The sequence below is a fragment of the Macrobrachium rosenbergii genome, chromosome 31 (assembly GCF_040412425.1).
Source record: "Macrobrachium rosenbergii isolate ZJJX-2024 chromosome 31, ASM4041242v1, whole genome shotgun sequence".
NCBI lineage: Eukaryota > Metazoa > Arthropoda > Malacostraca > Decapoda > Palaemonidae > Macrobrachium > Macrobrachium rosenbergii.
Window position 1 is genome coordinate 25488456 of NC_089771.1, and position 129428 is coordinate 25617883.

The following is a 129428-nucleotide window of genomic DNA, read 5'->3' on the forward strand; positions in this document are numbered from 1 at the left end:
CTGTGCATTCGCTGTGGCATATAACTTGAAACTGTTCCATGAGTTTTTCCATCATAGCCTCTGTTTTTTTTTTTTTTTTTTTAGGCTAGGTTGGTCAGGTTTAAAGCCTGCCCTTTGCAGTCCATACTGGTTTGATTTTACTGTTAGGATTGAGGATTGGTTGCAGCAAACATGGGTGCCACCACATCTTTTAGGTCTTTGTAACCCTGCTTATTTCACTATTCTCCATCATAAACCAGAAATCACCAGAGCACTTAAAATAGGCCCGGTCATCTGAAGCGCACAGATGACGAGGACTTAGTTTTGTTTTGAACAACTTTCCTATACATCCTTGGTATTTACCCAATGTGTGATACTTCATTGTTAGATTAAAACTATTTCCCTTCCTATTTCATCAGCAGTAGGTAGTTTTAAATAATCAGTATAAAGCATAACGATCGGTTTACACTTATTTTGAAATTTGTGTTTAATAAATAAGTAAGAGTTTATTTTACATTTTAGTGGTCTTTTGAGGAGAATCTTGGTTTTCCCGTGATAAATCATATGACTGTTTAGTGGCAATCAAGGAGTTGAAAAGGGTTTAAACATGTGATATAGTCTAAAATCTGTGAAATCCAAATAGTTTCAGAGTTGATTCTAGCTTGCTTCCCCTTGTTGGAGCTGATGGAACTACTCTATGTTGCATGAAACGGTAGACAGAACTTATGGCTCAAGTCTTTGTGGGCAAACAGTGTTGATAATCATACTTTACAGAGCCTTAGTTGTTTTAAATGGGCTTATGATCCAGAGATGTGAAAACTTTGCTTTGGAGCTTGACAGTTACAGCAGCATAAACCGTAACGGGATCTTGCTCATCTTTTGTTTGAAAAGAATGCTGATTTTTATTGCTCTTACTACTGTTTTCTGAACGTTAGGTGGACTTGAAAGTTTTCCTTCTGTGTGGAGGAAGGAGAACATTGCTGCTTAATTATGGGTATGTATTTCGTGTGAGGTTTGCTGTATTAATATACATTAAGAAAATAGAGCATAATAAGGACAATGTGAAAGGTATTCTGCAGTGACCCTTTGGCACCCAACTATTTTGCTTTTTGCCTATACTCTACCTAATCATTCATTCCCATCAATCCTCCCCTACCTAGCTGTCCAGCCTTACCTTTTTCCAGTTTTCTAGGCAAACCCTATGAGAATCTCAAAATTACTCAGTTTTCATGCTAAACAATTAAAGTGCTAAAAGTTCTGTAATGCTATTCAGGATATAGTGAATTTTTCTAGGTTATCAACATATTTTACAGCATCAAGGGTAAGTCTTTAGTTGATCTTATAACTTTTGTAATTTCCAACAAAAACATTTGGTGGTATTGAAAAAACTAACATGAATCAAATTTTTAAGGTTATACACTATATTGCTGACCATTTCTGTGCATTTCATACCTAATTCAATAAGTTTATTCTTTTTTCAGACTGATTAAAAATGGCTCTTGCTGGAGAGAGTACGTCAACATCAACCTGGCCACTACCTCCTTCTCAATATATAAATCACTATACAGATGAGAATATCAGGAGAGGAAGGGCTCCAAAACCTCCACTACCTATTCATAATGAGTACACAATGTTTGGTATGCCTTTCAATGCTGATGATGCAATTATTCGACCTCTTGAAAGCCAGGTGTGAAAAATGGGAACTTTGGTTTGTACACAATGTTATACCGTTTTGAATATAGATACTGTACTACTATAAGATTACAAATGTTGATGATGAACACAGTTTACTGTGCTATTGCCATTTGTTATTTTTTATTTGATATTGATGATTGTTGATATATGTTCTATACAGCTTTTTCAAGAGTTCAAAAAAGATTTAAGTAATGTTTGTGTTTCAGGCCATACGACGTTTATACCCGCAAAATTTTGACCACAGAAGGGAATTGAAGAAGCTAAACCACTCTATCTTGGTGAACTTTCTAGATCTCTTGGATATCCTTATAAAGTGTCCGGATTCAAACAAAAGAACAGATAAAATTGAAGATATCAATATATTATTTATTAACATGCATCATTTGATTAATGAATTTCGACCTCACCAAGCAAGGGAAACCGTTCGCGTGATGCTGGAAATGCAGAAAAGGCAAAGACATCAGGTATGTTTTATTTTTGTAGTTATTCCTTTGTTTTTTTATGTAGGAAACTCATATTCAGTAATTTCAGGAAATATTTTTTACCTTCTCGTATAGCCAGACATTTCAAAAGGAGAAACACCTTCATATCAATCTACGAGAGTTGAAGGCAGTTCACCTGGGTCTCATTTTGTAACAGAAGTCTGCAACAAGATGATTACAGCGCATGCAGCACACCACAACCTTGGCCTATATAAAACATCAAGGGGGAACTGACTCGTTTTCCCTGTGTGAGATAGCAAGAGACCTGTTGTGCCGGGCAGACCAGAACCGAACTCAATTAGTCACAAGATTTATCCAAGGCAAAACAATGTCCTGGTGGATGAACTGAGCCGCCGGAATCAAGTCCTTCTGATGGAATGGATGTTAGACCATCGGGTTTGCTTCAACCAATGGAGTCTGTGGGAACAACCGACCATGACTTATTTACCATCTAGGAATCACCATCTACGCTGTTCTGCTCTGTTCTGGACCCTCTGCTTGGGGGCAGCAGATCACGATGATCCAAGATTGGTCAGATTTGGACACTACGACTTTTCTGCCCTTGAATGATAAGGGAAGTTCTCAAAAGTTCCTCTCTCAGCAATGTAAAAGGATGACTCTGGTGGGCCCCTTTTGGCACAGAAGGAATGGTTCCCAGACCTTCTGGATCTCCTTATAGACTCTCTGAGACTCCTCCCTGCTATTCCAAGTCTTCTCAGACAACCCCACACTTCACGATATTCCACCAAGGCCTATCCACTCTGGCCCTGACAGGCTTTCGACTGTCAGTAGGCTTGTCCGAGCGAAAGGATTTTCGCGATCGACAGCAGAGGCCATTGCCAAGCGTAGACGTGACTCGCCCAACAAGCTCTACCAGGTAAAGTGGAAGTTTTTTAGGACCTGGTGCAGAAGAAACAGGGTTTCATCTTCTCAGACTTCTATCCCTCAAATAGCAGATTTTCTTCTGTAATTGAGGTGTTCTCTAGGAAGGTCTTCTTCCACCATAAAAGGCTACAGAGTGATGCTCAGCCCTGTTTTCCGTCACAGAGGCCTCAACATTTCTTCCAATCAGGATATTTCATACCTGATTAAGTCGTTCAATACCACCAAATCTAGAAAGGAGGAGAATTTCCCTTGGAATCTAGATGTGGTACTTAAATGGTTATCAGGTGAGCGCTTTGAACCTATGTGTTCTTCCTCACTGAGGGATTTAACTAAGAAAACTATTTTTCTCTGGCACTGGCCACTGTGAAGAGTAGAAGTGAAGCTTCAAGCGGTCGACAGGAGGATTGGTTTTCAGGCGGAGGGCAGTCTGTTCCTTCTTATTAAGTTTTTTAGTGATGAGCAGGCCTTCATCCTTATTTCGTTCTTTCACCAATAAGAACTATCTGATATTAGGCACAGAAGAGGAGGAAAGAGTGCTATGCCCAGTGAGAGCCCTCAGGTACTACCTGCACTGAACCTAGGAAATTTGAGGGCAGTATTCTTATATGTGGTGCTCCGTAAAAATCCCTCTAGACCTTTATCTAAGAATGCCATTTCCTTCTTGAGGGATCTTATTATATAATCTCACTCGCAAGTGGAGGAAAATGACTAGAAAGTCATGAAAGTTAAAACTCATGATGTAAGGGCAGCTACTACATCAGTAGCTTTCAAGCACAATCTTTCCTTATCCTCCATTCTTCAGGCAACGAACTGGAGAAGCAAGTCGGTGTTTGCAATGCACTATCCTGTTCCTACGGAAATGCTAAGTATTGCCTTTTACAGAGGATTATACTATTTGGATGAGTAGTTGCTCATTGCTCTTTTTGTTTGTTTGTTTTTGTTATTATTGTTGTGCTGTTTGTTTTTATCTGTTTGGAGAAAAAACATGAGCACCCTTTCAAACCTTTTACTGTCAGTTTCCATTTCAGTGCTGGATGACCTCATAGATCCCAGTGCTTGGCCTTTGGCCTAAATTCTACATTCAATTCAGTTCGGTTTGAAATGAGGAGCACGGCCATCCTTGTGGGTGGTTCATATTGCCTGTAATGAGTGACCCTTATATTTTTTGTGCTGCCTGCAGGAGTAGTCCTGTACTAGGGGTTCTCCTTTTAGGGAGTGTGCTGTTTGGGATTTGCCCAATGGGAAGAGTAAAAGGGAGGATTAAAGGTGTTTGCTGGCTGTTTGGGGTAGGAGGATAAGCCCCCAGTGATACTGAATCCTTTGAGTTCTCGCCTTCCTCCATTTTCCATTTCTCTTCCACCTTCTGTGAGTGCTACCTTATCTAGGAGGGATAGCACTAAGCCTGTTAAACCTGATCGTGACCTATCATCTGAGGATGAAGCAGCTTCTGATGGAGGTGTTCCTTCAGCAGCTGTCTAGCCCTCTCACTCATAAGAAAATGGCATTCTAGGTACAAGTAAAGTGTCATTGTTGCAGGACCTTTAGAAGATTTGGCTTAGCCTGAATATTCGGCATAGTCCTTCTTTCATCACCTTCCTCAGTAACCTGGTTGATACTTGTGCCTTCTACACCAAAATTACTTACTGATGTGTCTGTTGCAGTAACACCTTCTGTAGTAGATCCTTCAGTAGGTGTGACTTCATCTTTGGTGAAGATTTAGTCACAGAATGGAATACAAGGAAATAAAATTTGACTGGAATTTTGAGTCAAATTTCCACAGACCCACAGATTTCTCCAGAAAATTGTGGTAAAATTTTATCCCCTCCAATTCCATAGACAGTATTTCCTTTTATGACTAAATCTTTCCCAGAGTGAATAAAAAAACACTTCAAAATGACACTGGAACCTTTGTATATTGAAAAACAGATTGCTGTGTCCCTAAGTGGTCAGTGTGTGTGCACTTTGCCACCCGTGGATTTTGGGACCTCTGAAATCTCAGATGGTTGAGAAAGTATCTCTGGTAATATCCCATTTTCTTGCTAGGAAAGAATTTGATCTAGCAGCCATGCCTGCCTTATGTCTTCACAAGTAAGCATTCTGATTAGCAAAAATTGTTTAAGGTAATAATGGTTCTTGAGATACAATTCTAGTTTTTGAGAGATCAGAGGGGGAATAATGGCAAGTTCCTTTAGGAATGAGCAAGTGTAATATCCTAAAAATCTTCAGTATGCATGTTGATGAGCTTGCTATTCATGTTTATACGTTTGCATGGAATACAGTAAGGCCAATAAATATGTGTGGTGGTCTGGAGCCCATTGAAATGACTTGACCTATGAACTGTGACCCTGGGAAGCATCTTTACAAAGATGCATTTCAAATTGTCATGTTTTTTAAACTGTTTATAAAGCTGCAATCATAGGGTTAGGCTTATATGTTTTAGCAAAATTGTTGTAATTTGGAATAATGATCTTTATACCTTTTAGGTTGCTGAGCGTCTAGAGCAACAGGAAGAGCTTGTGAGGAGATTAGTGCGAGAAGCTCTGGCATCCCTGCCCGACAATTTAGACTTGGATTCTAAGCTGTTGGTGCCTTCATTAGAAGAACTCCAATTGAGACCAAAGAGTGATGCAAATAGTAATGCAGAAGACAAGTGTTCAAGTTTAGACAGATTAATGTGCAATATAGTAGATGCTTTATAAAAAGATGGACTTGAAATTCATTGGTGTATGTGCTTCCCAAGGAAAAAAAAATATTGTGTAGTCATGCAATGCAAAGTTTTGTTGAGCAACTGCACGTTATACATTGTGATTAGAAGGGAGTGTATGGTCAACTGTAGGCTTCCTTACCTACGACGTATATATTGATCTTCATTATCCAATGAGACGTACTGGAAAGTATTTGCTTTGGATGAATCACCAGATTTGCACTGTGGGAGGAGTGAAGGTTCCTCTGGAATACAGGGTCACAGAGATTTTATTATGGTACATTTTGTATAGCTATACAAGTTTTATAAGACAAAATCTCTTGTTCCAAGGTTCATACTGGAGAGGCATCCTTTTTACCAATATATACTTGATATAATGAGATTAAACTTTCACTATACAGATTGTGTAGTTCAGTTTTCAGTTTATATAGAGTTATGATAATGCACAGTTTGTAAGTGTAATGGTTGTACAGAATATTGAAATATGTACGATGTATTGTAAATACACCACATTCCTTTACAATAACTTTTGTTTATACGGTGGTCTTAATGCATCGTCTTGTCTTTTGTGAATATTATACTTTTTGCTTTTTTTTTTCAAGGCTGAAAAGTTTTTCGATTGCTTTGGTGGTGAATTGTCAATACCAGCATCAAAGTTTTGTTGGATCAGGGTAGCTGGATTATTCTGCCAAGTAAGCATTTTGTTATGAAAATATCAAAATAACACAAATCTTGTGCTAAATAAAAATGCTTCTTGGGCACAACTTACATTGTTGAATGAAAAAGCAAAACAGGAAGATGTTCGACCAGCAATTGCGTGGTGAAACTAAAAGTGCTTTTGTCAAAAACTTTTATCGTAAGTTCGTGTAAAGGCTGGTAAGACTAGAAGGCATCAGAGGAAGTATACTGGGCTTAGTTTTGTGTGAAATTTGCACCCCGAGTACAATACATGAGGCTAGGAATAGTAGGGTGCCATCATTGACTTGACAACGAGAGTTAGGAATATCTTTTTTGTTCTGTTTTCACATTGGTAATTGTGCAGAAATTTCTTTGCTTTTTAATTGGACATATGCAAAATAATTGATGACTTAGTTACATGAGGTGTGTTTTTTTGTTTCCATAGTGATTTCTCATAGGAAAAGTACTGCCTACAGTTTGGTGCTTTGTAAGTGGTTTTTAATGATCTTTGCAGGATCCTGCAACCCTTAGGTACGTTGTTTTTTTTGCCTTCTATATTTTCATGTAATCTCATCTATTTTGACGTAACTGACCAAAGTCTGTAACGTAGTCTGTTTTCAGTTTCCACCTCATTTAAAAATGATTCCTTCAAACCAGTCCTAGAGGACTTATTGGTCTGGTTAAACATCAGAATCAAATAATCTCTATTAAGAATTTTTGCAATCAAAATGTACTGCATTTCTTATTCTCTCATTCATTGTAAACATTTAATTCTAGGTGAATGTTGTCTTCCTTTTGTCAAGTGACGAGAATTTTAAAATGTATACAGTATATGGCATTACATTTGAAGATAATTGCAAGTAGATTTAAATAAATGGCATTGTTAAGAACCACAGGAAGATGACGGGAATGTATTCAGCATTTTCAGGTTACTTTTCTTGTCAAAGCTTTTATAACTGGAGATTCCTTTATATTCTTTCCCCACAAATATTGATAGAAATCATTTTCTACCCTGCCTCTATTGCAGACTTTCATACTGCAAATCACTGTATTTATATGAATTTTGTAATTAAATATTTTTAAGTTATTAAAATGAGAAAACCCTCACAGTGCCTTTCAATCGCCAGAGTAAGCTGAGGACTTAAATCCATTTCCACCTGGAACTCATAACTTTTCTCTGGTACCAAGAGTTTGCAAACAAGATTGAGAACAATGTGTTTTATCACAACCCCATCACTCATACATGCTCATATGTGCAGGTTTTGACTGTTTGCTGACTGTACAGTCTTTTTGTTTTTGTCTAACAGACACGTGTAGTAGGACGCATATGCCAGGTGGACCCACAGGTATCCATGAATCAACTACCTCACTTTTAGGATCAGTGTAGTCAGCAAGCTTGAATCTTGGGGGCGCTGAAAAGCCTCTTATTATGAACTATGTTGGAGACTGATAGCTGTCCTTGTGAAGGGGAGCATTATCACCTTGGGGGATGTACGGTGTGTAGGACTGTTGTGATTTGCATCATTGAATTCAGCTTTGCAGTTTCTCTGAAATATCCCTTATCAGTACAGTATCCTCTGCAAAGTTCAACCAGTTAACATTACATTCATGTCTCATTTCTTTAATTACAACTTGAGACTTACATTTGCTGTTCTCTCTTGGTTTCTATATTGTCTCAGATCCCCATTTACACCAAACTAGTTGTTTTCCCACCTACATATTCAAGTACTGTTTCACTCCATCATAAAAAAAAGCACTTCTAATTCACTTCTTCCTGTATTTTCTAAATCTCTCAATCTTGCTGTCCAGCCATTCCAACTCTGTATTTCACTGTGTTAGGTGCTGAATTGCTGAAAGGGTACCAGTGCTTGGCTTGGCAGCCTAAAGCTCATAAATCAATCAATGATAAAAATTTTAGTCATATTGCCTCGGTGGCGTCACTATATGAAGTGATTGAAGTTATAATTACAGCTTTGAATAAGTGCAATAGAATTTGCTACTGCTGCTTAGAGTTAATTTCCAGGGAGAGGAGATGAAGAAGAGGGAATGGGACAGGTTGAAATTTTGAACGAGATTTTGGAGGGTCATAAGTCTTGTTTGTTATTGATGGTATGCACTATTTTGATATATTTACATGACAAGGATATTATACTACAGCTGAAAATTAAAACTTGATCATAGAAATTAGGCTAGTGTTGAGTATAAGGTTGTGAGGAAATTTACATTACAGTATCTGATACATTTGCATATATTAAGAGTTGAAAAATAATTGAAAATTCAGTTCTATAATTTCAAATACAGGTTTACTAATTACCAATATTATTATTTTCCTGTATTACTTGGATATATACATTCAACATTAGTATATTTTACTAATTACAGAATTGGTACATTAGTTTTGTGTAATTTTCTTTGCCCCCCAAAAAATATCCTGGCTCCACCTAGGCACCACCACTGATGTTGCCTCAATCGATGCCATGGCGAACTTTTTCTAGGGCCATATAGATCACAAGAATTTTTTTTTTTTTTTTTTTTTTGCATTAATGAAAGTATGAAACATATCACAACTAATTTTTCTGATTATTTAAAATTATTAAAAAGATTACGATTTCTTCCTTTTTAACTGTCACTTTCCTTTTATATTTCGTATTTTTATAGTGTAATTTTTTTATGAATTTATTCTGTGACAATTTTCCAAAACATCCTGAGTTATTCCTTAAAAAATATACCGTATTTTTTTCCCATCAAATATTTGAATGGTCACAAAGCCAAATGTGTAATTACCTCGATATTTGTAGCATGCAGAAATGATACCCACTACTTAACATATTACACCATAATTACTGTCTAGTGTGCTGCCATCTACCTATTTATTTTGTAACCACAACAATAACATTGCTAGATGGCGTTACTGGCTTAAAACTTGGGAATCCTTGAATTTGCCGGCTCTGATTTTTCCAGAATGTGTTCAGTCCCATTTCAACCACAAACCAGATATGTTATCTGTGTGATTTTATGATTTTTCAGCCCGGAATATTATTTCCGTTTACTGAAATGAGTGCAAATGGAGTGATCATTCAGTGATGATGGAAATGGAAATATGGTAAGTAAACGTTTTTCAGTAATTTCAGCTTAATGTTGAGAACTCGTGTCACTTTAGGTTGCTGTAAGGTTTAATAAGGCCCAGTCCCAGTGAAATTTTGTACGTTGCTGATAGCCTAGACCTAATTGAAATCAGTATTGAAACTGGGGTAGAACTAAGCAATGTCTCTGCGTGGGTTATTACTTTGGAAATTGATTTTTCATATAGTATTTTGGTTGCTTATCAAGAATTTAGTTATTTTTTGTCGGTCGACCATAATTAACCTCAGAAGTTGTATGCTGGCCACCCTGGAATGCTATTGTGCATACGTAGTGTTATTGGGGAGCTTTTGGTAAAAAGGGGTTTCCTTCACGGGGGGTTCCGAGGGCTCTCCCCCCCCCAGACTAAGTAACATGGCATGCTAAGTTAGGTTAGATTAGGGTCTGTTGGGTTAGTATAATTCCTTTTATATTAGGTTTCCTTAGCCAATCCCTTCTTAAACTTATGGCTCCCTGATGACTTGTGCATGTGCGGAACCATTCCATAACATGGCAGTCTGGTCTTATCCCAACGTTTCCAAAACCCCGTGTTCCCAAAGGGTCCCCAACCATGTAGGGTAGATATGAGGTTAGTAATAATTGACCGACGATAAACACCACCATATCCTTCATCAGCAGCAATAAAAGTAGGGGAAATCAATTTTTAGGGTAATAGTCCTTGCAGAGCTGTTGCTTAGATTTACCGAAATTGGCTTACCCAAGTAGTTTTTGACGTTTTGAAGTGTATTAGTTTATACTAGGCTATAGATGCAGAGGATAGTTAACACATTCCTCCACCCTTGTGTTTAGGCTGTCAGTGCAGAGCTGGCTAATACTGGTAGAAGGTAATGTCATTCAATTGTTTGTTGAAATGCAAATGTTATTCTGTCTATATCACTGCTAAGTACCTTAAATTGGTCTAGATCAGGTTAGGTGTGGAGCCAAGGCAGACAAAGCTCCTTGCTAGGTCAGTGTTGCAGGAAATGGCAGTCAAACTGCTATTATCTGTTTTAGCCTACTGGGTCCTAATCAGTAATGGAAAGTTCCAAAGTGAATTTTATGACTGACGATCAGGTTTTTTTGTGCCTTGGGTGGTACTGGAAGTTCTATAGTCAAGCTGAAAGTTGACTCAGGCTTTGCTATAGCTTTGCTGTCAGATAAATAGTATCCAGGGAAACCCTGAAGGCTACTAGGGGCATGGTAGTAGTGCAGTTTTGGTGCACTGGGTAGCTGTCCAGACTTTTCTCATTGAAAGTCGCATTAAGCGTAGTGAAGTGATTACCTACTTTTGTTTGAAATTCTTAATGCAAGATTGTTGTGGTCACAGGTAATTCTGTGGAATTGGGTATTTAGTAAAACGATGAAGTGTTGTTTATGGGAAGGAATAACAAATACATATAGTCTTACATAAGCTATGCTTATGTCTACAGTGATGGATTAATTCGTTAGGCAGCCTTGAGCATAATACACTTAAGTCACAGCTGTTTATGAAAGGCACAAACTTATTTTGGAGGCCACAGTAGGCTGGTTAGTTTTGTAATGCACTTATACTATTTTGGTTGCTGTTATGAAGATACCTTTTCTGTTTCAAAGCAGACGGAACTTTCTTGAAAATAGATTAGGATAGGGGTTCTGCTTTTACAAGTCAACGTTCATGGATGTAGTGTTTCCTAAAGTTTATTCAGGGTTTTTACAATTATAACTTTAGGGTATAGTTTAACATTTTCTGGTATAATTTAATTTTTATCTGCTTATTAATGCATAAAGTTGGAAAAAGTGCAGATGTGTTCTCATTTTGTATTATTGTACAGTTAGGAATTCTACTGGATGGTTGATGAATTTTGAGTGACAAATTCATAATTATTATAGGCACATTTTTCTTTAGTAGTTTTATAAAACTGTTAGAGCCTTGGCCTCGTTTTGCTAGTAGGGTATCGTAACTTTTTTTTCACTTGGAATTTAACTTCAGACTCCTTACTTTTTAGCTACGTAATCATCATGATTGATAAATGTAAGTGCAGGTTGGCTTAGGCTAAGAGCCTGAAGCAGGGCAAAGTCAAAGAAGCTGGGCAGCTGTGTAGGGAAAGATCAAAAGGAATGGGTAGGAAGTGAAAAACAAAAAGCAGTGCATGCAATAAGCTGGTGAATTTATATTGGGTAGGGAAGAGATAAACTTCTAGAGAATTCACATGGAGTCTCCCTGGCATTATAAATTTATCTGACATTTAGGTATGAAATATTGCATTACAGTTGCAACTTGAGGCTTTTACTTATTGTAAGCCCTATTAATATTGCATTAGGTTTCCTTGGTATGGGATTAGATGAGAATTGTCTCCATGATCTGTCTTTGGTACTTTCAGCAATGTCATCATCATTATTTTGTTTTCTTAATGGTTTGTAGACCTTCCCACAGATCATCTTGCAGCTTCCAGTGAAATGCGTACACAATTGCTGCTGTCATCTCATCAGATGCCCAAATCATTTTCCTTTGCAAGTTCCTTGGTAGATCATAACCCCAGTTTCTGGACATAACATTTTTAGCCCCTACCCCTTTAGGGTATAATCTTTTATAATACGTTGTAGGCATGAATCGTAGCAGCATATAATCACCCCTACATCTTCACAAGAAACTGAATGACTTTACACAAATATTTTCAACTTCGTAAATGTTTTAGTTAAAAATATCTTGGAATGAGGGGGGAAAAGTGATGCGTATTCCTTACAGTAGCAGTGCTCGTGGTTCTTTGACTGTTTTAAATGTTAATCCCAGAAAACACTCGTCCATGCAGTGTATGTGCTTGCAAAATAATGATTATTGTTCTTGCAGCAGGTCTTTGGAAGACAGTCAGGTAAGCAATGTTTACCAATGATGGTGATGGCCTGATGCGCTGGAGATCTCGCAATTGCATCAAGTTGCATGGGAGAACTACAAACTTAATGATGCTAGAACAGTGAGTTTATTTGATTATGTATATCTTGAAAATTTGTACTCTAACTTTATAAGTTAAGATGGTTAATATAATATGCACAGGCTAGATAACATGAATATCATTGAGAAAACTAATTATAGCAGATACGTTCAAGTTGTCTGCTTGATTATTAAAATCACGATTTGAATGACAAGTTCCTTTTATATTTCAGCAGTTGGTGGAACAGACCCAGAATAATTTAATTTCCACTTTAAGGCTGAACTCCTGACCACAGTGAACAAGAAGCCTCCAAGTTACGCATCTGAGTATGGTATTTGGTAAATGTTATTGTATTTAGGAATGAAAGTGACTCCGTGGACTCATTGTGGTTAGGTGATAACCCCGTTTGGTCTCGGCATGGATGGTGACCTAGATTATACCTTGTCCCTAGGGAATTTTATGCCACAGTTATCACCTCTCAGTTAAAAGCAAGTCATCAAAATCATCTTAGGCAAGATGGGACTCACTTGTTAGGGTAAGCAACTTGAGGAAAAAAACAGTAACATTCATTCATTCTGGGCCTTGTTTTCCTTCCAAAATTGTCTCCATTTCCCAAATAGTTAATTGGATTGCCGTTTGCAAAGTTACTTTACAAGGTGGGGCACTGGTTTTGGTATAATTTTGAAGCAGAATGGTTGTGCTTTATTGTAAAGTGTTACAAGAAAATAGACTGCAGTTCTATGACCTTTCCATACCTCATAATTGACTGAGACTGGATTTTAAATGATATGGATGTCAACTGATTAAAGGTGCTGAGTGGTAAAATCTGCTAAGAAATCAGGGAAGAGGTTCATGAAGTGAAGTGCATATTTAAAAGTATGTGTTATATTTATTTACATGTGTCACGTTATGATGGTTTTGCGGGAACTGCTGGTTCCCCGCTCGTTCCCTTTGTGGATTGCTGCCTCCTTACCTTCAAGTTTTTTTTGTTTTGATGTTCTCGTCGGTGAGCTGCCGTTTTTCTTTCTTCAGTCGGGTCTGGTAGGGCAGCGAGAGTAATTGTGGCAGCAGCAGCAGGCAGTTTTTGAGTCGACGTTGGTCGAGTTTTTTGAGCAGCAAATTGGAGCACGCCTACGGTGGAGCACGTCGTGAGAGGTGGAGTGTGACCATGAGTAGTCGTGTGACCACGAGCTGCTCATCTTTGATGACAGCGTGAGGCTGTCCTGACGTCTCCATCGGGGTTTTCTGGTTGATGGGTTTTTGTCCCTGGTGCACAGCTGAGGGCTGTCTTAGTGCCCCGATGGAGGACGTATGTTTGTTTTTTTTTTTCTGCCTGCTGTTGTTTATTTTTGCCTTTTTTTTTTTTTAAAGCTACTTTTTTGTTTATTTTAACTTGATTTTGTTGAGTGCTGCCTTTTGGTTTTTCTTGTACTTATGGTTTTATCTTTTTACCAGACCTGACTCACTTGTAAATACTTATAACTTAATTTTGTAAATAAATTAATATTAAGCTCATTTTATTGTTTTTGTTGTTTTCTCCTCCTTTGTTTGTTGCATCTGCCGTCAGTCATGACAGCCCCGTCCTGAGTATATTAAAGAACCTGCATAACGACCCACTTCGTTACAATGGCGACTGTGACAGGGCGGCTCTGTTTTGGCTGGCGGGGTTGTTTAAATAATCTTTTTTTTTTTTTCTTTTAGGTGGGAGGTGTCACGTTAAGTGATGGTTTTGCGGGAACTGCTGGTTCCCCGCTGTTCCCTTTTTGGATTGCTGCCTCCTTACCTTCAAGTTTTTTTTTGTTTTGATGTTCTCGTCCGGTGAGCTGCCGTTTTTCTTCAGTCGGGTCTGGTAGGGCAGCGAGAGTAGCGGCAGTGGCAGCAGCAGCAGGCAGTTTTTGGAGTCGACGTTGGTCGAGTTTTTTGAGCAGCAAATTGATTGGAGCACGTCAGAGGTGGAGTGTGACCATGAGTAGTCGTGTGACCACTGAGCTGCTCTTTGATGACAGCGTGAGGCTGTCCTGACGTCTCCATCGGGGTTTTCTGGTTGATGGGTTTTTGTCCCTGGTGCACAGCTGAGGGCTGTCTTAGTGCCCCGATGGAGGACGTATGTTTGTTTTTTTTTTCTGCCTGCTGTTGTTTATTTTTGCCTTTTTTTTTTTTTTAAAGCTACTTTTTGTTTATTTTAACTTGATTTTGTTGAGTGCTGCCTTTTGGTTTTTCTTGTACTTATGGTTTTATCTTTTTACCAGACCTGACTCACTTGTAAATACTTATAACTTAATTTTGTAAATAAATTAATATTAAGCTCATTTTATTGTTTTTGTTGTTTTCTCCTCCTTTGTTTGTTGCATCTGCCGTCAGTCATGACAGCCCCGTCCTGAGTATATTAAAGAACCTGCATAACGACCCACTCGGGTCGTTACAACATGAAATATAATTCAGATCTAAATCAAGTCCAGTATGAGACCCTTGAATCATGTTGTAAACAGCAGATTTGAATTCCCTGGAAGAAAATTAGCTGATAGTTTTAAAGAAAAGTGAAGCCAAGATTCTTGTATAATTTGTCAGACAAATTTGCTCTATACTAAACTCTGCTCTCTTCACTGCAGATATTGCTGGCGACTAATTGAACAGGCATCTGACGGTGAGAAGAGGATCGCTGCCATCCAGTTCAAGATTGGAATTGGAAGTTAATTTATTTTATTTATGCATTCAATAGATCATTTTTTATTTGTTGGATTTGAAAGATTTTTATTTATTGGATTTGAGAATTTTTATTCTTGTTTATGGGTTTTTTGAAGATGCCTCCTTTGTTGGATTAGTAAGTCTTTTAGGCACTTGTATCCCTGTACAGTAATCCCCTTAATTTAAATATGGTGTGAATATGCATCCAAAGAGTTGTGAACCATTTCATTCTGACTTTAGCTCAATGACATACAATCCATGTACAGTACCTGAATAAGTTTACAATGGCTAGGGTCTCCTTTGCTGGTTGGAGTTCCCTGTCTCACCAGTCATTCTTCCATTTTATTCTCTCACACGCATTCAGTGTGTGTATAGCGCTATTTGGACTTTTTTTATCACCTTGCTAAACCACTGCAAGGGATCTTCAAGATTTGTTTTGTTTTTTATTGTAGGTTTTCAACCACCAATAGCAAAATTCAGTAACAACTTCAGTGTGGAGTTCTTGTGTTTGGAGGAATTCCCTTTTACAGGGCTAGGTGATATGTTTTCAGTATGTCTGTGATTTGTGCTTGATGTTAATCTGTCATCATGTCTTGCCTCTCATTTTTCTTTCTGTGCTGCTAAAATTTGAACATTTATACAGATCACAACGTCTTCAGTTTTTTCCATACTATTTTTGGAGTGTATATGTGTGTAATACTGATTTACCAGCCTATGAGCAGAAGGCAAAGTTGGTACCCATATGTATCATAATGCCTCCCAACAAGACACCCATTACCAGTATTTGCTGAATAATTGACAGTTCCTGCTGTCAGACACAGGCAGCCAGAGATAGGGAGGGATACACGTTTCTGACTGCAGTATGTCTTCCTTCGTCAGCATTATCTCGGGTGTTTCTTGGTTACTGTTGAGGTGGAAATAATGTTTGACTAATATGAGTTATCTGAAGCTCTACAGGAGAATCTTAAACCTTTGTGATTTCAGTGGGCTCCCAAAACCTGTCTGGGGTATATGACACCTCTAACAAGCATACCAGTAATTTTCTTTCTTAACTGTAAATTATAACCATGGTTTAATGTTAGGGTGGCAGTTTGGAGCTTGAATACTCTCTCATTTATTGTAGTGTATTTGAAAATGGAAACTTAGTCAAAATGACTAGTTGAAGTTTGCTGAAAATTTCAATGGCCATTATCAAAATCCATGGTAATTCTTCAAGGTTTAATAGTTCTTAGAGTAACTAAAGAGTAAGACTTGGTGGTCAACCTTAGCCAGCTGTAAAACTGTTGATGCCAGTGTTTGTGAGCTCGGAAGAGGATGTACATTATACACTTTTTCTGGACTACCATGCACCATTACCTTTTTTCTTGACTGATGGTGTTTGTTCTAGTTTCTTTGTTGATTTACTATTTGTCTGATATTTACTGTACTCCTCTTGGTGTTATCTATCTTCACTTACGGGGTTTTTGCTTTGGAAACACGTTTTCACTGGCCAATAGCTGTTTTGGCTTGGACCATGTGAGTCTTCATTCATTTTTGTAATGGGTTTCTTTCTATTAATTGTCCTTCAAGGGTCAGTAAAGTAAAAGGTTTACATTTCCCATTGAGTCTTGGTGATAAAGATTTTAAGTTCCTGGTTACACTGTTCTCTGTAGTTGGTTCCCGGTTACAATGCTCTCTGTTGTTGATGGGAGTACCTTCCTTCTAGTTTCTGGGATTGCTGATAGAAGATGAGGGACACTTCCTAGATGGAGACCACATCCATCACTTTTTGTCAGTCTTCAGTAGCCATTTGGGTTGTCTGCCCTTACATATTCAGGCACAGGTGAAAATGGAAAGATGTTTCCATGAAGGAAAAGATGCAGGGTATTAAATAAGATTGTGATGAATATTTGCAAAATCAGTCGTATTAAATATACAAGCAGCATTGTTTTATAGTTTTATAATTTCTTGAACAGCTCGTATTTAGTTATACAGTAACATACAAGCACAAAGTTAACAAAACACTATGAAAATATTGACTTGGTAGCAGGTGAGGGCCTCCTTAAAACCTGTATATTTTTTAATTATTAAATAATGAATATAAAGTTTCATTATAGTTGTATAAGGAAAAAGCAAGGCATAAGCATAAATCATAATATACTGTAATTTAAAATTGTTTTACTCTAGATGTAAAATTGTGTAGGTCACATCAAATGAAAGTCTGGTGTAAACTAACCAAATGGTAAGCCTTAGGGAAGGAAGATATAAGGTAAGAATAGAATAAAATTACATTTATTAATGCAGTGAGACAACTGATGTCAGTTAATGATTATAGAAGGTAATGCCAAGCTATCTTATACACTGTGTTTACATGAAGACCTGGACTAGGCCAAGCTTGTGGGTTAAAAGCTTTTTACAAACGTAGTCTCTTTTGCACCTCAGTCTCCACAACTTAGCAAACTTTTTACATTTTAATGAAAATATTTTTGTACCGTCAAAGCAGGGATAGTGATGGATTACATTTAGGTGAATACATAGTGCATGGAACTGTCAAGGTATTCTTCAATTTGCATGCAGGCTTTTTTTTACCAAAAGGATTAGTGAAAAATTTAAGATGAATGCTGCTGTTTCAACTCTGCTTCAGTCCAGCATACCCCAAGGTAACAAAATTGCTCTACCTCTACTGAGACCTACCCATCCGTTTCAACAGGGTTCTCTGTGCCCCTCTCTTCCCCAGTTACTCTTGCAGTGCAATTTGGGCAAATAAAATCTCCCACCCTGAATATATATTAAAATCCTGGTTACCTTTTGTGACAATGTTATATTTAGTACAAAGTACACACTTAACCCCATTGCCTTCCCTATACAGTAACAACTGTATGACCACATCCTGATTGTACCTCTTCCTCTGCTTCCTTTTCATTTGCCCAAGATTTGTTTTGCATACAGTCATTTTCAGTCCTCCCTCTATTTTTTTATAAACATTTTCAGAACTCCATCAGAAACTTTTACCATTGGGTTGTCTGTGTAACGCAGCTCCCATGGATACACTTGTGTACTCCTTTGTAGCTTCTCCATTACTGTGATAAACAGCAAAGGGCTTATTGTTGATGCTTGGACTCGTTTATTTTTTGATGCAAATCATAATTATTTTATAGTAAATTTCTATAAATATATTAATATACACGTGTACATTTATACCCACAATATAACTTCATGGTAAATTAATATGCCAGTTATATTAATACACCATCATTACACAGGTCCTCAAAGTGTGTGGGAGGTTTCAGATCCATAGTAAAATTAATTTGCAGAATATGACTGAGTAGCCATGAGGGAAAAAGTTTGAAACAGTTTAATAACAAAAAGACAGTTAAATGTGAAGTCTTTGCCTTTCATACAAACATTTGGCATTCTGCATAATTGTGAGCAGATTACTCCTAGTTAGTAGTGGACCCCGCCTATTCACAGTTTGAGATTTGTGGCTTCACCTATTTGAGGAAAATTTGCCTATTTGCTGTATTTTTCATAGAGAAGTATTCACTAGTTACTGTATTTTCATATTTTCGTGGCTAAATGCACTTTTTGTGATAAAGCTATTAAGATACTCCTTTATAAGAATTTTTAGAGGGATGTAAAGTATTCGTGGATTTTAGCTATTGGCACGCATGTCCCGCAAATACCAGGGGTCAACTTGTTAGTGTAGGATGCAGGTGCAGCATTAAAATATTCCAGAGCTGGTTGTGAAGCAGAAATAAATGCCTATGGCCAGTCTTTGTAATTTATCACTGTAACTGGTTTTACTATACTACCATTAAATAGTTTTACTGATTTGGAAAGTTCTTGTGAGATAGGTTCAACATGCATAAAAGGCTTTTAACCCATAACTTTTTCCTAGTCCAGGTGTACACAGATACCGTACAGTATTTTAGGTTTTTTTTGCTCTTTTGTGTAAATGATTTATGTTTAACTTGAATGTGATTTCATTCTATTGTTAAACAGTATTTGAAATTTTATGATACCAAACAGGATGGTAAAATTTTTTTGTCTTGTATATTGTTCTATCCCTAAAGGAAAGGTTACATGTGAAAAGCATTTTTTGTGATGTATATGGCATCTTGTGGTTTTGTTGGTTATATTCAATACATGAAATAACTGCATCCCTTTATTCTCACAGCATCCACATGGCTATTTTCCAGACCATGCTTTGCTCATTTGTTTCTGCTCTTGTCAATCTCCAACAAAGAATGTTAGGTCATGTCAGTTTTCATGATGCCTTGTGGGTCCCCTAGCTAACAGCAGTAGCATTTGTTTTATGTCTATGCTTTGTCAAATATCTTGCATGTCCCTTAGAGACTTGACTAGTGTAGCACCCCGTAAAATAATTTATTATTAACCTCTGCTTTTCTTAATACCGTACTTGTCACATACCCTCATAATATCCTTCAACCTTGTATTACAAGATCTTCTGTTTATTGCTTGATACTTCCATTTAGATGTTTTTTAGATGTTTGTATAAAGATTGTTGCTTTCACTGTTATAGAGTCAAATTGACAACCTTCAATTCTAACCACTGCCCCACAGTTACTGACAAGAGACCACTGCTGAAAAATGGTTAAAATGGGACAGGGATAAGAATAATGACTTGCAGAAATATCAAATGTAACACTTAATGACTTGTATCAAAATAACAAATGTCAAAATCATCATGCTGTTGTATAAATTTATTTTATCTATGCATTGTGATAAGCATGCAGTTGCAATCACTGAACCACTAAAGGCGGTAAAAGGAAACAGTTGAAAAGATTTTTGTTTATTCATCCTTTTGAAGAAGTTTGAAACTGCAAAAAGAACGAGCAAGTTTCTTCTATTTTGTGGTGGTTTCTTATCTTCATGGTCACAGAATAATAAAGTAATAGATTTTAAATAAATTCATTTGTAAATATGAAAAAATTGTGTGAAGATTAGTTTTTCTCGTTTTAAGGAACTTCAGCTTTAAATAAAATTTGTGTTGTCAACCTTTTATCCCCCTCTTTGTCTTAAGTATTCATACAAAAATTTAATTGAGATCCCGGCTCAAAATCCAAAATGTATGAAAGTGGTAATTAGACAGCAAAAACCTTCTTCTTTTGGAAATCCCATATTTCTTTGGATCAGGTTGTTGTGTTCATTTGAATTGTCATTTTCATGGTGACGTTTGTGTCCGTGGGGATGTTTGTGTCCAAGCGTAAACCACTGATGACCGGTTTTTGTGCTGTAAGGGCCAACCTGCCATGTAGAAAAGAAATCTTCAGAAAAGTGCTGTAGCAGGTCTCCCTCAAAGTGGGAATGAGTCCAATATAGTATTTCCAGTTCTTTGCCATAGGCTTTAATTTTATATTACAATCCATTCCAGTGCAGTATTTTTAAATCTCTTTGTTATTCTGTGCTGTAAAGTCATATTTGCTCATTTACTGCCGTTTGATCAATATTTCATGCTCCCCAATAGTCACTGGTATTTCATTTTTTCCATTGCAGTTTTTCTATAATACACTATAGTATTCCAGTGAGTATAAGAAGTCCCTCTTCGTCGGTAGCAGTGTAATATACATCAGGTTCCTGCAGCCCAATTAATTTGACTCTGAAAACTTGTAATCCTTGGATCTTGCTACTCTGTAAATGTTACTTATTGTTGCTGAGCTGTTAATTTGATTCAGCTTCTGGGTCATGAATCCTGACGTATTTTTCCGTTAGAAGACTTCTATTTTTTCCAGTGGAATGTTGTTCCAGCTCTTGGTAAGAGGAAGGATATCAGAATGCCAATCCCAGCAGTTTTAGACCTGTTGTTAGTACCTGTAGTAGTATGGATTTAAGATCGTAAATTGGACTTCTATAAGTGTATCCAAATTACAAGATGGTTAGCTTAAGTTTAAAGCTTCAGCACAGCGAGTTGAAGTTGCTTTTTCATCACTGACTGAAGATCTTGTGGTTTTCGTTTTGTCGGTTCCCTTCTGGTCTTGACACCCTGAGAGTTCCAGATTAATATATTGTAAAGTAAGGCTTTGTACATCATTGTAACGACCGGGGAATGTTAGTTCCCTTTATTAGTACCAAATGTTGGTTCACTTGAATTGACCTTTGTATTCTGAAATCTTCATCCCTTCATATGGGCCATTGTCCATTTCAGAGTCTGTTGCGACTAGAACCTCTTAATACGTTTCCAGTTAAGAAGAGTGTAGCTTCTGTCTCCAGTCAGGTTTTTCCCCTCATATTTGGTTGGGTTTTCCCAGCCATCTCCTGTGGAATGTTAGTTCCCTTTATTAGTATCGAATGTTGGTATGCTTGAATTGACCTTTGTATTCTGAAATCTTCATCCCTTCATATCGGCCATTGACCATTTCAGAATGTTGCAACTAGTACATCTTAATGTTTCCAGTTAAGAAAAATGTAGCCTCTGTCTCCAGTCAATTTTTTCCCTCATTTGGTTGGGTTTTCCCACCCACCTCACAAAATTATCACAACATTGTTCTTGTGCATTATTCGCATGCTTGTCTCCTCCAGTTCTCTAAGTATCTCTATAGTATCTTGGAGTTAGTTTTTATGGCTTGGAATAGCGCCTAAATTGGTATTAAAATTTTTTCTCAATCACATGGAAAAGTTATAACATTTTAGAATTAACTGGCTTTTATGTATGAAGCCGTTAATATATTTCCTCTGAGCTAGCATGTGTTATCGTGTTCATTATAGTTTGGTAAAACGGATTTTTTTATCACTACAGTGAGGTGGTGTGAAACACATTGGCTTATTTAAAACTATCTCGCTCTGTGCAATAGTAGTAAATCATTAAGAATCTAAATGTGATGGTCAAAGTAATACCAGATTCCAAAACGAGAAAACTGTAGTTTACACTGTAAGTCACAGATGACTTGAAAGGGTGTGGAACAGTAGAAGAGCAAAAACCTAGTGCAAGGTTGAACTTTTTCAGAAATCGATAGGGTGCCATCTATAAGATTAATCAGAGCTGATCAGTAAATGCAAAATGAAATTTTGATGGAGTACAGTGAAGATAAACCGAAAATTGAGCCAAGGTAAGTTGAGAGCCCTTAAGCCACAAACATGCAATATAGAAAATGGTTAATTGAAAAATATGGTAAAGGTAAACTCAATAGATACCCCAGACCGAAAATTTGAGTCAAGGTAAGTCGAGAGCCCTTGAAGCCCATGCAATATAGAAAATGGGTCATTGAAAAATATGGTAAAGGTAAACTCAATAGATACCCCAAACCGAAAATTTTAGTCGAGGTAAGTTGAGAGACCTTGAAGCCCCAAACATGCAATATAGAAAATGGGTCATTGAATAATATGGTAAAGGTAAACTCGATAGATACCCCAAACCGAAAATTTGAGTCAAATCGAGAGCCTTTGAAGCCCATGCAATATAGAAAATGGGTCATTGAAAAATATGGTAAAGGTAAACTCAAACAATAGATACCCCAGACCGAAAATTTGAGTGAGTCGAGAGCCCTTGAAGCCCATGCAATATAGAAAATGGGACATTGAAAAATATGGTAAAGGTAAACTCGATAGATACCCCAAACCGAAAATTTGAGTCGAGGTAAGTTGAGAGACCTTGAAGCCCCAAACATGCAATATAGAAAATGGGTCGTTGAAAAATATGGTAAAGATAAACTCAATTGATACCCCTGCATAGGAAGGTTTGAATGTTTAATGACTTTCCTGTGTCGTAGACTAACATATGACGTCACACGTGACAGATTTAGGTATGGTCATAATCGGCAACCTGTGAGAATGCGTTAAAGATAGATGCTAGACCTCTTGCGTTAAAGTTTCGTACAGTTACTCTCATCCATATACTATCGGGGAGAATCACCTTGCCTTTCTAAAGTAAATAAGACCACCACCTTGGGACGGTATGTCGGTCCTACGCACAGCAGAGATTCTAATATGACGTCACAGGATGTAATCCTACCTTTGTGCTAAAACCTCAAACTGGAGGTACAGTAATTGTATTTGATCATAAGTTTGAAATTTCGGTAGTATTGGCAATGTCATGAGTTTTTGTATATGCAAATTGTACAATGTGGATGCAATAAAAACCATCTAATCTGGATGCTCTTTTATTTAAATCTAGTAAATTTCAAATTCGGGAATGGTTACTCATTGAAAAATTTTTTTTACCCCTTGAAGTCGGCACTGCAATGCCCCGAGGAGGGTCTCCTCAGCAAGAGCTATAACCAGGCACCTATCAGCTTTGTATCCGACTCGAGGGACTGTTTTCCAAGCTGCCAACTGATGGCCGAGATGAGAAAAACCCTCATACTTTCCTTGAGCTTTCCCAAATGTATTCTCATTTTCTGTGTCACTACTGAAGAATGTTAGACCCATTCAACTGTAAAAGAAAACTGCTTATGTGAAGGGATCCAAGGGGGAGGTGTGCTAAAGTTACCACTGAAACAAGCCTTAGCTGACGTTCACACTGTGGCCATGATTTTGTACATGGACAATGTTTGGCTGACAAATAGTCTCTAATGAAACGTGAAAACCCGTAGACATTTACCACCAGAATTTCATAAAGAGGTATAATGGCACCCGGAAAAAACTAAGCCCACTTTTACTATTACATACATGAGAAATCTAAGAATGTAAAGATACATTTCAACTTTCTGCTTCCCATTTTCGTTGTGTCCTAAACCAAAAGAGTTTCTCTCACGTTTTGTTATAGAAAATGTCCATTTTACCACTCATAGAAAACTGAGGAACCCTTAGCAAATGACACTAACTGGGATAAATACATTTCGAGCGTCCTTGCCATTTGATATTGACTGTTTCCGACAGAATATACTTGACTTAGAGCTATAAATGATATTGTTTGATACTACTACTTCATCCTTATTTTCAGATAATTATATGGGAAAATGACTTCTCTCTTTTTAATATGGAGTTAGACTAATAACTTCGTATATTTTAGGGGCCTCTCACAGCTTGTCCCCTGACATCTTCCAGCATTTTGAAGTCATATTTAATACCAAAATGTGCATACTGTGGTAAAATTACAGTCTTGCAGTGTTCATAACCATGTGAAAAACATATAGACTTAAATATTACCACAGACACTAATTATCTGATGTAAAATGTGACAGAAAAATGCAAGATCATGTCAGACAATATGCTATTGAAAAGCCTCATCAGATGTAGAAATAGCCTAAAGGAGTGATTTCAGATTCTTTTTTAAAATTAATCTCATTTTGTTGTTGATTTTAAAATGGAAATGATTATTTCCACTTGATAAGTGCAAATCATTTGTCTTAGTTCCTTTGGGTATCTTTGTCTAAAAACTTCTCCCTTGTAAATCTAATGATACAGTTTAATTATAGCTTGTACAACATTAAGCTCAACGATTAAAAGGGCATTGCTTTGAACAATTTCAATATTTATTGCAATATTTCCAGCTTTTTTGCCGATTGGTTTCAATTTTGCTGTACTCGCATTTCAGTTAAATATTAGCCTACTTTACATATTTTGCCTGTATACTGCATTAAACTTTAACTTTAATCCTTAGCAAATTAATATTGACAAAAATATTCAAGTGGTCAGAACTAAGTTTCTGAGTGACTTTAAATCCGGTTCACAAATTCAAAACTTTAAAAAGCTACATGCTTAATTGTGCACTTTTTCAATTTACATGATGTTGATGTATAAAATTTATTTGCATAGTATGTGAAGATTTTATCTTTTCAGATGTCTGAGCAAAAGAATTACAGGAACTTCACAAACAAACCAAACAGTAGCTAATTAACTTTATTTTCTTTCAAATTACAAGTTATCCTTTGGTCTCTATTACAACAAAAGCAATTAATTATACCAAGACACATACTGCCCTCCCAAAAGCAGACAAGTGACCCAAATACCTTGATTGTCTTATGGCCCGACACCATTTAATGCAAGTGATTGAGTCAGGTAAATGGTCAGAGACGTGCAAAGCTAATATCCTCCTGCCCCGTTCTTCCTCCCCCAGCAGGACAGCAGGTCGGACTAACGTCAACCTTCACCGTACACGTGGACCACCAAGCCAATTTAGGTTCTGCATGATATACCTTACAAAAATTCATCCCATTGCCAGGTAATTAGGGAGAAATGTACAGCATCTGACTGGAACCATCTTTTGGGTGTTTTGAAATTAGTTGTTGGTCATCAATACAAGACTGCAAGTTCAAGTATGTTTTGCTCACCAGTATCGAGCCACATGAATAATAATTGCCTATAAACGGATATATGTGTTGGTGCTGAACAGGGTGACAAGTCTATTAAAGCTACCATTTCATAGTGATCACTAGATTAGGCCTACACATTAAATTTACTGTTTCATATACTCACTAGAGATGGGTTACAATATCCCACAAAACTGTAGCTTTATACTATCACCGGTACAGGGTCTTAGACTAATCAACATAACTTGTTCATATTAACCATTACGACAGTGTTACCATTGCTACATTCATAACCATTGAGTACTGGTTAGGTAAACCTACATGGAATGTTTACTGTTTTTCATTTAAACATTATACCTTAAGGCTTGCCTTTAAAGCTAATATCAAACGACTGACAAAAGTTTCAATACCTATTTTTTGTTCGGCATGTAGGATACTGTAAATACTAGCCTTTAATCTAATATTTTCAATTATAATCACATTCATCTTAACAACCTTTAAGAAAATAATGTAATTTTACACAATTTTCATTAAAAATAGTGCTGAAATGTATTAATATTTCTGCAAATCAATTTTGCTTATATCTGTGTGTTATTCAAGAAAGATTTACTGATGCTTATTCCTGCTCCAATATTTATGCATTTCCCTGGTTACTGAACTCCTTATTCTTGGTGATGCAGTCAACTTTCACATCCAAATTTCCAAGACAATACTCAAAAAATGCCAATTTCTTGGTCAATAACTCTCTTCAACAGATACTTTCTGAGCAAAAAATCTCCAAAACAGACACACTTGATAGGCAATGATCTCAATTGAACTGACACACCTTTTAAGCAAAAAATATAAGAGACAACAAAGTGAGAAGCACTTTCCAATAAAAAAAAAAAATTACCCACTTCTAAGGCAAATTTCCAATCACCTGGTAAAGCCAACTCTCCTAACTGGCAAATACACTCCACTTTCTGGGCAAAACAAAATTTCTCTTTGGCTTCTAAACTTCGTGAGCCAACATACAAAAACCTTCCTTAAAAAAAAAAAACACTAAAACTTGCAAACCAACAGATATTCTTGCTAAAAAGTCACAAACAATTTACAGACTAATCAAAAACTCTCAACAGACTTTCTTCACCATGACCTTATCCAAAACACCATATTTTCAAGGCAAAAAACATTCCTAAAACCATACCCCTTCTAGGAAATGAACAGCCAAACTGGTATACTTTCTAAGGAAAATACTGCGCCAAGCTAACACTTTTTCTAGGCAAAAAAATCTCAAGAACTAATATAAAGGCCTAACAAAACTTAGGAAACACTTTCTGGAGAAAAAATTTTTTCAAACAAATACTTTTCATGTAAAAACCTCTCAAGCAGACACTTCTTAGGCACTTTTAAGACAAAGCCTCTACCTAACAACACCCTTTCTATGGAAAAAAAAAAAAAAAATCCTTTTTCCAAGCTGAAAAACTCATGAAAACTCATGAATTAACAAGACTTCCTGAGAATAAACTTTGAGAGATTAAGATTTTGAAGCCAGTAACTCCTGAATCCTACGAAGGAATCCCAGTCAAAAAGATGTGACCAAAAAATCTCCAAAACCAGAATGCTCCTAGCAGAAAAAACTGCAAACTAACAGATATTCTATGCAAAAAAACAATTATGTGACTTGACATGCAATAAAAATATCTAACATACTTTCTAGCTATGAAAAAAATCATAAGCTAACAGATTTTCTACCCCCAGAAATACAGACTAACACCTCTTAACTTAAAAAAATACAAACTTAGTAAAGCTCCTACCAAAAAAATAACAAGCTAACAGACTTTTTAGGTAATTCTCACAAACTCGGACACCTTGACAGCCCTAGTACCAAAGCTAACACACTTCCTGAAGGCAAATCATTTAAGTTAACAAACTTCTGAATCAAAACTACTACAGTACAAATGAAGAGATTACATGGCAATCAAAGCATTACGTAAACAAAGCTAACAGACTTCCTGACGGAAGACAGAGTTAACATACTTCCTCAAGGCAAATCATCTAAGCTAACAAATTTCCTGACATCAAAACTACTACAGTACAAATGAAGATATTACATGACAATCAAAGCATTACATAAACACTGTCAATGAGAAAATATCACAAAATATCAGAACTCCTCATATTACAGTATTTTGTAAACAAAAAACTACAAGAACCCAACACACCTGAATGCAAAAATAAAAGCAGACTTTCTAAAGGCAAAGTATCATAAGAATCAAACTTTCCAGGACTATGTTTCACAAATGAAAAGCATGCAATAACTTCCCAAATGCTAAAGAGCCAAAAATAAACTTACTGAATGCAAAATGACAAATTTTAAATCAAATTGTATTTTTCATAATTAACCTGCAGTCTTAACATAAGGGAAAATTCTCTAGAGCCTGCTGGAGTCTGGTTAAAAAAGTACAAGGAATTTGGTGGCAACAGAAGCTAGCCAAGACGGTGGTGAGGAGGCTCCGCTGACCTCCCTCACCCCATCTTGGCTCCATCAGTTTCCTTATCCCAGGTTATTGTATGAGGGATGGCTTGAGGTGGGCAATATATGTTAAGACCACAGGTCTGTTATGAAAAATACAATTTGATTTAAAATTTGTCATTTGTTCATATACAGAACAAACCTTTGGTCTTAATATAAGTGAGACTTATATTAAGGGAGGATAGAGAAAGTCCCTGAACCAACCCTCCCCTTGTAAGAGAGAAGAGGAGACTTGCTTTCATACATAGTTTTCATTTGTAGGAACAATAAATTAAAACCAAATGGAATACGGCTCATTCACCTGTATCCTGTATCTGATCAATTACAGCATATGATGGATAATTTCTCTCCAATGTCTTCCAGTAGAGGAGAAAAAGAAAGAGAAAGGAAGAAGACTAGTCATCCCATTCACTCTTACTTTCAAAACCAACACCTAAAGACTGTCCAGCTATGGGCACTGGATGAGCTACACAACTTGTTGAGCAGCCACCACTGGACCCAAGAAGAAAGTGTCTATGGACTTGTGGGCAATATCCTGCAGATAGAAGGATGTGAGGGTGGTTTGGCATTGGCATTTACCAGCCTTTAAAATCCTTTGAACCGATAAGTTCTTTCTGAAAGCTATGGAAGAGCCTAGATCCCTGACATCATGTGCTCTTGCATGCACTGAGTTGGCATATGAATTTGAAGAAGTAGTATATGCCTGCTTGATGACTTCTTGTAGCCAAAAGGAGATAGTATTCTTGGACACTTCCTTCTTGTTCTGGCCTGTAAACAAAGACTTCTACAACCCGGTCTGAGATGTCGAGTCCTTTTTTAGTTACGTAGTGCCCTGAAGTGACATAAAAAAAATTTATCAGGGTCATTACCAACAAAATCTCCAAAGGAAGGGATAGAAAAAGACTCGAATCTGTCGTCATGAACCGAGGGATTTTGAGTCTTAGCCACGAATTCTGGGACGGATTCAAAAGCCCACTTTCCCTGGTACACGGCTGTAGAAGATTTCCTGAGGTGACCAGACATTTCTGTTGCTGCTCTATGAGAAAAGCCTTTGGTTCGCAGAAGATATTGGATAATCTCCAAATGTCCAGATTGCCCTAAGGATGTTGAAGGGCATCCTCTGCCACAGCCCAGGGTCTGGAACAGCTGAACAAAATACCTCTAGTTTTTTTGTGTCTGGTTACAAATAGGTCTATTGATGGCCTTCCACACAGATGAAATAGCTTTTCTGCCACTTCCTGAAACAGTGACCACTCTATTTCCATGGCCTGACCCCTATGACTCTGCTTGTCCGCCACCATGTTCTTCTTGCCTGGAATGTATCTGGCTGAGAGAACCAACGAGTGAGAGACTGCCCACTGGTGCCATTGTATTGTCAAGTCATGAAGATGATGAGAAACTAGCCCCCGTTTGTTGACATATTTACCACTGTAGTGTTGTCAGACAATAGCACCATGGAGTGCCCCATCACGCTTTCTTGAAATTCCTGAAGTGTTAGGAAGGTTGCTTTCAGCTCCAGGATGTTAATATGAACCTGCTTTTCTTGGTGATTGCACACCTCTGATGTTAGAAGATCTTACAAGTGAGTTCCCCAACCCTCGTACGAGGCGTCCGAGAATAGAGGAATCTCTGGAGGAGGAAAAGGAAGAGGCCCTCCTATGGTTATGTTTCTGTCGTCCAGCCACCAAGCTAAGTCCTTCCTCATTACTTCTGAGAGAGGAACTTGGAACAAGGGAGGATCCCTTGAAGGGGACCAGAACTCCTTTAATCTCCACTGGAGTGATCGAATGAGCAACTGACCGTGAGGAACTAGCTTTTTCATGGATGACAGGTAACCTAGAATGATCTGCCACTGACAAGTGGGTTGCTTCAGTTTGGAAAGGAAGGACTGAGCAAAGTTCCTGAACTTTTCTAGTTGTTGGACTGCTGAGAATACTCTCGCTGCTGTCGTGTCTATGAGCATGCCCAGGTAAAGAATTCTTTGACTAGGCTTGAGGTTCAACTTTTCCAAATTTATCACAATACCTAAGCCATGAATAAGCCGGTCCATGTCCTGGATTAGCTTTAACCGAGAATCTGCGAGAACTAGCCAGTTGTCGGGGTATCTTAAGATCCGTATCCCATGAGAATGAGCCCAAGTCGAAACTAGGGTGAACACTCTGGTGAAGACTTGTGGGGCAGTTGAAAGACTGGCATCTTGAAACCTTTAATGTGCCAAACTAGTATTTACCATGGTATGTGAAAGTATCAAAGACTAACAAACTTTCTAAACCAAAATCTAACAAGAGCACAGACTCCTGAATCCCACTTGACCATTAACTTTTGCCGAATCCCAGACATCAATCACAGATCACATGAAATATCCTGCACAGAAAACTTCATATCAAGAACTCAGATGATTTTACTGACAATGAATCCTGAATTCTATCACTATGCAATAACAAGGTAACTCCAAATAGTAAACATAGTCTGGAGACCAAATTACTGAAAAGAACACTAAATAAAGTGAATCTAACACTATGAAAAAACAATATCAACCTCAACTGAACACAAAATTCAATACCATGAGCTAATTTATGAATTACGAAACTCCAATGTCACTAAGTGATTCCTCAATACTGATTTGCTGTCACAAACAAATTGTTGAACACCAAAATCACTATTACCAACACATCAAGTATCAAATTCACTGTTGCCACCTAACATCCACATAACTCCACTCTCATCAAATTACATACAAATACCAAATTTTCACAAAGGAAACATTCAACACTAGTATCACAAACAAATTTTGTCAGTTTTCCATATTCCTCTGTCAGGCTTCATTTGGTGCAAAACTAGACCATCACGACCTACTATGAAAGCCATATAGTGACTGAACAAAAATATCCAATCATGATGTAGCTTTAAAGAAAACTTTAAGCACAACTGTCATTACTAGCCCAACGTATTCTCAGAAAGTCTATACAGTAATGTCTAATCTTCAATCTTTACTATGGAATTCCAAAGCATTACAGCCTTTATAATAAAACTCCAATTAAAACTCAGAAAATATTTCAAGTCCACTGACATCCTGAACAGCAAATTTTACATCAATTGTAAAAACCACAAAAATTTCTAACCTAGATCATGGGCAGTGCCTTAAATGAAGTTACCCAGGTTCAGGTACAGTATATTAACTGTAAAATCAGTTGACATTCTGGTGACTTCCCAAGCTACCATGACTCATTAAGGCTTGCCAAGACCATTTTGGAGCAACGAAAAAACTATACCAGTTGTACATCTATATATCCGAAGCAATAAAATCAATTTCATACAACATATTACCCAAGCAACAAAATGTCGTGAAACAGTGACATTACTCAACTCCCTATCAGAGGCAAGTCTCCTGTTCTTAGAGCCAACACAAAGCTTAGAAATCCATACATACATAAACCTTCAGAAAAAACCTGCAATCAATTAACCATTCAAAATGATGTACATTAAAAATTAATATCAAAGGTTTCTTTAACTTCTGTAAGGAAATAGCAACTAGCTTCTACTTATCATTTAATTCATGTAAACCTTACCAAGCTTACTATGGGAATACTTTTGTACCAATCAAGCCTTCTATTGGAAAGGTAATCTAAAAATGTGGGGTTCGTCATTCACTTGAATGACAGAAACCCATTGTTCTAAAAATCATATTTTGCATTCAGTGAAATCTAGATATTGCCTCAAGCACCCTCAAAATCCCTGCATGCCTGACAGCAAGGTGTTTGGTAACAGTGTAATAACCTAAACTATATATCAAAGGCCACATTATTACACATTACTTCGTAATACGAATTTACAAATAGCTTTGCTTCGGTCAACTCTAGGCCAAGGACTTCCATTAAAGTTCCTACTAGATTAACACACCTGTTTTTGGCTAATTATTGACAATGTTATGAACTTGTAAGGTGTCTCACACAGACTTCTAAAAATGATCTTTGTGGTATTTATCCCTCCTTTATGTCAGGTGCACAAATAAAATGTCAGCCTAAGACAACAAGGTGTTTAAGCCCCAAGCTGGTACCCCCTTTTGAAACAACAGCATGTGTCCAAAATATAATTAAGAGAATTGTTATATACCTGATCAACAGGATAACTTGATTTTATACATGTTGTGATACTTACTTACTTACTCTTTTAAGACATCTGAGAGGATATAAATTATATCTGATTACTTGAAAATCTTGTGAAACATTTCCATGTAAACTACTGAAGAAAATGACCAACATGTGACACAATCAAATCCAACATCAATAAAAATAAAATTATGCCCAAGAAAATACTTCCTAACCTTAGCAAATGGTGCTTTACAGGTTATAATTTTCCATATTACATCCACAAATCCTAAAAAACCTTGATGAGGGAATAGTATTTTAAATAACAGAATCTAATGATAGAGTAAAGTGACAATTCAGAATATTTTCTCAAAATGAGATTCCCTTATCAATTTAAGAATTTGAAATCACCCAAATAGAATATTTTTGCATCTAAATATACTTAGTAATTTCAGTCAATTATCTATGATAAAAATAAAGCAATGTTTATCCTATCTCTGTAGAAGGCCAAACTACAAATATAAGAACTGTTTACACAACTCTTAGGAAAAATCTCTCAGCTGCAAGACCAACTCTATAAAGGTTAACACATTCGAAAATATATACATCACAACCATACGTCATTTTAATGTTTCTCGATTTTCTATGAGAATAAATAAGTCTCAAATTCAATAACAAGATATGGGAGAAGATTCTTGGAAGAAATGTTGAAATGTTTAAAAATCATAGATTTCTTACATTATAGAAAACTAAACTAAGGTTTTTCTGGTTATTATACATTGTCTGGCAGTATAAATCTACAGGATAACACCTGATCATTAGGACACTACTAGTCAAACAAGCACTTGTATATGTACAAACACAGCCACATGAGTGAATGCAAACTTTGGCTTGCCTCAGCAGTAACCTTACCAACTCCCTCATCCCTTGGACATCCTGTGCATAGCAGCTTATTTTACATTTGAAAGGGTCTAATAATCTTCAGCAAGACAGAAAATTTTAGTACATCTGGAAAAGCACAAGTAAAGTACACAACAAGGTTTTACCATCTCCACGATCAGCTGTCAGACTGGAAAACAACCCTTGTATCAGTTTCAAAGCTGCGACTGATTATACCTCCAGCTGAGGACAGTCCCTCCTCTGGGCAGTGCAATGCTGACTGCAAGGAGTCCTTTATTTCAAGTTTTTCCAATTATTTATAAATGTACAATCTTTCCAACTTTCTCTTTACACAGCACATGAAGACTTCTGTACTTCAACTTACATCCCTTCATCCCTTAATGATGAGCAACAATTCAAAGTTTTCTGGACACTATTCAGATTTATAGATTATTACTTACAGACACTATTCTAGTTCTCACTTAGTTCTCAGTGCTGAAAACAAAAGCTTACCTTCTTAAATATTAAGATGAATATCATAACAAATCACATTACAAAACAAGAACTATTAAAGTTTCACAACAAAAAACTTTACAGCTTACTTCAAGAATTTGTTGACATATGAAAATATCTTTATACACAAAGATTTACATCGATTTCACACCCTAACATGCTAAGATCCAAATATCTATGATCATGGAACAAGTGAACACCTCAAAGTGTTTTAAAATCTAGCGCGTTGCGAGTAAGAATTTAGGTGTGAGGATGTTGTGAGTGAAGTACTTAACCCTGTATCGGGAAGCAATGGCATGTAAAGTGTAAAAAAAACCCTCCAGTAGAGAATGATGCTTTATAGCATGCAAAGAATGCAAGGCAGCTTCAACCAAGTACTGGTTTGAAATGACACTGGAGAGAACCATTTAAAGACTTTAGCAAAAAGAGAAAATGAACAGTACAGAACTGATTCAATAAAACAATGAGAGAACGAAACCCTTTTAAAGCAAAGTGCAGAATGTCATCAATAAAAGGTGGACTTCACACAGCATAAAATGTCCATTTTCTGCTACCCAGTGTTCAAGTGAATATAAATGTTTCTAGTGGAAAAAGTGTCCTATTCTGCAGCTTCACAGTTGTGCTGTAAATCTGGAAAAATGTTTCTTTGTAAGATTTTAAGAGACCAAAGAAAAACCCTTGAATGTGTAGTGTGATTTCAAGTTCACAAAATTGGAATTCTAGTGAGAAGGTTGAGAGGAAGGAGGAACAGTGTATAGATTATTTGCATCTGTTTAGAAAAACATCTCATTCCTATATCAAGTTTCTGTTGTTAACTAACATTACAAAAAAATTGTTTCTAGGTATGCTTTTTTGTTTAGGCACTAACAAAGGCACAGATTACCTTTTTCTAGTTAAATAGAACTGAGGAAAAGCTGAAATACAGAAGTCCTTGGACAACAACAAAATCAATACATGTTTTTGATATTACAATAACTTTCCCATTATTCAAATTTTGATAGTTGAATGTAAAACAATAACAGTTACCTGAATCTTGATCATATTACTATAATCCACTAGGAATTTTATGAAACATGTTAACACTTAAAAAATATTTATATTAATACCTTTACCTACAAAAATCTCCATATGTCAAGACTGTTGCACTGGGAATTTTAAAATTCATAAACCTAAATTTCAGAAATAATAAAGGTGAATTTTTCCAGTAATTTATGTTAAAGCCACAAGCATCTATGGTATCGTCTTAAAATGTAACTACTTACCTCTCAAGCTGGGAAATAATTCTTCTGATTTCACTTCTGATATCTACTCAAAATTTCAGTTTTGTCTGAAATGACCCATACTTTATATGGCTACCAAATATCTTCTCTTTACTTTCCATCTATATGGCTACCAAATATCTTCTCTTTACTTTCCATCCCTTCAGTCTCTTCCACTTTGCTGTTTAACTCATTTAGCCTAACCTTACTCCAATTGACATTTTTCAAATCTATCCCTTCGTAAGTACCTTTCATGGAAAGAGATCTGTATATTTTGCTTAATTATAGCAGTTAATTAAATAGGTACTACTGTATTCCGTTTGCTAATAAGTCTGCTAAAGTGGTCTGGTAAAACTAAGGTATACTTAACTTTATAACAAAAGTCTGGTAAATATTTAGTGCTCTTACAAAAATATTGGCTAGTTCAAGATATATTTAATCCTTCTATAAAGTCTACCTATAAATGTAACATTAAGATGTATACACCCTTCCCTTTAATGAGAATGCTTATTAATTCATATACCACACATATGCACTTTTCAAACTCTCTCTTAAAAGAGCACTTACTTATTCTATACCTAAAGATACTATTGTTATAACAAGACCTAACCTTCTTTTAAGGCAACATTTTGAATTTTAGTTCACTTACTGATTCATTAACTTATAAAATATTCAGAAAAAAAATTACCCTCAAAGTAAAGCATTCAATAACTAATTCATTTACCTAAAATAACAGTCAGTAGTGCCAAACTCTCCTTTAGGCAACCATGACTTTGAGGTTACTTATTAAATAATTTATCTACATTATAACTGTCAACATTACAAAACAATCCTTACAGTAACACCTCCACTTTGGAACCTTCATATGCTAGCAGAGTCTTGAATTATGAAGAGACAGCATGATAATAATGCTTTAGATAAGGTACTTTAGTAACAATACTCACTTGAGTAAAAAGCTGTGTACTGTACCCCCAAATAATACTGAGTTATTGTTTAGCTAATGTTAAACTGACAAGAAATGAATGTAAAAATATGTACCCTGAATCATATCAGTTATCTGATAGCTGATATTAAACCAAATGCAGGTTTAGACAATAAATATGAACTACTCCTAAAGACTCCTACACCCTTAAGTACTTTTAAATTCCAAGAAACAAAGATGAACTTGACTGAGCTTATTGTTAACAGGCACTGTTATGACCCTGATAAACTAACACCTGTACAATAATATAAATTTAACCCTAACCTGATTTTAATAATCAAAAGAGCTAAGATTATAATCACTCTATAACAAAGTATGACTATTTCCAACATTCATATCAATATTTTTCTACTTCATATCTTTCATTACAAACAGCTGACATTCTGACAAATTATATACATTTGATAAATGAAACTGTGGCTGTCTCTAAAGTTAGCTTCTTTCACTGCAGAAACTTGTGAACGTCCAAGGTGAGAATGGTGTTTCTTAAACTTCTCCCACTGAAGCTTGCTACCAGATGCTTCCCTGAGGATGTGTAGTAGTAGTTAATGACAAGTCAAGCTGAGATCCTTTAGCTTACAGGGTATTACGATAAAAGATAATTAGTTATAACCAGGCCCCAGGCATCCATTATTCAGGCCCCTTTTAATAAGAAGGGCACAGAAACAACAAAATCTTTTAGGGAAAGTGTTGAATGTCTGTAAGCTTTTATCCAGGACATCTTAATGAAATGAAATTTAAATTTGGTCATATCTACAGCAAACATTAAAAGTAACTGAAAATTAAACTGCAATGCAGATTTTACTGAAAACTGTTAACAGGCGTCTTAGTGTTTCAATTGGTAAACAGCAGTAAATAGTTCCATAACTTAATTATTTATCATGATTATCATCATTACCTGAGCCTGGCTATAACAATTATAAGACCATTTTGAAACTATCATTTAATTAGGTTTAAGTTTTTTTTTAGCACCAGCAATATACCACCTCTCTTCAATATGACTTAAATGCTCCAAGTGCTCCCATACTTCGTTCAATTATTTCAATAAGTAATTTATTACTATCACTAACAAAATTTCTCATGGTACTTGTCAAAAAGCAAAGCACTTCTATGTAATACACTGAACTGACCCATTATCAATGGGGAACTGGCAGTAAAAATAGTCCTGCAGGACTTTTAAAATACTTTTAAAATGTCCCAATACCAAGATTTTTATATGTACAAATTATGAATGCTAAAACAACATACTTTCCCAGATTTTTCTAACAGCTATAGGCAATGGAAGTCTATAAGTTTCAATTTCACTTTAAATCTCCCTAGTTTCATTCTGTCCTAGGCCCAGGTCTAAAACCTTAAATTGCATCATTTTGTGCTGTAAAATCAAAATCTCTGACTGTAGCTTTAGTTTCATCTGAAGAACCATTTCTATCCCACCCAAGTCATACATTTAAAAAAATAAACACGTTTGCCATGAAGTGTTACACCACTTCCTGGGTGATTTTCTTAAAAATTCATCAAATAAATTTGTCAATTATTTCTTCAAGAACTTGCAAGCTATGGAGAATCAGAAAGTTGAAGACACATCAAGGCAACCAAACCCTTAGCTTAGGGACAGTAGTGAGGATGAAGTTGATGATCCACTGGTCTTGGCCCACTTAGATCTAGGAGGCACAGGGCTCCTCATTCTTCAGGTACTCATACTGACTGTTGTTTTCATAGCAGCTCAACCTAAAAGGAAAATATTTAATCAAATCCTAATAACATCAGCTCAGGCCCACTAAATGGTACTATAATCCTTTTACTTTCCAATTTATATCTCAAGCTGTTGAGCAAAGTCTTCTAAATGCATCAAGTTGACTTGAAGGAAATGCTTATAAACTTCCAAATGAAACCATGATTGTCCTGCAAACTCTCCTTTGAATACTCCACTGCTTTTTTTGAGAGAAGAGACCACAAGTTTTATGAACAAATCAGTTACATTTTAAGTGTAGAGCTCAACTATAAAGGCTTCTTGAACTTGTACATAAGAGCTCTGAGATGACCCTTTACTTAAAGTTACCCCCTTTTCAAGTGGCTACAACTTACTGAAAATAAGTCTTAGTTTACTATATAAAGCTCAGTTGACCTACTTCCTGTGGCTAGTAGTACCCTTTCCATAGAATACTTTACCTACTTAATAAATAGGTTTTGTTAACAAACTAGACACACAGGATGAACATCTATAGTATATGAAATATATTCAGCACAACATACCTGACATTCAATAACAAACTAAAGTCAGAGGATGAATCAAGTTCATAATAATGTTCTGTGAAAATGATAAGTGGAGTCATCTGTTTTAACTCAAGGTTCAACCTTGTAGCCTATGAAGTATACAAATGATGTATAAAATCTCTATAACTTGTGTTTAGAGCACAAATGATTTATGCATTTCTACACTGCAAATATTTTTGCACTTGTATTGACCTTTTAGCATTCAGTAGATTCATGAGCTTGTTCTAGGATTATCAATTTAGACAAGAGAAAAACTTACCTATTTCAATATTTGACTCCTGCATATTATCAGTTTTCTTCTATTGGCTGTATCAAACTGCCTTTATGGACGTACTTGAAACACATCGACTCAAAATGTCTATAGGTCTTGAAGGGAAACCTTGTCTGTAAAAAAAAAATCTACATTAATTATGTATCAGGAAAAGGGGTGATACATATAATCATATTTTAGGGAAAAGGTTGGATACAAATAATTATATATGAGCTTTCACTTACAATTACTTCAGAACTGGTACTCAATTTCACTTGTCAAAACATCTTACTGGTGCAGTGCAACATATCATTGTAAATGCTTAAATACCATTCAGTAATGTCCAGATCAAATGCCAATAATTATTCTGTTACCAATTTCATACACTATACATGATCTTGAACTAGATCAAATCTTTGTGCAATACCAAAAATAACAGAAGGGTAAGCATTGTCATTACCTTAACAAATACTTTAGGAAGACACTTTTAACATCTGGTGTCAAGATTTAACAATGCTTATTTGAACAACTTAATGTAATTAAATTGCATATAATAATTCATATTCCATTAATGTTTGATTGTCTGACAGGCATGCAAGGATCAAACAATCATTCGATCAATCATTAAAACTCTCTTAAGGTAGTCTGTCAAGTGCCCCAAGAACACCTAGAGTTCTGCTTCATCTCTGCTACCTTGCCTAACTGCATGGACCCTCTGTTTCACGAGCATGATCTGGGGACCACCAACAAATACACTGGGACAACCAGGCACCACCCAAGGGTTTACAGAATCACAAGCTTACAATGAATAATGAACCGAAAAGGGTAACCTCTTATGGGGGTCCTACAACGGACAAAAGCCAAACTTATAGAGGAAGAGGCAATGCACAAAGCCGCGATAAGGCGCGGAACCTAAATTAGGTAAGGTTTACGTGGTATTTTTGGTACCTTGTCAGTGACACAACAGGGATAGGATTGTAGGAATGGCCAATACTATGCCAGCTTGTGTTACTGAAATGGTACCAAAACACCACATAAACCTAACCTAATTTAGGTTCCGCAACTTATCTAGCTTTGTGCTTTGCCTCCTCCTAACCTTAACATGTTGACTGTTCCATCTACTGTTGTTGCACCTTAATCAGTTTGTTCATCTCAGAGGTACACATGCATGGTACTCCTTGCATTCACACTCTTATCGGCAGACTTTGCACAGGACTGGCACAAAATACCCTCTTCCTAATTACTGTAAAGTGACAAGTTTTTCTAAAGCCTAAGTAAAAACAATTTAGCCTTGGCTCTGATAAGCAAGTAAAATACGATAAATGTTATATCACACTAACACATGACCTACAGACCTTAATCACTGCAAATGGCAGCAAGAGTAAAACCCTTTTACGGTAAATAAATAATTAACTAGAATACCTACACACCTCTGAATCAATCCTGTTCCAAACTGGTAATTAACCATACAAGTTTAGGTTACACTATCCCTGACTAAAACCCTCCTTTCTTAGGCTACCCTAAATCCCTAAAAACAATATTTTTGTCCGATGAATAAGCCATGCCTAAATTATTACAAACAGGATAGGCCTATTGAAAGGATATTTTATAATCCTAAAGAATTAAAGTATGATATATTGCCCAGCAAAAGCCTAGGCCTCTTATACAATTGAATTTTGTTGGTAAAGGTGAGCTCAGAAGTAAAACTTTTGATCGGCCCATAAATATCAAATAAATATTATTTGTACAATATTATGAGCCTTAACAGTGCCTCCATCATTAAGCCAATGAATACTGACATTAATATATTAATATATAATAATAATAATAATAATAATAATAATAATAATAATAATAATAATAATAATAATAATAATAATAATAATAAAAATATTCTACTCGTGAGACAGACGTAAGTAGTCTACCCAAATTATCGAGGCTGAATAAATAGAGCTGCATAAATTGCTGCAAAAATATTATTGTAGCAAGTATTTCGACAACGTTATGGTATAACAAAATAAAACTTACCAAATTAAAGATATAATAACTCGTCCACAAAGTTTTAAGAAGTATTTGTAAACAGACAAAACAACAGACAAGGACCATTGCTATGGCGGGTGTGTTCTCGTCATATTTTTTGTTGCAGTTCAATCATTTCACTTCTTTCTTTTTATACTTTTGGCAAACTAAGAAAAAATGGATTAGATCTAATACATTTTTTACAGGAATTACCTTCATTGCTTCTTCCTGTATGTGTATTTATGATATTCAATTTAAATTAACTCGTTCTTGCTCAAAAAAGTAATTGATTGCTTTAACATGAGCTTTAGTTTCCTCTGTCTATTTCTTGTGTATTTCTACGGATATTTTGATCTTCTTCAGCTTCCCTTTCGTTTCTTGCATATTTTTACGTCTATGTTATATTCTTTAGTTTTTCCTTTCAATTTCTTGTATATTTTTACGTCTATTTTCCATTCTTTAGTTTCTCCTTTCCATTTCTTGTTTATTTTGTATATTTTATTTTCTGTATTTCTATATCTCTCCATTTTCCATTTTAATAGTCATTTTCTCCTATTTTGTATTTTATTTCAATTTTCTGTGTTTATTTGGCTTTGCCTTTCAAGTTTGCTCTGACATTACTATTTGTTTCCACATTTCCCTTGCATATCCGTGGTTATCTTCTTTCATTTCTTAGAAATATTCCATTAATATAACAATAGCTGTACTTTTTCTGGCACCCAGTATTTACCTATGTACCCCATTGCCTGTCCTTTGCAACTGTATAAATAAATTTTCAATCCTTTGCAAGTTTTAGTTTCTAGTTCTCATAATTATTATTACATTATTACTATACAGATACTAATGTAATAATTTGACAGAATTAGAAACGGAAAACTTGCAAACGATTGAAAATGGGGTACATAGTTAAATTCTAGTTTTCAGAAAGGGTATAGCTATTGTCACATCTAAGAGAGAGAGAGAGAGAGAGAGAGAGAGAGAGAGAGAGAGAGAGAGAGAGAGAGAGAGATTTGGGAGAGGGCATTTTCTATGAAGACAAGGATAGTAAAGGAACTGCGGTATACAGAAAAACAAATATTTACCATCATATTATTTCCTTTTTTTTCTATATCCTTTATGTTTCTAGGCTATCGTGATTCCTTTACGTTGTCATTTAATCTCCCACCTTTTTGTCTTTCCTGTCACTTATATTTTCTACTAAACTTACTCAGAGTTATTTTATTTTTTAATGTATTTCTGCTAAAAATTTTTAAAAAATTTAATTTCCATTAAATTCTGCTTCGTTAAACCCTGTATATTTAGTGAAGATATCCCAGAACTCCCTATTGTTTAGGGATATACATATTAACTTTCCTTATATAATTATACGTGCAATGGCGTCTCTTTGGCTCTAACGAAAATTTTCCCTTCTGTGCAATTTACCTTTTTTTTTATATATACCATCATTCTTCGCCGCTAGGGTTATTCTCTTAGTAGCCTACCTTTATCTTTCTTGTGTGCTAGGCCTAGCACTATAAAGATTATATACTGTATACTTTCATTTGTTTCCTGAATATCCATCAGACTCATTGCTTTCCAGATTACTGTCCATTTTCCTTTTCACTTTTGATTTTGACAAATATTGTCCTTGGTCTAGATCTTTAGTTTTCCTCATTTTAGGTTAGGTTGAGGAATGTTTACTTTTTTTCCTAACCCACTGGTTTCTACTATTTTTATACTTGTTATCCCATGGTTTGCTTTAACTTAGCTTCTTTGACTCTCGTCTGTGCTTTGTTCTACACATTCTGTAACATTATAAACGACTACTAGGTTGTTTTTACTGTTTTATTTTCCAGAATTTCCTCGCTAAATCACTACCCTAATATACCCATCGATAATTACAGTCACCACTTTCTCTAGTTGTTTATTACATTGCTGATTTCATTTTCAGTATTTTGTAGTCTTCCTTCCTCGTAATTCTTTCCATCTTCTACAAAATCAAACGCAAATTTTGTTCATTTACAGTACTTTATATTCCTCTCCTTAATCGAACACAGTACTCTCACAGTATGTGGTTAAGAGACAAACTGACACTCACTCAAGCCATTGTGACTCAAGGTCAAGACAGACCACTGATACAGCACATTACAACTAGGCGATTTGACACTGGCCAGTGCAACCCCTTGGCCAACCGGAAAGACTTTTGAACTGTCCTCTTCAAGTCTCTCAACAACTCAGACACGTCCCTTCTTTTCCAACTCTGCTCCTCCCTATTACTGTTATTTCCAATCACACAGTGACACAGTAATCACAAGCAAGGCAATACTGATTCTTCTCTTTTTCAGTCTGCTGCCAGATCCTTGTTCCGCCTTTCTGACACTTCTTATTTTGACCTTTTTGGTCGTACAGCAATAATATCTTTGTTCTCCATGTCCACTTCTAATTGACGATTTGTCATAAAAAATGTTACAATCCCATTTTCCTTATTTTTAACACCACACCACTCATGTAAACTGAAAAGCCAGCTGATTAGTAATCCCGCCTTCCACAATGGCCTCAAGTAGTACTATACATAGTAGCAAAGACAGTCGTAATTCAAACGAGTTACAGCGATGAAACTGTAACAGAGTCGTTGGCTGATTTTTTTTTTTTTTTTTTGTGTCAATTTTAAGGAAGGGAACAAGGAATTGCCTGAATGGGCCTAAGTTTAAAGAAGAGGTTAGTGACGGATTGGTCTTCCTTGGTTCTGCCAAACACTTGTTCATAGTCTCCCATTGAAGCCAGATTTTAATTATTAGTACACATACGTAAATAGGTCCACTAATAGTGTTGCCAGGTGGTAGTAACTCTCAGTATTCTAAGGTATCAACCAAGAAATTCTTGGAAGTCATCAACTGGCTCTGTGGTAAATTATTATGCCACATTACTTCCAACTAATCTCTATTTTATGCTCTTGCTTTCTAATTTATCACATATATCAACTTAGTTTTTGAAGTGTAAAGATGAATGGGCTAAAAGAGGATTAAAAAAACCAGGCTTGTGGTCTTTAGACTATCCAAATGATAAATATGATAGTGAAACTCAACAAAATCAACGAATTTGTTTCAGTTTATGAACATTGACGTTGAAGTACCGGATAAAATCCTCCTTGGCCTTGTCTCTCAATAGTAATGAAGTGGAAGTATCAGATACAGTAGATAGTAAAGAACGTACTTTCTCAAATACTATGTTTTTTCCCGATACTACAACCAACACGCGTAATTTCACTGCTCTTTCTTATAGACACAAGTTTGACATTGTCAAAAAGAATTCCTTCAATACTCTGCCCCTTCACCTGTGATAACTGAGGCTGATTTCAACAGCTATGGAAAAATCACCACAGACACTTATGCATGAAACGTATAAATAATTCATTTCAAGGAAACTGACTTCTCTAAGGACAAAAGTATAAGCATTTCAAGTTTCAAATCTCTAATTTAAATAGGTAAGTGAAATACCAGTCTCTGTTGAGGCTGCATTTAGAACTAGAATTTATTGTAATTTTTCAGAAGCAAATGATGTAGTGATGACACAAATGATAATGGGGGAAGAGAGGACAGAGGTAAAAAGGAAAGGAAAATGACGATAAATAACTCGACTCCACAGATCAAAGAGAGATTTGGAGAAACGCTCACTTTTTCTACGACGCGAAGTAGCGTCAGTCACAATCTCGTTAGAAAGTAGATATCACAACTGCTTATAGACATACACAAGTGAAGAAGGACCGGATGTTGGAAAATGATTAGTGTGAGCACACACTGGCTATACAAATGAATATCATGAGTAGGCAAACTTAACACGGGATGTATGTTGAAGGTTAAAAGATATTCAGTTAAACAATGGCACAGTGCTGTACAAGAAACTGTAGTGAGTCTTTGTGTACCGTGCCATACACAACAGGAGTAACGACGATGCTTGGTTCTCTTCACACGAAGGCAACTTGAACCAACCACGGTGTGTACAAGTTTGCTTGGAATATGTACTATGGATGGATGGAATCTTGTCACTTCAGTGTCATTAAAAACTATGATTTCGAGTCCTGAACGCGGAGGGAAGCCTGCTGCCAGTTTCGACCCGCAGGTCTTTTTTTTTTTCCCTTTCTCGTGCCCTCATCCTCATCATGAGACAGACTATTTTGGAAAGTGTGTATAACTGAACCCTCCAGAATCCAAAAAAATGAAAGAAAACCTAAAACATGAACATGACTTTCCAGCATCAATATGATTATGAAAAAGAGTATGATATCAAATATGTATTAAAGGAACATTACGGCTTTTTACTGTAGCCTATGTGCAAACATCTGAATCCCAATGTATATGGTATGTACTTGTATGGTAGTGCATGTCTTCAGGAGAAACCAGCTTAAACCACGATATATATACATATCAAAGATAATAATAATGATAAATCCACTGCTCATAGACCTGCTATGGAAGGGCACTGCTATCCATTACCTGATATAGTCTACGTGAAAATCCCTTACGGATGCGATAATCACAAACATATACAACTCAGTACAGGATATCAATAATCTATTCAAAATTAATTCATAATCAGTATCAAATATTTCATATATACACTATTGACTTTAGTCTTCAAATAATTACATATTTAAAGGAACATGAAACCAACTAAACAACAGAGAGTATTCAACTATCAATGCTAAGAACAATAAACTACAAAACATATAAGAAATAGGGATATTTAAACAAGGAAACATAAGTCCTGTACATAGGGGAAAGTTCAGTAGACCTTTGTTTAAAAGTACAGCAAGTTTTACTCTATTTCAGTTTATACACTTGTATTACGTTCTGTTGTACAGAAAAGCGTGGAATACAATATACAACATACATTAACCAGAGCTTGTACCTTCAATAACAAGCTTCATTAGACTTAAGATTATCCGTGTGTCCTAGATAAAGGAATTTCTGAATTATGCCTTTTTATTTATCACAAAACATCACTGCCAATTCATAGACGAGGCCAATACATTATTTCTATGCAGTGTGGTACACTGCCAATTCAAAGCAGGAGCTCTCCCTACACTAATATCGTTTTGAAAATAAATTCTATACACTTTCTTTCTTTTTGACTTAATAGTGAAAACAAGGTCACAGTTCTACTGTAATATTACCAGCCTAAGAGTATGAAGCACCAGTGTGTGTTAGGAAAGTTTTAGTATCACAATGTTAAGTAACCAGCTTCTAGGTGGTCAATTCAAACTACTTGAACATGTCAAACGAGGATGTGTCTTTCCTTCTTTTGGCATCTTTACAACGTTCTGTACGTCAATGTTTTTACAGCTTCTGTTTCGTCGTAACAGAGGACCTTATGTCTATTTCAGTTTCAACTATATCTTTTTAATATGAAGTATAGCCTAGATACAAGTAGGTTATGTACATCACCAACAGCTTAAGGGCAAGTTTGGAATATAATGCAACTTGATTACACTAATGACTGATAAAAACACAAGTTTAGAAGCATTTGTCCTTACGTAACTTTCATATCATTCATCAACCGTTATCTAGGTTCTCGTTCTCACAATACTTGTTACAGTTACAACGAAATAAAATGATTCACAGGCATTACAAAGGTTTACTCCTGTGATCTTGAACATGAGACAATAAGCAGTGACAAGATTTGGTTGCTCTATTAAAAACAGTTTGGAGACTAAATAATTCTGATTACAATGTATTTTAGGAAATGAAGCCACAATGTGAAATTAGCAACCATGCTATTATTAACATAGCTGTAGTATTATTATATATCAGTTAACTTATTATCATGGAGCTTAAAAATCTTTTCTCTCACAGGGCTGTTACAGCAATGTTCTAGCACAGTACTTATAAACAGTCAGAAAAATCCTTTGTTTTTTTAATACTTTACTGACATATGGCCAATCTCCTGATCAATTTTATTTTTGTAGGCAATGCCAATGACCTGATTTCGGAGTATTAATGTTTTGTTTCAATTTGACTTTTTAATCATTATCAGTAAACAAAGATGTGCGTCATGAAAAATGATTCTTGAATTGTTACAGCTTAAAAACTGTGGCAATAATAACAATTAACTCACTTTTTTGAGAGAATCTTTCCATTAAATACAACTGAAAAGAAGAATTTTACTATCAATGTCACCTTCAAGGTTTCTGCTTTAGAAGAAGGGAGTAATTTATAAATATTTTCCAAGTAAATATTACCATAAAAATTAAAATATCAGAATATTTCAAACCATACTATTTTGTACAATAACTCAACCTGCAACAAAAGAATGCCACTGACATTGGTAATGATTTACCACTTATCAACAATGACTATATTCCAAAACGTATATAATTTTAGCATAGGTATATGTTTCCTCGTAAGACTGGAAAATCAAATGACACACTCAGACTTCTGAAAAACAGAAAAATGGAATATTTTCCACTGAAATTCGAGGGACACAACATTCATAAATTGCAATGCTTCAAATCTGCAAAGCCTAATGTTACTTGGTTTCAAGTTATCCAATCCTTTGAAAAATAATAAAATATTACTTATATATCACTTTCAATAAGTGCTCTTACATTTTTCTTAAAACAATGACAATGCCAACAATTAGAGTCAACTTTCTTTTAAAGTTCCTATCAGTAAAACAAGCTGGTATACTTAAGTTTGAATTTTTATCACCACAGAATTGGCCACAGTGGTTAAATCTATAAAAATACCAATATACAGTATTATACACCATCACAACGTTGATACAATAATACTAATCACCAATCACATGGGAGAAAAGGTCCGGTTTATCAAAATGTCTTAATTTTAAGCTGGATATCACAGCTAAAAGTGAAATGAAAACCAAAATATTGAAATAAGTTGGGGTGAAGAAGATATGATTTGAAGCACCTGATAAGGAGATCAAGATACTAATTTTTATTCAGCCAATAAACTTGAGGTTACTTTAGAAATCTGGTGACCAAGAATACCAATAATAACAATGATGATGATGATAATAACAAGAATTATACAATTAAAAAAATTAAGCACAAACAGTAAAGTATTCCAAACGAATGCCTTAAATACTGGACAACAATTAAAAGAGGTACTTTCTCTTTGAAAAATAGAAAAATATTACATTCTTCAACGCAAAACTTCATTTCATGAGTCATTACTAATTCTTGGATAGTTCTGACAGAAATCCAGATAGAAATTCACAATATATAAATGTTGTGAGAGATTTTAACATAACTCATAATAACAACTGCAACAGGGTAAGTCTAAATTGAAATGGGAATGTAATGAATAAAATCAATATACATGTGCATATATATATATAAATAAATACAGTACAGTATATACAAGTGCTTATACATACATATATATATATATATATATATATATATACATATATATTATATATATATATATATATATATATATATATATATATTTATATATATGTATATATATATATATATATATATATATATATATATATATATATATATATGTATATATGTATACATATATATATATATATATATATATATATATATATATATATATATATATATAATATATACATACATACATAGAAGAATGAGATTGGGAAGCTTGGGAGGAAATGTAAGGGATGAACCAAGACTGAGACAAAAGACGAGAGAAAAATATAACAATAAATAATTAATAATAACAGCTTACAGCCCTACTAAGGAAAACAAAACCATTTGGAGATCTGCCTCAGAGGGTTAAAAGTGACTGGGTCTTGGTCCACAATGTAAAAAAAAAAAAAAAAAAAATCATGAAGATGATAAAATGTGTATGCATGTCATTGAATAGATTTTAGTTTTATTAAAGACTATCGCAGGAACGGGTGGTTTAAGACAGCAAGAGGATAGGTCCAGATTGTCTTTGAATCCCAAGTGCACCCTGCCCCCAAAAAAAAAAAAACTAACGGCATATATAAATGTATGCATTTATATTTGTATATGAATTATATTTATATGTGTGAATTTATATTTATACATGTAGTGAACGAAAAACACTTGTAAATGCCTTGAAAATTTTCCTAGGTTGCTGAGAACCTGATGTCATATACAAGTTATTAATACTTTTATATTTGCTATTCTCAATACACAAAAAATCATATTTATTAGCCAATACACAAAAATGAATATATATTAAATGCCATTATATATATATATATATATATATATATATATATATATATATATATATATATATATATATATATATATATATATATATATATATATATATATAGATAGTGTGTGTATGTATGTATGTAGAAATGAACAGAATCACTACCTTCATTACTGACGTTCTACAGCTTAGGATTGGGAAGACCCCCGGACCTATCCATACTATTTCATCCTACCATCTGCCACTGTAGTCCCACAGCTCCTTAGATCAGCCAAGAACAAGGACACAAGGTCACTGAAGACGAAGGAGCGACTACATGCGAAAGATTTGTCCCGGAGGAACCTTTCAAAATATCCTTTCTTACGTTGTCTTTTATTTGCTTGTCCGCGTTTCTCACGAAAGGTATCAGAAGGACGTCTCTTCTTACATATGAAAGTCTACTTTAGAAAGTCTCCTTCCGAAAAAAAACTTTCACACGTAATCCCAGGCCACTACTTTCTCTCGATGCTATTCGAAAAAGCAAGATGGTTTGTTGTTTTTCTTAAAAAATTGATGTCTAGAATCACAACCTTATTGTTTTGTAAATGTTCCTGCATAAGAGGAAAAATCGTAATTAACTACGGTACTTCAAACCCAAATGGGTTTACTATATAGGTCTTCCACGATGAATAATTGCCACGTGACTCCCTCCTGAGGTCGGGAATCACCGATCTAACGATGTCAAAGCCGTAGAATGGAATCTGGAACTAAGCGTGCTGTCGCTAGGGGATCTAGAATACTGTAAAATGACTAGTTTATTGTTCCTCAAGCTTCTATATCTTAGTGAATTAAACTTCCGATGTCAACCTAGAGCCAAGAAGATAAAATTCTTATAAAGTTGATAAATTTGATTCATTTTTAAGCCTTTAAGTTGAAATTTCATTACAAAAACATCCCTGAATATGTGTTTTTTCAGCGCTGAGATGGTCCTTTCTCATCTGAAGTCCATTCTGCAAAGGGACCACATCTCACCATTGTCAAGACTTTCAATTTGCAACCGCCCAATTCACAAGCATGGCACAGCAAATTTGGCCGAAATCAACTGGGTTCTCATAAATGAATTCATACAACGTACGGGAAAACATATCATAATGACCTACGTCCGGTATAAAGCTTCCAAAATGATGCCTGACAGGAAAAGCTCAATAAATTTTAGAAGCAGACTTGAAGCTTTTTTTTTTTTTTTAAGAATTTTCTTCAACAACCACTTTAGCTTTCCGTCCGCGAGCCTCTCATCAAGAATTATTGTTCCATGACAGTGGTACTCTCCTGAATAATTCTCGTTTATTTATTATTATCTGTGGTAGATGTCCCTTAACCTTCCATCTTCCAGTTCGGAATGAAAGTACTACTGCGATTTTCTGAGATCCTGCCCCACTGAAAACTGAATGCAGGACGTTTATCATCTATCGACTTCTGGATATAATAAGGCTTTACGATTATCTGCGAAACTTTCAGCTTAAAACAGGAAGCGTCTCCCTTGAAAGAGTTTGTGGAACTGAGGGCTATAGATCGACCAACAACCCTAGAACAGCTGCTGTTACGTATTGTCAGGGATGCGTGCTGTGTTCACTGGCGGTTCCTTGTTGAACAGCACTACCAAGGCTTCTAGGGATTGCCGGACCTGCAAGAGAAGATTCGTGATTCAGATCGTAGGACGTCGCACAGGATATCACACTCAAGTTCTCGAGTTGCTGAATCTCCATCAGATTGTTTACAGTAGGCCTACTACGTGACAGTATGCCACCAAAAGAATGATTATGAAGAGAATATTTTTATGAATAAACTTTGCATTTAGACAAATCTCTCAGGCATTTTATAGGTCGATCAGATTGTTTACAGTAGGCCTACTACGTGACAGTATGCCACCTAAAGAAAGATTATGAAGAGAGCATTTTTATGAATAAACTTTGCATTTAGACAAATCTCTCAGGCATTTTATAGGTCGAGTTGCAGAGTGCATGGCCTAGTGTATGACCTGAAGGTGGTTACACGTAAGTCCTTACCGTGGCAATATGCTTCAATTGTATACTAAGGGTCTTTTCAATTTCCGACGAGGCTGCAGCGTGCAAACGCTGTTGCATTTGAAGGACCTCCTCATACATGCCATCGCTGTAAAATTTGATGGAATTAGTAAAGATATAACAAGAGCAATTATGGTAAAACTTTTAACTCTAAAGTGCTCTATTTCATAGTCCGTTTTTCAGTGCAATGTAAGATCTGCTGGACTCTAATTTCTATAAAAATCAGTAACACAATAATTCTTTTCCCAACTGAAGGGACTTACTGCTTTCAATATTAAAATTTCAAATAAATAACTCAAATTGTTTTGTTACTTCTCTGTAGAATATGAAAATATTCGGTTTAGCAATTAATGAACAAACTTTGAAACTTCTGAATTATGAAAAACAGTGTCACAGATCAGCCTCAGCAAAAAACCCAAATATGCAAGAATCAGCAGCTTTCTCTCGTATGAAAAAGACCAAGATTCCTATATGCAAAATTAAAAGTTGACAAGTAATCCACCTCTCTCTCTCTCCTCTCTCTCTCGTATAAGCAAGACCAAGATCCTAAATGCAAAATTAAATGCTGACAAATAATCCATCTCCCCTCTCTCTCTCTCCTCTCTCTCTCTCTCTCTCTCTCTCTCAAGATTCCTAAATGCAAATTAAATGTTGAAACAATCCACCTCTTTCTCTCTCGTATAAGAAAGACCAAGATTCCTAAATGCAAAATTAAATGTTGACAAATAATCCACCTCTCTCTCTCTCTCGTATAAGAAAGACCAAGATTCCTAAATGCAAAATAAAATGTTGACGGAAGGCCACCCACCGCCTCTTCTCTCTCTCTCTCTCTTGAAAGGAAACTGCCACTTACTACTCGTCGTATTTCTCGAGGCCAAGCTGCTGGCTCAGGACATCGACCCTGTGCAGCATGAAAGCAGCAGACGCGAACAGCATAAGCAGCAGCATCGTGGAAATCAGGAGCAAGAGAGACGTCCTTGGGAGCGCCCAAATCTCTCTCATGGCGTCTCCTATTAACCTCAAAGGAATACTGCCCATCCTACAACAGGCTGTGGAAGGATTAAGGATGCTTGGTAAGTTTGCCAGTGGGGGCTTTAGACGTGACAGCTGTTATGGCTGGCTATAATGTATTGTTGATAATTTCACAGATTTTGGGAAATAAATGTGACATCCTATTTATTTTAATTCCTTAACCATAATATTAAACTTTTCATAAATTTTGGGAAATGAATATGACATCCTATTTATATTAATTTCTTAACCATAATATTAAAATTTTCATAAACTTTGGGAAATGAATGTGACATCCTATTTATATTAATTTCTTAACCATAATATTAACATTTTCATAAATTTTGGGAAATGAATATGAAATCCTATTTATATTAATTTCTTAACCATAACATTAACATTTTCATAAAGATTGGGAAAAAAATATGAAATCCTATTTATATTAATTCCTTAAACATAATATTAAAATTTTCATAAAAATTGGGAAATGAATATGACATCCTATTTATATTAATTTCTTAACCATAATATTAACTATTTCATAAAGATTGGGAAATAAATATGACACCCTATTTATATTAATTTCTTAACCATAATATTAAAATTTTCATAAAGTTTGGGAAATGGATATGACATCCGATTTATATTAATTTCTTAACCATAATATAAAATCTTCATAAAGATTGGGAAAATAAATATGACATCCGATCTATATTAATTTCTTAACCATATGCTGTTTAAAATTTCAGAGATTGGGAAATAAATATGACATCCTAGTTATTTATTTTAGCTTATTAATCATATGACTTCTTTTTAGCACAGGCAAACAAACTTTTCAAAGGATATTGTTATCTTTTTCACATCAAGATCCTTGTGATGATACTGAGGGATACCAATACCAAGTGTGGCTTTATAGCTACAGCTTTATATGAATGTAAAAGTGATGAGGACATAGGCTCAAAAGGCTTAAAATGAACGAGACAGGCAAATTTATCCTTTGTTATTTATTTCTAAAAAGAAATACTGAATGGAAATGGACAAGAGACTTCGTACTTTACGTTATTTTAGTAACTTATAAGAGATTTACATCCTGGAAGTGTACCACTTGAATATTTAAAGAGGACCATTAAGTAGAGATGAATATTCAAGTCCTGTAGGATACAACGCTTTCAAATTACAGTAACAAGTTGTGGAAATTCGTAATTTTTTCTTATACCAGAAATTCAAGACTCCAGCTAGGAAATTAAAAGTATATATATATGCATACATACATATATACACATACATATATAAATATGTATATACATACACATATGTATATATATAATGTGTGTGTATAACTAGTTTTTAGCTAATGTCCCAGCTGGAAAGTGACTAATAAAAAAAAATTTTAAAAACTCACTTTTGACTAACGTCCCCTCCGTCAGCCACCCCAGCAGGCCCCTGTCTTCGCTCTCCGTGGACTCCAGACTGCTCTTCGTCGCCGTCAGACTGTCGCGCCGGAGCGACACAGCCGCCGCTTCGTTGATACTCGACAGAGCTATGGTGTTGCCGGCGCCCGAAGCGACAATATTCGGACTGGTGAGTAACGTGGAGGTCAGAGTGGAGGCCACAGCGGCGGCGGAGGAGGAGGAGGAGGAGGTCAGAGCCGCCGTGGGGGAAGTGGTGGTCATCGTCGTGGCGGCCGAAGGGTCTCTGGAGGTCCAGGGCGCCGCCGCTGAGCTGGCGACGCCCGTGAGGGTGGTGATGGCGGCGCTGGCTAGGTAGCTCCCGCCGCCGTCGGGTTGGTCCTCGTCGGCGAAACTCTCGCCGCTGCCGGAGCCTGAGTCGTCGCAGTCGTCCTCCACGGTCTGGGGAGATGAGGAATAATTCGCGTTAAATTCTCATTCCCGTTAAATTCTTACTCTACCTGACTTTTCATTAAATCATTATTCTCATTAAATTCTTATTATTTCTCAGTCTCATTAAATACTCATTAAATTCTTATTCTCATTGAAATCTCATTACATTCTTATTATTTCTCAGTCTTATGAAATTCTGAATAAATTTTTATTCTCGCTGAATTCTCATTAAATTCTTGTTCTCATTAAATCCTTATTAAATTCTTATTCTCTTGAATTCTCATTAAATTCTTATTCACATTAAATTCTCATTAAATTCTTATTCATTAAATTCTTATTAAGTTCTTATTCTCATTAAACTCTCATTAAATTTTTATTCTCATTAAATCCTTATTAAATTCTTATTCTCAGTAAAGTCTTGATTATCTGAAGATTAAGGAAAATTAACTCTGAGACACTTTCATTATTTCCGAAAACTGTCAGGGAAGTTTTATGTTGGTGCAGTATAGTAAAGGAACTAATAATAATAATAATAATAATAATAATAATAATAATAATAATAATAATAATAACCCAACCACAAAAGTGACAACAAATCCAGGTTAAAATCAACCGCTACATTCTACCACTCGGCTCCAACTCACCCCCGGAACTCCTGAAGGCGGCTCGCTGTCGCTGTCCTGTATCATCTGGGCCTTCTTCCACAGGTGGGTCATGAGTTTGTAGGTGGAGTCCCTCGAGAGGAGGGAGCCGAAGACGTAGCTCTTGCCATCGATCGTCTGGAGCCCCACGGCGTTCGGGATGATCTTGGCCGTCCTCTCTTTCTGGACGCTCGCGACTTGGCTGATGGGAATCAGCAACTGGAAGCAGATGAGGCGAAAGGTATGAAATCTGAGCTTTTGAAATTAATATCTATGATAAAAACCTCTGTGGTAGAACCCTTGATAAATGAATCTGATCCTTTAGTGTCTGTAAAGTAAATAAGTGTGGAAAACTCGAAAATAAAAGAGACAAAGATATGAAAACTGAGCTTATGAAAGTAACAGTTATGGGAAGTTTTGACGAGAACCCTTGACTTTCTGAGGAAAGGTGTTAAGTAAATATGCCTCGTTAAGTGAATCTGAACCTTGAGTAACTGTAAAGTAAGGAAGTAAGAAAACATCCTAACTGTATTCTGAAAAAAGTACAGCGATCTGCACTGCCAAATTCTTTTCTGTTGGTGTTATCTGGTGAAGAAACTTCTAACATTTGTCAGTAACAAAATCTAATGTTAAAAAGAAATTAATAACTTGATGTCATATTAAATACGGTTCTTTCCTAGTTTAATAAAATGTCCTGGCATAAAAATAACTGCTTTCGGTAATGAAAATGTCTTGGGATGAAAAATAATCCCCACAAAATGTCTTGACATTAAAAGCAACTTCCACCACATGACGCAGTATGTCATGGATTTTATCATCAATATACTTGTCTTTGCTTATTCTTACAAGCAGAGAAAAACCCAAGAGAAGTAAAGAATAAAAAGAGTAAAGCAAAGGCAACATGTTTATCATGAAGTCTGCTTGGAACTTCTAGAGTACTGGAAATAGATTAATATTCCCAAGTATAATATCATTTAAATAGGTAAAAATCTGGTACTTCTGTGTTAGTATGAATATTTCGAGTACTTTTATAACTTTGTCCTTTAAACCTTCTCACTATATTATAAATTACATTCTATTAGAAGACGTCGAGTAAATAGAAGTAGTTAATGATAATCCAACATAAGAAGTCCCTCTTACCATTTACACATCCAGTCACAGCATAAATTTACAAGTACCAAAATTTCCAAATACCAGAAGTACCTATATATTATACTTACAACTGCGTTTAATTCATTTCTTACTTATCTGAATGATATATCGTACGTGGTAACGCAGTCACAAACAAATACTTACCAATACTGAAGGTAACCACGAAAATATACAAAATACCGCGGGTAACTAGATACCCATACAGTTCCCATATAGTTGCATGCAGTTAATATAGTACGCAGATGCCTGATATGTCGTGCGTGGTATAAAATATAACCCTTGTCCATGAACGAATGTATATATATATATATATAACGATATATATATATATATATATATATATATATATATATATATAGATAGGTGAAAGAGAAATATTCACGCAAACTCTCTCTCTCTCGTGGTAAAAACATAACCTTTGTCTATGAACGTGAACTATACACACACACACACACACACACACACACACACATATATATATATATATATATATATATATATATATATATATATATATATATATATATATACAGGGAAAGAGTAATCTTTAATCTCATTTCTCTCAAAAATATAACCTTGTCCATGAATTGTGAACTATATAAAAATATAATATATATGTCCATGAATATATATACTATATATATATATATATATACACACATATATATATATATATATATAGTATATATATATATATATATAATTATATATAGATATATATAGAGATTAGAGAGAGAGAGAGAGAGAGAGAGAGAGAGAGAGAGAGAGAGAGAGAGAAGTACAACATTAATCCTTTAACTCTCTCTCTCTCTTCTTCCAAAGAAAAAACGAGTACACGGCATGGTCAAGGATTTTAGTGCTCAAGTTCATCAATAATGCATTCGTTATCAGCCAATACTCCGGCCACCTACCCCAACCTGTTAGCTGCGAGTACCATGCTCACCTGTTCCGACGTATCAGCATGGAACCATTACACCTACCTTTTTGGTCTGCAAGTTGGGGAGGTCCTCAGACCTAAACAGTCTGGGTTTCTTCCAAATTCTAGCAAAATCTAGACGACAGAGTGGCCTAGAAAAAGTACTTTTTGCCTTACTGACTTTACACGATGGCAGAAGTCATATTTCGTGTCATGAAATATTTGTAATGCATATATAAGTGTGCATATCACCTTTGTTAAATGCATTATTGTACTAAGGCTTCTTACCTCATCATATTCTCCACAGACAAATGATTTTTCGTAATACAGATTCTTCAGGCACATTATTTTTTTCATTAGTTCGTCATATAACGGTTTCATCATCGATTACAATGTCAGACTTAATTTATCTATTTTTCTCAAAATAAATTTTTGGAAATTTATACATGAAGAAATTCGCAAAAAAATAATATAAAAAGAGTGTGCATTTAAATCTACCAAGGACCGTCAGTGATAAATTACACACACAATACTCAAGTCTGAATGTCAAGGGTCTACCTCGGGCGAGTTAAGAGAGGAAATATTGACTAGAAGTATCATACACTCACGAAATCTTGACCAAGACAACACCTTGGTCTTAACTCCCTAAAACGAAGGAGTTTTTTATAGCTCCATTTCACGAAAAATAAAAGAACAATTCCGCTTAAATTTGATAGAATTATATTTACGTTCACGATGACGTCAGGGAATGTTTGCATAAAGACGGAGACAGTGGTTTTAGAACTTCGGGAATGAAAGCAAGCATGACTAGGGAACATTTTTGTTATTGGCATTCAGTCTCTATATAAAGGTTTTCCAAGGTTTAGAAGATTTTAGAACTACTAATTTTTACCGTTGAAAATAACAAATGGAAACTTACAAAAAACCACTCGACTGACTTTTAAGAACCAGAGAATAAATAATTTATTTTAGGCTTTGCAATTTTCGTTTCTCTTCACGGTCCTATCGTGTATCCAATTTTGAATGTTAACAGCATCAAATTCCTACTTAAAATACAAAGAATAAGAATGACTTAAACAAGAGAAAGTATATTTTGGAAAGAACTGGTACCCAAAGGTTTTAATTAGCAAATAGAATCCTGTATGAGAACCGTGATGCATTTCTGAACAACGCAACAGAGACGGGCCAGGCCAATACAACCAGTACGAAAAGAATATATAAATAATAAATTCTTGCAACTTGCAGACCACACAGAACCACGTAAAAAGAGAAGTCACGCAGCTATAGTTAGAATCAAGACTGCACAACGCATGCAATATACGCTACCAGTACCAACAGGATAATAATGAAACGTTTAATATTCAACTGCAAGCCACGTAGCGTTCAACGTTCGAGTGGCAAGGCAGAAAAACGTTTTAATAGCTAGTTAGTTAAAGAACTTTAGAACTGCAGTCTGGAAATCCTTCGTACCAATAATGGAGCCTAGATTGTAAGCAATACACTAACAATCCTTCACAAATACACACGCACACACACGTACATACATAGTATTCTTACACATTTATATATATACTGCAAATATAAAATAAAAAATGCCTAGATCCATCCAATTCCCCAATCACATAAAAACAATGAGGAAGCGATAAAACGACCATACAAAAACTACTAAATGCTCCATCCTATGCCAAGGTCAGGCACTGAGAGAGAGAGAGAGAGAGAGAGAGAGAGAGAGAGAGAGAGAGAGAGAGAGAGAGAGAGAGAGAGAGAGAGAAATCGATACACCTCACTAAGAGCGTTGCTGCTCCAGTACCAGATACAGAAATACAAGTGTGGAGTTTAACAATACGTTTTCGAAATCCGCTGGGCCATTAGTGAACGTTATGTTTTTGACTAACCCTGTATCAATATTTTTTTTTATTAAAATCTATGTTATTGCGGTTCTTTTATTAATTTAAAGGTCAGTAAAACATAATAACTTGGATCCAAGCTTGAAATTTATAATAATTGACGCTGCTTAGTGTATGTTTGATAAACCTAGACCTATATCTGACCGTTGATAAACCTAGACCTACAGATGACCTTTTGATAAACCTAGACCTATAATGACCGTTGATAACCTAGACCTACAAATGACCTCTGAAAAACCTAGACCTTCAAATAACCTTTGATAAACCTACCACTAAAAATGACCTTTGATAAACCTAGACCTATAAATGGCCGTTGATAAACCTAGGTCTGATAAACCTAGACGTACAAATGGCCGCTGATAAACTTAGGCCTACAAATGACCGTTGATAAACCTAGACCTATACATGATCTTTAATAAACATAGGCCTACAAACGACCTTTGATAAACCTAGACCTACAAATGACCTTTGATAAACCTAGACGCAAAATGACCTTTGATAAACCTAGACCTACCAATGATCGTTGATAAACCTAGGACTCACAATGACCAAATGACTCAATGACCTTTGATAAACAGACCTAGCAATGACCGTTGATAATCCCACTAAATGACCTTCTAGACCAATGATCAAAAATGACCTCACAAATTTGATAAACCATAGACAAATGACTGTTGATAAACTCAGACTTTGATAAACCAAGACATGCAAATGACCTTTGATAAACCTAGACCTACCAATGACCTTTGATAAGCCTAGACCAACAAACGCCTCTGATAAACTTAGACCTGTGAATGACCTTTAATAAACCTCGACCTGCAAATGATCTTTGATATACCTAGACCTACCAATGACCGTTGATAAACCTAGGCCTATAAATGGCCTTTGATAAACCTAGACCTGCCAATGATCTTTAATAAACCTAGGCCTACAAACGACCTTTGATAAACTTACACCTGCGAATGACCTTTGATAAACCTAGACCTACGAACGTTCGAAGCCGATTTGAAAATGGCGCAGAACTTTAGACCTATGTAACATATCCTGAGTAACCTACGTATACCCATGACACATATTGCGTGTCATACAGATAAAAGTCAGTCTGAAGTCACCGTGTGACACCGTGTCAAGCTTAAAATAGGTAACTCCCGCGAAATGACAAACGTTTTGAGTGGCAGCGTCTGTCATATAAGAGTCAAGCCACGTGAAACGTACTCCGAGTTTTGTTTCATTTTGTACTGGGAAACAGTAGCGAGAAAATATTATAGATAGACTTATTGTAAAGTCTGTTATAATACCTGTTGTTTGAGAGAGAGAGAGAGAGAGAGAGAGAGAGAGAGAGAGAGAGAGAGAGAGAGAGAGAGAGAGAGAGGGGTTGTCGAATATTAACGCTTGTTTCCTTAAAACATCATTGTCTCTTTGGACTTATACTTTAAATTATGTACCTGTAGTTAGTAAACTTTGGTGGGTCGAATATATATTAAACTATTATACATATAAATTAGGGTATGTATAAATATGTATACATTATAATATATATACATTATTAATATAGATATATATATATATATATATATAGGGAGATATATAGATATATATATATATATATATATATATATATATATATATATATATATATATATATATATATATATATATATATATATATATAATAATCAAACTTCATTTTACAGCTTCATCAAACTGCCATCTGCCAAATTAAAAAAAAAGAACTTGAACAATTAAGTAATTCACAGAGCAATTTCAGGCCATTACACCAAAGAAACGTAAATGGCAGAAATATAACTGCAATAATTATAACGATACTATTACAACCAAGAAAGTCATTTCATTAAAATGACTAATGATGATAGACGAAGGTACAGGTAATTAGGGGGTCAGTGTAGTATTACAGAGAGTACAGAGTTAGTCCCCTATTACAGGATACAAAAACGATTATGAAGACTGGTAAGATAATTTAGTAAGCAAACTGGTATTTAGTTTGAAATAAGGTGGATGACCTTATGGGTCAAGGTTCAACACATGCAATTACAAAAACACGCAGCAGAAGCGTTACTATCGGAGTGAAATCAATATGAGATATTAGACTAACCAAGGAACCTAAAATGTATAGTTATATTCAACAATTCCTTGTATTATAAATTTCATAGAATTCACTGATATGATTTAAGCATAAAAATGTATGACTTTCATTTAACAAGTAACAAATAATACATAATTTATTAAATAAACATCACAAATAAGGCTTCTTTCTTTATTGTAAATTCAACTTACTCTTCTAACCGATCAATTCTAGCATAATATTTTAAACAAACAATACTGTTATTTTAACTTCAAGAACTTTCTCTTTAAGTAAAATAAAAATTTTGCAAAGAAAGTACACCTTTACACTTTCTCTTCACGATTGAAAATCTTTCCTTCACTCCTTTGCCTACCCTTAATGCTTACTTTCACTCAACAGTAAGTAATGACTCTCAGTCTTTCACTTTTTAGTAATGACTCTCAGTCTTTCACTCTTTGGTAATGACTCTCAGCCTGTCACTCTGCCTTTCACTTTCGAAAGCTTTGAAGGTTTTCTAAAAAAAAAAAAAAAAGGGCGAGGGTACATATAATGGCAGGGAGACTAGAAAGATATTTTTGCTTACTTTTTGCAGAGGCGAGAGAGGAAAATAGGGAGGGAGGGGGGCCGTGGCCCCCAGGGCCACAGTTTTGGGAGCTCTCCATTATATCTTAAAGGAGAAACAGCACTGCACGTTTCAAAAACTGGTCCACAATATCAGCTGAATCTAGCCTCCGAATTTCGTATGTTTAGTGTTGTTATTATTATTATTATTATTATTATTATTATTATTATTATTATTATTATTATTATTCAGAAGATGGCCCCTATTCTTATGGAACAAACCTACAAAAGGGGCCACTGACTTGAAATTCAAGCTACCAAAGAATATGGTGTTCATTTGAAAAAAAAAAAAGTTACAGAAGATAATACGAAATACAGAAAGAAGTGAAATTCACAAGTACAAGGTGAATTGTTTTAGGGTAGCAATGCAATGCATCTTCGCTTGAACGTTTGAGGTTCTAATTGCGCAATATCCTAAGAAACGCTGGTAGGGTTCATGTTCTGAATAATAATAATAATAATAATAATAATAATAATAATAATAATAATAATAATAACAAACATTATCGTAAAAGCTCAAATGTTTACTTTTATAAACGAAAGCCAATTTACAATCACAAATAATGTATCTATTTAATATCACTACAACAGCAAAACTACCACACCTTTCCCTTCAAGAAAATGGATAGTCGATGATAATTGTATTAAGCCATCGATCTCGGTAAATGACGTTTATCAATTGGTTCCCCTCAAAAGCAATCAGGAGAATGAGAATCTAAACGCGCATGCGTTGTGTGAGCTTTCGTAAGTGAGCGTGTGTGTCTGCTAATATAGCTGTTGGTATAGGTTACCTATGTAAGAGAAGTTTTCGTAGGGACGAGAGAAAATATTGTAAAGAAGCTATTTATAAAATCTATTCAATAACATAATAAATATTCCTTAATATATGGGAAAAGGTCATGATGAAATACAATATTCATGAATGATAAAAGGGAGATAGTATATTCTACATAAGACATTCATAAAACATATTGAAAACAATATAAAGATTCTCTTAACGTATGAAATTATGCAATATATATAAATATATATACTATATATATATATATATATAGAGATATATATGTATTACATACATACACACACACATTATATATATATATATATATATATATATATATATATATATATATATATATATATATATACATATATATACATACCTGTATATGTTAATTTAAAAATGGAAAAAAATATTCTTAAGGGTCCTGTAGCTGATATATAAATACACTAACTTTCTACACAAGAATGACAGACAAATAAAAATAAAAATGAAAAAATAAGCAACGAATAAATAAAATGGGCTTCTCTGTCAGAACCTAGTCTCGCCATTAACAGGACAAATTACGAGGCACTACTAATGAGCTCCTCATTACTTCACGCAATCCACAGTACGATAAAAATACAATATCGGTGCATGAATGGTTCCACAGTAAAAGGGGAAGATTATTTTTCATTTATATGAATGACTTTTAATAAGAATACTAGTCAGAAATAGTGAAATTTGAGGGTAGATGGTATATGGATTATTATTGGCTTATTATTATCATTATTGTTATTATTATTATTATTACTATTCAGAAGATAAACCCTATTCATATGGAACAGGCTTACTGGGGCCAATAACTTGACATTCAAACTTTCAAAGAACATATCCACTTGAAAACTTCCAAAGAATATGCTGTTCATTCAAAAGAAGTTGCAGAAGATCATAGGAAATACAGAAAGAATAGACCAGTTATCAAAGAAAAAAAGAAAGATAAATGAATAAATTAATAGGTAAAAAGAAATAGAGAGTTATCAGAAAAGAAAACAGAGATAAATGAATAAATTAATAGGTTAAAAGAAATAGAGGTTATATCACAAAATTGGCAGCATGAGTGGAGGGGTTTTCCACCACCAACGACGAGATTCTTATTAATTTTTTTTCGGATGATTTAGAGAATCTGTGTAATTTGGGTCATTACTATAATCCGGCGCAAGTCCGTAACTAATAGATAGGCACTAGACGGACTGGATAAAAATTAAGAGACAAATAGAAAAATTAAAAGGAATTTGAAACCTACTAAGAGAAATGATGAAAAATAACAATTATAGGTAATTTGTTAGTTAATTACTCTATATGCACACACACACATATACACTATATATATATATATATATATATATATATATATATATATATATAATCACAGAAACATTAAATTTCCTCCCAAAATAGGAACGTGGCTTCGGAAGGTGTACGACTTCCGGTTTTCATATCATATTTTGGGACAAAGCTCCTTACCCTGTGGGGGGTTCCCCACCCTCGTTGCGAACAACAACAATCGACCACCTACCAAGTAGATCATCCTTTGGTCAGGTCACCAGAGGCACAACAGAATAAATAAAGTGGCCAGAATGCTTCTCAACACGGCTATATTAAAAAAGGAGAAATGTATCGTTCAAAATGAGGGAAACAAAATGAATACCTACCCTACTGACGTGTCCGAAGATTTTCGAATAGAAAGCGAAGTAATTCGGGGTGATGTACAGCGTTCCCTGAAGTAGGATGTCTGATACCAAGGCACAAGCAAAATCTGCAAGAAAAAAAAACACACAAAGAGTAAACACGCAACGTTTAATCCATAATTCCCGTAATTTCAAGGCTAATAAAAGGGCAGCTCTGTAAACTTGAGCTACGCTCGACGCATTACTGGTAAAGTTTCAATGCAGGTTATTTTTGACAGACTAAAGAGAGATTAATAGGATAATAGCAATAAGGACGAGAAGGGACGAAAGTGAGGGACAGACCCACCCGCCATTTGAAAATCACAGAAGGTTATAGAAATAAGAGAAATGGAATTATGAAAGGAAGGTACATATTCTTTGTTTCCATTCAGGCATTCTGTATGGCATATTCCATATGAATGTCTGAATAAAAAAAAATAATTATTATTATCATAATATAATTGACACTGGGTAGATCCCATAAATATGATATATTAAATAACGTCTGAAAGTCCAGGATTCCTCCAATATAACATTACTCGTTTTAGTCTGAGTTTGGCATTCGCCAAAAAAATTATTAAATAAATAAATAAGTGAAATAAAATACAGAAGCAAGAGAAGAAACAATAATACTATGGCTATTTAAATAATATTGTGGATTGGAGACCGATGTATACTTCAAATGTTTTCATATTATGGACATAAACAATTCTGACTCATTCTACCTGTGATGGGGCATTACAGTTATTTATTTTGCACTACGCACAGAATACATAAATCCAGATTTAGTGGATAAAATATGATGGGGACCATGCAGAATTGGCCTGCATAAAAAGCATATGTCTTATTTATTTATATATATATATATATATATATATATATATATATATATATATATATATATATATATATATATATATATATATATATATATATATATAAAATAAATGCTAAATTAATCGAAAGCCAAGAACGAAATTCACAAAAACTATTAAAGCAAGTCTACCATTCAGTCACTGGAACAAAATCGAACTATCAGTATGAGATAAATGTAATTTTGAAAACTAATTTTTGGTTATTTAACCACTTGCCCTATACATAAAATCACACACAAAAATTACTGTCAGAAATATTTACTAGAAACTTACTAAGGTTTCCCTCAGTCTCTCTCTCACGTAGCGCTCATTACGCGTGTCATGCGTGATGGCAACACGCTGTAATCATCTGCATTATGACGTAAACATAAGGACAGTAGCTCCCTTGGTTGCTTATCTTTCAACCTACAGATATACGGCACCGTAATCACGCTACTAACGAGGAATGGAATATGACATTCAGGCCAAGCACTGGGATCTATGAGGTCATTCGGCGCTGTAAGGGAAATTGGCAGTACGAAGGTTTGAAAGGTGTAACAGGAAGAAAACCTCGCAATTGCACTGTGAAACAACTGTTAGGAGAGGGTTGAGGAAAGAGAATATGAGCGGAGGTACAGTAAATGGAATGAAAGGGGTTGCAGCTAGGGGGCAAAGTGACTGCAAGGACATTAATTGATGCTTATAGTGCACCACGTACGGTGCACTGACGGCACTACCTCCCCTGCGGGGACTGATAAAAATGAGCGAATCTAAATAATAGCAGGTAGGCGTTAACCACAATGTCTCTGAAAAAATTGTAATATAGGTATATCACTTTTAGTTAGAATGGCGGGAGAGAAATCATATGTTCTTATGTGAAAATGTATTTAGTGGTATAAGGAGTAAACTTAAATGTATTGCATTGGTACACAAATAGCAAGACTCCTCACATAAAGTTAACCGTAATGGTTGCTTTGCCCCGCCAGCAATGAATGACTTAACTCGCATTTAGGGAAACGAAAACTTTATCCTTTGCGAAGACAAAACTGTAATTAAAATGGGTTAAAGGAGGAATATACACGCAACGTTGGTGGGCCCTGATTACTAGTTGATGAATAAATTCAGAATTTCACTTGTCTTGAACACTGTAAGTATATAGCAATTTTTATTCGGAAGTATACATCTTTTACAGTAATGTCATAGTGTTTATTCTTTCTCTTGTAGTCTATTATATGCAATTATTTTTCATATTTTCTTAAAATGTCTCTTATCATAAAGCCAGAATTATAACGGCATGAAATTATGTTTTTTCTATCGCTAAAAGTCTCTTATCAAAGACATACCCATAAGATCTAAAAAAATCTCAAAACTGAAACACAAATACCCTTGGAACTCTATAAATTCTAGAATGGAGAAGAAAAATTAGCCCGAAGAAAAGGAAACAGAATGAGGAGGAAGACAATTAGATATTATTGCAGAAATTAATTTTCCCCTTCAGTTTTTTCAATATATGAAAACTTACGTAAAATACAAGAGATGTTAAATTGATGAATTGGTATCAATGTTATGAAAAAATTCCTTGCAGGTATCGTCAAACATATTTGGTTTAGTACTGTGAATTTTAGACAGATTAATTATGAAAATATGAGACCGCAAACTTAGCTAACGCTAACAGCATGAAGACAAACAAATCAAATGGAAAAATTAATCTCTCTATTTAACAACGGCATTTCACCCTAGGTTTGCATTTAGTTATTTTGAAGAATTAACTTATCCTTCTAATTAGACTTAAATTTGCTTTCTAATTATACATTATGGTTTAATATCAAATAGAATACTTTCAATATTAAATAAAATACTTTTTTGCCGCAATGATTCGTAATTGTCGTGAATACGAGAGGGCGCGCGGTATAATGAAACATGGGTACTAATATCCGTAGAGTTTATCAGTTAATTGGTCCCTCGTAGACTTTGCGAAATCAGCGCAATACCGGTGATTTTAGCATCGATTCGTATCATTGCCGATCAAATTACTTAATTACGGATAAAAATGAGTGAAAGATGAATACTAATTTTAACCTCTGAGATGAAAAAATATTCATATTTTTATGATTTTAATTGTGAAAGCTGTAGTTATCTTTTAATCAGCGTACACCAGGATTATTTACAACTATCGCGTTTCGTTGAATATTAGTTGATCTGTAAAAATGATTCCTTATTGAATTTATTTTTATATATAATACATCAACCCTTTGAAATGTTACTGGATCATATTTAGCCAGTGGAAAAAGATATAATATTCTCTATGATTAAACTTCAACTAATGGAAGCAAATACTAGTTCATATCTGTTGCAGGTAAGTCTGCATTTAAAGGATAATTATATCTTTTTATTATTATTATTATTATTATTATTATTATTATTATTATTATTATTATTATTACTATTAGAAACGTCAATTCTAATAACAACAGCATTAACGAAGGCAAAATTATACTTTATAAAATTTCTCGGAGATTTTATTTTTATAAATCTGGAAAATAAAACCAACATAATCACAAAATAATTACAATATTTTATCAAAATTAAAACTCGTGCATCCTGACCCGTATAATAAAATAACCATAGAAAGCAGTAATGAAAGGACAGAACCCCCGAATCCTTATAACAAAATAATTCACAACGAACATCACACGGGATATCTTAATATAATACTACGATAAACATACAGTACATTTGGTTCGTATTTTCGCTCTACAGTGAAGCTACGCAATTCTTGGTCCTGGTCAGAACTTGGACGGGTGACCAATAACGTTAGAAGCACAACGCCTAAAATCTAATATTAAAAACAGCAGGATAACAAAAATAATGGAATAACGCCTCGTAACCAACAGAATAACAATGGCAAAATTCACATTCAAATGACAAATTCCACACAAAAAAAAAGCACCGCATAAAACCACAACAACAAAAGCCTGCAGAATTCACATAAATGTGCCACAGCGTGACGTGCATGATGTTATTAATGAGGCCAGAAAAAAAAGACCACATTTTGCATAAAGGTGCCATGATCCCCGCTGGTCTGGGAGCCATCCGGACCGAAATGTCAGGGGATGCGAGACCTCCATATTTCATTGGGCAGCGGCGTCTGACGCCAGACCGCAATCAGGAGGAAGTCTGAAAAAGCCTCGGTTCTTATTTGTTTATTTTTTTTTTTCGGGTTTAAAAATCGAGGGACTGAGATTTTTCAGACTTGATCTTGAATGTGATCTCGTGTCAGACGCTGCCCAATGAATATATATATATATATATATATATATATATATATATATATATATATATATATATATATATATATATATATATATATATATATATATATATATATATATATATATAATATATATTTGTTTTATCAAAAAGGGAAAGAAGTAGATATTAGAAAACATATGCCGATCTGGGCATGAGAGAGATATATATGATATTTGTTTTATCAAAAAGGAAAGAAGTAGAGATTAGAAAACATATGCTGGCGGATGTTAAGAATTGTGGAATCAAAGAGACTGAGTAATAACGCATTAACATAATATATTCATAAAAAACTAATCACAGCGTAAGAAAGAGGTTTCGGCTATCAGTCCTACTTAAGTAAACAAAAAAAATAGCAAATATAAACAAACAAATTAATAAATAAATAAAAAAACTAATGACCTTTCAAGCAAAGCGTTGGAGGTTTTAACAAGAGGAATTACGTTAACAAAAGGGTGAATCACTATAACCTACATCTAAAGGGTGGGAGACTAATTGATTGATTCATTTGTTTACGTAATATGGCGTCGCTCAGGCTGCTGGTATAAATAATTTGGAATGAAAGGAAGCAATAAGTTGAGATTTGAATCGGTTTGTTAGGGCTGCCATATTCGAACGCAAGAAAGTGGTTAAGTGCTTTTGTAATGTGGGACATACTCTAATAGGTACACTTATCAGAGGACACTGTATTTTTTTTTTTGTAAAATGAGACATAAACTAATGGGTGCTGTTACAAGAAGATAATCTATACATATACTATGGAACCTTTTTATTTCTATCTTTTTATTTAAAAAAAAAGGAAACAAAAAACAATTAAAAAGGATAAAAAATAATCTTTCTGACAGACCAGCGTCTTCAGCCAAAGGTACTGGCATGTCACGACGAGACGACAAATCATGCGATGTTTACTTTTTTCAAACTTCTCTTCTTCTTTTCAAAGACGGTCAGTAATCATGGGATTGGACTTTAAAAGAAATGAGTCTCTCTCTCTCTCTACAGCACGAAGGCAGGAGGACTAAATGGTCCGTCTTGATTTCCACTCTCCCGGATGCCTTTTGTTAATAGTCTCTTGCAGAGTTACTGCAGTGGAAGACTGTTTAACGTCCACGTCAGGAGTTTTATTCCTTGGCCTTCAAAACACACACACACACACACACAGAGAGAGAGAGAGAGAGAGAGAGAGAGAGAGAGAGAAGATGATCATGATGCAGATGAATGAGTAAGAGAATTTTATGGCAAAGATATTGCTAGAGAGAGAGAGAGAGAGAGAGAGAGAGAGAGAGAGAGAGAGAGAGAGAGAGAGAGAGAGAGAGAGAGAGTAAAGCGATAAATCATGATGCGGATGAATCTTGTAAGGTGAATTTTATGACAAAAGATATTGTTATGAGAGAGAGAGAGAGAGAGAGAGAGAGAGAGAGAGAGAAACGATAAATCATGATGGAGATGAATCTTATATGATGGAATGTCAAAAATACTATTTAGAGAGAGAGAGAGAGAGAGAGAGAGAGAGAGAGAGAGAGAGAGAGAGAGAGAGAGAGAGAGAGAGAGAGAGAAATAATTTGTTCATGGCTGTTGATTTAAAACCCAATGAACATAAAAAAAACTGCAATAATGACTTTTCACTTAATCTTGATATCATATAAAACAATATACATCGCCTTCTATATTACTGCAACATTCACAAACAATGGCTTACACCGCTTTATCCTGAAGGATTAATTTCGAGTAATAATATTCCCAGTAGTGAACAGATAAATGAATAAAGAGATAATTAAAATGAATTAATTGCAAAGAATAATCGTACTAGTCCCACAAATATCAACTGCATCATTGATAACAGTGACAATAGCAGTAAACAAAACGTCGAATACAGATCATAAACACCACAGTGTAATTAAAATCTCTCTCTCTCTCTCTCTGACATCTTATTTGCCTGATTTTTAATGGAAAAATGTTACGTAGTAAAACAAAAGAATGCTTCAGACATCACCATTTGCAATGCAATTCTAACTATGGAAACGTGAATATTTGCATGGATCATATTCTTTCGAGCTATGATATAGTTATATCCACACTTTTATATGTTTCAAAATAATTTTCAATAATTCGTACATTAAATGACATCCTTACATAAAATAATTTCCTGGACTGGAATAGTTTATACGATAAAAATCCATTGTGCCCATGTTGACCTAAGCATCATGTACCCATGGGTCAATCGACTGTGCTAGGTCGCAGCCGATGTAGAGAAAGGAAAGGGGGCTGGCAACTTCATCACAAAAAATATATTATATATATATATATATATATATATATATATATATATATATATATATATATATATAAAAATTGGTTTGAAAGCAAGGTTCAATGAAGACAAACATTCATCGCTGCAGGAGTTGCGTGTTTCACAGCAGCTTTCTGCCATCATTTTCTGCATGTGAACACGCCTTCCTTCTTCAGCATTATAAACATCCCTATTAAAAATTCTCTCTCTCTTTCTCTCTCTCTCTCTCTCTCTTACCACCAAGTAGCTTACGTCATTAAGTCGGAAGCTCATTAAGCCAATCTTTGTTATATAATCGCTTCGAGCATAATTTGTATAGTAGTGTGATCGATGACGTAACATCTCTCAGTGTGTTATGATATATTGATTATTGATGCCAGAATTTTTAAAGGTGCTGTGTAACCTATACCTTGGATCTCTTAACGTCAGCTAGTTACGACTGATGACAAAGTCGAAATCTCAGATATAAAGTTTGCGAGGACATGTACTTACTAAAACGGGGAAAACGACACATTCTCTCTCTCTCTCTCTCTCTCTCTCTCTCTCTCTCTCTCTCTCTCTCTCTCTCTCTCTATATATATATATATATATATATATATATATATATATATATATATATATATATATATATATACACACTCTCCTAATCACACAAGTGAATAAGATGTATCGAAGAAGAAGAAGACGAAGAAAGACGAAGAAGAGAGAGAGAGAGAGAGAGAGAGAGAGAGAGAGAGAGAGAGAGAGAGAGAGAGAGAGAGAGAGAGAGAGACCTAAAAAAAAATTGTCACACATAAATCACATCGTAAAAAAATAACATAAAAGAACTGACAATAAGGCGTGACACGTAAGCTCTTTCCCGCATTAAGACTCAGCATGTGAGCGAACTCGTGGATTAAAACGTGACATTGTGAGCGAGAATGAATCAAAATAATACTATATATTTAAAATTAATTTTTAAAATATTCTGTTACTAAATTTTCTTTTATTTATATTTGACACTTTGTGGCTGTTGTTAGTGATATTTTAAAAGTAATGCTTGGTATTTAAGTTAATTTTTTGTCTAATGTTTGATGACTAAGATTTTACTTAGACACTTATTGACTACTGTTAGCAGTATTTTTAAAATAATACTTTATACTTAAATAATTTTTTTCCTCATGTTGTTACTAATTTTTTCACTTATATTAGACACTTACTGACTATTGTTAGTAATATTTTAAAAGTAATAATTTATATTTAAATAAAGTTTTAAAGATGCTCTGTGACTAATTATTTTAATTATAGTGGGCACTTAATGACTAAAGTTAGTTATATTTTTAAAGTAATACTTTATGTTTAATAAATTTTTTCTAATGGTAAAAGACTAATTTTATTTTTACTTATACACTTAATGACTATTGTTAGTAACATTTTAAAAATAATACTTTATATTTAAATACATTTTTCCTCATGTTCTGTTACTATTTTTTCACTTAATGACTATTGTTAATATTTTACAAGTAATACTTTATATTTAAATACATTTTTTAAAATGTTCTGTGACTAATTACTTTACTTATATTGGGAACCTAATGACTATTGTTATTAAAATACTTAAAAAAATAATACTTCACATTTAAATAATTTCTTTTTCTAATGTTTTGTGACCATTTTATTACTTACATGAGACACTCAATGACTAAAGTTAGTTATATTTTTAAAGTAATACTTTATTTTTAAATAAATTTATTTCTAATCTTCTATGACTAGTTTTTTTACTTAAACACTTAAACACTTAATGACTACTGTCTGTAACATTTCAAAAATAATAATCTATATTTAAATAAATTTTTTCTAATGTTCTGTGACTAAATCTTTTACTTATATGGACACTCAATGACTATTGGTTAGTAATATTTTAAGTTCAGCAACTACTTTACTGATATTTCTTGGTAATAATTTCGTTTTGTTAAGGTATGTCAAATTACTTCTTTTCTTACTTTTGGTTTACCCTCAGACTATAAAAATGTAATAATTCATATTTATATTGTTCTTTAATCAGTAACTTCTTTCTTTGCTAAAATTTACCCTCAGAAGCCTTTACAAAATATATCACATTAAATTCCATCTATCTTGCCTACTCAACTCACTAAAGCATTTTTAAAAATATACTTCACACTGAATTCCTTCTTTCATGCAAATCAATAGTTCCAACTCCTTAATTAAAAAGGAATCGCATTAAAATGCTACATTCAATCATAAAGTTGCATTTTCATAGTCATGCAAGCTTTATGACGTCATCAGAAAGCATCCCGTGACGTCATATATGACTTTTAATTTTGTAATTATTTGTGGCATCTCGTGACATCATATTTCACTTTTAATTTTGTAGTTATGACAAAGATTTTTTTTTTATTTTGGTCAAGAACTAAAATGAAAATAGTTTTTAAGAATTGTGGAGAAACTTTCATAACCTTTGTACGTTAGGAGGCATTCAATTAATTTCAATTAAATTTCTAATAAAATTAATTCACTTGCAGTCACTGAGTCTGGGATGTGACCTTGAAGGGAAAGGATCTCTCTCTCTCTCTCTCTCTCTCTCTCTCTCTCTCTCTCTCTCTCTCTCTCTCTCTAAAAACGCATTATGTTGCCACTTGCAGAATTATCACCTCAGTCTTCCCACTAAGTCTGAAATGATTACAGCTGTTGCGTCATGATACTGTTTAGACTTGAGCATATTAATTTATTAATGCTATAAAACCGCGATGCTATATCCAAGCACGGCACGAAACTGCAAAAAGACTCTAATTTGCACTACGGCATCATGCAAGCAATGAGCAGAAGGCGCCAACTGAAGAAACCTAATCACATAAAGCTTGAGCATGCAACTGTAAAATGAAAGCAATGTAAAATGGAAGGAGGCTTGTTTGAGAATAAAATTAAGGCTTATTCTATCGAAAGAGTGGCCTTTACAAAGTTTTAATTTTATGCTGTAAATAGATTTTGTGGAAGTATACATCTCTCTTCTCGTATTCTTGTAATCTTCCTGACTTCTTCTGTCCTAGTTAACTTCAATGGCTTCGAAGGCAGAAGTTTGGTAAACTGACAATATAATGAGACCGTGAGCGAATGTAGGTTCATAGGACCAAACATGACACTGCAAAACCCTTAAGTTCATAAGACGGGAAAAACTAACTCCGGTTTTCCCCTGGTCAATTTTTTTTGTAATTGTCAATATTTCACTGGTACAAAAGAACTTTTACAGCCCATGAGTGTATTTTCATATAAAATATTAAATTTGGAGTTACAAAGTTACGTCAGCAGTGATCTGCATCAAGGAACTCTGGTTTTCCCCCGGTCAATTTTTTTGTAATTGTCAATATTTCACTGGTGCAAAAGAACCTGTAAAGCCCATGAGTGTATTTTTTATATAAAATATTAAATATAGAGTTATAAAGTTACGTCAAGGAACAGGAAACCCCGTTTCAATAACTCAAGTATTGAGCTGACTAAAAAAAAATGAAAAACTCACACAAAATAAAACAAACGCAAAACAAACACTGGAGTCTTCTAAGAGCAAATACAGCCAAGCATACGAAAGCAGTGAACAACAAGAAGTACCACACACACACACACACACACACACACACACACACACACACACACACACACACAAGACAAGCGGCAGTTAAGAGTTCTATCGCATGCTACACAAGACTGACAGATAAGCTCGTTATTAGACCCGGCCAAACGCAAACTCGTGCTTGCTTAACGTCTTATCAAAGAACGCTTGTTCAAATGCTGCATTATGATGCAGGGAGTCTAAAGCACGATAGCGAACAAATGATGTTGGAAAATGCAGCCTTTTTGTCTGATGATTGAAAGGGTTTGTCACTAAAGACTTTTGACATTTTTCAATGTACAATTTTTCAGTGTTCTTAGGGAAACTTGTTTAGAGTAATGTCTTAAAGGCGAAAGTAGTATACATGGGTGTATGTATTGTCAGGTGAGGATTATACAAGGTATGCATAAGAGGACCTCTCTGCTGGAAATAATATTTCGTTAACGGAACCAAAATGTTCCGTACAATAACTGTTTTAAAGTTATATTTTACCAAATACCCGGACATAATGCTTTTCCATAAAGATTTACCTCTATAAACTAAAGAGATATAAGTTATATAACACACATATATACACATACACACATATATATATATATATGTATGTATATATATATACACACCATATATATATACTGTATATATATATATAATATATAAATATATATATATATATATATATATATATATATATATATATATATATATATATATATATATATATATATAAATATACATATATTTAGCCCCAAAAAAATTAAAGACTTGAGTGTAAATCCTGACTAGTTTCGGTTTTATTTCTAAGCCAATATCAATAATGAGAGACATAAATCACGTGTCAGAGTGAGTATAATCATATATATATATATATATATATATATATATATATATATATATATATATATATATATATATATAAAAATTAAAACATCATCAACGACATTCAGTCATTTTCCCACCCTTTCATTAAAGAAAAAAAAAAAAGCTTTCTTTGAAAAGAAAACCTCATTCTCTATTATGCCTTTATTGTAAATAAAAGAAAAAAAAAGATAGTTCTCACGCACGCTGTTCATATAATGGACGAAACCCCGACTTTGTTGCAGTGGCGAATAATGGTCGGTCTGCATAATTAATGAAACTGTAGTCTTTTGTGAACGATGAAGACTGTCATACTTTTGGTGTTAAATTCTTTCAACAATAAAGTTTGCTGAACTACATATGACCTTGTACTTTGACTGGGGGGCTGCTTATACATGAAAACTGAAGATTCTGAAGATTCTTCCTAGATACAAGAAAGACTTTAAATTAATGAAAAATATGCAAGAAAACTGACGTTTCTTTGAAATTAATGATAAGAAAAATGTTAAATTTATAAAAAAAAATGTACAAGAAACTTACGTTTCTTTCCAGTTAAGTACAAGAAAAATTTTAAATTTATAAAAAAAAAATATACATGAAAAATGACGATTCTTTCTAAGTACAATGAAAACTTTAAATCTAAAAAAAAATATACAAGAAAACTGACGTTTATTTCAATAAGTACGAGAAAAATGTTAAATTTATAATATATGCAAAAAAATTGACGTTTCTTTTCAATTAAGTACAAGAGAAAGTTAAAATTTATTAACATATTTTGCTGCAAAACATTTAATCAGGTTTACAAATCATCCACTATTTCAGTAATGGAATCCGATTACATGAAACTAAGTACAAGAAAATAAAAAATATTTATATATTTTTAAAAAGTATTTATTCCTCTTTACCAATAATCTAATCTTTTCACTACAGGAATCTAATTACAGGACAACAGAAAATTTCCTTAAACAAACGAACAGCTTTTAACGTTTTATATATTATAATAATCCTGCCTGACTATGCTGTGACGCCAGTTTTAGTAACCATAAATTAATCAATCAATGTCAAAGACTGTTCAAGTTTTTGGTAGCTGTGAATATGATATATTATCGCAAATAACAACCAAATTGTTTTCCGTTTTCCACAAGTTATCAAGAGACGCCAACAAAAGTCTTGAAAAATGTCTTCTCAAATAGTCTAAATCAAATAGCGCTCTAAATGACATAGAAGGAAGTCACAGTAAATGAATGTAGAAATTATTATTATTATTATTATTATTATTATTATTATTATTATTATTATTATTAAAGTAGTTTTACCAGACCACTGAGCTCTCACAAGGCTGGCCCGAAGGATCTGTTTGGACTGATATTGTTTTTTTATGTTTTGTCAATTAAGAAACACAAATAAAAACATAATTGCAAACTGAAAACTAACATTATCAACATTTACAAGAGCCAACCGGAAAACCCCCGATGCTATGATCGGTACTTCAAATAATATATACGCTTTTTATTTTTTTGCTTCTTTTTATAAGCGGAGGCACTATAGCATAACGGTCACCTGTTATTATCAGATAAAGAGACGGCACAGGCTGACGCTGCTATCTGCTTTCATATCATATGAAGCTGTGTATCATAGCACTTAGAAGGGGGGTGGGGGTGGGGAGAGACACAGCATAGTTTGGGGAGACTGCCAAAACAAAGGAACAATGAAAGAGTGTTGTTCTGCCGTACATATTTTCTAATTCCTTCTCGGGATGTTAATGAGTTTTTGCATAGTTGCTGATGTTAGAAGTTATGTTGAACCTATTACTAACGGATAAAGCTTCTGCTATAACTACCAATTGTAGATATAAAAAATATAAAAAATAAGTAATATGACAGGCAATAATAACTAAGGCCATAAAATCTACACCTGCATCTACACTCGTCCTGCACACCTCTACACCTCAATAACTTGACCATCCACCATATCACAACAGTTGAAGACACGGTAAATAAAATTATTTCCATCAAAATTTGCTGGAGCGATTTAAAACGTCAGGCACAGGCACCACGTGGTTAGGTAGGGTTTATGAACGCAGGACCAACCAATCCTGACGTAGAATAGAGGATAAAGTCCTATCTGAAGTAGGATGGAGGACAATATCCTATCTAGGACGTCAAGCTCACAGCAAATCCAGCTGTGTCAAAATGGTTTCGCTTTGACGGGACAAATGAGTTCATCCAAGATTTTGAAATAATTTTCTTAGGTTTTGTCTTTTGGAGGACATTAGAACCTTTGGAATCAATCTTGTAAGATCTGGTAATCGAACTGAGTTTGGAATCTCTCAGCCTGAAATCATTCTACCGGGCCTTAAAGTTAATAACACTGCAGGAATCGACGACTAAGCTTTCAGTGTCAATTTACTAGGGAACAAGATTTAAAATAAATTTATGAGGAGCTAGCTTCTGAAATGAATTTCACAGGTCTTTGTAGTCAACCAATTGAACCACTAAAACTGGTTTATAAGGGATTCAGACAAACTTCCTTGTGCCTTATTCTATTAATCTTTTAAAACCGGTCTACAGTATTTGGTTTAAGCTACAAGTATCTGGTCTGTAGATTCGTCTGTAGATAACTTTGTTGGGTCCTTAAAAATATGTTTAATATCTAATAAACTTATAAAACACATCTGTATGATCTAATTACTAGTAATTTTTATTTATTCTAATACGTCTCTGAAATGGACAACTTTTGTTTCAGGAGACCCTAACAAAATCAGTGTCTCAGTGGAGCACCATCTATTATTGCCGTTTCCGAGCCAACAGGAGGTCGATGACCCTGAATTAGTGGGCTAGACATGAAAGCTTAAAGCCTCCAAAGGTCAATCCACAGATAGTACACTGACCTATCTGAACTCTGCCATTCCGAAGACGGTTCAACCTGAATTCATATTTTGAAGTTTGAAGCCTCCTGAATCTGTTGTTGTTCGTAGATTCTACGCTAGGGATATTTTATTAAACACTGGAAAGGAATACTGATACCTTCGATCTGACTGATCAGATACTGAAAGATTGACCAACAGAACTGCAAACGTATAATTAAAATTTTAATAGTGACTGTACATCTTTTAGTTTTCAACTTCCGACTCCAAAACAGCAAGATAGAGTCAGGCAATATTTAACGAGGTTGAAAAAGTTTACTATATTCCTGAGCGTCTTCTACTGGACGAAGCAAGTCGACATAAATGATTCTACTGTTAGCAAGATAGTAGAAATGTCTGCTTCAACTACTGGACCTTGAAATCAAGGCATACCCAAGTATTTCTTCAAATTATTACTTCAGTAATATTCGGAGTCTTGATGCTCATTTCCTTTAAATAAATCAATAAAATTTCAGTTTCCTAACAAAATTTCCTGAAGATATGTTTTTTCGTTTCAAAGGTGAAAGTTTGTAATGGCTGTAATACCAAAACACATATAGATCTGTAACTTCTTACAGCTTCAGTTACTATAACTGGTGATTTCAGTTGTCACACTGTAAACGGAAAACTTCAAAGTATTGCTGATTATCCCAATTATGGCTACAATATCCTCATATTTTCTATATCTCCAAAATATCTCTTCTCCTTTTCATCTTTTTATTATGTGTATATAAACCTGTCTGTATGTCTATACAAATATACTGACCTAAAATGGAAAACTGTAGTGTCGGCAAAATTCTCGAAATTGAGATATGCCACCTACTGGGCTCGTGAAACACCAATACGCAAGTTACTGCAGTTTCAGAATGATTCTTCAATGCTTTCCACGAGTATTTACGGGGTCTCATCTGCAGTGTCTGCAAAATCAGGAATAAGGCAAGGGGTATCTACCATTTTTCTCAGTTTTGTATTTTTGCAGATACTGCAGTCTTCCATTTTAGGGACGTATACACCCCGCAAAACACACAAACACTCACATATATATAATATATGTCTTATCCAAAGGAGGGAATTTCACCAATTATTCATCGAAGTGACAAACTCGAAAATATGACAGACACCTGAATATGGTCAGTAGTAGCAGAAATGTTGTAAAACGGCATTGCATTAGCTTCCAATGTCAACGCATCAGTATCCTGAGGTCCTCCGGAAAGGAATCACAGACTGACACTGAGAGAGAGAGAGAGAGAGAGAGAGAGAGAGAGAGAGAGAGTACGTAACCAAATCGTGTTCAATGACTCCCCTTGACGTGATGTCTGCTCAAAAGAATTTAGCCGAGATACTCGTCCGAACAAACTGAAGTATTTCTTTAATTAGACCAAAGTTATTAAAAAAAGGATTTAGTATGTCTTTCTTTCTTAAGATACGTAAACGGAAAGTCCTCGGGATGAAAAATATATAAAACGAATAAAGAAATCTCTATAAATTGCCCGTGAGCAATGCGTGTCATGCATTCGTTTAAATAGGAGATTTACAGACTATATATTAATGTCAATTATGGTGGGCGGAAATTGCCTCCTAATATTTTTTCTAAATAAAAATAAATCACGTTGGCTCTTATGCTTTTAAGTATCTTTGCTACGGACGAACACTGCACTGTCAAATTCTCCGATGGCAAGAGACAGAATGAAGCCAGTTGACCGGCTGTGTGTGTGTGAGAGAGAGAGAGAGAGAGAGAGAGAGAGAGAGAGAGATCCCATGGATTACCGTCCAGGAAATGAAAAAAAAAATATCCAGTAACTTTATAAGGCACAAAACGATGAGTAATGCGCTACTGTCCCAACTAGAGAGAGAGAGAGAGAGAGAGAGAGAGAGAGAGAGAGAGAGAGAGAGAGAGAGAGAGAGAGCCAAATCTACGACATCGCATGGATTACCGTTACATGCACAAAAGGATGAGTAATACACTTTTGAGAGAGAGAGAGAGAGAGAATTTAATTGATTCAGATATATGAGCTGTTCTCATATCGTTAAATTTCCTGATAATTATTCCCATTAACTTTCTTCACAAACTCTAACCTTCAAAACTAACGTTATATATTTCCTTAAACTTAGACTACGCTTTCCACTGAAAGCCTTTAAATCCGAATGGGAAATAAGTGGGATTCGAACCTCCGCTGGCTAGAGGACTGAAGTTAGCGCTCAGACCATTACGAAACCAAAAAATAAGAGAAGCTGAGAGTTCACAGAACCAGTGAATGTGGCCGGTAGGCACAAGAATCAATATCTCAATAAATCTAAGTATGTTATATAATTGACTGGCGACCTTTATTACTTAGCAATGAAAAACTTTCTTACTATTAAATAGGTTACCCAAGACCTACAATGGATAAAGCTAATTCATCTAGATTAACTTTTGGGAAATAGATTTATATCTACCAACTTTATTATGCTCTGAAAGTGAGTCATGTGCGGGAAGTCTAGACAGAGAGAGAGAGAGAGAGAGAGAGAGAGAGAGAGAGAGATATCCCATGGATTACTGTCCAAGAAATAAAACAGATATCCAGATATCCAGTAACTTTAACATACACAAAATGATGAGTAATGCACTACCGCCCCAACTTGAGAGAGAGAGAGAGAGAGAGAGAGAGAGAGAGAGAGAGAGAGAGAGAGAGAGAGAGAGAGAGAGAGAGAGCTACGAGATTGCATGGATTTCCTAACATGCACAAAATATGAGTAATGCACTGATGCCGCATCGAGAGAGAGAGAGAGAGAGAGAGAGAGAGAGAGAGCACCAAATCTACGAGATCGCATGGATTTCCCTAACATGCACAAAAGTATGAGTAATGCACTGATGCCGCATCGAGAGAGAGAGAGAGAGAGAGAGAGAGAGAGAGAGAGAGAGAGAGAGAGAGAGAGAGAGAGAGAGAGAGACGGCGGCGCCGCCACCAGAAGCAGGTGGCACTCCCGAAGCCGAAGACCGAATCTAATCGATATTTTCATGCTTTATCGTTCTGTGATCTCGGAAAATGATGTTTTTTGAGACTTCAGCTCGGCGCTCGGCACTGGCCTCCTTTTCATAACTCGAGGAGCGATTCCACGGTTTATCTCCTAAAAAAGGAATTCAATACAGATTCCTCAAGCGCAGTGACGTAACGGGAACTGTTTCGTAAGGTTGCGTTCATGATTATAATGAAAGGTTTTACGTCGTGATAAGAATACGCAATTGTAAAGTGTGTCACTGCAATATTTAAATTATTTTTGCAGAATAAAATGACGAGCTCTGAAAATATAATGATGAATAAATTATTCATTCGACTTGATATGGAATTATAAAGTTAATTACAAAGGAAAACAGATTCCGGAAACCCTCATACAAGATCACAGAGAGAGAGAGAGAGAGAGAGAGAGAGAGAGAGAGAGAGAGAGAGAGAGAGAGAGAGAGAGAATCCTCATACCACTTACATTACAAGATCAGAGAGAGAGAGAGAGAGAGAGAGAGAGAGAGAGAGAGAGAGAGAGAGAGAGAGAGAGAGAGAGAGAGAGAGCCCTCATACCACTTACATTACAAGGTCACACACACACAGAACAAGTGTTATTCTCCAATAAAAGATAATCAGTGCCATCTATGGGAGATTCTTTATCAGCCAACGACCTCTTAAGCAAAGTATCATGAGATAGCGTAACCTACAGCATTAACATACGATTTCAATGATCCATGGCATTTATCGATGTGAATACGGTACCAAAACAACCAAGATACTAACACTTATAAGTACTTGAAGTAACATATCTTTCAGCAGGGCTTGAAATCTTTATTTTCGAAGTAAACATCAAAATAGTTACCATTATAACAGATGGAAAGTAATAACTTCTTCGTGTCATGCCTAAAGGGGTCAACTTAGAACCCCAGATATTTTTTGTATGGACAATGGCTTCTATTGCTTACATTTAATTTTTAGATAATTAACTTTAAATAAAAAAAGAACGTTCATGCACCTTCATATGAAGACATAATTAACTTTAATAGCTAATAATAATTTTCGTATGATAAAACTATAAAAAACAAACAAGACTATGCCTTGAAATTTCGACTTGCATTATTCAAAACTAAATAAATAAATAAGTGTATTTCTAAGAAAATAATAAGTAACCCAAGTCATCAAAAAATATGTTTAAGTGATGTAGATGAAAATTCTACCCGCTTACTTTTGAAAACAATAAAAATGAAAATAAAGTCTCTTGCACTCCGAAACACAATATGCTTCTACGCCATGAAACTAGAGGCAAGTCCCATAACGACGCAAGGATCATAAATCTCTATGATGCGATAAATCCGAGATTCACTATACGTTTTTCAAATCTGATTATTTACTGTGATCTGCTAGGCTTCAAAATGCTATGATAGGCATAATCTTGTACTTTCAGTTTCATACTTTTCTACATTCTGAAATCTTTGTTGGAGCTGAAGTACTACTCACTGACAGACCAATAGGCTACTTTTGAAACTCCAGTTTCATACTTTTCTACTTTCTGAAATCTTTGTCGAAGTTAGTGTAGTACCCATGGGTAATATACCTTTCATTTCAACATAATACAATTTGAGAGAGAGAGAGAGAGAGAGAGAGAGAGAGAGAGAGAGAGAGAGAGAGAGAGAGAGAGAGAGAGAGAGAGAGAGCAACAGCAACTTGGTTAATACACAAAATCAGTGACGCAAAAAACAGGGCCCATGTCACACTGGTTTTATTTACAATCTTGCGACCTTGGAACTGTCATACATCAGATCGAATGTCATAGAACTAAAGTATATTTGTAATGACAATAGCGAAATTGGTGGAAGAATGTATTTATTTCTTTGGATGTAATGGTATCAGAGAGGTATCGTCCTCAGTTCGAAACTAAGCAAACCTTTATGGATGAAGTTGCAAACTCTAAGACATTTTCTCTTGACCTCACCAAACGCTGGTGATGGTTTTGTACGTGACATTTGCTTGCGCAGGTGCGAGCGCGTTCATAAGGTTACATATGAAGTAATGGGTAGACGGGATAACAAATTTCCCAAACGAGGTTTTAAACATAAGCAAGGTGAGAAAGACAAGTTGGGAACATAGCTCGTACCTGTTGATAAATCTGTGGTTTCAAGAGGTAAGGGTTGCTACTACACAGGTACCTTAAGCTTGAACAAAAACTCTGAAAACGAGCTGAGTAGTGGAAGGGACACTTTTCCCATGAGCTAAGCCTCTAAAGACATGGTGCTTACAGAAAATAAGCCTAACTCAAACAGCTACTAGAGACTAGCTAGCACACTATTAATGATTTCAGAAATCTACACAGGCACCCCTCTAGGAGCTGATTTTCAGTATAAAGTTCAACCTGAGAACTTTGATAATGATCAGGGCAGTAATTTCAATTTCCCAAACATTTCCACAAGTGCTTCCTTGAACATTTAACCCTATCTACGCCTTGTACCCCTAAACAATTTTACAAGCCTTTCCACACATGCAAATGCGATGGAATATCGTGCCGTTACGAAAAACGAAGGTCACACTTCACGTTTCAGATGTTATCACCGTCATTACGTGTCAGTTATAAGACACGTAACCACGCTAATGAATAAAAATGGACTGTAACTTGTATATAAAAAAAGTATCTTTGGAAATATAAATAAGTAAGATGGAAGGATCAGATAATATATTATCACTTGTTCGATTCCGACAACCTCCTCTGTTTCAGAAAATGTTATAAAGTTCTTCACGCTCTGATCTAACCTTTTTAATTCATAATCATATCCATTTTTAGTTTTCTGAGAAGAAAGCTATTGTGCCGGCTTTGTCTGTTTCTTCGCACTTTTTCTGCCCGGCCTCAGATCTTAAAAACTGCTGAGGCTAGAGGGCTGCAAATTGATATGTTGATCATCCACCCTCCAATCATCAAACATACCAAATTGCAGCCCTCTAGCCCCTGTAGCTTTCATTTTATTTAAGGTTAAAGTTAACCATATTCGTGCATCTGGCAACGCAACAACACAGGCCACCACGTCCGGCTGAGAATTTCATGGGCCGCGGTTCATACAGCATCATACCGAGACCACCTAAAGACAGTCATTTCAGTAGTCATGATTGCCACAGTACAGAAAACTCTGCCACTTGAAAACTTCGAGCTGTTTTTACTGATTTACCTTTTGATTGGATCCCTAATCCCAGTTTTGAAAATTTCGTTCAGCAGTTGGACGGCGAGATAAAGAGATCAGAGAAATTTAATAAGATCATAAGGTAGTTTGGGAGATAACTTACTCACAGTTGCACGATGGATAACAGTTGAAGAAGGTTGGACTAGCTTAAGACTGAAAGAAATGGAAGAAATAAAGTTAAGCGGCAGGAGTGGCTGAAGCCAGGGTCCTAAGGGACCTAAACATCACTTAACAATGCCTACAGTGCACCGTGGCGGTGCACTGTTGGCACTATCTAAAAAGCACGGGTTCCTCGCAGTAATAATATTATGGGGAAGTTACAAATATCAAGAAACTTACAAAAAGAAATAGACAAGAATAAAAAGAAAGAAATTCAGAATCACAGACGAAATTCTTCCGGGTCCATCTTGACTGCGGCGACTTAAACAGTCAATAAACAGTCACTTGAAGATATCCAGGGCCATCGGAAATCATTATGACGAAATCACTCCAAGGCCTAAGGTTGCATGTGACGGATTTATGGAGTGGTGAGTAAGCGGAGTGTGTTCGCGCGCGCGCCCCCATTTGCGCGTAACGGGTTGCAACTCCTGCATTCAGTCCTACCCCCTGTCTTGTAAAAAAAAAAAAAAAAAAAAAAAAAAAAAAAAAAAGAGATAAGTTACTGGTTTTCAAATTGCATAGTTTTAAGCTGCTGGGACGCGAAGTCCAATAGATGCGAAACTCTCTCTCTCTCTCTCTCTCTCTCTCTCTCTCTCTCTCTCTCTCTCTCTCTCTCTCTCTTCATATCGATACACGTCCCATTAGGCTAAGTAGTGCATTAAATATTTCAAAAGCAAGCGCAATTCTTTTCATATCAACCAATTTGTCGCGGGATGATGTATGACAGCTTTCTATACTATAAAAACTAGTAAAAAATGCGACCAAGTTTCTTCGGCGCAATAGAGTTTTCTGTTGCATTTATAATCCGGAGCCTGAAAATAGTCCAAATCTTTCAGAATTTAGTCTCCAATACTAATCTTTGTACGAGCTGACACACTGAAATTTAACTACGACTTGGTGGTGGCCTAGCCTACATCGTTGCCAGACGCACGTTATAGTTAACGACTTAAATAAATAAAAACCGCTGAGGCTGGGGCTGCAATTTGGTATGTTTGATGATTTGGAGGTGGATGATGCATGCCAGTTTGCAGCCTCTGCTAAGTAAATTTCAAGGTCTGAGGCGGACAGAAAAAAGTGCAGACCCAGACAAATAACAGCAGCCAGTTTCTTTTCAGAAACCCGTCACTGTTTACACAGCTTTTTAATTTTGTAGTAATTTAAAAGATAGCTAAAAATTTTGCAGGGTAAATGAAAAAACCACATTTACCGTTCACTATTACATCCACTAGCTCAGGTTTCCTCAGTTTCGTGTTCCCTCTATCCCTATAAAAATTTTTTTAAGGTGGGGGTATATTTACGACAACCTTCTCCCGTCTCCACCTTCGATCACTCCAACAATGATGGAAAGAGAAACGAATAGATAAAAAAAGTTTCAAGGACTTTGCTCCACATAACAATACAAATCCATTAAAAATAAATTAATTTTTTAAAATTTTCATTTTTGAAAGATCAAGTAATTATTTTGACATCCCAGAAAATCTCTGTGAACAGGGCTGCAAAAAAAAAAAAAAGAGCTTTAAAAACGAAAAGTTAACTGCAGTTCTTTGGCCCCATAAGACCTAATTGATTCATTTGTGAGTCCCTCAGATTGCGGGCTATCTCAGAGTTGAATAGGTCATTAATGTTCCAATTAACATTTCAGGAGATACCTGCCCAAATGTTTGCACGAGAGGAGAGTTGCCAGTTTCCATTTTTCAAATGTTTTTCTCTCCGAGTTATGCTCAGGTCTACGCCCACTGAAATTTCATTCCCGTAATCGCTATCGTCAACTTTGGCACATGTTCAATTCCCAATCAGGATGTGTTCCAAAATTCTTCAAATTCTAAAAATGCGCCACCACACAAACACCGCCTGACAACAGAATTTACAATTCCACTCATTCTAAATTCCTAAAATACGCCCACCCACACAAACTGCCCACAGGACGACGGTGCAGACTTACTCTGGTCTAAATTTCTAAATTTTACCACCCACACAGCTTTGCCTATAACAACAAACAAACTCAGGAAGTTCTGAGGATGCGCATATGAATTTTGAATGATTCGTAATTTCGGTGTCAATCATCAGTTACAATGAAACCAGCCGCCTACGTCGACAGAATTTACGTTTGTCAAAGTGCAAATCGATACTAACAGGCATCTATCTTCTTTCAATTTCCGTCAGGGTACGCCGAAAGTAATTGGATAGAGTACGTAATAAAGAAGGCTATTATTTTCTCTTTTTTTTATTATCTGGTAATGCGTTATCCTTACTATTTCTATAATAGGCAATTTCGCTTATTGGTGGTTGCTTAACATAAAATATATGACAGTAGCCACTGTTACATTTATGTTGTAACTGACTACTTCTTATTAACTTCCAAACCATTAACTGTTCAATGTTATATATCATATATCTATAATTATAACCACTTGACTGGGATTATTGTTATTTTTTAGTTTATTACTGTTATTATTAGCTTCCTTCTTCGCTTTATAATATGATTATAACTGAACATGGTAATTAGTTTACAAAGAAGATTGGTGATAATTTTTCCAAGACATCTTTGACATTAACTTACTTTTATTTAGAGATCTCTGGTCCTCAGAATTCAACATTATGCAATGATATCACTGCATAATTTTCACCTTTTTTTTTTAAGGCAATAGTTCAGTTTACAGTCCATAGTTAGGTGCATTACAAGTTGGTGACTTCTATCGTTGAAAAACATTTGACCTTGACATACTTTCAAGGTCACCAGTCAATTTAAATGTTAACGGTATTTTTCCATTTGAAATTAAAATCCTTAATAAGTAAAATTACTCAGATTGTTTATCGATTACTTTCCTTGAAGTAATTGTGACCTGATCTCTGTTTTTCAAGGGCACGGGATGTTTACAGATTGAAATTTTATTAAAATTGATATTCAAAGTCACAGACCAATTAAAATTAAAAATCTTACTTTTCTCTAATTACAGCAAAACTTTATAAAATTTGGTAACTTTTTATAATTCATCATTTTCTTTGAAATAATATCACGACTCTACCCATTTGAAGGGAAAGGACATTTGCCAGAAAGAAATACGGATTTAAGCATTTTTCTCTAGATCTCAGAAACTATGATAGTTAAAGGCCTAAGGTGCTCAGTTTCTTTATGGGATGTTTAATAATTAATAACTTCAGAGGTGAAAATTATATCCCCTCTAGGTTTTAAAAGAACCCATTGCTCCTTAACTACTATCCATCTGCTTCATCTCTAGATTTTGTATGTGACTCAAAAATTTCGACGAGTCCTATGATATACTGATTACACTGAGCTACACTGCATTATATAACGTCGGTGTCAAATGGTGTTATCTATCTGTCATAGCTCAAATGTAACTGGCACCCATTTAGCAAAATAAAATATAGCGCTTTATTTGTATATCATCCAATTAACTTCGGCTGAACCATACAATCAACTTAAGCTGAACCATACACATCTAAAACTGTCATACTCTATCAACGCTTATCCCATGAAAGAAATTACCTGTGATTTTTGTTGCAACCGCACATACAACCTCTGTTATCTTACGAACAGGACATATCTCGTCTTATCTTTGATGCACATGTCATGCAATATCAATCAGAGATTAGATAAGGACTTGGTTATACGTTCAGGGAAGTGGTCGACGTCAAGTTGTCTTTCCTTACTTCTACAAGTTTGTTATCGCTTGCAGAGCCAAAATACTGATTACTCTAGAAACCAGTGTAAGTTTAGAGAGCAAATCAACTTAAGATTCATTCCATGATAATCTTTTTGCAAACTAACATGCAGTCACTTGAGAACTCCAGAATTGTCATTTTTGTTACTATTTCTTCCTGTTGACACCTAGATTTTGGGACTGCCATTATACCTCTCGGCAATTTCTTTCCAGTTTGCACCTGGAACTGGAAACAGCTTCTATGCCTCTCGACAATTTCTCTCCAGTTTCCACCTGGAACTGGGAACAGCTTCCATGCCTCTCGGCAATTTCTTTCCAGTTTGCACCTGGAACTTGAAACAGCTTCCATGCCTCTCGGCAATGTCTTGCCAGTGTTTCCACCTGGAACTGGAAGCAGCTTCCATGCTTCTCGGCAATGTCTTTCCAGTTTCCACCTGGAACTGAAAACAGCTTCCATAGCTCTAGGCAATTTCTTTCCAGTTTCCACCTGGAACTGAAAACAGCTTCCATATCTCTGGGCAATGTCTTTCTAGTTTTGCCTGGGACTGAGAAAGCAGCTTCCATTCTTCTCTGAAATTTCAGCTGGTTCCACCCTGGACTGCTGAAAACTGGCTCCCCATAGCTCTGGTGGGTTTCTTTCGGTTTTTGCCTGGGACTGAATACAAAACTTCCGCATCTCAGGCAACGTCTTTCCAGTTTGCACCTGGAACTGAACACAGCTTCCATACCTCTCGGAAATATCACCAGTTTGCATAGGACTAGAAAGCAGCTTCCATGTCTCAAGAACAATTTCTTTGGTTTCCTGGGGACTGAAAACAGCTTCCATAGCTCTAGGCAATTTCTTTCCAGTTTCCACCTGGAACTGAAACAGCTTCCATATCTCTAGGCAATGTCTTTCCAGTTTGCACCTGGGACTGAAAAAGTTTTTCATGGCCTAGGCAGTTTTCTTTCCAGTTTCCTCAGACTGAAACAGCTTCCATACTTTCTCGGCAATATCTGCATCAGCAGATACTTCCCATTTTCTGCAGCTGGAATTTGCCACTGATTCACAGTGATTTCTTTTACCGTCTGCACCCTGAAGATTTGAGTTGCCTCTGCACTTTCTCATCAACTGCATCAGGGACAAGGAGCTACCTATTTTGCTATTTCAACAATTTTCCCTCACCTGCACCCCAGCATTTGAGTTGCACTCTCTACCTATCGGCAATCGCTCCTCGTCTACACTTGGGAAATGGCGTTGCCTCTACAACTCTCGAGAGAAGCTGATTATTTCAGACGTTTCTGACTCAAGTGTTACTCATCTCTGATCCCAAAGTCAGTAGTTTTAGTTTGTTTTATTTCCAACAATTTCTGCTTGTGTCCCATCATCATAGGAAAGAGTGAGTGATTTATTGAGGATCGACACTGTCGTGTGTGTATTGTGTCTCTGTATTGTATGGTACTTCAAAGCTCTCAGTACGACAAAAAGTGAATCGGACTCCTGATGCTTTGAGAAAAACGAGACTATATGAGAGAGCGAGACCTCAAAACTCTCAATAGAATAAATTATGATCTTCCTAACAGGTAAATGATAACGAAGGCAGCAATTCTTCCTTCGTGTATACATAAGACATGACCATGCCATCGGAAATCGGAAGTTCAGGATGAAAATTAATCTAAATTTAACTCTAAAGATTAAATATTAAATGTCTCACACTCTGCATTAATTCAAAATGCGTTCTGGAAACGAGAGTGCATCGATACATGTGGTGATACTTGATAATTTGTTCAAGGACTCTTGCGAAAGATTATGATAAGAAATTACATATGATTTCGATTAATAAGATGGCTCCATATTCAAAGTAATAAAGATAAATAAGGATAAGATAATAATTAACATAAAGCTACCTACTTGATTATGACAGCGATCCACGTCACTCTACAACTTTTTCGAGTGAATTTCAATAAATAAACTTTATATGGGCGAATAAGAGAGGGAGAATAATTTTCATTGGAATTATTATTACTATATTATTGATCTGGCTTACTTAGCTTCCTAAGAACAGAATACCCAAGGTTGTTCCTTCGATACTGGCTGTAAAACTTGTCACATCATTAAATTTTGAATACGATCACAGATTACAGATACACTGAGCAATTTTAAACATCAGTCATGATACTCATATTGCGTCAAATGCGCGGGAATATGCATCGGTTCACTACTAAATGAACACCACAACTTCACATAATTTAAAATGTACCAGTCGAATGGAAGTTAGAATTCAGAGCGAGCGTCGACCACTTTTGGAAGCAAGTTCTTTTGAAAGTCTCTAATGTCAGGAGCGCTGGTTTCGGCAAGCTACTGAACTGAAGAAGAAGAAGAAGAGAGAAGAAGAGAAGAAGAAGAGAAGAGAAAGAAGAAAGAGAAGAAGGAAAGCAGCAAAGATATTGGCTATCAATGGGGGTGCATTATTCAACTAGACACTACTACAGTTTGTCACAGCTCTGAGGTAATGGGCGGGAGATTCGATTAGTTTTAATTTTCTATCTTTTGCTTATTCCGGTACAGGAAGTCAAGAGACTTTCAATGCACCCTACAGCAGTACAATCAATGCGAAATTGATCAAAGACATTGTTTAACTATGCATCTACAAAGCAGAGCTTTCAAAGGTTGCCGTCCCGACACTGTACAGAGATCTTAATATAAAATCTATGTATATCTAGGTTTCGACTTGTAAGGAAAATGACTACACTTTTGCCAAGTGCTCCCGTAATATTAACTAACACGATTGCCATAAAAGAAAATATAACAGTCTTGCGTGTTACCGAGTACGGCAACTCTCTCGAACACGTCTCTCATGCCTTTACAACTAAATTTATGGGGTTTCATGAATCTGGGGTCACTCTCGGTGGAAAAAACCTCCCATGCAGGAGACAAGGTCACATGATGATTAATACGAGGTCACGTAACCTTGTGGAAAAGTACTGTGCAATGAAAAGGTGCCCTACGTGTTTTGCTTGTGATAAATTTGCATAATGCCTTCTTGTTCACAGTTACGATCACGCAGCTCACTTGTTTTCATTTCATCTATAACTTCCTGCTCACTTGTTTTCATTTCATCTATAACTTCCTGCTCACTTGTTTTCATTTCATCTATAACTTCCTGCTCACTTGTTTTCATTTCATCTATAACTTCCTGCTCACTTGTTTTCATTTCATCTATAACTTCCTGCTCACCTGTTTTCATTTCTTCTCTCTTCTGCTCCTTGTTTTCATTTCATCTATAACTTCCTACTCCTTGTTTTCATTTCATCTATCTTCCTGCTCCACTTGTTTTCATTTCTCTATAACTTCCTGCTCCTGTTTTCATTTCATCTATAACTTCCAGTGTTTGTTTTCATCATCAACCTCCCGCTCACTTGTTTTCATTTCATCTATTCCTGCTCACTTATTTTCATTTTCATCTATCTTCCTGCTCCTTGTTTTCATTTCATCTATAACTTCCTGCTCTTGTTTTCATTTCATCTATAACTTCCCTGCTCACTTGTTTTCATTTCATCTATATTCCTGCTCACCTGTTTTTTCATTTCTTCTATAACTTCCTGCTCACTTGTTTTCATTTCATCACCTGCTTCCTGCTCACTTGTTTTCATTTCATCTAACTTCCTGCTCACTTGTTTTCATTTCATCTATAACTTCCTGCTCACCTGTTTTCATTTCATCTAACTTCCCGCTCACTTGTTTTCATTTCATCTCTTCCTGCTCACCTGTTTTCATTTCATCTATAACTTCCTGCTCACTTGTTTCCATTTCATCTATAACTTCCTGCTCACCTGTTTTCATTTCATCTAGACTTCCTGCTCACTTGTTTTTCATTTTCATCTATAACTTCCTGCTCACTTGTTTTCATTTCATCTATAACCTCCTTTCTTACAAGAGGCGAGTCTCTCCGTCTTCGGGATTACTAATCAACTTTTTCTTTCCTATATTATTTCTTATTTTGCCTTTCGTTCCTGCGCAAGAAAGGGACTTCTTTTACTAAAAAGAAATATTGCATATAATCGTAAGCAAATATATAGAACGCAAATCCAATTTTCTTTGAAGTTTTAAAAAATTCCAGTCAGCTATACAAACATCGCGTACGGTCATTATAAATTCACAAAGTAAGTATGCAGGTGAACATCGATAAATTTTTTCATACTATCAATATTCTTGGTAATTTCGGCCTGACATCATCAACAGTATTCGTAACAATCACGCGACAAGTAAAATCCTTAAAGATTATCGTGTTGTTTTTTCTAACGCTCAGATAACAGCAAACATCCTGAATATTTTGTACAATTCAGGAAGTTTAAAATCTAATAAAAGAATGAATTGCATCAGGTAATATCGATCGAAATCACTCACAGGGGCGAGAATAAGAAGTATTTAAATAAAGTATATTGAGGTTAGAAGGAGCAATACACGCTAACAATCTAATAATATCTAACAGTTATAGAGCTGTGAGCAGCCAGTGTTGTGCAGAGAGAGAGAGAGAGAGAGAGAGAGAGAGAGAGAGAGAGAGAGAGAGAGAGAGACGACTCTCCTTAGGGAATCTTGATCATCCTTTTAACAAGAGCTTAAAAAAAAACTCATCCCGAAAAATTAAATTAATATTAACGAAGTTCGTACGACGTGCTTTATCAGTCTTTTGAAAATTGCACTGTGGATGAAACTTATCTTTTATATAAACCCATCCCAAAACGCTGTTACTAACTCGGCCATAATGTGGTGGATATAATTCATAGATTCTCTGCTAGGGAAGCTGTATATATCCAAACTATAACAATTTCGTAGGTCCTCTTTTAGGGAAGATATGGATAACCAAACTAAAGCTATAAACCTGATAAATACATTGTTATTATGTTATATTTATGGAGCTTCGTGAAATATTGTGGATAGGTGGACTTCAAGACAAAAAGAATAAAGTTTTGAGAATATTCTGATTTACAATTTTTTTTTGTATTTAAAGTGCTATTGGAGTCATGTGTTTCTAATGGCTTCCTGTTTTGATTGACAGCAAATCAAAAAAGAATAATTACGAATGTTTCAATCTGAAATAAAATAACGAAAGTTCTCTTCTCATGAATGTCGCACAAAAATAACCAGGAAATACAATACAAACGAAATGACCATAAGAATTCAAACGGTCAACCAAAGATACTAAACATACAGAGTTGAAATGTGTACCAAAACAAGAATATAATTTACACTATGCTCATTTGAAAGCTAGCTGAACTCAAAATACATATCCGTACATATCTAGATTGTAATACCTGTGATGTTTTTTTTTTTTTTATAAAACTTACAAATTGCCTTTACTGGAGTACAATGTTCTTGCTTTGTATTCACTATCTAAGAAATCTGTGTCAATTATAAGGGAAATGAACTTATATTCAGGTAATTTCATTACCATATCCTATGCAATGCAAGTACATTGGTTACTCCTAGTGATGTTTTTATGGTTCTGTTTCATATTTAAAGGGTAAACACAAATACTCTCTCTCTCTCTCTCTCTCTCTCTCTCTCTCTCTCTCTCTCTCTCTCTCTCTATATATATATATATATATATATATATATATATATATATATATATATATATATATATACGTATATATATACTGAACATATATTATATATTTCTCTCTCTCTCCAACAACTGCTACCCAAAACAGTCAACTAACACCTACGTAAACACAGGTTAAACCAACAAGATGCATTAGGATATCTTAAGGACGCTTGCCCAAACCGTCCCGCCAAAGACAGAGAACAAAACTGAGTCCTACAGCTTCGAAACACTCACAACAATTTCTCTCTCTCTCTCTCTCTCTCTCTCTCTCTCTCCACAACAACTGCGACCCAAAACAGTCAACTCACACTTAAGTAAGTAAATTTTGAACCAACCTCTAAAGATAAAGAATGAGACAGAGAACAAGACTGAATCCTATAACTCCCAAACACTAATTACAAATTCTCTCTCTCTCTCTCTCTCTCCATCTCAACTACAACCCAAAACAGTCAACTAACCCCGGGGTAAATACAGTTTAACCTAACATGAAGCACACACGATATGTTAAGGACACATGTCCACGCTCTCTCCCTTTCTCCACCACAACTGCGACACAAAACAGTCGACTAACACTACGATAAATATAAGGGCACTTTCCCAAACCGCCCCACCAAAGACAGAGAACAAATACTCACAATTGAGGACCCTTTCACTCGGAGGGGCGTCCGCGAAGTGACGCATGAACTTCTTAGTCCCCTTGGATACCCTGGGAGGTCCCTCGGAGTCACTGTGCCGCGGGGACGCTGACGGGGACATCGCCGGCGTACTGCGGCTCAAGTTCTTCAAGGCATGTCTGACGGGGAGACAGAAAACGGGAGTCGTTAATTTTCTTTCCGTGGGCTGACGGAGGTGAGGATGGTAATCATTTGGTAATGCAATTAGTCGTTAATTTTTTTTTTTTAGGGTTGACGGAGATGAGGATGGTAATTATCAGGAAGGACATTGATAATTAGAGGAAATGAAGGTAACTGTGAAGTACAGATAACTGAAAAGGAAAATGATATAATGGAACATAATAATAATTATCAAGTTGGCTTTGAAATAATAATAATACTAATAATAATAATAATACTAATACTAATAATAATAATAATAATAATATACTGAAATTTGTAAAGAAAGTTGGCTTTGAAATAATAATAATAATAATAATAATATAATAATAATAATAATAATAATAATAATAATAATAATATACTGAAATTTGTAAAGAAGCATTTCCACACTTAAAAGTGAGTGAAAAAAGAGAGAGAGAGAGAGAGAGAGAGAGAGAGAGAGACAAGAAACCACAAGAGAAATAGCATTACACAAACATACTTAAAATATTAACAATGATTACAGTACAAAAGAAGGCTATGCAAAAATGTACCTATAGTCTGTGTTTTTGGAGCTGACGGTAAATACACACAGCCGATATCACTGGCTTACAGTAAATGCCAAAATAGGCACGTCAGTGAAAAGTTTATAGATTTATAGTTTAACTCTCTATTTTTAATTCATGGAGGGTGCAATCAATGTAATATAGTGCCTCGTCAGCAATATTTTATCATAAGGGGTTATAAGATAATATTATTGAATATTTATCACAATAAAAAATATATTTAAATATATATATATATATATATATATATATACATATACACACACATATACAGTAAATATATAAATATATATATGCATGTATGGATATTGCAGTTACATTCTACTATTACAACACATCGACCAATCAGAAGCAAGATACAACCCCGTGGTATCGGCTGTAGATATTTACCGTCAGCTAAAAAAAAAAAATAATAATACGTATACCTTACAAAAAAAAGAGAAAGTCCTAAACTTTACTCGTACTCAACCAACCTTAAATTAAGAAAAGAATAAAAAGAGAAACCTTACCTCTTACACAACTTGCACAATCGCCGCATCATCAAGAAAAAAAAGGAAAAAAAAAAGACAAAAGACCCTATCCCAAGGAACAATTAGCTGAGGCACTATCGGGAATATAAGATGCCAGATGTTGCCAGAGAGATCAAGATCAAAAAGATACGATAAATCAGGGAGATAACAAAAGTGAGGAGGTCTATCAGGTGAGAGATACGCTTGAAAAGGAAGAGAAATAGAGATAAGAGATAATGTGGGTGATATTAAGCGTAATGAAGATGGAGAATGAATGGGAAATTTGGGAATGGGAAGGAAAATACGTAGATGGGAGAATTGCAAAAAATAAGGAGAAATGGGTAAGGATACGGAAGAAGCAATGAAGAAAAAGATTTAGCGGAGAGAAAATAACTAATAGAATACAGAGGTAATACAAAAACAAGGACGATTAAAAGCGAAAATGCTGAAGTAAAACTGAACATTTAGACAACCAGCATTTTATATAGGAAAGTGAAGAAGTGGAATAAAAAACAAACGAAGTCAGGTGTTAGAAGAAAAGAGAAAAGAAAAAACAGACGATAAGAACAAAATAAAAAAAAGAGGAGAAAGTTAAAAGGTAAAGGAATCAAAAGACAAAATGCAAAAATAAAAAAGACAAGGTTAAAGATGTGGGAACGAAATAAAACAATAACGACTGGAGTTACGTAACAAGAGGACAACTTATTGAAAAAACTAAAGGGGGAACACAGAAAAGAGAGAACATAGAATAAGAGAAATACCACACAGAACGGAGTAAAACAAGGAGAGGAACAAAGGATAATAATAATTAAAAAAAGAGGAAAAAGAACGAAAAAGAAGGCCGTGCTATCGGCGCAAAGCTGACGCCACACTTACGTGACTTATTCAATGCACTCACCTCGATATCTCCCCTCCCCTCCCCTCCTCCCTACCGGGCGGTTTTGAGATGTCTGTCGCAACGGTGTTTTCGACTCAAAAGAAATCTCACAGACTCACCTTTACTTCATAATTAGTCCTTAATGAAGGATAGTTATGCGGCGAGATGTTACCTACATCCAGGTGTTTGTTTTTTCAAGTATTTGTTTGTTATGTAACCGAAGCAAAATGCAGTATGTTATGGTGATACGTTTATGAGACAGCACAAACTCTCATATGTTTGCGTGCTATACATCTGTATATGATAGTGATATATAAATAAGTGACATGTTTATGAGACAGCTCAAACGCCATATGTTTGTGTGCACATACATATGTATATGATACAGTGATATATAAATACGTGACGCGTTTATGAAATAGCACAAACTATCACATGTTTGTGTTACATACATCTGTATATGATAGTGATATATAAATACGTGACATGTTTAAGCGACAACTCAAATGCTCATATGTTTGCGTGCACAAACGTGTCATGATAATATACCAAATGCGTGATACGTTTATGAGATGTCATAAACGCACATACGCTTGTGTGCGCATACATGTGTACATGACGCAAATGTACAGACTTATGAAGGCGTCAGTCACACAAAAACAGAAAAAAACATGATTTTCTACTGCAGCAAAACTGTTTTGTGATTTACGACAAACTGCAACACAATAATGCGGTGGTTTTCATATCGTAATATTTATGACGCAAATCTACTGACAGCTACGTAAGAACAGAAATTCTCTTCTAGGTTATAAAACACGAAAGAATGATTGATAATTAATATTTCTTTGCAGATATTTGTAAAGAAGATTCACCCTTCACTTTCAATATAATAAAAATAAGGTTTATAGTTAAGGGGCCAAAACACAAGAAATGAGTAGATATGGTTACAATTTCAGTGTACCATCAATAAACGTATCTGTCTTTTTTTTTTTTTATTTACATTTTCTCTCGGGATGAAAGCTTCTGTTAACGTAGAAAATTGAATAACATAGCACCTATAATTAACATATCTTTTGAGCACAGAAATGCCTATTAATTATCATTATCTTCTCGATAATAAGAGCCCAGTTTTGTCTGTTTTCCTTAAAGTTTCAGTTACTCAAATAATTCTTAAAGTTCCAGTTATTCAAATAATTCTTAAAGTTCCAGTTATTCAAATAATCGAAGATTCACTACACTATACAACAATCATATAAGGCCAACACATAAGACTTACAACATCTGAAAACTTACCAGTATCTTTTCAACAACAAAAACTTTGCAATGACCCAACATTGGCACCCGAATCTTACCTAATGGGAACATTTCCTTTATGAATAATGACCTGGCTTAGGAAACTTGGGGTCATAGACTTCTGAAGTAAAATTAGTTTCCTTACTTGACAAGGTGTCACATGAGATTTTTTGAGTGCCTTGCCACCAAACTTTGCACCGAGTATTTATTATTATTATTATTATTATTCAGAAGATGAAACCTATTCATACAGAACAAGCCCACAAAAGGGGCCACTGACTTGAAATTTTAGCTTCCACAGAATATGGTGTTCATTAGGAAGAAGTGAGAGGAAATAAAAGGGAAAACAGGAAGAAGAGATATTCCACTGATCAAAAAAAATTAATAAATAGATAAATAGATAAAAATGTATCAAAATGCAAGAAGAATAGTATTAGGGTGTGTAATGCATTTGCATTTCATGAACTTCTGAAGTTCCATTACGACTCCTCTGGAGGCCGTTCCACAGTCAACAGTATGAGGAATAAAGGGCTCTGGAACTTAGAGTTCGACAGCGAGGCACAGTAGTCAATATTGATTGTAAAAATGAGGTTTCATGATTGTGTTCTGTAAACACTGAATAGTCATTCAGAAATTCAATTTTGCACTATTAAAAAAAAACTAACTACTTTGTGCAGAGTCTGGTGACAGGTCACAAAAAATCCCCGAGACCAAACACTTGTGACATCTCTAAAGTCAAATATACCCAAAGGATCTATGCCCAAGAGGTCATAGATGCCTAAGAGGTCATAAATGTCCTTGGCCGTGACTTTACCATTTATCCTATCATCGGGAATCTGTCAAAGGTATTTTGTAGAAGAAATTCCGTACCTTTGACCTAGATTAATTATAAATTTAATCAAATAAACTTTGGTAAATATCAGGTGATCATCTCTCAAGGAAAGATTTAATTAAACAAAAACTGCTGGGTTATAGTCCTCTCAGTGTAAAAAATATCAGCTGATCGCATCATTCGTGACACATTTACTTACAAAGCACTCGATCTCTTCTTGGTTGGTTTCGGCTCATCGTCGGAGGTCAGGCTACTCTGATGACACCTAGGAAGCTGAATCATGGACTGAGCTCCCAACAAATGACTACCGGGCAACCCACTCACGCCCGACGACTGAGGAGGCCTGTAGGGCGCTGTGATGGGCGTGGAGGTGCTCGTCGAACTTCCGGTGCTCGACCTGTGATCTCGCGACAAGGGCGCGAGCGTCGAGTCGTCCTCGACGGGTGTTTCCTCTACCTCTAAAATGGTTTCCTTCTCGACGGCCTCGGCGAACTGAACGGAAGACACCCTCTTCGGGCGGGGGAGTTCCGCCACGCCTTCTGGCAGCGACGAAGGCGCCTCCGAGGAGCCGCAGGGGTTGGAGCACACTGACGGGTATGCTGGCGGATCCACGGATATCCTCGGAGGAGGCGGTTCAGGGGCCGGAGGTTTCCGCCTGTGGTCTCGACCTCTGGTCTCGACGTTCCAGTGAGAAGCCGACACCCTCGAATTGGCGTTCTGGAGCTGGGTGCCCTGATCGACGCACCTGGAGGTGGATCTACTGAGGTCCATCATGGATTTGCTCGTCACGCTTCCGCTTCTCTTGTAGGCCATTTTGTTCTTCTTCGTCCTGTGGGTCTTCCCGTCGTTGGTATTTTGGCACTCGTGCTGCCCTAGGCCGCTTCTCCGCTGAAGGAACGCCCTGAGTTTCTCTTTGATCCTCATTCACTCCATCTGGGGCCTTGTTGGGATTCTTTCAGAGTCTCTTATCCATCCTCGGAGGTACGAAATCACTCGTCAATTCAAGGGCAGAGGTTATAAGGCCACCGACGGTAGATAAGACCAGGCACATGGACGTGTTTCACTCGCTGGTCTCGCAGATAAGATTAGAGCTCTTGCAATAACTTCTGCTTTCACGACCTACGACAACAACCTCTTTCTGAAAAGTTGATCAACACTAAACTCCCTAAGCCTTCGCTTCCCTTTTGTTATTTCCTGTGTCGAATAACTTTCACCTTCTTAGGAAGTATATTTTTCGTCAAGCGTTGTCACAATACGCTCTTGAGAATCATTCATAACATTTCCAGTCTTCCATGGTGCTTTTATCTTACAATTGTTATTGATTACGAAGGCAATCTATATTGCATAAATGATGTAATTTTTTTCCAAAGAGATCACGCAAAAGGCACATCAATTTTCATCAAACTCAGACATCAAAAACTTTATTTTCTTCAGAATTTAACAGTTAATTGGCAAGTCAATAAAATATTCTTCATAAACACGCAAAAAATTCTGTTCGTGATAGAAATGACTCTTCCCACCAATCTTTACGAAATTATTCTTACGCACTTACTCTTCTTGATTTAAACCCTGACAGCTTATAACAAACTCGTTCTCATCCGGGCAACAACAATCAGTCACTCGTCAACTCGACAGGTTGGCACAGCAGAAGATCTCACACGAAAAAAGGCACTGGGATACGAACACACGTCACTCTTCATCAAACCTTTTGACAGGAACCAAAAGGTGTTGAGAAGACTCCGCCTCTCCTCCGGTTCACTCTGACAGCAGAAGCAGATCGACAGTCTCTCTTTAGACAGGGACAGTCGTCTACTTAGTTGACAGACCTTTATCTTTTTTCTTCTTCTTCTTCACTTTTTGGCGTTGGAGATGACCTTAGAACTAAGTTAACACTGTGCAATGTACAATTCTCCTTTTTTTGTTTATCTTTTTTTTTCAGATTTTCCTCAAAGATATTCAACTGACTTTTGACTTACGTATTACTAAGACGGACCTAAAACGCTCCGCCTGCTGTGTATATATATATATAATTCGAGGTGCTGAAAGCGTGTATTGCTGGAAAAGAGGACCCGCAACAGAAATTAAATCTTGTGGAGGTCATTCGGAATCTCTCAACAATTTGGAAGCCATAAGAGTAAATATATATTAAATGTATGTAGTTCGGGAATCTTCCAACAATTTGGAGGCCGTAAGTGTAATTAATATTATATGTATATAGTTCGGGAGTCTTTCAACAATCTGGAGGCCATAATTGTAAATAAATATTATATGAATGTGGTTCGGGAATCTCAACAATTTGGAGGCCATATTCGTAAATAACTATTATATTCATGTGGTTCGGGAATCTTTCAACAATTTGAAGGTCATAATCGTGAATAAATATTATATGTACAGGTATGTGGTTCGGGAATCTTTCAACAATTTGAAGGCCATAAGCGTAAATAAATATTATATGTATTTGGTTCGGGAGTCTTTCAACAATTTGAAGGCCATAAGCGTAAATAAATATTATATGTATTTGGTTCGGGAGTCTTTCAACAATTTGGAAGCCATATCGTAAATAAATATTATATGTATGTGGTTCGAGAATCTTTCAACAATTTGAAAGCCATGAGAGTAGATAAATATTATATAAAGTAGACCATATAACAACAATAACAAAACTTGCGGAAAATAATTATTTCGAAAAATATTATTCAGAATTGTGTATATGATTTGTATCAAAATTACTAAATTTCTATACTTTTATTTAAAAGATGGCATTAAATAGTTCGGTGAGATTTTGGTGACTAGTATAACAAAAAATAATCCAAAAAATTAATCAGTAAATATTACTTTAATTACTTTCTAAATATTTTTAATAACAAAACTTGAAATGTTGGTTATGTATTGGTAAAATACTTAATGTTCGTTGACAAAAAAGTTCAACCAATCGGAGTTTTAATGTAATGTGGAACAGAAGTTTTGCATGAATATAAATCACTGCCAAAATACGGGTAAATAAAATGTTTGGAATATATAACTTTATAAAGTCTGTAAATTACGTCGCGAGCTAAAAGACAATATTGTCTTAGTTTATAAGGTGTCCCCTCTAGAGAGGAGCAATCTTGTCTCGAGAAAATGCATAGAAAATTGATCTGTTACCAAAAATGATAAACGTTAAGCTCAAATTTCTTTTCTGAATTTTATATATGCAAGAGAATATGTGTGACATAAAGGAGTTAAAGGAAAAGCATAATATACATATTTCTTGAAAAACTCGAAACCTGACAGAGAGAAAGGACAGGTAATAAAAATATTATCTGCTCATCCCATGACATAGGGTTATATGTCATACAAGCGAACCCGTGGAAGGTACTTATGGACACGAAACGCCTACCGCCAAACAGATAAACTTTCTATATAATCCATTTTACCCTAATCTCTCTCTCTCTCTCTCTCTCTCTCTTTTACGTTTCCTCCCCTTCCTCCAAAACTGTCGGATTATACACAAATTTTCAAAAACTCGTCTTCCATTCTCTCCACATGAACATGCCATCTCAAAACAATCATGTAAAATTCTTGCACCTATGCTAACCTTACCGCATCATCATATCTCTAAATTTCTCCTTATTGCCACTTATCTTATCCCATATGTGCAGCACAAATATTCTATCTAAATAATGCATTTTCTTTCTTTTGCCTTCAAAATCCACATTTCATAATATTCCAACTCTGACTTTTGTAGATACTTCTCTTCTCTCACTAATCTTTTGCCCTGATCACCTATGTTCTGCTTGCATCTCAGAATATCCTTTTCTTTAATTAAGTTTCTCAGATGAATATATATATATATATATATATATATATATATATATATATATATATATATATATATATATTCACACACATATATATATAAGAGTATATATATATACACACACACACACACACATATATATATATATATATATATATATATATATATATATATATATATATATATATATATATATATATATATATATATATATATATATTTAACATATATTATTTATAGAGAGAGAGAGAGAGAGAGAGAATCCCTTTACACTTTATTTCGTAGGGATGCATGTATGCCATTTTCAAGTTGTGATGAAATGAAGTTTCATATATTCAACCCCATTACAAGCATTTACCCATCCCTCTTCCCTTCCCACATCCCACTCCCGAAACTGATTAGCGTCCAAAGGTTCATCAAAACGCAAAAGAAAAAGATAAAAAAAGAAAAAAACAAGAGACCAATGTCAAGGCTATATCCCCAAATCTATAGCGTGCACATTACAAAGTCCTTTTCAGTATCGTGACTGCGTCAAAGTGGCGTCGGTGGAATCAGCCACGGAAGGAAGCGAGAGAGAGAGAGAGAGAGAGAGAGAGAGAGAGAGAGAGAGGAGCTGAGAACGCTCCAAAGTCACGCATGCTCCGAGAAGGACTGGTTTGAAGTACTGGACTGAGAGAGTGGAGAGAAGATGAGAGATAGAGTTATCACAAGAAAGTGGGTTCGACTCGTCAAGAAATTTTCAGAGTCATTCCTTTGGAGATAGAGTCTACTTTAGAGTCTACTTTCTACTCGAAACAGTTTTAAATTTATGAATTGTAATGATTAAAGTACCTTAATTTTCGTTTTAGGAGTACACGGAATGACAAACATACGCTTTTAGTTAGAAGAATATAAATTTTCGTAAACTAGCCTTTTAATTCAACCGAGCAAGAGTAACAGTTTTGAATGGAAAAATGTTCAATTTATGAATTATAATGATTAACATGTCCGTAATTTTCATTTTACAAGCATACAGAATGACACGCATACGCCTCTAGTTAAAACACATTTCGAAGAATGTAAATTTCAGTAAACAATCGTATCAGATCGAGCTAGCGAACCTGACATTTTTGAATGAAAAATATAAACACTCACGCTGAACCTTTCACAAAACAGACAAAACCCAAATCCTTAATATAACCTCAGGAGACATTATTCTTGACTTTCATAGAGACAAAACCTCGCGAACAAAGCCCGCAAAAGTGAATGGTCACCGTCCATTCTAAAACTGATCCTTCCCATCTCTACCTCGCGCACGCAGGGTCTAATTTTCTTTCAATCTCTATAAATCCCTGCCACAGCTTTCTTTCAGGAGGAAAGGCGCACGAGGGTATTGTCCTGTGAAGGTACGCAGAGCAATAATTACAGCCTTGGTCCGGCTCCTATGATGATGTAAGGAAGTTCAGTTGTTGACGTTTTGGTTACAGTGTCTTATAGTGTCTGCTTTTATGGTCTGGGCTGTAATTTGGCGTATGTTGTTGTCTGTGGTCTGTGGACAGAATGAACAATATCCTTACACTGACACTCTCACTAAAACTAATCAATCTCATTCCCTCACTGCCCCCTGGATAGATGTCAGCGATCTGACCGTTCCTAATTGACGGAATCGACAAGAAAGATTCCGATTTATGCAACCTGCATCTCCCGTACTGCATTTGAGATAAATAAATTGGCACTCAGTCGATAAGAGCATGCCACTCGGTAATTTCTCTTCGACAGCCGATACGTGATTGGTTTTGAAAGTTATGATTCGTAGTGGTTAGTAACTTCACGCCTTTCATGTTTATCCCAGCTGAAGGTGATAACTTATTATAACTAGGTTAACTAGTGGGCGGCATACCGGGAGGGAGCCACGAGCCCAAGGAGCAAACTGTCCATATGCTGTACCATTTATCCACATTGTCTACATACACACACAAATAACCATATATATATATATATATATATATATATATATATATATATATATATAGATATATATATATATATATATATATATATATATATATATATATATATATATATATATATATATATATGTGTGTGTGTAATGTGTAATGTGTATTCTGTAACTTAAAACGAAAGAAAACACAGAGAAAAGAAAATCATCTTCCCAACAGCACATATTTAAAATAATCAGAAGTAGCAACATGTATAACTTGAAAAGCAGTAATAGAAGGAAACAAACAGAAAAAAAATAAATAGCGTCGCACAGCACAAACTTAAAATGAAAAGCGAAATGGTATAATTATTTATCTCATATCTCCACAGATTTAATAAGTCTGTTGGCATGAGTTTGGCCTCACAGGAAAGTGTAGGTATAAGAAACGCCCTATATTCATCTCTCTCTCTCTCTCTCTCTCTCTCTCTCTCTCTCTCTCACTCTCTCTTTCCTCTCTCTCTCTCTTTCCCTCTCTATCCTCGTTTCTAAGAAACACCCCGTATTCGTCTCCGTCTCACTGTCTGTCTGTCTCTCTATCTTCGTTCTTCAGAAATATCCTGCATTCATCTCTCTCTCTCTCTCTCTCTCTCTATTCTTGTTTCTTAGAAACACCCTGTATTCGTCTCTGTCTGTCTGTATGTTTGTCTCTCTATCCTAGTTCCTCAGAAATACCTTGCATTCATCTCTCTCTCTCTCTCTCTCTCTCTCTCTCTCTCTCTCTCTCTCTCTCTCTCTCTATATATATATATATATATATATATATATATGTACATTTTTGTTTCTCATTTACACCCTGTATTAACCTCTCTCTCTCTCGTTTCCCAGAGACATCGCAACTCAATTCTGCAACATTTACAGCCACCGAGCGACCGAGTTCCTGCAACATTTATAGCAACACTCTCGAGACGCGGTACCGACTGATGACGCGTCACGAACAAACAAGCGTCTTGCGTCCCTCTCTTAGGGCACGGGGGCACGTTTCTTGCAGATGCACGTTTTCCTCGACCGAGGACGCGTTCCTTGCAGGTGTAACTTTCCGCGACCCATGTCATTTGACGGATGCAAACTGGTTATTCTGTTTCATTTTGTAATTAGTATTTTTGAGAAATTTTCGGTCGTTGCGAATTTGGTTTGTGCTTTATACATATTATCTGTATTCTCTTGATAGACCTCATATTTATTCCCCCATTCTTATTTTATATATTTTCTTCACAATATGGAGGACTTATATATCTAACAAAGACTGTGAAAGATACTTTATTTCATTTCCGTATTCTGCCATTCAGTTTTCTGTAAAATAAAACGATTGAGATGGCTATTTTTCTGTCAGCCCTCAGGTCTTAAAAACTGCTGAGGCTGGAGGGCTGCAAATTGGTATGCTGATCATCCACCCTCCAATCATCAAACATACAAAATTGCAGCCTCCAGCCTCAGTAGTTCTCTACTAAGTTTATAGTTGGCCCTGATCGTGCTCTGGCACCCTGCTATAGGTGCCAACAACACAGCCACCAACGGGCGTGGCTGAAAGTTTCATGGGCCGCGGCTGAGGTTTCATGGACCAAGCTGGCTGAGGTTTCATAAAAGAATTATCCTTTGTGCAGAAAACTGATTTCCTCGGCGCATATTTTACTTTTTTTGAAGCTACTGAAAGTTGATCTAATTCATTGTTAATATTCAAAATTTTACTCTACTAAATTTACTTTATTTAATTTTAAAAGTTAATTTCATGAAGATGTATAATGGAAGCTATTTCTTTTATTTTAATGCTATTCATTTGTCAGTTTTCTGTACGTTATACCAGTTTATGAGGCTGACAATTATTTCATAAAATTTTAGCTTAACTTTTATAATTTTTCTCATTTCTCCGTCCAATGTTTAGTTTATAAAGTCCAAATTGAAAGATTTACTTTTTCTTGCTAAAACATATTCAAAATTCAATGCTATACGCTTATCAACACAAACGTTCGAATAACATAAAAGAAATATTTCCCCCGAAAAAACTGTAATTATCAGAGTTATGAGAAAAACAAATAGTTTAACACTGATATAAATAAACAAAAGTAGTGATACATCATTACTGATACACGTACAATGCGTCATTTCCGCTGCGCCTCCGAAGTATTTGAAATCTTATCTTATTCTCCTACTAATAACGCCCAAAGCACAGCCCGGAACTACGACTTAAAATAGCTCCTGGCTACTAAATAGCAAAAGCTAACAGTGAAGTTATAGTGAACTAATAATGAAGCTATAATTAATAGTGTAGGTATAATGAACTAATAGTGAAGGTATAATGAACTTATAGTGAAGGTATAATGAACTAATAGTGAAGTTACAGTGAACTAATAGTGAAGCTATAATGAAGTAATAGTGAAGTTAAAATAAGCTGACAGTGAAGCTATTATTAACCAATAGTGAAGTTATAATGAATTAATAATGAAGGTATAATGAACTAATAGTGAAGGAATAATGAACTAATCGTCAGGCTATAATGAACTAATAGTGAAGCAATAATGAACTAATAGTGAATCTATGATACAATGATTGTGAAAAAATAATGAACTAATAGTAAAGCTATAATGAATTGTTAAGTGAAGCTATAATGAACTAATAGTGAAGCTATTACTGAAGGTAATTAGCCATTATCAGGTCTATGTCCAAGGCTGCATTATTCACCACAATAAATCTTACAAAATAAAAAAATTTAATATAAATCGAATTATTACTTTACTGCAGGACAATTTCCCCTATTCGTCAAGCAAAGACGCATGCGCAGTGCCAAATGCTTTGCAATAAACTGCAATAAACGACACGTGATAGAGCCGACTAAGCTTGGGAGATTTACAATGCAATGCAATTTGCCTAACAGCAGAGAATTACTGGTGGCATAAACTTTTGCAGTTTAAGCAAGGTGAATCTTTCTCAAATTTACATCTGTATGTTTATGCTCCCTCGGAAAGATATTTCATTAGATTAAAAGCCCTCCCGCCCCTACACCCACCCACCACACACACAGACACACACACACAACAAAAAAATGAGCTGGTTGGATACTGTTGGGTGGGAATATTCAACACGAGGATAAACTGCGTTGTAGAAGTCAGGTAAAAAAAATTTGTTCACTGGATCACAACTTTGAAATGAACAATTATATGTCAAAATATTACAGTTCGGATGGACTATTAAATAATAATAATAATAATAATAATAATAATAATAATAATAATAATAATAATAATAATTCAAAGATTAGCAAGGTTCGTACAATAATAATAATAATAATAATAATAATAATAATAATAATAATAATAATAATAATAATAATAATAATTTACCACACTACTAAGTTACACATTCCCTGCACAAGATACAATTTCACACCATAAACTCCGGATAGAAAAACCCAAATAATCAATAAATCCTCGGACACCACCTGATTCATGTGGCCCTCTTTTAAGTACCTCTTCGAGAGGTATCCCTCCCTTCCAAGTACCTCTCAGGAAGGTGAAACAATAACCCCACTTCCCTTACTATAACGCTGGATGGCTTCTTTCTCTTCACCTTCCTCATCTCCGTCATCTTCATTATCGGAAGTCAATGGTCCTTCGGCTCTGAAACACACTTATTTTCCCGTGTTTCTTTGTATAGATTCATAGCCTAGATTTCGTAGACTCAAACTAAAGGCTGGAGGGTGTTTTTTTTTAAATTAGTTTCTTTCCCTGAGCTGAATTTTCAGTTTTTGATACTGTTATTTTAAATTTTACAGTAAGGCTCTTTTTTTGCCTATAATATTATTATTTAAATTTTAGAGTAAGACACTGCTGTCAATAATACTATTATTTAAATTTTTGCAGTAAGGTTCTGTTTCGTCTTTTGATACTATTATTTAAATGTTACAGTAAGATTCTTTTTGGTCAATAATACTATTATTTTAATTTTAGAGCAAGACTATTTTTTGGTCAATAAAATTATTTCAATTTTACAGTAAGACTAACCTGTATTACAAAAATCTATGCTTCATAATTTTCTGGGCTTCTCATTTAAATCTTCAAATTTTTCAAGCTGGAAACAGAACTACGAAACGCTTCTTCGAGATATCTTCAGAGTACCTTGTTTTCTTAAGCTAGCTTCAATGAATTTCCTTTAAACTTCCAAAATAACTTACAAATGAAACAAAGATTAAGCGAAGCGGTCTTTCCCTATACCTTAAAAATGCTTTCAACATCGATTATTTTATTTCAATGTGCGTCTGATCAAACAAATAATATGTTCTAGCAGATTTCTGGAAAATCAGTAACTAAGACTAATGGCGATAATGTCACTTTTGAAGTTTATGCTTAAGTGGGATAGAACAAAACCAGTTGTCCGGCTGAGTTAAAGGGTGATGGCAAAACATAAAGTATGGACCTAGCTTGGCGCAGACGCCATTACTATTTTTGTGACTATCTGCGAATTTTTTAAAATTTTCATTGTGGAAGGATATTTAATTATATTATTTACTCGAACATATTAGGCATTGGTAATACTCTTTGAAGCCACACATGTATATAAACCAGCGTCTTTGTAGTCACAGTAATATGACGGTGTAAAAATGATTAACCCTGTTTCAGGTCTTTGACATTATCAAAAATATATATGAAATGGTTCTACCATGTTCATCATTTTTCATACTTTCAATTTTCAAAAATTTTCTCTTCTTTATAAATATCCCTCCATCACTGAGCAAGAGCCTGTTATGGACCCCATACGACAAAGTTATCTACTTGGTTAAACACAATACAGGCATTCAGAAAGATAGTACAAAGACCGTTATTGTGTTTTTCTAATCTCAACTGACAACAAGCTGATAAAGGACCGCCTTGCTTCCAAGGTCAAGAGGCCTTTATTTCCATCAAACGAAGGCCGACGGAAATGGCATCCCGATGCCTTTATCAGAGAAAAGAAGGGGACAGGATACAAAGGAGATGCTATTAACCATATCAGCAGTATAACAACTTGATGTTACATAAGGTAAAAGTTTTCGAGTCAATGTCTTTGAAATATTTTCAATAATAAACTAAAAAAAAGGGAACTTGTTAAATATATCAAAATAAAAACAGAATATGAACTTGGAAAAACATTTCCCTTCATCACTGAGATTACAACATTCTACGAAAGCCCGATAAAGTTTATAGAAAAGTTTCGAGTATAATTTTTCTGCGATCAAATCATTTTAGCCTAAACTAGAATCATTTATGAGACTTTAAGGCCCCACAACAGTACACAGGAAATATGGAAATTTCCAAATTCTTAAAGAATAAAATGAATCTACAACTTCAAAATATCCTTTTAAATACTTTTTCCCCTACTTTTACTCTAATATGTATATTTAGATCAACCTGCAAGAAAATAAGTTTTGGAAATACAGAAGCGAGAAGAGAATTCAAAACTTGAAAGTACAAGGAAGAAACAGTCTTGAATCGTGTAATCTCCACAGGATTACCCATTTCTGTACAGCAAATGTGAGAAGACATGGCTTGACAGATGTTACAAAGTATTCTGAGATGGATGAGGAATTCTCCCGTAGTGCTCATCAAAGGAGTGACCGGAATATTACTAATAAACAAAAGACTAAAGAGAGAGAGAGAGAGAGAGAGAGAGAGAGAGAGAGAGAGAGAGAGAGAGAGAGAGAGAGAGAGAGAGAGAACTCCATAAGATTCATAAGACAATCCATACACAAGAAAGCCTTAAATATCCATAAACGAAGGAACAGAAATCACTCTAACAAGATGAAAGTCTGAGAAGACAGTCTAAGATGAAAGTCTGAGATAAAAGTCTGAGAAAAAAGTCTAAGGTGAAAGTCTGAGAAGAAAGCCTGAGATGAAATTCTGGGAAGAAACTCTGAGATGAAAGTCTGGGAAGAAAGTCTAAGATGAAAGTCTGAGGTGAGAGTCTGAAATGAAAGTCTTAGAAGAAAGTCTGGGATGAAAGTCTGAAACGAAAGTCTGAGAAGAAAGTCTGAGATGCAAGTCTTAGATGAAAGCCTGGGAAGAAAGTCTGAGGTGAGAGTCTGAAATAAAAGTCTGAGATGAAAGTCTGGGAAGAAAGTCTGAGGTAAGAGTCTGAAATAAAAGTCAGAGATGAAAGTCCGAAATGAAAGTCTGAAGAGAAAGACGCCAAGGACGAACTGGAGAGCCTCATTCATTCAAGTTGAAGGCCGAGGTCTCGGTCGAGCTCAAAGCACAGACAGAGAGGGCTAGATACCCGGCCGATGCGTTATTGATTTCAAACAATTCAAGCTCATACAATCACGCACTCGGGATTGCACGCACATACAGAAATGGAGGACTTTCAACAAACAAACAAACAAATTAACGCATGTCAAAACATAGAGAATTAACGTTATCCCACAAACACAAAGGAGGAGGATTTTAAATTCAGAAATGAACAAAGGAATTAGAAACATGAAAGACTGGCTTTAGTTAACTCGGACACAAAGGAGAATATACACATATCAATGATGGTCAGGAAGAAATCGCAATAGTATCTTGAAACCGCTGAGAAAAATAAACAACTACAACTATTTAGTTACTTTCATACATTTTGCCTTTACTTTCCTGTATATAAATACATACATACATGCATACATACATACTGTACATAGTCTAAAATCTGAATCACAACTGGCTCATTAAAACACGTAAAACACACACAACTATGGAACTTAAAGATACTTAGAACAAACGTAAAAAATTAAAACACGCAAACTTACGTGTATTTACGCAAAACATCTTAATTTACTTAAAAACACACATACGAACTGAAACGAAAATACGCAAAGCAGCCGGAATTGGTCGTTACTACAAAGTACTATATTAATTGTCAATATTATTCATAAAAACCATTTTTTAATAAACAGCCTTTCAGAGAGAGAGAGAGAGAGAGAGAGAGAGAGAGAGAGAGAGAGAGAGAGAGAGAGAGAGAGAGAGAGAGAGAGAGGTCCCATTTTTTTAACCTTCATCCACGGGGATAGCATGACATGACAAACACCGGCCAACGCAAGAATAATAGAAATGACTGCAGTAAAATCACGACTGCTTGCATGAAACACGGCGATTAGTATGCATGCATTTCATGCAACGTCAACATATTTCCGGGTGCAACATCTTCATTGCATATTTGAGTTGCGCGGGGGCCGCATCTTGAGTGTTTGGGATGGGTAATTAAAAATTATTTTTTAATCTCAAGAGAATTAATGTTTTTAGGAATCAATATTCGACGAGAGAATAAAATGATTGAATAAGATATGTATGTCTATATATATATATAATATATATATATATATATATATATAATATACAGTATATATATATATATAGTCTCCTACCTTTCTTCCCCAAATTAAATTTTAAGCCGCAAATAAAAATATTAAAATAATAAATAGCATTAAACCTTATACTTTCTAAAAAATTTTATCTTATCAGTCTTCTGTGGGATTCATCTGCAACAATCACCACCATTCTCACCGCAATTATCTCATCCAGGCGGGAGAAAACAATTCTTCTATATAAGAGCACTTTGAATATCAGCTGCAATACTCAAGACAGCTGGCGTTTACACCTGTCCTCCTCAATAATGGACAGGTGTTAATTAGATTTGTTCACTATTGGCCATCCCTGGAAAGGTCAGTCCACTGACGCGTTTCATTACTAAGAATTAAATAAATAAAAATAAACATCAATAAATGCACCGTATTTAATAAATAAAATAAATTAATTATTTCTACTCGCCAGAATGCTAATTCGCATTCAACGAAGACCGCCAGACTGTATAGTTAATGCCCGAGAGAGAGAGAGAGAGAGAGAGAGAGAAGAGAATCCTAAATTAGCCCAAACGAGGATCCCGCTAAAGGGGAAGAACCTTCCAGCAGAATCCAGAGCTCATGGGAAAGGCTGGAAGGTGCGTCCAGTCCACATGGAAGATATCAGATATAATGAACTTAATGTTCATTGGATTTTGTGAAGTCATTGTAAGCAATGTATGCATGACGAGATGAAGAGCAAATAATTAGGATATTAGTCTTTACAATGACACTAATAACAAGTTTGTTATTATTTTTCCAAGTTTCTAGAGTCCTCAGTTGTCTTAATTATTTCTTTTATTCTTGATAAACCCAATTTTTTTTATGACACACACAATGATTTTCGCATCCAAATTTTACGTTTTTTTGGCAACAAAAACTAAAAGGGAACAATTATTTTTAGCGATGTATTTGTTCGTCTAGAGGTGAATCATTTCGTCAAGAACGATCCTCGCATATACAAAATTCAGCCTCAACGGCAACACGTTTTTATTGACAAGGAAATGGAATTAAAAACTGGGTAATTACTGACTTTGATTTCGATGAATTTTTATAGCCTAGCTTTGCTATTTGATTTTTTAATCGAACAAAAATACCATAGCTTGATTGACGCTGTAGTCAAACACACATATATTTAAATAAAATAAATATATAATATATATATATATAATTATATATATATATATATATATATATATATATATATATATATATATATATATATATACATATATATATACACATATATATATATATATATATATATATATATATATATATATATATATATATATACTGGGATTTTGACAGCATAATTAACATAAAAGTCATTAAACTCAGCTCCAACAACGCAGAAATAAAAGCTATACCCTTAAACCAAAAATAAACCTAAGCACAAAATGAACCCAGCAAAAAGAAAGAAAGAAAAAAAAAAAAAAAAAACTGACAGACGTCAACGGTAACTGAGAGAGAAGGGAGTATACTAACGAGCAAATGACCTTTCGGGCATGACCCCTCTCTCTCCCTCTCTCGTAGAGGTCATTATCTGAAGGTGCTTTCACCGGGGTACGCAGTGCATTGTCGTATGTGACGCTGTTGCGTTGTGACGTAGTCTATTGTTCACGCGAGATACGATCGAAAATGGCCTGGTCAGTTGAACTTACAGTTCTCCTCCTTTGCCTTTCTTTTCGTTTTTTCTTTCTTTTATCCTCTCGAGAAGATGCTCTTAGAGGGTATGACGGCAGAGGCTTGAATAAATAAAATAATTAACTTTAAAAAGGATAGTTTCTATTCTATTTTTATGGGTTTAAAAAATTTTTTGTTGGGAACGTTTATCATTATTATCGTACACATTTTTACGATTATGGTGCTGGACGTCAGATGTTTCCTCTTCGTTCTCCTGTCGGGAAAGTTCCTCTTTCCCAGGAACCCGATAATAAAAGGTTCGGTTCGCAAATAAAACATTTTTGTTGGAATGTATATCATTATTATCGTAAACGTTTTTACGTCCGTTTTTTTTCCTCGTTTACGGTGTTAGACGTAAAATTATTTTTCTCCATTCCCCCGTTAGGAAAGTTCATATTGTAATTATACGTTTATAAAACGTTCATCTCGCATAAGTATGTCATAACATAATTAACATATTTTCATGCTTTACTAGCTTCAAAACTATTCAACTGTCAAATCTCAGTGACACACGAGAATTCCTACACACATGTAAACATTATATAAACAGTCTTGAACATTCTTTACTTTCACAAATTTATATCAAAGTGCAAATTGATGATTTCATTCTAATGCTTGACTTCGATTATCACCCATATTTATAAATTACACCTCTCTCTGTATCTCGGGTAATTTTATGCCCAATAAAAATAAGTTATTCCCAAACGACAACTTTCTCCCATGTAATCCCACTACGATACGACTATTCGTAATTTCCTCAATAACCATTTTTAGACTTATCTTGTAGTTCTACGCGTAAGTATGAACTATGTATAAGTGTATACTGTGTATAAGTGTATTATAGTATACCGAGTATAAGTGTATACATAATACAAAATGGAAGATGCAGGATATAACTTTATAAGGTCAATTTTTGGATAATTATGTTACTAACCCAACCTGCACTGTTTATTAGGCGTAGTTGTCAAGGAAATGTGAAAAATAAAACTTAAAGAATTGATACGTTTTTCTTTGTAAATACTGATGAAAAAGTACTCTCTCTTCGCTGCTATTACAGATTCTAATATTACTCCCGCTGCTTTTACTACTACTACTACTATTTTTTTCAGTAATAAATTAACTTATCCCTTCATTAGTAGCAACAAGCGCCGAAGTCACTTCAGTTCTTATAAAATGATAATCATTACATTGCTATATCGTGGATTTTCAGCAACAAAATAAATTTTATGTTTAAAATTATTTTTTATTTAACCAGTTAACGTATTGTGGATTTTCAGCCTTGAAAATAATCTTCTACATACATAGATAATTTTATATATGTATATATATGTATATGTATATATATGTATATATATGTATATATATATATATATATATATATATATATATATATATATATATATATATATATATATATATATATATATATATATATATATATATATATATATATATATATATACACACACATATCACACACAAACACACACACACACATATATATATATATATATATATATATATATATATATAAACGATAAAGAAATTGTGGATTTTAAGCCTTAAAAATAATTTTGTATATAATTTTTCTGTTAAAACTAACGGGTTACGATACTGTGGATTTTCACCCTTAAAAATATTTGTTTATGTATACATTTTGAAAAAATCTAACCGGTTGCGATAATGTGGAATTCCTGCCTTAAAATAATTTTTTATATTTAAAAATTTCCTGAAAATCTGACCGGTTGCGGTATTGTGAATTTTCAACCTTAAAAAAAATTTATATATTTATCTTTCCAAAATTTAACCGGTAACTTAACCTTTCAATGAATTTCCAGCCTCAAAAATAATTTTAATTTAAAAAAATTTATTTCTTAATCTAACCGGTGCCCCGACCTTTTTAATCTACCTAAACAACATACGCACCCATGTACACAATATACCCGAATTCAATATACATTTACTTCAATATCTCGTAAAACAAAACAGGTCACGTCCCGTACTGATTTCGTATGCATACGTGACCAATCAATAATTTTGAAAAAGTAAAAAGACTAATGTGCTGAGATAAAATGTCATTTGTATGCATGAGACTTTTTGAGAATTCATGTAAGGTCGGATTATATTTATGGACGTAAGAAATTGGATTTATTCCAGAGAGAGAGAGAGAGAGAGAGAGAGAGAGAGAGAGAGAGAGAGAGAGAGAGAGAGAGATGAAATTGGATGGAGGTAAATAAACTAAGATATAATGTACCTTATATTACCTTAACATTTTGAAAAAAGGAACGAGTTTATTGTTCCATGTATCTCTCACTCTCTCTACATACATACATATATATATATATATATATATATATATATATATATATATATATATATATATATATATATATATATATGTATAAAATGTGTGTATACATATTCATACATACATACATATATATGTATGTATATATATATACACAAATATTAAAAAAGCCGAACAGAGTTATCAAAATTTTTATCCAAAAACACCACCAAAATCTTTCATATATGTCAACGCAGCTGCGTTATCATTACAACTGCTGATAACATTCACGGGCTCACGCTATCTCCAGTATTTTTACAAACCACAAAGCACAATATTATAAACTGTCGAAAATATCTGATACAATCGGAGGGTGAATGTCAAGTGCAACTTGGAAAACCGTACGAGGTATGTCGGTCCAGATTTTAGAATCTTCTAGTGTAAACAATGAACGATAAAAGCCACCTCGTAGTTTTAGATCGGGACACACACACGACATGTAATGACTCTTGGTTTTACGTAAAACCCCAAGGCATTCGGTTCGTAAAACAAGCATTTCTCTAATGGAAAACAAATAGCATGTCTGCAAGATTTAAACGACTCGATGCTATAAAGCACGTAACGTGTAACACTGCAATTCCCTTTTTTTATTTACAAAATGACAAGTGTCCAAAATCTTACAGCATTGCAATTGCTTTTTTTACACTTATAAAAATGACAGATATCCAGGAATCTCATGGCACTGCAATTCCTTTTCTTTATTTATAAAATTGACAGATGTCCAGGAATCTCATAGCACTGCAATTCCTTTTTTTTTTATTTATAAAATTGACAAATGTCCAGGAATCTTATAACATTGCCAATTCCTTAATATTTTTAATAAATGGCAAACTTTCATGAATCTCATAGCACTGCAATTCCTTTTTTTCATTTATAAAAATGACAAATGTCCAGGAATCTCATAACAATTCCTTTTTTCACTTATAAAAACGACAAATATCCAGGAATCTCAAAGCACTGCAATTCCTTTTTTTTTTATTAAAAACAAATGACAAACGTCCAGGAATCTTGGAGCACTGCAATTCCTTTTTTTAATCCAAAACAAATGACAAATGTCCAGGAATCTTATAGCACTGCAATTCCTTTTCTTCATTTACAAAAACGACAAACGTCCTGGAATCTTAGATCACTGCCATTCCTTTTCTTTATTTACAAAAAACGACAAACGTCCAGGAATCTTAAAGCACCGCGACTCATTTGTTTTTAATCTTTAAAAACGACAAGCGTCCACGATTCGACGTCGAGCGTTTTCGGCAAGTCGAAGCTGCTACTACTCGACGCGCTCGCGTGAGTTTCTGGCTCACCACCGTAACTCGTGGTCCTTCCTCGACCCCGTATCGATATCAACTACTGCAGTGTTTTACCTCCGTCTGCTGCCTGGCCTGGCCTTCCTGAAGCCTCGTCCCTCCTCCGAAGGGCCACAGCCGTGTGCCCCAGGCCCGCCCGGGCCCTCCTCTCTCCCTCACCCATACTCACGCGGAATGACGCGACGGCGGCGGCGATACCCCGCCCGCGTGTCTCTGACGTGTTCGTGACGAAGTGGCTTACGGTTAAGTGGGAGATTGTTAAATGTTCCTGGGTTTTAGCTTCACGTCAGGAAATTATATATATATATATATATATATATATATATATATATATATATATATATATATATATATATATATATATATATATAGATAAATAGGAATATAGACAGATAGAAAGATATATGTATATGTGTATAACTGAATCACGAAAATATGGAACGTGACGAATATATAAATAAAGATAAAATCCACGATTTTACCTTTATTTATATGTATATATATATTTTTAAATCAAATCTTTTTCTGGTTTAGACAAGAAATTTACTCTTAAAATAAAATGGCTCCCGAGGGATATTAGACCATCTAAACAATTTTTTTTTTTTTTTTTTTTAAATTTTAGACGAGCCATTTCCTCCTAGATAAAAATAATGGCTTCGGTGGGAAATTAGACCATCTAAACAATTTCTTTTTAGTTATAAAAAACCATTTCCTCTTACAGAAAGTGGCTTCAAAGACAAATTAAGCCGTAATTATGATCATATTCATTAGTGTACATAAACAACAAACCTTAAAGAAAAAACTTTACATCATCAGCAGCACGTCTTCCCCAATTTAACTTCCTGAACCATTCTCCTATGTCATGCGTACATCACAAAAGTTGTCCTTAAAACTCGTCCAATTTCAGGTTTTTCAAGATTTCCTCATCTTCCTACAACTTTTCCCCTGCCTGGACCTATGGATAATTTATCCTTTTATCAATGAATCCACAAATCCACAATATCCCTAAGAGCAGCGATGATTGAACAATGACTACATTTCATAAGATCGTCCCAACTCAAGTTTCTAGGACTTTCTCTGCCTCTTACAACTTTTCCCCTGCCAGGACTTATGGATAATTTATCCTTTTATCCACGAATCCACAATATCCCTAAGAGCAGCGATGATGGAACGATGACTGCATTACATAAGCTCGTCCCTACTCAGGTTTTTCAGGACCTTCTCTGTCTCCTACAACTTTTCCCCCGCCAGGACTTTTGGATAATTTATCCCTTTATCCATGAATCCACAAATCCACAATACCCCTAAAAGCAGCGATGACTGAACAATGACTACATTACATAAGATTGTCCCAACTAAGGTTTCCAAGTTTATCTCAGCCTCCTACAACTTTTCCATTGCTAAGAAACTTGGATTATTTACCCTTTTATCCATAAATCCACAAATCCACAATACCCCTAAAAGCAGCGATGACTGAACAATGACTACACTACATAACATCATCCCAACTCAGGTTTCCAGGACTATCGCAGCCTCTTACAACTTTTCCCCTCTAGGATTTATGGATTATTTATCCTTTTATCCATAAATCCACAATATCCCTAAACGCAACGATGACTGAACAATTGCTACATCACACAACACCACCAATATACAGTAAATGTGCCTCGCTGTCGAACTTCTCAGTTCCAGAGGTCCTTTATTCCTCACACCGCTAGACTGTGGAACAGCCTCCCTGAGGATGTCGCGCAGTTGGAACTTGAAAAGTTCAAGCGAAGATGCAGTGCATTACTACCATAAAACAATTCTTCTTGCATTTTAATCATCTACTTACATTTTTATCTGTTTATTTATTAATTTGTTAATTCATCTTTCCTTCCCTAATCGCTGATATCTCTTCTTTCTGTATTTCCTTTTACGTTCTGTTACTTCTTTCAAATGAACACCGTATTCTTAGGCAGCTTGAACTTCAAGTCAATGGCCCCTTTTGTGGGCTTGTTCCATAATAATAATAATAATAATAATAATAATAATAATAATAATAATAATAATAAATAATAATAATAATACGTGTAGGGGAAAGCCTACAGCTCGATTTCTCTAAAGGCCAAATCTCAATAAACTACATCTAATGACTAAGCGGTCGCCCATCGCGTGTAGATGCAAGAAGGTCGACTGATATTTTCCCCCCCCCTCATGCCGAAAACAATGATGATTCAGCATTCGACCCGAGATCGATGCATCGACCGGGGCTTTCATGAAAAGGAATATCTCTCGAATATAAACAAGCCTCCGACTGGTGAGTATCGATCAGGAATAGAGTACACATACTTAGGTAGTTTGCACCGCATTTATCAGCTGGAAAGAGAGAGAGAGAGAGAGAGAGAGAGAGAGAGAGAGAGAGAGATGGGAGTGGAACTGTTGATAAATCACAGAACTTTAAGCAAGCAATATGGATTAGAAAGACGAATGCGATACCACTAACTGAGACAGCTAAAAATTCCCTATGAATATCCATGCTCAACACGGAAGGGTGATTGATTGATTTATGGTTACCAAAACTGGCGTCGCAAGATCTAGGTTACTGATATTACGGAAGGGATTTTCGGGAAATTATCAAAACAAGAAAATGAATAAATAATAATTTCTTACATACTTCTCAAAGTGTCATATACTTGAAGAAAAACAAGCAATTATGCACGGGGCTGACTGACTGATAAACGACTACCTGGCGTCGCCACGCCTACAAATCAGGCTGAAGGTACATTTAATGAATGTCTGATTGAATCAATAATCTTGGCGTCGCAAAGCTTAACATCATCCAACAGCCAACTGTTTAAGAGATACTCGCAATCCAATCACAGACAATTATAAAAGCCAGATTGATTAAGATTGATCTGTTCCCGGTAGGATACGGTAGCGCTATCAGTGTACCTCACGTGGTGCACTGTAAGCATTACTAAAAGGGTGTTTGCAGCGTCCATTCGGCCCCTAGCTGCATTCACTTTTCAGCTTTTTGCTTTACCTCTATTCCTGCTTCCTTTCTTCAGTTTTGCTGTCCAACCTCTCTAACTATAATTTATTGGTGCAAATTTGGGCGTTTCTTCCAGTTCAACTTTCAGATCTTTATAATTCATCTCCTCTATTTTCTGGATCTCTCATTTTGCTGTCCAACCTCTCTAACTATTAAATTTCTTAGCGGGGTTTTCTCCCAGTTCAACTTTCAGATCTGTGTACTTCATCTCAGGGTTTCTCTCCCAGTTCAACTTTCAGATCTTTAAAATTCATCTCCTTTATTCTGGCTCTCTCATTTTGCTGTCCAGCCTCTCCAACTCCATCTTTTCACCGTCCTGCGCTCCGAATGTCCAAAAAATGCCATTCAGCCCCACCTAAATGAACTTCCGGTCGTCAACCAAGCCTCTATACCTCCGAAACAAAACCCATTATACTCCAAAATACACTCCGTTGTTCCGTGAGGGTTAAAAATACTTCCCATCGCCTCCATCACGCCGCTCGAATCGGAACTATTTTTGGCTGATTAATCGACGGTAATGGAAAATAGGCCCGAAATTTAATTTTGTTGTGACTGGCGACGCGGGAATGGGAATTGGGAATCAGTTTCGGTGTGCGGCTGCACATTATTGGGTTTTGTACGAGTTCTCGCTTCTGTTGGGGCTTTAAAAGGAGAAATAACCTGTTCTACGTTTCTGTGTGTGTGTGTGTGTATGTGTGTAACTACACACAAATCCGACATCTCAACACAAAGTGTGTAGGCGTGTGAAATTTGAGAAATTCATATATCATGTACGACATTTTTCGTAAAATACATTTATGTTCGCACAATGCATCTAACTGGCCCTGACAAAGATAAACTATTTTAATCTCAAAATTAAAAACAACATATATACTGAAGTATATGGCTGCATATATAGAAACACAAACTATATATTACAGTATATACTTACATACATACATATATATATATATACATATACATATATATATATATATATATATATATATATATATATATATATATATATATAATATATATACTATATATAAATATAAATCCCATACTCAGATAAATATGCTGAAATAACTGGGATATTTAAATATCTTCAAAGCCATTTCATACTCAATCCTCAATCGATTTCTAAACCTCTTAATCTTTCTCCTTTCTCCTATTTATTACTCAACCATGACCCATGCATTTTCTTCCGATCTCTCTACATACCCAAACCACCTAAAAAGAAAGAAAAAACCGGTGCACGATGTTTCCTCCTAACTTAACTTGTGACGATATTATCGCATCCCACGTCAAGACTATGATATCTATTATCAGATACGATTTTTTTCTTAAATTAATGACTCCGTTTTAACTACAAGAATAGTTAAAACACGCCTAACACAAAAAAAAATATTCATATTAAAAATTATTCTAGTCATTCTCTTCACTACTAATCGTAGATGCCAGTCCAAAAGTTGATAAATTTGTGAATATATTTCTTTTCTTTTCCAAATAGTGCCATGAAAAACTGAAGATCCATGTGAGAAGTTATAAAGTCTTCGGTACTTAAAGGGAAAACTTGTAACAATGTAAATAAATTACTCAAACTTTAATGTAGTCTAAACACAGCAATGAACAATTTTATGAACGTACCTTTCAGATTTACGTATAAACAACTAACTTCCAAATCAATATATGAATGAAATAACAGAATAATAAAAAGTCAATTTACTAATCGACGTATAAATAGAAAAATAAAAAATCAGTTTCCTGATCAACGTATAAAGAATTAAAAAAAATATTTCATGGTCCACGTATGTATGAATGGAATAACAAAGAAATAAAAAAATAATTTCCTGATCAACGTATGAACGGAATACCAGAAAAATAAAAACAATCAATTTCCTGATCAACGTATCAATGAAATACCAGAAAAATTAAAACAAACAATTTCCTGATAAACGTATGAATGAAATACCAGAAAAATAAAAACAATCAATTTACTGATAGACGTATGAATGAAATAACAGAGAAATAAAAACAATCAATTTACTGATGGATGTATAAATAATAGAAAAATAAAAACAATTAATTTCCTGATCAACGTATGAACGGAATACCAGAAAAATAAAAACAATCATAATCAATTTCCTGATCAACGTATGAATGAAATACCAGAAAAATAAAAACAATCAATTTACTAATCGACGTAAAAACGAATTAACAAAAATATAAAAAATCACTTGACTGAATGACGTCAAAATCACAAAAAAAATAACAAAGTCTGATCTGCAGAGGAGCTATGACAATCAATTTCCTGATCAACGTATGAATGAAATACCAGAAAAATAAAAACAATCAATTTACTGATCGACGTAAAAACGAATTAACAGAAAATATAAAAAATCACTTGACTGAATGACGTCAAAATCACTCAAAAAAATAACACAATCTGATCTGCAGAGGAGGGGCTCTGCTCAAGAACGCCCGACACAACCCAAACAATGACTGAGGGAGGGCAGGCAGACAGCGAACTTCCCCATAAAAAAATTAGGGAGGGGAGGGGGGGGGATTTAGGGACCTCCGACAATGTGTCACAGAAACCTGTTGATAACACTTATCTAGCACCCTCCCCCACCGCCCCCCGACGAAATTGTGCTTTATCGTAACACAACTCCCTCTGACGAGAATTCTCTCAATTCTCTTATTTGTGTCCCGCCGTTCGGTTTTGTCATCTACGTCATTTTTCAATTTTTCATTTGCTTATTTTCTATTTCGTCTCGTGCTTTCATTCTGACCTAGGATAGATGTGGTTAATATATATATATATATATATATATATATATATATATATATATATATATAAATATAACTACATACTTATATACAGTATATATATATACATATGTATATTATATATATATATATATATATATATATATATATATATATATATATATATATATATATATATATATATATACATATGCAAACATAAAAATCATAAGAACTATGACTGCAAACACTTCTCAGCGCTCCAAGTAATGCGACCTTTAAGTGCGAACTTTACAACACGTCACGTGGCCTTACCTTGAAACTTATTAAGTAAGGAGCAATGCTACTTTTAGAAGACGCTAGCTTGGCTACAGCGAAGCGTTAAATGACGTCACTATAATTACCAACATTAATGTTACTTTTATTACTACTAACCAACATTAGTGTTACTTTTATTACTACTATTCTTATTAAAATAGGAATATATTACTAACTTATCCTGTACAAATGTAAAGGAAAAGATTAAAAGACGAAAAATAAGGCATATAATGTTGAAGTTTTAAGTAATTTTTTTTTAAATAATGCTTATTGATTTTAAAGAACGCTGAGCAATAACGCAAAAACGTATTAAAAGAAGTTGTAGCTGCTACAATTATATATATATATATATATATATATATATATATATATATATATATATATATATATATATATATATATATATATATATATATATAGTATATATATATATATATATATATATATATATATATATACTATATATATATATGTATGTATGTATGTATGTATGTATGTATGTATGTATGTATGTATGTATGTATGTATGATACATATTGAACTTGATCACTTGTACAATTGTGCTGTGTATTATTAAGACAATAAATAACAGAACCTTATTTAAACAGGATGGTATCTAAAGGGGATTTTTATTAAAAAATATTACAAGGTGTCTGTCTCCCTGTCTCTCCTCCTCGGTACCAGACGAGAATGGCAGAGAGGCCTTGAAACTTGTAACCTTATCTTTAATAAAAAATAAAAAAACTGTTGGATACCAACCTGTTTAAATAAGGTTCTGGTAAAAAAAAATTTAATATAAATAAAAAAAATATATATATATATATATATATATATATATTTTATACATACGCCTTGTGGTTTAAGGCGTCACTGTAGTCCACAGTTCTTGTCTTCCGTGGTTCGAGTCCACGAGACGGCGAACTTATTATCAACTATAAAATTCCCCTTCGGGTAACATGTATGAAAATATGTTATTTCCGATGTAGAGCCAATTGGATATTAAAGGAGATTTGTAGCTTAACGCTTGTATTTGAATCACGGTGATGTGATAAAATTCAATCATATATATATATATATATATATATATATATATATATATATATATATATATATATATATATATATATATATATATATATATATATAATATATAGTAGCAGATACGATAATAAGATTTTATAAACCACGATGACCTGATGCAACATACCCGCATTTTATAATGAGAAAAAAAATCCAGTGGAATCTTACACTGCCATCTGATAAGCTTTATCTCGACAAGAGAGACGCAACATATTTTTGAATCAGGAACCAATCAAAAAACGCCAGAGTGTCTTACGTGATAATGAAGCAGCAGTCAGGCACTCGGCCATTGTTCTGGAGTCGGTTAATCTATTCCCAAATCTATATAACTCGACGCTTATCAGATCACATAACGAGATAACGAGATCGTAATCAGCTCTTATCAGATGAGTTGGAAAGGGATGTTTATTGTTTTCCGACGGTAAAAGCAGCCCGTGTGACTCGGCGCTTATGTAAGACTGACGTGTTTAACATTTTTAAAAAACTCTTTCATTTTTCTTTTATTTACTGCCGTGGGTGGGTTCATCGTATCGAACGATGTCACGTGTTTGTGTGTGTGTGTGTTTGGTAGATGGATGAATGCATTCTTGGGAGCGGACATGTGTACGTATGTACAAATTCACAGCTTAATTTTCCTGCAAAACATACCGATACTTTGCAAATGAGAGAGAGAGAGAGAGAGAGAGAGAGAGAGAGAGAGAGAGAGAGTTAACGACTTTCATGTTGGTGATGAGGATCTTGTTTCTTACAATGAATGAAACTATAAGTATTTGGAAAACCTTGATGATAAGTCTTTGAAGTTTTAAGTCAAGATCAAGTTCGATGAATCTTGAGCTGCCTACGACCACGCACATGCATCCACACTTCAGTAAAGCATGTCATAAGCACGTCTCTAACTTATCGCATACATGTCATAAACAGGTTGAAAACAAGTCGACGACCGTAAGTGGAGAACGAATCTTTGGAACATGCTGGATAATCGTACGAAGCGCTGGTTAGAACTACCAATAAGTCGTTGATTTGCATTCAACATTTTTGTGATGTGTGTGCAACAAGTTGCCAACGTGTGTTCGCGACATGTTTTACTACAGTGTGGGCACACCCCAAGTGTTGTATATTGGCAAAACCGTGTTACATAGTGATTAGAAAGCACGCCTCTAGTAAGGGATCATGTCCAAATTCAGAGAAAAGTTGCCCTATATGGAAGCATAAATGATGTACTTGGTATTCAGTCGGCGGTACATGAGGTCGTAGGCAGGTTAGAGATGATTATGGGGCTTACAACCTCATCCCTCAGTACTTCCCAGGAACATAATATGGAGTCGCCCCTTGAAGCAAAAAAGGACTATATATATATATATATATATATATATATATATATATATATATATATATATATATATATATATATATATATATATATATATATATATACAGAGATACAGAAATTTCTGCTGAATTCTTATCATAATTTCTCGATATATATATATCACAAATGTCATATGCAATAACTGACGCTTCAAAAAACCAATGTTTTTCTTAACAATATCTTTCCCAGGTATTCACCTTATCGTCATGTGACATGGAAAATCTGTTAAGTGAATGGCCTGATAAGGTGGGCGGGATAGAACAAAGTCAGTTAACCTGACGAAATGAGAAGTCGAATATTACAAATTGATATCAGAGCCAGAAAAGATGGGTGGGGGGAAAGAAAATATAAATAAGCTGAAAAATCAAAGCGTGTCGGACCTACTTGCTAATATGATGACCACTCGATATCTCTGTGTCCCAAAGGCTATTTCGGAGTAGTAACCCAGCCCAACCTTCGATATCTAAGGAGGCTTTGATTAAAAGATAATAGTTAATACTTTAATTGATCTAAAGAGGGTATGGGTATATCCTAATAATAAGTTATACACTTAGTAACTTGTGTTTTTAAATAGTATTCTTATTAAGGCGTACTTTTGATAAACTTGTGTCGTTATACAAAGATCATCAATTTGATGACAACTTCAGACACACCCAAAAATCTAGTTTATCAAACGTGCTTGTTCGTGAAATACCGAAACACAAATTTCAAATTCGCGAATGACTCTGTCCTTCCTCGCGAATTACCGAAACGCAAATGACTCACAAAACTGCGAAGGATTCGCAGCCGTTCTTCGCGAATTACCGAAACACAAATGATATAAATTCGCGAAGGACTCGCGGTACTTTTTCGCGTATTACCTAAACATAAACGAGTCATACATTCGGGAAGGACTCACAGTTCTTCTTCGCGAATTACCGAAGCACAAGTGGAGCATAAATTTGCGAAGGAATCATGGTCCTACTTCGCGAATTACCGAAATACGAATGAAGCACAAATTAGTGAAGGACTCACGGTTCGTCTTCGCGAATTACCGAAACGCAAATGACTCAATTTCGCAAATAGCTCACGATCCGTCTATGCGAATTACCTTGAAAACAATCCTACAAAAAACAAATTGCTAATAACTTCTCGAAAGGACTCACAATCCCCACCGAGTCATTAATTCAGAAATGAGACTATCAAAACACATATTACAGAAACAGTCGACACTTACTGTTATATTCATCATATTAATTACAAAAATAGGTCAAACTTACATGAAACGGGAGCTGTAGTCATGACTTCTGTAGCTGAACATCAACACATTTTGAAAATAAACTTCTAGTTTTGAAGCTTATTTGAATGCTATAAATTATACATTAATGAGAATAAAATTCAATAAAAAAAAAAACACTAATAAGGACATATGGCGATAAGAAAGATATTAAATAGTGAAAATAATGCAAAAACTGTCATAAGGCAAAATTTAAATAAAATGATTTTTTGAGGAATTAAAGAAAAAATAATTAAGAAAGACTGAACAGTCGACAATACCATAAAAGGAAATTGGAATCTCAGTGATACATAAGTCAAATGACACATAGATACAATTATATATTTTTATAAACGATACAATTGAGCCAAATCGTTGAAGCAACTTGTCAATTTAGTTCGTTTATGAAGCGAGAGATTCAAAGCAATAAAAAAGCTTAATGTAAAATTTTTTGGAGCATTTAAAGATATTAAATCTTTGATTAAAAAAAATTTAAAGGTTAAAAAGGGGTGGTTTTCTTACCTGCTTTATGTAATCTCGTCTCTTAATTATTACTTAAATGTTCGTGTTATTACTTATTACTTAATGTTCGTGTGTTTACTTATTATTCAGTCTTCGTTTTCTTACTTATTACTTAATGATTGTTTTAATAGTTATTACTTAATGTTCGTGTTATTACTTATTATTCAGTGTTCGTTTTCTTATTACTTAATGTTCGTTTTATAACTTATTACTTAATGCTCGTTTTATTACTTATTATTTAATGTTCGTGTTATTACTTATTATTCAGTGTTCATTTTATTACTTATTACTTAACGTCCGTTTTATTATTTATCACTCAATGTTCGTTTCATTATTTATCACTTAATGTTTGTTTTAATACTTATTACTTAATGTTCTTTTTATTAGTTACACAGAATTCCCAAGTAATAAGTTAATGTGCTCGTGAAACGAATTTAGTTATTTAATAATTTACATTAATTATTGCCTACTTTATTCATTTCATTCAAATTTCAGTTAAGTAATTATATCTATAAACAATATAGAATGAATTTATTTGACAGGATCCAAAAATAAAAGGTAGAGTTTTGAATTCAAGAATGAACTGGAAAGTTTTCTGTTATTTCTTTATTTCTTTCTTTTTTGGTAAAATTAATGAGTGAAGACTTACAATAATTTTTGTGTTTTGGATCAAGGAAACCCGACAGTAAAATTCCACAAAAGTTTCAATATAATTTCTCTCGGTTCGAAACTGAAAGATTATGACGCATAACCTGACTTAAACGCATAACCTGACTTAAACATTATTCTATCAAAGCATGAAGTGCATTATTTTTGGTTGCATCAATTCTTACTTATGGTGTCATGAAAATGTCACATTTTGACAGCTAGAACTAAAACTATAAAACTTGGTTTATCTTTAAAAAGGCTTAAAAACCTCAACTCTAACAAAATGTACAAAATGTCCCGTCTCATCTGTACAAGAAGCTGCCAAACATTTAAGCATTTCAGTACCTTTTTTTTTCACTGTCATCGATACTGTACACAGCATACTGTCAAATTCACAAGCAAAAAGTGCACAGAAGCAGAAAGAAGTATTAAGAATTACTAAGATAAACTGACGTGTCAGCAAAATAGTAGCAAAGATAATACGATGGACAATGGTACCAGATTCCGCTAATCACTCTTCCCAAAATTTTAGCAATTTGTACCATGATTTTAAAGATGAAACTGATGATAATAGTATTTATTGGGATATTAATTTTCCTGATACTTTTTGCTGGTATTTATTTTAAAATATGTGGTTAATAGACAAGATTTCCTAATTGACAAGATATGTACTTTGATGTCATAGTGAAAAAGAAGTCAATATATTTATGGAGCTATGAAAAGTACACGTCACATTGGAGAAGATTTAAATACATTTCACATAAACAGCATCAGTGATTAAGCACTGGAAGAATCTGGTACCTTTACCCACCAATAATTCGAAAATGTCGTCTAGTAACATCAACCTTGATCTGAGGGTGCCAGCAAATTGGCAAGAAGTAAATAAATAAATAAATATATAAATAGTAATAAACACTAATCGCCTTAGAAAGTCAAAATCATGGCGAAAGTGCAAAACTGACATATTCACAAACTTCTGACAAACCGTAAAATATGCCGTGAATGTCAAAAAGGGAATGGAAAAAAATAACAAATATACTGATATATAAAAGTGTATAAAAAATTGGCAAATATATTTATGGATAAAAATGGAAGCCAAAAATTGAAGAAAAATTTTTAAAAATCCGAAAAATTTTACCGTTTGGGAATTTGGAGGCGATTGTTCTTGTCCGGAGAACTGCCGCGGAGAGAGAAAGAGAGAGAGAGAGAGAAAGAGGGAGAGAGAGACAGTGAGTGACGTCATGTTAACTACAAGATTTATTGATATTAAAGACTTCAATGACAAGTGAAAATGAGAGAAGGTTCAACTTTCATTTACTGTGGATGCGCAGGAATATGTAAAGAGTGATTCATACACAGGTGTATACAGTCAGGTATTCAATACACGAATGCTCACACACAAATACAGAGACACACACACACACATACACACACACACACACACATATATATATATATATATATATATATATATATATATATATATATATATATATTTTATATATATTATATATATATATATATATATATATATTTATATATTATATACATATATATATATGTATATAAATATACACAGTATATATGTATATACACAAATGCTCACACACAAATACATACACATATGAATGTATATATTATATATATATTATATATACATATATATATATATTTTCCTATATATTATATATAATATATATATTTATATATATATGCATCACATTCTCCTTATATTATATATAATATATATATTTATGCACCATATTTTCCTCTTACAAAAAATATTCTATTATACTGCATTACTTGCATGGACTACTGTTTACTCACTAAGGTCTAACATTTGTCAACACAATTTCTTCTTCTTGATAAATAATGGCTGAAACAGCGCTGCTGGCTTTAGAATGAATACATGATGCAACATACTAACAATCTTTTTATCTCTTTAAAACTTCAGTCTTGAAAATAGGAAGAAGTACTGGAGATAACCGGGAGTGTTGCCAGAGGTATAGGTGTAACATGTGCAAGAACACTTTACAATTATATATATATATATATATATATATATATATATATATATATATATATATATATATATATATATATATACATACATACACGGAATATAACACAAATGTTTTATCGTAATAAAACTTAAAAAAACATTATTCGTATATTTCAGAACTATAAAAATTAACCCTCTAAACAACCTTACATAAAAACATTCTACACACGAGAGAGATTCATACAAAAGGCATCTATTCTATACCAAGACAAAATGCCTATAATATAATACAATACAATTATAATGAATTAACCTGAGATGTGTACCATGAGCCGCGAACATGGTCCACACATCACCTGACGAAATATCTCCGATTCAAGTATCACTTAAGAAGTCAAATGAGTCACAACGAATTTTCCGGCGTGCAGTCAATGACTAGATCAGATCTCCATAAAAATGACTCAACCTGAAAATTCTGAGTCACGCAAGCATATAGAGATTTACACAAGCGCTAGATAAATGTTAATGCTAGCTGGCTTTTCTGATACATAATTTTCAATGTTAGCTTTTTTTTTCTGGTACACTGTCCCCTTCCCCCTACCCACAATGCTATTGTTCGTGGTCTTACACACGAACATAACCATAATTATGCCGCAGAGAATCTTTAAGCCTGT

At 34.9% G+C, this 129428-nt stretch overlaps 2 protein-coding genes and 2 long non-coding RNA genes across 11 annotated transcripts in view; 2 read left to right on the forward strand and 2 right to left on the reverse strand.

The window, feature by feature from the left end:
- The window catches only part of MED7 (mediator complex subunit 7), a 39544-nt gene extending 32014 nt beyond the window's left edge, over positions 1-7530 (forward strand). For both annotated transcript variants that reach the window (XM_067132478.1, XM_067132477.1), the window contains exons 2-4: positions 1461-1666; positions 1881-2138; positions 5525-7530. In XM_067132478.1, coding sequence (XP_066988579.1) covers positions 1472-1666; positions 1881-2138; positions 5525-5740 — 669 coding nt within the window. In that variant the 5' untranslated portion in view covers positions 1461-1471 and the 3' untranslated portion in view covers positions 5741-7530. The remainder of the gene's footprint in view (positions 1-1460; positions 1667-1880; positions 2139-5524) is intronic.
- Positions 7531-9364: 1834 nt separating this feature from the next.
- On the forward strand, positions 9365-18697 carry LOC136855438 (uncharacterized). Of its 2 annotated transcripts, XR_010858035.1 has the most exons (4): positions 9365-9526; positions 12371-12494; positions 12685-12987; positions 15062-18697. It is a non-coding gene; the product is annotated as an uncharacterized lncRNA (long non-coding RNA). The 2 variants fall into 2 exon arrangements; XR_010858034.1 differs by lacking the exon at positions 15062-18697 and having other exon boundaries at positions 9371-9526; positions 12685-13245.
- Positions 18698-35271: 16574 nt separating this feature from the next.
- Positions 35272-40206, reverse strand: LOC136855439 (uncharacterized). Its single transcript, XR_010858036.1, has 4 exons — positions 40113-40206; positions 38094-38218; positions 37159-37288; positions 35272-36085 (listed from the first exon to the last, which is right to left on the reverse strand). It is a non-coding gene; the product is annotated as an uncharacterized lncRNA (long non-coding RNA).
- A 9269-nt stretch (positions 40207-49475) lies between these two features.
- On the reverse strand, positions 49476-121295 carry LOC136855443 (uncharacterized). Of its 6 annotated transcripts, none has more exons than XM_067132484.1 (9): positions 121235-121295; positions 97516-99371; positions 93060-93217; positions 62976-63079; positions 53825-54040; positions 52742-53189; positions 51182-51377; positions 50311-50416; positions 49476-49928 (listed from the first exon to the last, which is right to left on the reverse strand). In XM_067132484.1, exons 2-9 carry the CDS (start codon positions 98238-98240, stop codon positions 49845-49847), a joined length of 2037 nt encoding a protein of 678 aa, XP_066988585.1. In that variant the 5' UTR covers positions 98241-99371; positions 121235-121295; the 3' UTR covers positions 49476-49844. The 6 variants fall into 6 exon arrangements, with proteins under 6 accessions (XP_066988585.1, XP_066988587.1, XP_066988588.1 ...); XM_067132486.1 differs by having other exon boundaries at positions 97516-98987; positions 121233-121295; XM_067132487.1 differs by having other exon boundaries at positions 97516-98651; positions 121196-121295.
- Between the last annotated feature and the right edge of the window lie 8133 nt (positions 121296-129428).

Coding starts and splice junctions, on each gene's coding strand:
- LOC136855443 (XM_067132484.1), bottom strand. CDS start 98,240: ATGAGGATCAAAGAGAAACTCAGGGCGTTCCTTCAGCGGAGAAGCGGC. Junction 54,041..62,975: donor TCTTCGGACACGTCAGTAGG/GTAGGTATTCAT, acceptor ATCTGCTTCCAG/TTGCTGATTCCCATCAGCCA. Junction 50,417..51,181: donor CTCGAGAAATACGACGAGTA/GTAAGTGGCAGT, acceptor CAAATTTTACAG/CGATGGCATGTATGAGGAGG.